The 144,179-nt window shown below is 36.4% G+C and overlaps 10 protein-coding genes and 2 long non-coding RNA genes across 15 annotated transcripts; 6 read left to right on the forward strand and 6 right to left on the reverse strand.

The window, feature by feature from the left end:
- The first annotated feature begins 23,620 nt into the window (after positions 1-23,620).
- On the forward strand, positions 23,621-33,922 carry LOC133801436 (E3 ubiquitin-protein ligase PRT6). 3 transcript variants are annotated; one of them, XM_062239641.1, is made up of 16 exons: positions 23,621-24,041; positions 24,247-25,359; positions 26,210-27,435; positions 27,565-29,550; positions 30,117-30,168; positions 30,260-30,896; positions 31,127-31,335; positions 31,426-31,961; positions 32,048-32,152; positions 32,296-32,362; positions 32,460-32,537; positions 32,669-32,737; positions 32,872-32,957; positions 33,039-33,187; positions 33,321-33,494; positions 33,601-33,922. In XM_062239641.1, the coding sequence occupies exons 1-13, from the start codon at positions 23,970-23,972 to the stop codon at positions 32,944-32,946; spliced, it is 6,225 nt and encodes a 2,074-aa protein (XP_062095625.1). In that variant the 5' UTR covers positions 23,621-23,969; the 3' UTR covers positions 32,947-32,957; positions 33,039-33,187; positions 33,321-33,494; positions 33,601-33,922. The 3 variants fall into 3 exon arrangements, with proteins under 3 accessions (XP_062095625.1, XP_062095624.1, XP_062095626.1); XM_062239640.1 differs by having other exon boundaries at positions 33,377-33,494; XM_062239642.1 differs by having other exon boundaries at positions 33,420-33,494.
- A 1,923-nt stretch (positions 33,923-35,845) lies between these two features.
- Positions 35,846-36,728, forward strand: LOC133800403 (uncharacterized). Its single transcript, XM_062238360.1, has 2 exons — positions 35,846-36,356; positions 36,718-36,728. Exons 1-2 carry the CDS (start codon positions 35,846-35,848, stop codon positions 36,726-36,728), a joined length of 522 nt encoding a protein of 173 aa, XP_062094344.1.
- Positions 36,729-36,864: 136 nt separating this feature from the next.
- On the forward strand, positions 36,865-41,847 carry LOC133800404 (uncharacterized). The gene is made up of 3 exons (XM_062238361.1): positions 36,865-37,045; positions 37,088-37,306; positions 41,093-41,847. Exons 1-3 carry the CDS (start codon positions 36,865-36,867, stop codon positions 41,845-41,847), a joined length of 1,155 nt encoding a protein of 384 aa, XP_062094345.1.
- A 1,350-nt stretch (positions 41,848-43,197) lies between these two features.
- On the reverse strand, positions 43,198-43,656 carry LOC133802602 (uncharacterized). The gene has a single exon (XM_062240952.1). The coding sequence runs from the start codon at positions 43,554-43,556 to the stop codon at positions 43,353-43,355; it is 204 nt and encodes a 67-aa protein (XP_062096936.1). The 5' UTR covers positions 43,557-43,656; the 3' UTR covers positions 43,198-43,352.
- A 5,850-nt stretch (positions 43,657-49,506) lies between these two features.
- Positions 49,507-50,102, forward strand: LOC133802604 (uncharacterized). Its single transcript, XR_009877399.1, has 2 exons — positions 49,507-49,626; positions 49,727-50,102. It is a non-coding gene; the product is annotated as an uncharacterized LOC133802604 (long non-coding RNA).
- Positions 50,103-50,195: 93 nt separating this feature from the next.
- LOC133802603 (uncharacterized) lies at positions 50,196-51,154 on the reverse strand. The gene is made up of 2 exons (XR_009877398.1): positions 50,673-51,154; positions 50,196-50,583 (listed from the first exon to the last, which is right to left on the reverse strand). It is a non-coding gene; the product is annotated as an uncharacterized LOC133802603 (long non-coding RNA).
- Positions 51,155-55,367: 4,213 nt separating this feature from the next.
- Positions 55,368-60,279, reverse strand: LOC133801439 (transcription factor MYB3R-5). The gene is made up of 9 exons (XM_062239645.1): positions 60,079-60,279; positions 59,507-59,688; positions 59,188-59,239; positions 58,971-59,028; positions 58,277-58,371; positions 58,086-58,189; positions 57,737-57,865; positions 56,170-57,303; positions 55,368-55,914 (listed from the first exon to the last, which is right to left on the reverse strand). The coding sequence occupies exons 2-8, from the start codon at positions 59,653-59,655 to the stop codon at positions 56,181-56,183; spliced, it is 1,710 nt and encodes a 569-aa protein (XP_062095629.1). The 5' UTR covers positions 59,656-59,688; positions 60,079-60,279; the 3' UTR covers positions 55,368-55,914; positions 56,170-56,180.
- A 14,511-nt stretch (positions 60,280-74,790) lies between these two features.
- Positions 74,791-77,685, reverse strand: LOC133801440 (tetratricopeptide repeat protein SKI3-like). The gene has a single exon (XM_062239646.1). It carries the CDS (start codon positions 77,608-77,610, stop codon positions 74,872-74,874), a length of 2,739 nt encoding a protein of 912 aa, XP_062095630.1. The 5' UTR covers positions 77,611-77,685; the 3' UTR covers positions 74,791-74,871.
- Positions 77,686-79,744: 2,059 nt separating this feature from the next.
- Positions 79,745-81,168, reverse strand: LOC133801441 (mitochondrial import inner membrane translocase subunit Tim9). Of its 2 annotated transcripts, none has more exons than XM_062239648.1 (3): positions 80,987-81,168; positions 80,223-80,453; positions 79,745-80,114 (listed from the first exon to the last, which is right to left on the reverse strand). In XM_062239648.1, exons 1-2 carry the CDS (start codon positions 81,079-81,081, stop codon positions 80,267-80,269), a joined length of 282 nt encoding a protein of 93 aa, XP_062095632.1. In that variant the 5' UTR covers positions 81,082-81,168; the 3' UTR covers positions 79,745-80,114; positions 80,223-80,266. The 2 variants fall into 2 exon arrangements, with proteins under 2 accessions (XP_062095632.1, XP_062095631.1); XM_062239647.1 differs by having other exon boundaries at positions 79,745-80,094; positions 80,987-81,167.
- Positions 81,169-107,635: 26,467 nt separating this feature from the next.
- On the forward strand, positions 107,636-108,496 carry LOC133800405 (uncharacterized). Its single transcript, XM_062238362.1, has one exon. It carries the CDS (start codon positions 107,636-107,638, stop codon positions 108,494-108,496), a length of 861 nt encoding a protein of 286 aa, XP_062094346.1.
- A 10,695-nt stretch (positions 108,497-119,191) lies between these two features.
- On the forward strand, positions 119,192-123,073 carry LOC133801442 (kinesin-like protein KIN-10B). Its single transcript, XM_062239649.1, has 13 exons — positions 119,192-119,491; positions 119,578-119,746; positions 119,967-120,360; positions 120,477-120,682; positions 120,782-121,044; positions 121,219-121,264; positions 121,346-121,472; positions 121,638-121,921; positions 122,007-122,053; positions 122,133-122,154; positions 122,290-122,352; positions 122,437-122,475; positions 122,700-123,073. The coding sequence occupies exons 1-13, from the start codon at positions 119,322-119,324 to the stop codon at positions 122,763-122,765; spliced, it is 1,896 nt and encodes a 631-aa protein (XP_062095633.1). The 5' UTR covers positions 119,192-119,321; the 3' UTR covers positions 122,766-123,073.
- A 401-nt stretch (positions 123,074-123,474) lies between these two features.
- LOC133801443 (metallothionein-like protein type 2) lies at positions 123,475-124,396 on the reverse strand. The gene is made up of 3 exons (XM_062239651.1): positions 124,215-124,396; positions 123,984-124,064; positions 123,475-123,882 (listed from the first exon to the last, which is right to left on the reverse strand). The coding sequence occupies exons 1-3, from the start codon at positions 124,277-124,279 to the stop codon at positions 123,792-123,794; spliced, it is 237 nt and encodes a 78-aa protein (XP_062095635.1). The 5' UTR covers positions 124,280-124,396; the 3' UTR covers positions 123,475-123,791.
- Positions 124,397-144,179: the final 19,783 nt, after the last annotated feature.

Genomic DNA, 144,179 nt, shown 5'->3' on the forward strand with positions numbered 1-144,179 from the left:
AGTCATATAAATTTATGAGGCTCGTAATCTAAACAATCATATGCCCAAGGAATCTGATATTGGAACTTGTTATCTAAACAAGTTATTTGTTATCTAAACAAATTATATGCTTTTATCTAAACAAAACATACACCCAAGAACTAAAACATATCATACGTATACATATCATAGCATATCATAACATAATATAACATAATCATATAATAACATATAAGCATACAAAAACTATCCTATTTTCCTTACCAACACCGGGATATGAGAACAAGGACGGGATTTGGAACACTCCTAAAACCAACAATACAAATGGTGAGTATTTCTAAAGAAAAGAGATGATAAAGAAATGAACTAAACCACCAAGATGAAGCTTACCGAAAAGAAACCTTAAGTTCAAAGAACTTAAATTCCTAACCAAGAATGGAAAACAACGAGTTAGGATTTGAGTAAAGAATACTAAAGGAAACTAAAGAAACATACAGAAATGAACTTAAGATTAGGAATACCTTAGTTGACCTTAGGGATTGGTCTAACTTCAATACCGAAATACACTAAACCTCACTTCCCAAATATTTTATAAAGCTTAAGAATAACAAAGCTTTTTCCCAACCCAAGTGTTTGTCACTCTTATGGTCTCACTAGCACCTTGGAGTCTCTGATCACAACTTGAAGAATGAGAGGAAGGGCTGGGTACTAGGTCTTATTTATAGAGGTAAGGAGTGAAACTAACCCCATTTTGATTTGAATAAAAATAATGAATATAATTGAAAATATTTGAATATTCGTCAATCAAAGACTTAAGACTCGGTCAAAACGTTCAGAGGTAGGTCTAAGTAGTTAAGCCTTATTTTTAAAATTAAAATCAAAAGTTTCAAAAATCATATCACTACAGGCGATATATCACCCCTATGTGGCGATATATCGGCTCTGCCCTAGTCCCGAGCCTCCGTTCGTACGTTCGTGCAACGCCAACGTGTTTTTCGTATCCTTCGTTAGGCGATATATCGGCTCCCATGTTGTGATATATCGACATACGTGAATATTTTAAACACATAATTGCACTTTTCAGCATAATTTGAATGAGATATCTACTTTGACTGAGTCATACTACGACCTTAACAGTTTCTGGTGAATACTAAAGCTTCTATTTCTCTATTTTATCATTAAAATAATCATGCTTATGACAAGTGTCATGTTCTTATTGGCTCTATCTAAACCTTAGGTTATAATAAATAATACATTTAGGACCAGCAATATTAATCAAACCTTATGTTATAATTAATATTCTTAAACTATAGGTTAAACTTATAAAATCCATAACTGTTACTATGAGTTTCCAACTAAGTCCCGGCTTGAACCAAAATCCACAGTAATAAACATACTATAACTACTACTAGCTATTACTACTAATACTACTATCTAACTAGCTAAGTAAAATTCTGGAACTCTACATGATGGATCTTCCATTAGTGAAAATTTGAGCTCGCCCGGTTTGAATGCAACCGTCACTTTAAGAGTAGGGTCGAGAGGGATTGGTCTAGGCTCAGGGTTTGGATTTGGGTAGATGGCGACCCTAAGTCTCTTCCTTTTTCTCTCTTCGACCTCGTTGATTTGATGACGAAAGTGAGCTCGGGTGTCTTCTTGCTCATGCCTTAGTTCATGCTCCCGAATCAAGCACTGGTTCCGAGTAAAAGGTGGCTCCGGGCTCGGAGTTGCCGGAGAGTAAGGAATCGCGAGTTTTGACCCCCACCGCTTTTCCAAGTTCTGCGACATCTAGCAAGAAAGAAAAAGGGTGAGGGCCAGACGAACAAGAGATTAAGAATGAAAATCAAGACAGTCTAAGCTCGAATGATTGAAGCTATGGAACAAGCTCGACCAAAAGAACGAGATCAAGCTCGGAGCGTGTATTCCACATAAAGAGGGAAAGGTGGATTTATTTTTTAGAATCCCGAATTTTTAGGGAAAAAGTTGGCGGTTACTCAAAAAGTGATATTTTTGGGAAACGTGCAATTTGAAAACCCTAATTCTATACCCAGTTTCTTGGTCTACACGATATGATACTTGAAATTAAGATAACCCAGTAAAAGAGCCGAATTTGCATCGTTCATGCAAATTCTGGGTTTGGAAAATCCATAACAACAGAAGAGCCTAAAAACTACACGGTATTGATTAAAGCATTCTAGTGCGAAACTAGTAAATGTGCCTAAGTGCAACAACGTAAGACATGCATGGAAAAAATAAAGTATAAACACGAATATAAGGGGTCAAGAGCAGACACTTACACAATGTAGATGGTGCAACAACAGAAATCGAAGACCGAAGGAGAGGTTGCAAGAACGATTTCACGGAGTCAAACAGACCAGCAGTATTTTGCTTCCTCGACTTGGAGAACATGCAAGGACCGAAGTTTTTGAGTTCTAGTTTTCTTTTCTCTGAAAACTCGAAACATAAAGTTGAAATGAGGAAGAAGATGGAAAATTTATAGGTCCCCAAAGGATACCAAATGACGAAACGATCTGGACCCTTGGCCAATTTTGATATCTGATCAAATGGTCAGGGACAAATGGAAGAATGGCGCCATAATGTTGGCAGGCGGATGGACGTGCGTGTGATGTAAAACGCACTCAAGTACTCTGACCATCCAATACCTAGCTGACGCGTGTCTACACTCGAGTACAATTGATGGTACAGTTTCCAAGAAGGGCAGTTCAAAGGTTTCCTTCTCACGGGATTCGAACAGATACTTTTGATGGGGCAAAATGTTACACCCAGATTTCGAGATGAGAAATTATGACCCCGAAAACTAGGCTCGTCAGGTGTGAGCTCGAATTAAACAACAATCACAAGGACGTGTAGCCTCGAGAATTCTCTGAGCTCGTAGTGGCTTGACAATTGAGTATATTTTTCACCGATTGCCTTCAAGCGAGATAGATCGAGCTCAGGAAGTGCAAGCTCGGATGTGATAGCCTCATCAACATCTATTTTCCTCGAGCATAGCACAGAATAGGTGGCAAGCTCATGATTGACTCATGGTCTCGACAGACTCAATGCCAATTGCTGATCTCGAAAGACTTGATGAATCATCTGGGATAACCCATTATGTGTGAACATGTTGGTTGTTGTAAAATCCCAATATTTAAGGGATACCATTTAATCTGTTATCCATTCCCAATCTTCATGGGACGTTTCTGTGTATATAGGAGATAATGCATTTAATATCCTTATTTCAATTGATTTACATAATATCTTCCCGAAATATGTGGGAATGAATTCTGAAACCTTCTCTATAAATAGAGAAGGAATCACCATTTGTGAGGGACCGAATTTTGATTTCTGGAGAGAAAATTCTAGGCAACTCTTCTTTGAAAAGTTTCCAGAAAACTCCCAAGTCTTAATAACACAAACTCGTGGACTAGGCAGAGTTAACTGCTGAACCACGTAAAAATCCTCTTGTTTTTCTTCATTATTCATTTGCTTCATTGTTTTATTGTTTAATTGCTCTGCAATTTAAGTTGACGAAAAACGGCATTAACACTTTGAAATTATACTTTTTAAAAAGTGAAGAAAAATCATATCTTTTTAGAAGTAATTTGTGCTTAAAATTATAAATCTATTTGGAAAATGATAGTTTGACTTATTTTAACTATCACTAAAACTTGGGAATCAATACACTAATAAGTATTATTAAACTTACATTTTGTGGATTCTAGTATCTTAATAATCTTTCCTTTTAACACTTATTTTCAAATCATTATTGGTTTATTTGTATTCTCTTAAATAGCTTTATTTTAAATCTTTTATTTTATGTTCATGACATTAAATCTCATCAATCTTTGGAGCTAGGTTAGAATTTATTAATTTTGGTTTAAAATAGTTTTCTTTTTTATTTTAGATAACTCATTTGGGTTCAATCTCGTGCTTACACGAACACTATATTTCATATACAATTCGTACGCTTGCGAGTTATAAATTTTTAAAACATACTCGTTTTGGGTCCATCAAGTTTTTGGCACCGTTGCCGGGGAGTTGCAAGAAAAAAGAAACGAACTTTTTCTCAAGGTTAGTGAATTCTTCTACTAGTTATTTAAATTTTTGCATTTAAAAAAAAAAAAAGAAAAAAGAACTATATATACAAAAATATAAACAAAATATATTTATATAAAAACTAAAAAAAAAAAGATAAAAAGAAAATTTGGGACGGTTCTACCACCCATAAAAAAAAACTTACTTATATATTTATATTTATTATTTTTTAGTTGACGGCACTTGTGCCTCCTATCTATCTTTTTAATTTTTATAGTCGATGACACTTGTGCCTCCTAATTTTTTTTGTAATTTTGTTGTAATTTTTATTCCTTGTATTTCTTTGTTAGTTGACAGTATTTTTTGCCTCCTAACATTTGTTGTAACTTTCTTTATTTATCTTGTTGTAGTTTTTATTTTATTTTTGCAAATTAGTAGTTGATGGCAATTTTGCCTCATAGTCTTTTATCTTATGTTTTAGTTGATGGCACTTGTGCCTCCTAATTTTTACCTTATTTTTGTTATGGTTGATGGCATGCTATGCCTCCCTACTCTTGCCTAAATTTTATTCTTATTTAATTTTTCCTTATTTTTCTTTGTGTTTTATCATATTTTAGTGTAATTGTGAAAAAAAAATATTTGAAAAAAAAAAGAAACCTAAATCTTGTCCTTTCACCATAAGCAATTTTTGCTTAAAGGAAATTTGAACAAAATTCTCAATCCGCCTATACTAATTAACCTCGAGGAGTTGTTAGTAGTGTGCGAGTAAGTGGAATCAAATAGGCCTGGGGACAAGTAAACCATAAAAATTATATTGTTGTGAAATCTCTAAAAATTCTAAGTATGCTCTGTGGTTGCGGTTTTAACTGATCTTCCACATCAGAAAATTACGTGTTTGAGATTATCTTTGTTGCCTTGTTTGTGAAAATTGTATGCATTATTGGGAACGTAACTCTAAAAATTGATTAGTAAAAAGACGTTTATCTTTGTTTGAAATTGAAAGTGTTAGTAAAAATTTGAGCATCATGGAACCAATTGCTAATCCTGTTGATGAAAATGTTGTGCCTGAAAAAACTTTGCTTGAATATTTTGCACCTATTTCATCTAATGCTCCTTCATGTATTGTTCTTCCAACCACTTCTGCTACCCATTTTGAGCTTAAACCATCAATCATTTAATTGTTGCCATCTTTTTATGGGTTAGATAGAGAGGATCCTTACATGCATGTCAAAGATTTCTTAGAAATTTGCTCAACATTTAAATTTCAAAATTTTTTTGATGAGTCGATCAAACTAAGATTGTTCCCTTTTTCATTAAAAGACAAATCAAAAGCTTGGTTAAATTCCCTTCCCACGGGGTCTATAACTACATGAGATCAACTTTATAATAAATTCTTGCTGAAATTTTTTCCTATGTCTAAAACTGATAGTCTAAGGAAGAAATTTCCGAGTTTTTTCAAAAAGATAATGAAGAGTTTTATGAATGTTGAGAAAGATTTAAAGATTTATTATTAAAATGTTCTAATCATGGTTTTGAAAAATGGAGACTTGTAAAATATTTTTATGATGGTTTGACTCCCTAAAATTGTCAAATGATTCAATCTATGCATACCGAATTTTTATAAAATTTCAAGGACAAGAGGCTTGGGACGCCCTTGAAGATTTATCTATCAATTCACAATAATGGAATTATTTTGATCCTAGGTCTAGGTCAACTAATTCACCAAAAAGAGGAGGAAGGTATGAATTAAAAGATGAATTAGACTTAAGAACATCCTTAGATAAATTAGCGAGAAAAGTAGAAGCTTTAGCCATAAGCCAAACTATAAATTCTCCAATACAACCAAGAAAAGATGTATGTTCTATATGTTCTAGTCCTTGCCATATTGCCCAATCATGTCCTTCCTACCAAACATAGTATAAGGCTTTTTCTAAAAAGAAAGAGAATTAGGATTGAACAAGTCTTTAAAATTCTCAAGACAAGCACTTTCTTGATGAATTTCTTGCAGAAAACTTATGATATTTGAGAGCTAGAGAGTGATAGGTTAGAGAGAGAATTGAAAAGTGTGATAAAGATTTTACAACTCTAAATAACCCCTTTTATAGTGTAGTCACCATCATTAGGACAAAACAATGTATTGTGATTTTAGGTTTATTCAGTTTTAAGAGAAACGTGAAAAAGAATGATATACTCTCTTAGCCTTTCTCATTCTTCAACCTCTCTTGATCTCATGTGTTGACTGTTGAGTACATCAAGAGAGTCAATATTGTCCATATTATCTTACATGCCCACACACGTCCTATTGTGTTGAAGATTGGCTTGAAAGATCACGATGTGGATCTTAGTGCAATCTTGTGGATTTGATGTCGTTATAATATGCTAAAAGATAGCGAGGACACTTGATAGACTACAAGATGTATTACATCTGGATCTATCTTTTATTGTATTTAATTTAATGTTTAAATACATATATTGACCATAGTTCGATATTAAAAGAAACTTTTTGCAATACATCTTCATCTGCACACATGTAACGACCGAACTATCTATAAAAGTTAGGTCATTAAACCTACTAGGCATAACTACAACTTTAAAAAGAACATACATAAGAAAATTCATAACTTTATTGAAAACTTTAAAGAAACAATATTTGTAATACATAAATGAGCTCGTTGTTTTAAAATAAAACATAACTTTAAATAAAATTGTTTACAAAGCTAAATGCGGAAAAATACATAAAAACATAATTTTAAAGAGACAAAAAAAAATGTTGTCCTCGAATCAACATGCAACCCATCCACTCCATTCACCTCAATACACACACCAAACTTCCATGAATCCTTCCGCCTCTGCATCTACTTTCCTGCATCATACTAAAAGAAAAGGAGTGAGCCTAATGCCCAACAAGGAAAAACTAACAACATAAACATACACATAAAATCATATCATAACGTAAGCTAAAAACATTTCATATCATATACTATAAACATATTATAACATATACTATAAACATATTATAACATATTCCATATAAGACTATACTAATAATGTCCATTATGACATGTGATAAACCATCTACGTCCCTTGTCTAATATTTGAGGTAGGTTAGACCACATGTAGTGTATGATAACCCATCTTCGTCCCCTGTCTAATATTTGAGGTAGGGTAAATCATAACATAACATATTAAAATATAAACTTAGCATAACATATTATACATAACATAACATAAAAGTATAACATATCATACAAACATACGAGATCTAGCCTATTTTCCTTACCAAAATCGGGATATGAGAACAAATGCGGGATGTGGAGCACTCCTAAAACCAGCAATAGAACAGTGAGTATTTCCAAAGAAAAGAGATGAAAAGAATAGAACTAAACCACCAAGAGAAAACTTACCGAAAAGACACCTTAAGTTCAAAGAACTTAAAAACCTAACCACAAAACCATAACAAAAGTTAGAACCTGAATGAAACTAAAGAAACTAAGGAATTAAATAGAATTGAACTTAAGAATAAGGGTACCTTTGTTGACCTTAGGGATTGGCCTAACTCCAATACCAAAATACTCTAATCCTTACTTCCCAATTGTTTGATAAAGCTTAAGAATGATAAAGCTTTTTCTTTCCCAACCCAAGTGTATCACTCTTATGGTCTCACTAGCACCTTGGAGTCTGATTACAGCTGAAGAGTAAGTGAAAGGGTTGGGTACTAGGTCCTATTTATAGAGGTAAGGAATGAAACTAACCCCATTTTGATTTGAATAAAAATAATGAATTTAATTGAAGATAATTGAACTTTTGTCAATCAGAGGTTGAAGACTCGGTCAAAACTAATAGAGGTAGGTCTAAGGAGTCAAAGGTGGTTTTTAAAATTAAAAACAAAATAAAAAAATGATTAATTAGGGCGATATATCGCCCCTATGTGGCGATATATCGACTGCCCCTATGTTTCGAGTCTCCTTTCGTACGATCGTGCAACGTCAACGTGTTTTTCCGTATTCAGCGTCAGGCGATATATCGGCTCTAATGCTGCGATATATCGGCATACATGATTATTTTAAACACGTAATTGCACTTTTTCAGCATAATTAAGGCTGGATAACTACTTTGACTGGGTCAAATTACGACCCTAACAGATTCTGGTGAAGACTAAGTCTTATATTCCCTTATTTTATCATTAAAATAATAATTCCTTAATAATCATGCACATGACAAGTGTCATAAAGCGATTAGCTCTATCTAAACCTTAGGAATAATCATGCTCATGACAAGTGTCGTATTCTTATTGGCTCTATCTAAACCTTAGGTTATAATAATTATCATATTTATAACCAGCAATATTAATCAAACCTTATGTTATAATTAATATTCTTAAACTATAGGTTAAACTTATAAAATCCATAACTATTGCTAGGAGTTTCCAACTAAGTCCCGGTTTGAACCAAAATCCACGAAATTTAAAATACTACAACTACTACTAACTATCTAGCTAAGTAAACATTATGGGACTCTACAATTCTCCCCTACTACAAAGAATTTTGTCCCCGAAATTTACTTACCAAACAATTTTGGATACCGAGCTTGCAAGTCCTCCTCCAACTCCCACGTTGCCTCTCGTTCAAAACTATTTCTCCATAGGACCTTGACTATCGGAATACTCTTAGACTGCAATTCTTTCATTCCTCTATCTAGGATGCTAACCGACTGTTCCTTGTAACTCAAGTCTTTCTGGAGTGCTATCGTATCATACTTGAGGACGTGAGATGGGTCTGACACATATCTACGCAGCATTGAGATGTGGAACACATTGTGACCATCTGCTAATGTTGGCGGTAGGGCTAATCTATATGCAACTGCTCCCACTTTGTCCAATATCTCAAAAGGACCTATAAACCTAGACTAAGCTTGCCTTTCTTCCCGAACCGCTTCACACCTTTCATAGGAGATATTCTTAAGAAAGCTTGATCTCCGACTTTGAATTCCACATTACGCCGCTTAGCATTCGCATAACTTTTCTGATGACTCTGAGCAGCGAGCATACGCTGTCTAATCAGTGCTACTCCATCCTGAGCTTCTCTAACAGCTTCGGGTCCAAGTAGTTGCCATTCTCCTACCTCATCCCAATGTAGCGGCGATCGACACCTCCTTCCATAAAATAGCTCGTAAGGTGCCATCCCGATCGTTGACTGGTAGCTATTGTTGTAGGAGAACTCTATCAGTGACAAATACTTACTCCATGATCCTCCGAAATCAAGTACATAAGCGCGCAACATGTCTTCTAAAATCTGTATGGTACGCTCGGACTGACCGTCTGTCTGAGGATGAAATGCTGTACTAAGACTTAACTTGGTACCCATAGCTTGCTGCAAGCTTCTCCAAAATCTTGATGTAAACATCGATCCTCTATCAGACATTATTGTCTTGGGGATTCCATGCAGTCTCACTATCTCTTGAACATAAATATCTGCGTATTGCTCAGCTGTATATGAAGTATTAACAGGTAGAAAATGAGTTGACTTGGTTAACCTATCTATGACTACCCAAGCCGAGTCGTGTTGCTTATTCATTCGAGGAAAACCCGTCACGAAATCCATTGCTATGTCGTCCCATTTCCATTATGGAATGCTGAGTGGTTGCAATAAGCCTGCAGGCCGCTGATGTTCTGCTTTCACTTGCTGGCACACCAAACATTTAGACACGTACTCCGCTATATCCTTCTTCATTCCTGGCCACCAATACATTGCTTTGATGTCATGAGTCATCTTGGTCTACCCTGGGTGAACTGAGTATGGTGTAATGTGCACTTCTTCTAAAATCTTCATCTCAATCCCTTGATCGTTTGGCACGCATACTCGATCCTTATATCTTAATAACCCTTGACTTGATATTAAGAAATCTGTGGCCTTTCCTTCTCTAACTGCATCCATATGTGTTACTAACGTGTCATCATGCACTTGCCCATTCAGTATATCTTCTAACAAACTTGACTGAATGGACAAGTTAGCCAGTTTACCAATGACTACTTCTATTCCAACATTGATCAGCTTCTGCTGTAGCGGCTTTTCTTTCCCAGCTAACGCTGCTAGACTTCCATAATTCTTTCTACTAAGCACATCAGCAACTACATTTGCCTTCCCCGGGTGGTATAAAATTTCGCAGTCATAATCTTTCACTAGCTCTAATCACCTGCGCTGCCTCATATTGAGCTCCTTTTGAGTGTAGAAATACTTGAGGCTTTTGTGGTCCGTATAAATCTCACACCTTTCTCCATAAAGATAATGGCGCCAGATTTTTAATGCAAAAACCACCGCTGCCAACTCCATATCGTAAGTTGGATAGCGTTGCTCGTACTCCTTCAATTATCTTGAGGCGTAGGCTATCACCTTGTCATTCTGCATTAGCACACAACCCAACTGTAATGCCCCGGATTCCCTATTATGGTTAATGGCTAGATTAATAGGCCGGGAGGGCCATAACTGTTTAATTATGCCATTAAATGTGTTTATGCATGTTTATGAGAATTATATTATAATATGATGTTAAATGCATGCATGTGAGTCCACATTTGTTTACAGGGGTATTATGGTAATTTGGCCCGTTGAGGGTATAATTGAATATTTGTTTGAGCGTTAATGATATATTGTGAGACCACATTATAATGTGGATTGGTTCGAGTATTTCAACATGAGACGATCTTTAAACGTGATTTATCGGTTTTGTCATAACAGGTTTGAGCTCGGGGCTCGGGGTGAGTCTCGGGGTGGTATTAATGGTTATAGCGTTACCGGGGATTTTAGGGTAACGGGATATGAATTATTGGTGTTTGAGGATATTGAGATTAGCGGGAATTGGGAAGCGTTAATTATGATTAACGGGTTAAGCTAAAAGTACCAATTTTACCCCTAGAGTAGCTTGAAAGGCTTTAGATGACACAAGGGTATTTTTGTCATTTTAGGGGTGGATATATGAGACTTAAGTGGCTGTAGAAGGTGGTGGAATAAACAGAATAAAAACAGGGGTTTGCTTCCTCCATTCCCGTACATCATCTTCCTCACTTTTCCTTTGAGGGTTTTAAGTTCTTGGTGGAGATTCAAGCTAGGGAAACTTAAGGGCTGGATTGGAGACTTGGTTTAGCTTGTAAGGGAGGTTCAAAACCGGTTCCAAGATGAGTTTTAGCCACTGGTTTTATACATGCTCTGTTTTTCGTTTTAGTTTTCAATTCATGGTTTTTGATGTGGGAAGTGAGAATCAAAGGGGGTTTTTGTGTTGTTTTGATTGGGGCTTGATGAGGGTGAGCTATGGGTGTTATTTAGGGGTTTAATTGAGTGTTTGGAGGAGGTTTGGAGTTGGTTCAAAGGGTTAGTTCCAAGGGAAAACGCAGGGGAGAGTTGGCTGGTGCGTGCTGGTTTCTTGGTTGTTTTGCGTAATGAGCCGCGGCCTGTCTATGGCGTGCCGCAGCCTGAGTTGGCTTAAAAGGTGAAAATGGTGCTGTCAGGAGGGTGAGCCGCGGCCCATCAGGGCAGGTTTAGCCAAAATGATGTTTTTAGCTCGGGGATTCAAACCTTAGGCCTCGGGGTTGAACCTAGTACCTAGTTGAGTTATGTTTGATGTCCCGGAGGCTAGATCTTGGTTTGGGAACCCTCGGTTATCATTTTTTATTGATGAATCCTATATTTTGGTTATGACCAGGTGACCGTCAAGGAATTTAAAGGTTGATCATTCTCAAGGGTCGTTCATATTATAATTCTCACTCGAACCAGAGGTAAGAAAACGGTGTATGAATACAATTGCACCCTGTATAGGTATATGACATGCATGGTTTGATATTTGAGGCATGTTGGTTAATATATGTGGACATGGAGTGCATATTAAATGCTATTGAACGCTGATTACCTGTTTGAGACACTGACTAGTCAGGGATTGACTCTAAAGTCGAGAATCAAGCATTGAATGGCTCTATAGCATTAATGCCAGACCGACCCTAGGGTCGAGGAACTTATAAGCGCTTGCCTGGTCTATGACCAGATGTCTATAGCCAAGGTATATGACCCCGGTGACCGTTAGTCACGTGGCTAAGGGACGTTGTCCATAGCTTCGACTCTAGAGTCGTGAGGAAGGTTATGTTGGTGACTATTCACCTTGCACCTGTCCTGATCAAGCTTATGAAAGAATCACTTATCAGTTAAGCCCTGGTGACCCTATCGTCACAAGGCTAGAGGGAGCGATGCTCATTATTGTGACTTTTGGCTATTGTCACCTATATGTTGGACTGACAGTCCTGAATGGTTATTATGAATGTTGTTGATATTATATCATGCTTTATTGTGTTTTCTTGCTGGGCCTTGGCTCATGGGTGCTACGTGGTGCAGGTAAAGGGAAGGAAAAACTTGGCCAACCCTGAGTGGAGAGCTTAGGCGATGTGATGTACATACAAGGCCGCTTGACCGCCACGGTCAAGGAGTTCTCAGAGGGACTAGGGGTTTACCCTATTTTTGCCGCTTAGGCTGGCGGGGACTGTAAATTTGAAACAGTAGTGACTCTTTTGTATTACGAACTACTTGTAAACATTTTAAAAGGCTCATGAGCAGTTTATTTACTTAATGAAATGCACCCTTTCTTTTTATTGGTTTTTCACCTTAACCTGATAATAGTACCTAGATCACGTTTTTAACCAAAGGACTCGGGTAGCGAGTCAAATTTTTGGTTCACTGTTCACCGTAACTGTTCTGGGGTAACCAGGGCGTTACACCAACCCTTGCTTCGACGCATCACAGTAGACTACAAACTTGTCATTGGGTGTCGGTACAAAAAGTACTGGTGCTGAGCATAACTTATCCTTAAGCAACTAGAAGCTTTCTTCACACTTATCATTCCAGTTGAACCTCTGCTGCTTCTGAGTCAGGTTGGTGAGCGGAGTGGCTATCTTAGAAAAACCCTCTACAAACCTTCGATAATAACCTGCTAGTCCCAGAAAACTTCTTACTTCAGATGCATTCTTTGGTCTTGGCCAATCCTTCACAACCTCTACTTTAGATGGATCTACAGCAATCACGTCCTTGGATACTATGTGGCCGAGAAATGCTACTTGTGAAAGCCAAAATTCACACTTCTTGAACTTGGCGTAAAGCTGATGCTCCTTCAGTCGCAGCAAGATTAACCTTAAATGTTTCTCGTGCTCGACCTCGTCCTTTGAGTACACCAAGATATCGTCGATGAACACTACAACAAATTTATCTAAGTAGTCCTTAAAGACCATATTCATTAAATCCATGAATGCGGCTGGAGCGTTGGTAAGACCAAAAGACATGACTAGAAACCCGTAATGCCCATAACGAGTTCTAAAAGTTGTCTTAGGAATGTCTTTTTCCCGTACCTTGAGTTGATGATACCCGAACTGTAAGTCAATCTTTGAGAACACGGTCGCTCCTCGGAGTTAATCAAACAAGTCGTCAATCTGGGGTAGCGGGTACTTATTCTTAATCGTCACCTTATTCAGCTCGCAGTAATCTATGCACATCCCATACTCCCGTCCTTCTTCTTCACAAATAGAACCGGTGCTCCCCATGGCGAATGACTCAGTCTAATGAAACCAAAGTCTAGGAGTTCTTGTAGCTGCGTCTTTAACTCCTTGAGTTTGGTAGGTGCCTTGGAGATAGGCTCAGTGCCCGGTACTAGCTCGATTGTGAAGTCAATTTCCCGCGTCGGCGGCAATCCTGGCAAGTCATCAAGAAATACCTCTGGAAATTCCATTACAATAAGCACATCTCCAACCTTTAGTGGTTTTTCCTTTACCACATCCGTAACACTAGCTAAGAATGCTTGGCATCCTTTTTCTATCATCTTCTGAGCTTTAAGTGACGAAATAAGCGGTGTGCGTAGACCTAAAACCTTTCCCATAAAACATAGTCTCTGACCGTCAGGAGTCTCGAACATCACTTGCTTACGTTTGTAGTCGAGGGTTGCGCCATGCCTTGCTAGCCAGTCCATTCCCAGTATCACGTTGAAGTCTTTAATCTATAGTTCGACCAGGTCTCCTTCTAGCTCTACGTCCTCTATCTTGATCGATACACCTCGTACTATCCGTGATGATAAGACTACTTCACCCGGAGGTAATTCTGTTACAAACCTAGTTCTAAATCTTTCACAAGGTTTGTCTAATTTCTCTATCATTCCTAACGAGATATACGAATGAGTGGCTCTTGAATCAAATAATACATAACATTTATTATGGAGAATAGAAACCTGACCTGTAACTACTTTATTGCTAGTCTCAGCTTCTCCTTGGGTGAGAGCAAAAACCCTGGCAGGAACCATCTTATCATCCTTTTTCCCTTCTGACTTGAGCTGGGGACAGTCCTTCTTCCGGTGCCTTTCCTGACCACAATTGTAGCATCCCTTGGTGTTCGTGCGGCACTCACCAGGATGTTTCTTTTAACATTTAGCACATTGCGGTACTCTACATAACCCGACCTATTTCCTCCATTGTTTGTCTGTGCCCTTTTATCGTTGTCGGACTGCTTGTTGTCAAGATGCCTTCTTTTCTGACCGTTATTGTTGTTGGACTGCTGGTTGTTGTGGTTATTCCGACCATTATGGGGTTGACCCTGCTGCTTAGGCTCAGGCTTACTAGCCTCTTCTTTACTAACGTTTGCCTAAAGCATTTCCACTTCTATTGTCGTTTCTATAACATCGACATAAGTAGTATTCCTTGGGTTTGCTAGCTTAACCCTGATAACTCTACAAAATTGAGTTATTTTACCACTTTTTATGTGCTAATTGTTGCTTAATTCTTGAGTTTTTAATTGATTTATTAATTTTTTAAGTAATTTTGAATTTATTAGGTTTATTTTGATTTTCTATATTTTTGTGTGTTTTTATAGTTATTTTGTTGTAAAATGTTGTAGTTAATTATTTGAATTGTTGTTGTTTAGTTTGAGGTAAAAAATGTTGTATTATTGAAATTAAATGTTAAATATAAATTATGTTATAATTGATATTTTCAAATAATTAAATTGATTTATTTTATAGTTGAAAATATTTTATTATGATTTATTTTATATTTTGCTCTTTAAAAAAAAGAAAAATAAAGGAAAGGTGGCATTTTTAAAAGGAAGGAAGAAAAGAATGGCATTTTTTAGATTGGAAAAAAGCCAACATGCCCCTCACCAGCCCAAGCCCAAATGCTTTATTGCTTCAGCCAAGCTCCTTGCCCACGCACAGTCCACCCAAGGCTCAGCTGTACCTAGCCATGTCCTCCATTCAGGCTCATCAACCAGCTGAAGACCCAAGACAAATGCCACCTGCCAGCTTCAACACCTACCAGCATCTTCGGCCCACCAATGCCTGCACACTCTCTTCCCAGCCCACCACGCCAGACCAAGCTGCCAACACAGCCACCAAAAGCCACAAAGCAATTTTTCTTGAGCCCATAAAAATGTCACAATGTACCATTGTCCCCTATGTTCAAAAATGCCACTTTTACCCCACTTTCTACACATTTTACCCCAAAACATCATTATTACACTCTATAATTTACCCATATTTGCCATATTATAATTAATTAAATTAATTTAATCAATTTAATTAATTTAAATTTATTTTAATACCTCATTTTGGCTATAAATATGGAGTTTTGAAGACCATTTAGGATGGCAATTTTAGAGGAGGTTACCATACCACAAATTCTACACATTTCAAAACCTCTCTATTCTCTTCATCTTCTTCTCCTTTTTGGTTGATTTTCTATGTATATTTAGAGGAACAATTTGGGGGTTTTCCTCCAAATTTTGCTATCTATGTTTGTAATTTTTTGTTTGTATTTTTTATTCTAGTTATGAGTTTCTAATCTTTTTAAGATTATTAACGTGATGATGAAACAACTTGTAACTAGGTAATATTTATGTTGTATGTTGATTTCCCTTGTAATGCAACAAAGTTTATGGATTTTTCTTCTTCATATATGTCTTTCATCTTTAATATCTCATATTTTGGATTGTTAGATAATATGCACTTTGTTCTTCATTTTGCAAAAACATAATATTCTTTGTATAAGATGTGTCATTAAATTGTACACATCCATGCTTAGAACAAAAATATTATGTTTTGCCTTATAAATAATGTTCATTGATTTATTTGTTATTTCATTAGATTGATTTACACTAAATGCTTTGAAATTATAATTTTGAAAAGTGACGAAAAATCCTATCTTTTTAGAAGTAATTTGTGCTTAAAATTATAAATCTATTTAGAAAATGATAGTTTGAATTATTTTAACTATCACTAAAACTTGGGAATCAATATACTAATAAATATTATTAAACTTACATTTTGTGGTATCTAGTATCTTAATAATCTTTTCTTTTAACACTTATTTTCAAATCATTATTGATTTATTTTTATTCTCTTAAATAGCTTTATTTTTCAATCTTTTATTTTATGTTCATAATATTAAAACTCATTAATCTTTGGAGCTAGGTTAGAATTTATTACTTTTGATTTAAAATAGTTTTCTTTTTGATTTTAGACAACTCCTTTGGGTTCGATCTCGTGCTTACACGAACACTATATTCCATATACGATTCGTGCGCTTGCGAGTATAAATTTTTAAAACATACCCGTTTTGGGTCCATCAAACCCCTAGCTCGATCTTTGGTCGAAGTCCTCTAACGAACTTGTTCACTCTCAGAAAATTAGTTGGAACCATCTCAGATGCAAACTTAGCTAATCTGTCGAACTGTCGAGCATACTCTGCTACCGTCAAGTTGCCTTGCTTTAAACTAGCGAATTCCTCGACCCTTGAAGCAATGACAACTGAGTTGTAGTACTTTTTGTGGAACAGCTCCACAAATCTGGTCCAAGTCATAGTGGCAACATCGTGGGTCTGCTGGACTAGGTCCCACCATATTCTTGCATCCTTCTTGAGTAGAGACGAAACGCAGGATATGCGGTCTGCATTGCCGAGGTTCATGTGTACAAGGATTGGCTCCACAATTATGAGCCACTCTTTTGCCTCGAAGGGGTCAGTTGTCCCTTCAAAATTTGGAGCGTGCTGCTTACGAAACCGCTCATAGATAGGTTCCATATGTTGAGCTGGGTATGGCGCATAGTTCGCCATTAGCCATCCCACATAAGGACCAACTTGTTGGGGTGTTGGAGCCATTTGCTGGGGCTGTGGTTGTGGCGGAGGCGGAGGCTGAGGCTAAGCCTGCTGTCGCTGTTGCTGCAATAATTCCTCAACTTGTCGTCGTAGTCTGGAAACTTCCGCAGTGTTATCAACTGGCGGCGGCGGTGCATTCCGGTTGGCATTTGGACACCTTCCCCTTCTGCGAACTGGAGGGGCTTCATTCATCTTAGAGGCGACATTGGGGACATTGCCATTGGTGCGAGCAGATCTTCGGAGCGACATCTTCAGGAGAGTTCTAACAGTTGAGAAAAACATGTTAGAAATTACCTTAATAGGCTCTAAGGCAAAAACTTAATCTAAGCAAACATAACTCGGACCTATTAATTATGACTTCTTATGTAAAAAATTATATAAGCCTTCTTTATAATTAGGGTGTGTTTCTAAACTTAGAAAAATAAGCCATCTTTATTATTTTCTAAGTGTGTTTCTAATTATCCTAAATGACTTAATTCTCAGGCTCGAAACTCATCGTTGTTCCAAAGTTAACCATACTGAGGAAGGGCTGAGATTAGTAAAATCGTTCCCACTACTATGGCCCCCTATCTCTCAAGATAGAGAACCTGGTTCATTGATTTGTATCCACCCTCACCGAACTTAGTCATTATTTATTATGATTGCAAAAATAAAATCAAACTCATACATGTCATCAAAATAACAATGATATTAATTTGGAAAAACAGTTTTCACTAAGTACAATCATAATAAAATAAATAAATAAACTAATCTATTCTAAAAATCGGGATCTTTTACATCAGATCCTTCATCTAACATGTCATCATCTATCTCTTCATAATCATCATTTTCGTGAGCCTAAAAAATTCCTCTTGGAAGATTGGTAAATATTCTATTCTTTTGTTCTTGTGTGAATTGGAATTCCATCTTAGATGTTAATCTAATTATGAGAAAATAATATCTCATAGCCGGTGGTACTTCATCCTCAACATCTATTGTCTCCCATATTTCTTCTAAAACAGCAATTACAAAAGGAAAATCTCTAAAAAGCCTAATTACTAAAATATATTGCTCCGTAGCTCTCATCATTATTTGCTTAGTTTCTTGGAGATGAACTATTTGATTATGGAATAAAAGAAATCTCCAAGTGATTCTCTCCAATATTCCTATGGTATTTCTTGGTTCTCTAATCCTTTTTAAAGCTTTAATGGCTCGGATATCGTTATATGATAAAGCTCCATCCATATCTTAACTGAAAACATAAGACTAAAACGTTAGCTATAACACATAAACATAATAACTAAAACATAAATACTTACATTGGCGGTTAGATTCGGAGCTTGAGCGTGTGTATCAAGGAGAATTTCGTGAAAAATGAACCGTTGCTTTAATACCAACTATAACGACCCAACTATCTATAAAACTTAGGTCATTAAACCTACTAAGCATAAGTACAACTCTGAAAAAAAACATACATAAGAAAATTCATAACTTTATTGAAAACTTTAAAGAAACAATATTTTGAAATACATAAATGAGCTCATTGTTTTAAAATAAAACATAACTTTAAATAAAATTGTTTACAAAGTTAAATGCGGAAAAATACATAAAAACATAATTTCAAAGAGACAAAAAAAATGTTGTCCTCGAATCGACACGCAGCCCTTCCACTCCATTCATCTCCATACACACACCAAGCTTCCATGAATCCTTCCTCCTCTACATCTACTTTCCTGCATCATACTAAAAGAAAAGGAGTGAGCCTAATGCCCAACAAGGAAAAACTAACAACATAAACATACACATAAAATCATATCATAACGTAAGCTAAAAACATTTCATATCATATACTATAAACATATTATAACATATACTATAAACATATTATAACATATTCCATATAAGACTATACTAATAATGTCCATTATGACATGTGATAAACCATCTACGTCCCCTGTCTAATATTTGAGGTAGGTTAGACACATGTAGTGTATGATAACCCATCTACGTCCCCTGTCTAATATTTGAGGTAGGGTAAATCATAACATAGCATATTAAAACATAAACTTATCATAACATATTATACATAACATAACATAAAAGCATAACATATCATATAAGATCTAGCCTATTTTCCTTACCAAAACCGGGATATGAGAACAAATGCGGGACGTGGAACGCTCCTAAAACCAGCAATAGAACAGTGAGTATTTCTAAAGGAAAGAGATGAAAAGAATAGAACTAAACCACCAAGAGAAAACTTACCGAAAAGACACCTTAAGTTCAAAGAACTTAAAAACCTAACCACAAAATCATAACAAAAGTTAGAACATGAATGAAACTAAAGAAACTAAGGAATTAAACAGAATTGAACTTAAGAATAAGGGTACCTTTGTTGACCTTAGGGATTGGCCCAAATCCAATACCGAAATACTCTAATCCTTACTTCCCAAGTGTATCACTCTTATGGTCTCACTAGCACCTTGGAGTCTGATCACAGCTGAAGAGTAAGTGAAAGGGCTGGGTACTAGGCCCTATTTATAGAGGTAAGGAGTGAAACTAACCCTATTTTGATTTGAATAAAAATAATGAATTTAATTGAAGATAATTGAATTTTCGTCAATCAGAGGCTGAAGACTCGGTCAAAACTAACAGAGGTAGGTCTAAGGAGTCAAAGGTGGTTTTTAAAATTAAAAAAAATGATTAATTAGGGCGATATATCGCCCCTATGTGGCGATATATCGACTGCCCCTATGTTCCGAGTCTCCGTTCGTACGATCGTGCAACGTCAACGTGTTTTTCCGTATTCAGCGTCAGGCGATATATCGGCTCTAATGTTGCGATATATCGGCATACATGATTATTTTAAACACGTAATTGCACTTTTTCAGCATAACTAAGGCTGGATAGCTACTTTGACTGAGTCAAATTACGACCCTAACAGATTCTAGTGAAGACTAAGTCTTATATTCCCTTATTTTATCATTAAAACAATAATTCCTTAATAATCATGCATATGACAAGTGTCATAATCCTCTATCTAAACCATAGGAATCACCATGCTCATGACAAGTGTCATATTCTTATTGGCTCTATCTAAACCTTAGGTTATAATAATTATCATATTTATAACCAGCAATATTAATCAAACCTTATGTTATAATTAATATTCTTAAACTATAGGTTAAACTTATCAAATCCATAACTATTGCTAGGAGTTTCCAACTAAGTCCCGATTTGAACCAAAATCCACGGAATTTAAAATACTACAACTACTACTAACTATCTAGCTAAGTAAATATTCTGGGACTCTACAACACACTGATTTACACATTTAATACCAACAATACAAAATTTCATTTTGGAAATAGATTTATGTTGTAATTGACGAAAGTCCTTATCCAGTTTAGAGCAAGCTTCAGAAGAATATGTTTAAGCTATTGGAGAGTGTGTTTTCATTTCCAAAAGGTTGTGATGGATTGATCTTCTCTTGGGGCTAAATTTCATTGTGTAAGCAAAGTTATGATTGATGGGTATACAACTAAATGTTGTATATGATTCAAAGTCTCAGTGTTATTAAACTTTGGTTAGGGTTTTTGGCTGAGGCTTCAACAAGTAATTCTACTCTTTACTGAGCTATGTAGCTTTCGGGTTACTTTTAAATTTTAGTTAACCAAAATATAACTAAATTATTGAGTTACCAAAAAATATGTAAATCAATCAAGTTTATTTTTTTTGGATGTTATTTTCCATTTAAAATTTATTAGAAATTGTCTAAAACAAAACATATTTTAAAAAATAGCTAATATAATACATTATTAAAGAGTAATAAAAAATAATAAATTATTGTTTTAATTTTAAAATTTCCCAAAAAGTAACTTAAATATATCAATAAAGGTAATTGTTTCAAGCCTTTTTTGGATATGCTTCCACGTCAGCGGTTCTTGACACCTGGCCACATATATGGCGCTTCTCTCGATGAGTCCTCAAGAAGGTATTGCCACGTTGACTGCTTTCGAGACGTTGACTACTTTCGAGTAGTCATTTTAATTTGAGCAACTATTTACATGAGAAAGGAGCTCGGAACCCTCCGTGAGTCTTTCTGGTATAACTCCTCGAGAAACCCTCGAGGCCAAGATCGGGAAAGAAGCATTCACGTCAACATCTTGGAAAGCCCGACGAGTCTCACTAACGGTTGAGCGAATTTCCTGGTGACTTAGGGACCACAGAAGATATGCCTCGCGCGAACTTCATTTTGGGAGTGGTCCTTGATACCTTTCCATTAGGATTTCAGGGACCACCTCCTTTTCCAGGTTTGAAGGACGCCCAATCAATCCTATCACCCAATATTGGAGTATGGTGTCCCACATGAAATAAGTGTAAGAATATTGAACCATTAATAAGGACATGAGTAACTCCACTAATCACCAATTGATTTTTAGAGGGAGCCTCTTGACTCTTGTCATGGTATCATGAGCCAATTCCCTAATGGGCATCCGATCCAAGGAAACACTTGAGAACCGCATAGTGCAATAAGACACTTAAGATCCAAATAGTGAACTATGCCACACGAGATCCGCATGGTTCAAAAAAGACCTTGAGATCCAAAAAAATAAGCGAGCTAAAAAATGACCACTTGTGATCAGGTGATTCAAGATTGGTGAGCGAAAAATCACCACCATCTTGACGGGGGATATTAGAGTATGATGTCCCACATGGAATAAGTATAAGAATATTGAACCATTAATAAGAACACGTGTAACTCCACTAATCACCAATTGGTTTTTAGATAGAGTCACCCAATGACAAGTGTGAGGCGTTTATTGTATGAAGGATAATTCGTACTTAATGTGGAAATCAATGTAAACATTTTTATATTAATTATTCATTACCTAATTCCCTCATGTTGCCTATAAATAGGGCATGAATGGGTCATTTGTAAGGATCAAAAACCCTACTGGTTGAACTTTCATTTACCTTGGAGCAAGACAATCATTTGTCCAAGCTGTAAAACTCTAAAAAGCTTGTGATTCTAGCGAGCTTTACCCTATACAAGTGACTCATGGACTAGGCCTCGCTAACGGCTGAACCACATAGAAAATCGTTTGTTTTCTCTTATTATTTTTCTACAAGCTATCTTCTATTTTTCATAGTTGACAGAAATTTGGGTAAACATAAATCAAAACAAATTTTGCAAAAAAAATAAATAAAATAATACATTAACAAAACAAATTAATAAATTGACAAAATTTTAACTAAAATAATAAAATACTACTCTAAAATAGTTTAAAAGTAATAAAAACATAACTTAAAAATTGTAAAATTTATATAAAAGTGAAGTTTGGGATATTGTCACAAAAATTGATTTTTTTTTTCTTCATAATTTTCCTTTTTTTCATAATTAAAATTAAAAAGAAGGTTAAATTTTTAGTTTTAATTTGTGATTATTTTATTATAGTAATAAATTATAGGGTTGTTCTATAATGGGGATGTCATTTTTGCTAACAAGGGTGTCTTTGTTTTCAACACGTGGAGAAAATATAACTCAATTTTTTTCATACAACAGTGTACATTATAGTTATAGTATGCATCTCACTAGTTTTTGGGAAATTTCGTATAATTTACGATGCCGAAAACAAAGTTTCAACAATCTATTTTAGAAGCATATAAAAAAATAGGCACGTGTGCAATTAACTGTTTGAACCTAGTTTTCGGCATCGTAAATTATACATGCTATAACTACAATATACACCATCATATGAAAAAAAAAATTGAGTTATACTTTTTTTCACGTGTTAAGAACAAAAATGTTCTACTACTAGGAGCAAAAATGACGCCCCCACTATAGAATTTTCTTAAATTATAAATGAAAAACATTTATCATATATATGGGGTAATTTGACAGTGAGGACACTATTTTTTCTTTTACCCCTATTATTAGGGGTATCTCAAATATTTCTATATGACTATATACATTATAATTACAGTATGTATGCCATTAATTTTTGAATTTTTCAAAAATAATTTACAATATCAAAACATAATTCAAACAATGATACATGTGTCTTTTTTCGAAATTAACTAATTTAAACTCTATTTACAACTTTATAAATTATTCAAAATTTCTCCACCTTTAAATTACAAACTATACTCTCATATAATTTATTTTTAATTATCACATATACATAGTTAAGGACAAAAGTGGGCCCTCTAAATATTTATTTTAGACAGCAACGGCCTACGTGGGCAGTAGGCACGCACCTTAGATCTACACAAGTCCAATATACTAATAATAATTAGTTTTTCTATCATAGAAAAAAACAAAAATCAGATGCTAAATAATTTAATTTGTAGCCGGAAAAAATGTAATTACACCTATTTTTATTTCCTTCCTACACAATTTAATAATAATAATAAAAAATTATAAGAAACAATAAGATAATTGTTTTTATCTATTTCTTCCTTACTTGGTCGTATGATTATTCCAGGTATTGGTGAACCGTCATGGAATAATTTGTTCTCACAGAGAAAAAAATAAATAATATATATATGTGTATTTATATACTGGGAGTGAGAGAAACGAATGTAATGGAAGCTTGAATTGGTCTCGCGATTTAAGAGAGAGAGAGAGATTAGAGGTTAGAGAAACTGACACGTTAGGGTTTCTCTGGATTTGTATGAAGGAAGACGGTGGTGTTTGGCTCTTAGACCAAAACTGGGGACTGAAGGCGAAGAAGCTTCTCGCTTGAGTCGTTGTTTGTGCTGCGCCGATTGGCTTGTGCGCTTCTGCTGCACTGCCGATTCCGATAGTATGGACATCGATGCCTCTTATCCATCTTCTCTTCCTACTCATCATATCAAGCCCCGTGATCGAGTCGTTCGGGTATGATTCCGCTTCTTCATTTTCATTTTCTGATTCATTGTGTGTTTTTGGTTTAAATGTTGGATTGTGGCTTAATTTGAGTGTGAAGTCGGGTAATTGAATTGGAATTTTGGTTAGATGTGTGTGTATGTGTTTGAGTTTCGTTTATTGATGGAAATGAAATGTCGTTTCCTATCTTGATGGTGTTGCTTTTACAATTTACCAGAGGCTTACACAACTTGGAGTCCCTGTGGAGTTACTTGATCAGTACCAACGAGGGTTAGTTGCTTTTGTTAAAGATGATAAATCTCGGATACCGGAGGTGGTTTCAGCTGTCTTACCTACGGATGAGGAGGTGGCGGAATGTATTCGTGAATCTAAGCCTGGGTTAAGAAAACAATTGGCATGGCCGACAATGAAAGTTTTCTTCCAAGAGAGCATGGGATGGTTGCAGTGGTTGATGTTTGAGGGTGAACCAGCCAGCGCCTTGAGGACGCTTGCCAACTTGAGTGTCGGGCAGCGCGGTGTATGTGGCTCTATTTGGGGACAAAATGATATAGCTTATAGGTGTAAAACTTGTGAGCATGACCCAACATGTGCAATCTGCGTTCCCTGTTTTCAGAATGGGAACCATGAGGACCATGATTACTCGGTAATCTATACGGGCGGAGGTTGCTGTGACTGTGGGGATGTGACGGCATGGAAGAGAGAAGGCTTTTGCTCAAAGCATAAGGGTGCAGAACAGATACAACCTCTTCCTGATGAGTATGCGAACTCTGTTGGTCCTGTTCTTGATGCCCTTCTTGTTTGCTGGAAAAAAAAGCTAATGAATGCTGAGACAACTTTTAAGGAAAACTCTAGAGCGAATGAACGTGTTACAGATCGTAAGAAGGTTGCAACTGAGCTGACGTTTGTTGTTGTTCAGATGCTTTTAGAGTTCTGTAAGCAGAGTGAGAGTTTGCTTAGTTTTATTTCAAAGAGGGTTTACTCATCACCTGGTTTGTTGGAGATTCTAGTGAGAGCAGAAAGGTTTGTACACGATACTGTTGTGAAAGACCTTCATGAGTTGCTCCTGAAATTGCTGGGAGAACCTCATTTCAAATATGAATTTGCTAAAGTATTTCTCGGTTATTACCCTACTGTTGTAAGTAGTGTCATAAAAGAGTCAAGCGACGTTGCTTTGAAAAAGTATCCTCTTCTTCCTACATTCTCCGTGCAAATATTTACTGTTCCCACTTTGACTCCTCGGCTTGTGAAAGAAATGAACCTTTTAACTACGTTATTGGATTGTTTGAGAGATATCTTCAGTTCTTGTGCTGGTGACGATGGTCGTTTACAGGTAATTCATTACTTTCTTTATTTAAATACGTTATGTTTCTTTTTAGATGCATTCTTTGCGATAGCTACATGGAATTTATGACTAGTCCAACTTCTAGTTCATTTGTTTGTTGTATTTTTGCAAGCAGAGATGTTATAATGCTTCTTTCGAGTTTCAAATTTTTGGTTCTATTATATCTTTAGTAATCAAACTGCATTGGCTTTTCGAGCTTTATGTTATCCTGCCAGAATTTATCTGAATTTTTTTTTTTTTTTTAAATGTAGTTTATACAATATTGCCTTCTTCAGGAAGGGGCAGTAGAATATTTTATTTAGAATAATTCCATGCCTTAATCTCTCTGCTCCAATATTCTTATATGGATATTTAGTGCTGCATCAGGAAATCCATATCCATGCATAATTACTGCTATTTAGTTTTGCTTTCCATCATTTTGCTTCTTTGTTTCAACAGTCAGTTTGTATCTGGAATATAATCTTATGGAGGTCTGCTTTTTCAAGAATATGTTCTTTTAGAAGAATAAAGTAACTAACTTATTACGTTAAATATTTGTTTGCATAGAAGCTGAACTGAAAGACTTTTAGAACCGCCACCATGCTATCAATATCTTGACCTCTTTATGAGAAGATTTTAAAACCTTAGTTGGTATGTATGTATCTATATATCATATATATGTATCAATATATAAATATGTCAAACCTAGCGTTAATTCTATTTGTCACTTTAGTTGATCAATTCTAGGTGTATTACACAGGAGCTCTTTGGTTTTTATAGCACAGTTTGTTCTCTCCCCCAACCTTTCTGCAATTTTTTTTAAGGATCTACTACAGAGATTAATGATTTCTTCTTGCAGATTAACAAGTGGGGGAATTTGCATGAGATCACCCTTCGTGTGGTTGAAGACATTCGATTTGTTATGAGTCATTCTGGAGTGCCCAGTTATGTAACCAGAGTTCAACCAGATATCACAAGTACTTGGATGAGACTCTTGAATTATGTGCAAGGGATGAACCCTCAAAAGAGAGAAACAGGACTTCATATCGAAGAAGAAAATGAGCACATGCATTTACCATTTGTCTTGGGTCATTCTATTGCCAATATTCACTGCCTTTTGGTGGATGGAGCATTTTCAATTGCTAGTGGCGAAGAGACGGATGATGAGATTGTTTTAGAAACATATAAGCTAGATACTGATGATGGAGATAGCCTAAGACATTCAAAAGTAGGACGTATGTCCCAGGAAAGTTCTGCATGCTGTGCAAGTGGGAGGTGCACTTCATCTATGTTATCCCCCATGCTCGTTGAGAATAAATTTGATTCGGCTTCTAGTCTCTTAGTTCCCCCATCTGTGACATGTTTAACACACGAGTGTTTGAAAGCAATTGATAATTGGTTGGCAGTTGATAATACTTCTGGGGCTCAATGGTCTCCTAGTTCAAGTAATATCCCCACCAGCAATCTTTCAGCATTGAAGAGAACATTATCCAAGATTGGACAAGGCAGATACATATTTGGTAGACTTGCTAGTTCAAGTGAAGATCATGGCGGACAAGCTTCTTCACATGCACAAAGTGGTTTCCGTTTAAGTAGTAGTGTGCAAAATGGAAAAAGTACTGGGATGGAGAGTAGGTTAACAGTAACTGGTGAGAGTGACTCAGCTAATTCATGCACACGTGCAAGTATTGATGATACTACAGTTGAAGGTGATGGTGCGATGGACTTGGCTGCTCTACGTGTTTCGGATTGGCCTGACATAGTATATGATGTTAGTTCACAAGATGTATCAGTTCACATTCCTTTACATCGATTTCTTTCCTTGCTTCTACAGAAAGCGTTGAGGAGATGTTTTGGTGAATCTGTAGTGCCCTATATTTCTACTGCTTCTGTGTTGTCATTGCCAATCTACACTGACTTCTTTGGAAAAATCCTCAGTGGCTGCCACCCATATGGATTTTCTGCCTTTGCTATGGAGCATCCTTTAAGGATTAGGGTATTTTGTGCTGAGGTACATGCTGGAATGTGGCGGAAGAATGGGGATGCGGCCATGTTATCTTGTGAGTGGTACCGTTCAGTACGTTGGTAAGTAGATTCTTATGGAATACTTGTGACGAAAGCACACACCCTCAAAGCACTCTTAAATAAATATTAGAAATGTCACATTATTTAATGATGCTACTTAGGGTTCTTTTTCATGGTGTATTACTGCAGGTCTGAACAAGGTTTGGAGCTTGATCTTTTTCTGTTACAGTGTGCTGCTGCTATGGCTCCAGCTGATCCATACATTTATAGAATTTTAGAACGCTTTGGACTGTCTAACTACCTTTCTCTGAATGTTGAGCGCTCAAGTGAGTATGAACCAATCTTAGTTCAAGAAATGCTTACTCTTATTATACAAATTGTCAAAGGAAGGCGATTTTGTGGGTTAACCAAAACTGACAGCTTAAAACAAGAGTTGGTTTACAAGTTAGCCATTGGTGATTCGACTCATAGTCAATTAGTGAAATCTCTTCCTCGTGATCTCTCCAAGTTTGAACAGCTCCAGAAAATTTTGGATGAAATCGCTGTGTATTCTAATCCATCTGGCTTCAATCAGGGCACCTATTCACTACACTGGACATTTTGGAGCGACCTGGATTTATATCATCCTCGTTGGAACTCTAGGGATTTACAAGTAGCAGAAGAAAGATATTTGCGCTTTCGTGGTGTTTCTGCGTTGACTGGTCAGCTGCCAAGGTGGAGCAAGATATATCCTCCTCTGAAGGGAGTAGCTAGAGTGGTTACTTGTAAAGCAGTCCTTCAAATTGTTCGTTCTGTTCTGTTTTATGCGGTTTTCACTGACAAATTAATTGAATCACGTGCTCCTGATGGTGTTCTTATAACTTCATTGCACTTGCTCTCATTAGCGTTAGACACATGCTTTCAACACAGGGACTCTGGAGATCTGTCCTGTTATGATGGAGATTCAATTCCCATGCTAGCTTTTGCTGGTGAAGAAATTAGTGAGGGATTAAATTATGGTGCTGGTGAACAAAGTTTGTTGTCACTTCTTGTCTTATTGATGAGAATGCATAAGAAAGAAAATTCAGAAAATTTATCGGATGCAGGCAGTTGCAATCTTTCTTCTTTAATTGAAAAATTGTTGAAGAAGTTTGCTGAAATTGATTTTGGATGCATGACCAAACTGCAACAACTTGCACCTGAAGTGGTCAGTGATCTTACACAACCCTCTCCCACTGATGATACAGATGCCTCGAGATCAGCATCTGATGGTGAGAAGCGCAAGGCAAAAGCTCGAGAGCGGCAGGCTGCAATATTGGCAAAAATGAGAGCTGATCAAGCTAAGTTTATGGCTAACATTGATACCACAGCAGATGATGATTCAAAATCTGAACAGGAATATAGTAACATGGATGTTGAAGATGAACCAGAAGAATCTGCACAAGTTGTATGCTCTCTTTGTCATGATCCAAATTCTAAAAGTCCTGTATCGTACTTGATTCTTCTCCAGAAATCAAAGCTTATGAGTTTTGTTGATAGAGGTCCCCCATCTTGGGAGCATCCTCACCAATTAAGCAAGGAGCGTGTAACTATGGCCACAAATAGGAAGACCGATCAACCTGGATCGGGAAGTCTTTCAGTTGGTTCTGGATTGTTGTCGTCTTCTGAGTTGGCACAGTGGGTTCAGAATGCAGTCACGGAATTTGCGTATCATGGCCAACCTAGGGAAGTTGATGCTTTTCTGGAATTTTTCAAGGGTCAATTACCTGCATTAACAAGTATTCACGTACCATGTGTATCAAATGATGAAAAGGAGCGGGATTTTAGTTTCTTAGAGATATCAGAAGAAGATATGTACCTATTGATTCAAAGAGAAATGCAAGAGAACATGTCGTCTTCAAGTTTTCTGGAAGACCTGAAACTTTCAGCTGCTATGGGTAGTTCAAGTTCTGAGAGAAGGAAATTGACTGAAACTATGTTTCTTGGAAAATATGTAGCAGCTGTTTCATGTGAGATGGCAGAAAATCCTTCAGCTTCTGACAATGTACGTACCGACAAGTTTCCAAAAGAGTCTATGCATCTCCCAGCATGTGATGGATTTGGCCCGGAAGATTGTGATGGAATAGTTCTTTCCTCATGTGGGCATGCTGTGCATCAAGGTTGCCTTGATCGGTATCTACATTCATTAAAAGAAAGGTAACTTCTTATGGAACCATGACAGATCTTTATTTTGTTGTTATTACTGAAACCAAATTATGAGGCTTGGGATTTTCACAACCTATCCAGATTTACTTTAAAATGGTCTGGGTCCCCCCCCCCCCCTCTGGCTGTTATGAATTTGGTAGAGCAGTTACGAAAAAAAAAAAAAAAAAAGAACCTGGTAAACCTATACTGAGTTTTTGAATGTTATGATGTCATAAAATGATGGCCTTATCATTTCATCAGTTTTGGAATAATTTTCTTTCTAGAATGATTTCTTTAAGCTAATGCTCTCCAAAAGCTTAGAATGGTATCCTCTTTATTTTTATTTTTTTTTGGTAATATTGTTTCATAAATGGTGATCAATCCATCACCTTGAGGCAAGGCAAGGGTACTGAAGGGAACTAGAAGGATGCTAATTGCATATATATTTTTTTCTCTTCTAAATGTAAAATGCTACCGCCGTCATTAAAATTTAGATCAATGTCAATTTTTACTGTCCTTCAATCATTAAAACTCTCTTCAAAGGATTTGGGTTTTTTTTTTAATATATATTCATGCAGATATCTCCGAAGAATTGTCTTTGAAGGAGGGCATATTGTAGATCCAGATCAGGTATTTCTGTTTTCTTTATTGTTATTATTAGTATTGTTCTTTTAAACAGAGATGGATGTGACTATGTTCTCTTTATTTATTTTTATTATAGGGGGAGTTTCTCTGCCCAGTATGTCGTAGGCTTGCAAATTCCATTCTACCTGAATTTCCTGGCGAGTCCCAGAAGGTTTTGAAGCAGCCCCATAATTCAAGTGCTGGTTCACCAAATGCTCCTGGCTCCTCGTACAAATCATGTGAAGATATGAGCTTGCTTCGCCTTCAGCAAGGCTTGGCTCTTCTACACTCTGCAGCAAATGTAGCCTTTGGGCTTGAAACCCTTAAAGGTGTCCCGTTGCATAAAAATGAGAGAACGAGCCCAAATCTTGAACCTGTGTCTCGTGTTCTCTCTAAAATATATCTATCAAATAGACAGGATAAGCTTGTTGGATCCTCCAGGGTAAGCCACTCAATGCTTATGTGGGACATTCTTAAGCACTCCCTTCTATCAATGGAAATTGCTGCCAGATGTGGAAGGACATATACGACTCCAACATATGACCTCAATGCCTTGTATAAGGAACTTGAGTCTTCCAGTGGATTTATATTATCCTTATTGCTAAAAGTTGTTCGAAGCACACAGAGTGAGAATTCTCTTAATGTACTTCAGAGGTTTAGGGGGATTCAAAGCTTTGCAGATTCTATTTGCTCTGCAGTTTCCTTGCATCATAATAACATTGCAAATGAACCAGGTATTTTCAATAGATGGTCTTGCATTTTCATATTTTTTTTCAGTTTTTCTTGTGAGCTTTGCTTTCCCAATCTCTCTTTGTTTGCTTTCTTTGTGTTTTTCTTCTCCCTATTTCCTCTTGTGGTGTTCTCTCTCTATTTTGTTCTATATTATATATATATGTATATAAATACACACTATTCCATATTAGTGTCGAGTGTCCTAGCTGATTTGTCACGCTCTTCTTTGCAGACAATATGCTACATATTTTCAATAATATTGATACGGGTGTATCTGTTTCTGATATTCAATTTTGGAATCGAGCTTCTGATCCTACTCTTTCCCGTGATCCTTTTTCATCATTAATGTGGGTTCTCTTTTGTCTTCCATACCCTTTTCTATCATGTGAGGAGTCCCTTTTACATCTCATACATGTCTTCTATGCAGTCACTGTAGTTCAGGTACACACTCTTTATTGCTTTCTTATTTGTAGTTTGATGATGATTTTTCTACTCAGTATCCTCTAATGTTATGTGTTTGATTGAATGCAGGCTATAATTACGTACTGTGGGAAACATAAATGCAAAACAAGTGAATTAGGTGTTAATGATTGCTTGATTACAGACATATTGAAACTCATGGAAGAATCTGAATGTGCACAGGAATATTTTGTTTCAAACTATAATGGTAGTTCTGATAATATAAGGAATGTAATTAGGAGCTTGAGTTTCCCATATTTGCGGAGGTGTGCATTGCTTTGGAAACTACTGACCTCCTCTTTCCGAGCACCATTCTACGATAGGGATAGGGTATTGGATAGATCTCATTCTATCAATGACTTGATGGATAGCACTGTCAGTGGCCACACCGAGTTTAATGAAATTGAAAGGCTGGAGAACATGTTCAAGATTCCCCCATTGGATTTTATTCTTAAGGATGAACTGCTACGCTCCCTTTCTTTGAAATGGTTCCAACATTTTCACATTGAGTTTAAACTCCATAGATTTCAGAAAAAAATGCATTGCAACCCTGCAGTACCATTTCAGTTGATGCATTTGCCACGAGTATACCATGATATCTTGCAGAGGTTATTTCTTTGTTTTCTTTCACATTTTGTTTGCTAGAAATTGTATTAAAATTTAAAACTCATACATATAGCATGTGTTTTATCAGGTGCATAAAACAATCTTGTCCTGCCTGCAATTCTGTTCTTGAAGATCCTGCATTATGCCTGCTTTGTGGTAGACTATGCTCCCCCAATTGGAAGTCCTGTTGCAGGTTTGTGTTCTATCTATTCCTTTGTTCCCTTTTCCTTCTCTTTTTTTTTCTCATAAAATATTAGCCTTAAATTTTTTTGTACTTTCCGAACAAAATTATTATCCTTGTATCTCGAGTTGACATGTTGTTGTTGGTGTCCCAAGGGAAAGTGGATGTCAAACTCATGCAATGGGCTGCGGTGCTGGTACTGGAATATTTCTCTTGATTAAGGTATGCTTTCAAATGGGGAACCCTTGTGTTGAATCCTTCATATTTTATATATTTGATCATACTTCTAAGCCCGGTTAATTTTATTAATTTATAATAGAGAACAACGATACTACTTCAGAGGTCTGCTCGCCAGGCTCCCTGGCCATCATTATATTTGGATGCTTTTGGTGAAGAGGTATGTGTTTTTGGTTTTAATTTTTTATTATGTTTATTGTAATTTTTTTTAAAATATTTGTTTTCTCCCTAGCCACCACCGCACATCTTGAGTGTACCGTGCGTACTTTTGAGTTGATTTTTTCATTGCAGGACATTGACATGGGTAGAGGAAAGCCTTTGTACCTGAACGACGAACGCTATGCTGCTTTAACATATATGGTAATGAAAGAACCTTGTACGTATGTAGTGACTTAAGTGATAAACACATCATAGTCATTGATGCGATTGTGGGAAGATGATTTGCTCTGTTTTACTGACATCTTACTCTGGTAATATCCAACTTTGTGGGGTAGGTGGCTTCTCACGGCCTTGATCGAAGTTCCAGGGTTCTTGGCCAAACTACCATCGGTTCTTTCTTCACGGTTTAGTTAGACTTCGTGTAAGAATCTTTTGAAATTCATTGTTGTCTTAGTCCTGGCATCTGATGATGTTGCTGAATGGAAAATCTTGAATTTCTCAGGCATTGAATTGATCGAGATACAGATGGATTACAATTGTTTTTTCGCAAGTTGAACATTGTCAAAAATCTATTTTCGTCTGTCCAACGCGTAGAGGATCTTGGTTCTATGTTGGATTTGGTATATATGAAAAAATGTACAGCACCTTGAGGTGAGTCCTAGACATGGTGATATAAACTTGTTTCTTTTCCATTTATTATGTTTCTCTTGCACTACATATGTGTAATGTGTGTATATATATTTATATTATGTGATAGAATTGGTAAATCTATGTTGTTGTGAAGTTGAAATTTTCATCGTGTGGCAATTGGGCCTGGTGGGCTTGTACTTGTGTTTGTAGAGTTATCATAGCTGAACTGAGATCGGTTCCCACCCTATTTTAGAGGCTTTTGGTCTTCAATGGATCGGATGTAAATACAAAATCGTAGCAGTGGTGATTTATGAACCTCAGTCTCAAGGTTAGAATCATTTTGACTACTTTTTTTTAATTTTATTTTTTGGCCAAATTCAAAAAGGATTTATTGATTGGAATTTACTTATAATATGTTCTTTTCTTGTCTATAGGTGGAGTTGGAGACTGATTTGCACTACTCTCTCTTTTTCTTTTTTCTTTTTTTCTTTTTTCTTTTTATTTAATGAAAATATGGTGGCTTCATAAATTATATTACTGGAGTTTCATTTGAGTTTTTATTTATTTTTATAAAGTCCCTTCCTTGAAGAAGAATAATACTTTGTTTTTCGTGCTTAGTTATTTGTGTGTCTATGTTGCATGTGTAACATAGACTGCATTGTATGTAAATTATATATCCACATAGAAGGAAGAAAGTTGCATTATTATCATATTTATATATTTATTAATAATGGATAAAATAGAATTTCCCTCTTATCCTCCCATTATTATTTCCATCTTTTTTTTTGCACTAAAATCAATGTTTCTTAACTAAATTAAATTATAAACTTGATTTTATTAAGTATAGCTTGATTTTAAATGATAAAAAGTAACAAGTAATAACCAAATCAAATAGAAGAAACCATCCACCTTTGAAAACTGATAAGTTTGATATAACATATTCTTCATTTTGTTTACGAAAAAAAAAGCTTACCCCACCTAGCTTTGGGTTAGGATGACCGTTATTTACATAAACTTATATAGATTATATCATATATACATACGTACACACGATTTATTATAAAAAAATTTACAACTCACGAAGGAGCGATAAAAAGTTGTAATATATTATTTTTTTAACATAATTATGGTAACTTTGAAGATTTTACAAAACACATTCATATTACAAAGATTTTTTTTTATAATTAATTAAGTAATTTTGATAATTAAGTTTATTTTTGAATCATTTTACAATATTTTTTTAAATGAGACCATAGTTTCCTCCATCTCATTTTACACATTTTAACAATAATTTCGAATAAACTCTTACTAAAGAGTATTGTGTGGGCACTATATTTTTATGAACAATGCTAGACACACTCAAATCAAATCACATACTATAATATGTAACATCAATTTCGATCATTTAAGTTTTTGGGCCTATCATTTTAAATTATGTGTGTATCATTAATTATACATCATTAGTTATACTCTATAATAGCTATATTTCAGGAGAGAAAATTACTATTTGTTCTTAAAAAAAACTAAAATCAATATTTCTAAACTAAATTAAATGTTCTAAATGTGTTTGATCAGTTTGAAATATAAATTTAATTGAGTTTTTAATTTAATTTATTTTAAAAATATTAATTTTATAAACAATTGGCGCCTAAGAGCAACTACAATGCTCGTTGTCAAAGATATAGCTTGTTGACTTTTTCTGACAGGCAACCAAATATAAGGATGACTTACCATTGTAGCTGAAAGTTGCTTATTAATTATGAAGGAGCCGTTGCCTCACAGAGGCAACGGTGCCTTCTTTATTTATTTATTTATTTTTTTAATTATACATATATATTATATATAGGAAATGTATCTGTTGGTAAAAAACGGTAATATATTAAAAAAATTTCTTCTATAAATACTCATCTATTTCATTCAATTTTCACACCATTTCATACATTTTTCTTCCAAATTATCAATATCACAAAATTTATTTTTTTACCAATGGATTCCCAAAATTCTCAAAATTTTCCAAATTCTCCAAATACCAACTCCCAAAATCTAAATTTTCAAAATTCATCATTTTCTCCACATACCAATCCCCAAAATCCAAATTTTCAATATTCTCATTTCAATCAAAATTTTCAAAATACTCCTACTAATCCTCAAAATCCAAATTTTCAATATTATCAATTTAACCAAAGTTTTCCAAATTCTCAAAATTATCCCATGTCCTCTTACCCTTACCAAAATTTTGGCTCTATTGAGACACCCCAACAAGCTCCATTCTTCACACCAACAAATTCCCTACCATATGCATTTCATATGCCTTCCCTACACCAACCCGAAATGGTTTCAAGAAATTATAGGCCAAGTATGGAAAAGTCTAGTATTGATTTGAATCGTGAAACATCATCGACATCTGTCCCTGAAACCCAACCTAAACATAGTGTTGAAGGGTTGGAAAATGTAGTTCTACACAATGAAGATGAATCAAGGCATAAATGTAAAGTCAAATGGAGCAAGGAAGCCACTATACTTCTGATAAGTGGATGGCTTAATACATCTAAGGATGCCATTGTGGGGAATGACCAAACTTCTACACATTTCTGGGCTCGAATCGCAGATTAATTCAACACCAACCAAAAAGGTGAGCAAGCAAGGACTGGAAGGCAATGCAAAGACCATTGGAACAAGATGAATCAAAAGGTGGCGCGATTCAATGGATGTTATAAACGACTTCAATTAGCACATCACAGTGGTTCGTCTGATGAGCAAATTCTTGAGAATGCACATCAATTGTACAAATCTGAAAATAACAACTCAAATTTTCTGCTTGTGGACTGTTGGAGATTGTTAAAGGATGAGCCGAAATGGAATACAATGTACCAACCAAAAGGTGGTAAGAGAACAAAGGTGTCAGATACAGGGGCATTTACTTCTTCTTCCAATGCAGACATCAGTGATGATGAAGTACGTGAAGTGCGCCCTACTGGCCAAAAGGCAGCAAAGAGAAAAGGGAAGGAAAAAAAAGACACACATGCTAGATTTATAGAGATTAGTGAACGGAAAGCATCTGTATTGGAGAAATTGGTGGCGATAAAGGAGAAAGAGGCAGAAGATAATAGGATGACAAAATACATGGATTATCTCATCATGGACACGTCGCATATGGCTCATGAACAAAAGAAAGATCATGAAAACTTGTGTACTTATATTAAAAATAATATCCTGAAGTTGTAATTGCTATGTATTTTTATCAACCGCATTATTATGTATTTTATTTTATTTAAATAAATTATCCTTTATGTTAACGGCTATATTTCAACGGTTACATTTTAACGGCTACATTTCAACGACTATATTTTAACGGCTACATTTTAACGGCTATATTTCAACGGCTACATTTCAACGACTATATTTCAACAGCTACATTTCAACGGCTACATTTCAACGGCTATATTTTAACGGCTACATTTTAACGGCTATATTTCAACGGCTATATTTTAACGGCTACATTTCAACGACTACATTTTAACGGCTATATTTCAACGGCTATATTTTAACAGCTATATTTTAACGGCTATATTTAAACGGCTACCATATCTATAAATACCAAATTTCAATATTCCTTTTACTCAACTCTCCATTCAATCCTTCATTTTACTCTTTCATTCATCTTTCATTCCCAAATATCATATACTCTAAGTTCAACAATGGATTCGCCAAATTCTCCGAATCCATACGAAAATATGAGTTTAGAGGATATCATAATTGCAGAATGTACTGACGATCATGATGATCAATATTTCAAAGCGCTCATGGATGGGGGTAGCTCAACAAGACAAGGAAGAAAGAGAGCCCACATTGATAGAGGTCATGTAGAAGGACACCAACGTTAGTTCGATGACTGCTTTTCTGATGAACCGGTGTATACAGAATATCAATTTCGAAGAAGATTTAGAATGCGTAGACATGTATTCCTACGCATAGTGCAAGCTCTAGAAAATCATTCAGAGTATTTCCATACGAGGTTTGATGCAGTCGGTAGAAGGGGGCTTTCGCCATTACAAAAGTGCACTGCTGCTATGCGAATGTTGGCATATGGAGCGCCTGCCGATTATGTTGATGAGTATGTTCGAATTGGTGAAACTACTTGTAACGTCCCTAAGGTAGGGTACGTTCGCCACATACTCGTAATTCTAGAGTTTACGAGTATGTTAGGCACTTGACCAAAAGAATTAAATAAAATGATACGAAGAAATACAGAAAAATTTTAAAACTTTTATATAAACTTATTAGTAGAAATTATTACACGTATGAATACTTTAAATTTAAGGCAGCCATATGAAAACTCTAAACCATTATTGCATTGCTACTGAGTCCGTGCTCCACAAGTTGCTCAACAGCTAAAGCCACACCTGGAAAAATGTTGGAAAATAACATAATGAGCTAACGCTCAGTAAGCAAATCTCATGCATACACATACACATGAATGTCGTGAGTTTGTAGTGCACATATACTAATATGCTGACTTATATACTTATGCATTTCATTTATTGCTCATGCACTTTCAAACTTTACTTTTATGCTCTTTCTTTTAGTTTCACATTTTTATGGGCCCAATATCACTTGTGCACACTGTTTGATTCGGCCAATGCCTGCAGGGCTTGTTACACATATCATATAGAATCCCATGGGTTCTCCTCCGGCTAGCCATCATCACAGCTAGGCTTATCATAACACTCATTTCATCGTTGCCATAGCTGCCATACTTATTACACATATGGAGGAGAAAGACGGAAACATGACAAACATATCTGAATGGTCAACTCTGACCTAGCCCACACTAGTGGGCAGCCACTATAAGTCTTATAGACTTCTGTCTTCTTTACTGAACTTACTTGATTGCTTCATCAAAACAGTGGCACCCTTTTTAAACATCTTATTATCACTTTGCTTAAGCCTTGTGTCATTAAAATGTTCACTTCACATAAGACATTTCAAGGCATTTCACAATTTTCCTCATATTTATATGCATGGTCTTATTCACATAATAATGTATCACATAACTGTACATGCCATGCATACATGCTGATGCTGAAATGTCAATGTTCATGTTCATGATTCATGTTTGATGGTATTCAATCAAGGCATTGTATCACATCTCATATAACTCAAAACATCTTTAGTCATAATACATGAAGCTTTGGGTTGGTGGCGTTGTTATACCTTAACGTAGAGCTATGGCTCAGGTCTAAGGTTTCCAGCCTAAAAACTTAAACGCTTCATATATCATAACATATAACAAATCATGAACATAAATTAACCCACATATCCATCAACATAAGAACACATACTTGCACATAATTCATATCATTCTTAACCAAGTAAGACATCTTTCACATATCACAGAATTCATCAATTACATATTACACAACACTCTTATGGTGTTCATATAACCATTCTTCACATACTTATCATATGCATCATCATCATACCATACTTAACTCATCAGATGTACACAATCAATGTAGTCATGCATCTTACACTTAAGCACAAAAGGTGAGATTTACTTACCTTAGGTCCTTAGCTTATTTTAAAACTGCTCACCAAGAGTCAATCAATCAAATCCATACAAATCATATTCAAGGCACATCATTTATTAAATTCTATCAAAATCGTAAATATACACTATTGATAGTGTATATTAACAATACCAGAAACTATATAAATGATAATAATAATTATTATCAACGTAATGCAAATAACTCTTCATATAAAACCATGTTTTAAACCTTGCTAATAAGATAATGTACTCTTACGATAATAATAATAATAATCCCAACAACAATAATAATTATCGTCTATAAATAAACTTATTTCAATATTAATAACAAAATACTTCAATAGCAATACGTATATGAATATATATTCAAATAGTCATTTTATAAAAGAAATCATATTTTTAACATAAAATTGTAATAATCAATATAATGATAATAATATAAATATAAATATTTATATTATTATTAATCAGTCATAATATCAATTCCAGTGATATAATAAATATACTTTCTCCAAAATTCACTGGTCTTACAAATATCAATAACTGTAAGAAACTAATATTTGATATTATTTTAATATTTAAATATTAAAAAAAATATTAATATACAATAATAATGGTTAAATAATAGGTTTACTATAAATCACACTTTTCATATATATATATATATATATATATACATACATGAATCTGTATTATTGATTTACTTAACAAAATAATAACAATAATAATTAAAATTACTTAATCATAATAATTTCCATATTAATATAAAATCAATTAAATATGTATTTTTATACTTTATTTAATATCTAATATTTTCTAGAAAATTGGACAGCACAGCGGCTATAAAGTGGACAATCCCAAAATCAAAACCTGTATAAAAAAATACATATAATCCCAGACAACCAGTAAATTACAGAAAATATTCCATATATCAATAATATATAATTATATACTATAAATACACATAATAACAATTACTCTAATCAATCACAATATAGGTCAAAGAAATTATATCACAATGATCGAGTTCCACAACAAGTCAAACGGTGATTTTCTGAAACTCAAAACGTACTTCGGAACCTCGAACACTAAGTTTCGACCGTCGGTCTACGGTGGATCGCGGTGGCTCGTGGTGGGCCCACCACCCAACTATGATAGATGTAGGAACAAGTTATTGGGTTTTGAAGCCCACAACACGAGGAACACGATGGTGGTGACGGATCGGCAAACGGATGCCTGAGGTGACCGAATCGCAACTTTGAAGTCGCAAGGTGGCCGAACTTAAATCGACCAATTGAGGTGTTTAATCGGCGAGTGAGCTCTAGATTCCCGCGTGGTCGATAGTTCGGAGGCCTTTGAATCCAACGGTCCGACACATGGCTATAATTGGTGGCCGGAAAGTACTCCTGCGTCGTCGACAACAGTAGCACGCAGAGGAGAAAGAGAGAGAAAGAAAGAGGAAGAGAAGGAGAGAGAAAGAGAAGAAAAAAAATTTATGAGGAGAGAGAGAGAGAGGCTCGGGTAAAAAGAAAGGCTGAAGCCTTTTCTTTTCTTTTTTTATTTTTTTTATTTTTTATTTTTAAAATTAACCCAAAATATTAAAATTCTTTTCAAATAAGCCCTTTAGCAAAACTTTCTTAATTTTTATAAAAATCCCCAATTAAAATTATATGACATTTGAGTTCAATACTTGACTACTCAAGTTTCTCTCTCTTTAATCTCATTAAAAACATAAAAAACATATTTTAAACACTATTTTTCCATTACTATTTCTTAAATTTGTAAACTTGTACATTTTATGTATTAAAACTCTTATTTATAATAAATAAATGTATTATGAAAATATTGGATATTACACTACTGCTATTGAATGTCTAGTCAATTTTGTTCGAGGAGTGAATGATATTTTTGGGACCGAATATTTAAGACTGCCCAATGCTGGGGACATTCGTCGCTTACTTCAAATTAGGGGTGGCAATTTGGGTCACGACACGATTAAGGTAAACACGAACACGACACGTTTAATAATCGTGTCGTGTTCGTGTTTGAGTTTTTGACACGTTTAATAATCGTGTCATGTTCGTGTTTACCTTAATCGTGTCGTGTCATAATCGTGTCAGACATGATAACACGAATATTTTACATAGGTTTTCTGATTTTTTTCGTATAATTATGATTAATCGTGTCATAATCGTGTCATAATCGTGTTATCGTGTTCGTGTCGTGTTGACCCGTTTAATAATCGTGTCGTGTTCGTATTCTTGACACGTTTAATAATCGTGTCGTGTTCGTGTTTACCTTAATCGTGTCGTGTCATAATCGTGTCGACACGAATCTGACACGTTTACACGAATTGCCACCCCTACTTCAAATAGGGGAGGTGCGTGGTTTTCCAGGCATGTTGGGAAGCATTGATTGTATGCATTGGGAATGGAAAAATTGCCCAGTTGCATGGAAAGGACAATTCACGCGAGGTGATCACGGCAGGCCAACAATCATGCTTGAAGCAGTTGCATCACAAGATCTCTGGATATGGCATGCATTTTTTGGTGTTCCAGGATCCAATAATGATCTGAATGTGTTAAATCAATCCCCATTATTCACTGAAATCTTTCAAGGGCAAGCTCCAAGAGTTGAGTTTACAATAAATGGCACACAATACAACAAGGGGTACTATCTAGCAGATGGTATCTATCCAGAGTGGGGTACATTTGTTAAAACTATCCCACTACCTCAAGGAGAGAAAAGAAAATTATTTGCTCAATGCCAAGAAGCGGTACGTAAAGATGTTGAGCGAGCATTTGGAGTACTTCAATCTCGTTTTATTATTGTACGAGGATCAACACGTTTTTGGCAAAGAGATGTTCTCAAAGATATTATGTATGCATGTATCATATTACACAATATTATTATCGAGGATGAAAGAGATGCATATGAGAGTTTGGTTGGTTTTAATTATGATGACGGCCCTACAAACACCCTAACAGTTGAAGTATTACATGGACCTATTTCCGACTTCCCGACAATGCTGCAAAGAAATGCTGAAATTCGTGATAGAAATATTCATCGCAATCTTCAAGCAGACTTGGTGGAACACATATGGTCAAAATTTGGAAATCATTTTAATTAGTTTTTTTTTAATTATGTTAGATTGATTAATTACGATTATGTCATTTTATAAGTTTTTTTTTAATTTAGTCTAATTTAAATATCATGTACTATTTATTTATATTAATATATGAATTTAAAAAATTTAGTATGATAATATTTATAATTATAAAATGATATATTAAATAATAATATGTGGGGACCATGATTGACAATTTTTAAGGTAGCTTGCATTGGAATATTTTTAAGAAATATGTTGCCAAAAGTGATGTGGATGAGAGAGAAAATAAAAAATTATATTTTTTAGTTGATTTAGACATTTTAGGTAATATTGGGTAGTTTGCATGTTGTAATAGGAAAGCAAGCTAAATAAATAGGCCCTTAAATTCTTAATAAAATTGTGTTGTGGTGTTTGAGTAAACGAACCAGGGAACTGACACGTGGAGCTTGAGCATGATCTTCCTCGTGTAACGAAATATGAAAATTAAATTAGGAGTAATACAATGCACTAATCAATTTTGACACGTGGATGATGAGGCTAAAATCTAGTGGGACAGGAAGCAGTTTTTTTTTCTTTATAACGTAAATAGGTTACAAGCTTCGTGGCATAAATTATTAAAAAGTCAAGTCATGCATGTCAACTACAAGTACACTACCAACCAATCTTGATACGCCACGTCATCATCTCAATTTATAGTAACGCCACGTCATTATCTCAATTTCTAGTAAACACCAACCGTTACGTGGCAACACTCCCACTGGAACGTTCTAGAACCCACAACTCACAACCCCATGCTTTGCCAAACCTAATTGGATAAACATCACTACCAAATAATTTTCAAAATTATTATAAATCCAAACTCCAATTTATTTATTGATTTATTTATCTCAAAAAGATAAGAAAAAACGATCTCCTTAATTATTATTATATATATTTTTTGAGATAACGTTCTCTATGCTTATAAAAGTAGATGCTATTATTGTTTTTTTTTTTAATTTATATATTAAAATGATAATTCTTGTAAAGGAGTTTCATTTTAACTTTATTTTGATTGATATGATTATATAGTGTTCTTGACTGTGAATAATTTTTGATACAATTGTAATTATTTAGGACATTAGATAAATTTTTAAAAATAAAAAATTCAAAATAATTTACAGCACATAAAACTATGTAAAAAATTAGTTAGGGTAGTACTATAAATTATTCAAATTTGCACGTCCCAGAGTATATTCTTATATACTGTCTTAAAATAAAACAATAAGGCCAAAAATTATTCACGAGACTATACTGTACCCTCGTCGTTTTGGCAGCCTTAAAGTAAAACCGAGAATTTTCCAATAATTATATGTTTAGTTGAAGACATAAATGTAATAGAAAACATAATCCAGTTTTAAATTGAATCAATTACACAAATATTCAACACAAGAAGTTATATCACAAATATACTATATATAAAAAAAAAAAGAGTAGAAATTTGAAATGAAAATGAGAGATTTGAGGAGAATGATCTGAGAATAGAGTGGTTAGTAGTACAAGACGAGTCGTCTGGAGCAGAGAGTACAAAAATACTTCCTCTTGATGTTGAAGCAGATGGGGAGAAAGCAGAATCTCCACCGGCTCTCCACATCCATGGCTTCCACCTTTCCGCCGCACTGAGGGCACGATCCCGGAGCCTCTTGCCTCCCCACCTCCTTCTTCTCCTCTTCGCAAACGTAAACCTTCCACATTCTTATTCTGATTATTATTATTATTATTATTATTATTATTATTTTCTATCTGATTTTCTCTTCTCCCAAACACCGTTTTCTTCTCTGTCTTCAAAATCTGCTGAGATCGAGAGTATTTAAATCGACTAGTTGGGCCTGGCCCTCCTCGACCATGATTAGGTTTTTATTTTTTATTTTTATTTTAAAAAAAAAAAAAAAACAAAAGGCCCTTTTACTTCTTCTACTCACTCACTGGTCAACCTTTGAAAAAAGTTGTGTAAAGGAATCTTTGACAATGGTGTAGAATTGTCGAGTGTTTTTCCATATTCTTCTGCTATACTATTTCTATTGGGTAAATAAAAAAACGTGATTTGTAAATAAATTGTAGAGAATTTTTACATGTGAAGTTGTAAAATAAATAGTTAGATGTGAAATATTCTATAATATTTATGATGATATTTAGGAATACATACCAAAATTATGTATTGGATTGGATGGATTCGGCTCGAAATTATTCACAACTAGGGATTAGATTTGGATATGTTAAGTTGAATTTATTATTATTATTATTATCATCGTGTATTTTTTTGTGACTTTTACATGAGCAAATAACAAAAATAATATTGGAATATTGACGATGAAAATACTTAAATTTTTTTAATAATTTTTTTTTTTGTAGCAATAATACCTAAATTTATAATTTTTATGCAACCGTTACTACTTCCCGTTAGGTATATACATGACACTTTTTTATAATCGTAAATTTAGGCATTAAAGAGTAACTTTATAGATGGTTTGAGTATTATCGCCGCCAATATCCCTAAATTATTTAAATACTATAAAATCATTTTAAATTTTAAAAATCTAAAAAATTATTATAAACTAATAATTACTAAAACTAAAATTTGCAAATTTGAAACAACCCAAATTAAAATTGAAATTCAAAATCATCCCAAAATCCATATTATTAATTAGTTTTTAGTAATTTTTTAGATTTTTTTAAAGGGAAAGTACCAGTTTGACCCCTGTGTTTTTCTCAAATACGTGATTGGCACCTGTGTTTTGTTAAATGACAATTCGGACCATGTGTGTTTACAAAATAGATCAAAATAGTACCTTATACTGAATTTTGGTAAAAAAAAAATTCAAATATAATATTTAATTCTCAGCTTCTCGACAACTTTCTCTACTTCTCTGAACCCACTTCATCAATAACGACCCGATAATTGATCTTATAATTGAAAACATTTTGAGCGAAATTGGGTCTAGGGTACTATTTTGATCAATTTTGTAAAATATGGGTCCGAATTGTCATTTAACAAAACAGAAGGGCCGATCGCATGTTCGGGAAAAACACAGGGGCCAAAATAGTATTTTTTCTTTTTAAAATTTAAAATGATTTTTATAATATTTAAAAAAATTTAAAAATTTATTCTAAAATCATCTCAAATCCATATGTGACACGTGAATACTTATCACATAGTTAGCAGTGAGTGCTAGCGGTTGCATAAAAATGGTAGATTTAGGTATTACCAAAAAAAAAATTGGATATTAAAGTGTAACTTTTGAAAAGATTTTGGTATTATCGCTGCCAATTAGACTAATGAAAATGTGCCACGTGGATACTTAACGGGCAATTAACGATGAGTTCTAACATAAGCACAAAAAATATAGATTTATGTATTATTATCGCCAAAAAAAGATTTGTGTATTAAAGTGCAACTTTTAGAATTTTTTTTAGATATTATCCCGCAAATATCCCAATAATATTTGAATACCTAAATAATATGTTTTATTTTATAAAAAAAAAAATCTACTAATGTAGTACCTTGCTATTTGTCTTAGGACAAATTAGTATCCTATTGTTTGACTAATAATACTTTAGTACTTTGTATATGATAAATTAATACTTTGTTGGATCTCTTAATACTATTTTATGGTCAGTTTGGTAAAGGTTTTAGGAAAGTTACAAGTTACTTTTGATTTTTTTTTTTTTGCAATAATGTTGTTTGGTAAATAAAAAAAACAAATTATTAACAAATTTATGTAGAAATTAGAGTTATTACAACCCAATTTCAAACTTTAGCTTATAGATGAATCTATAATTATTTTACATATTTACTTATTTATTATATAAATTATTTAAAATAAAAATATTTTAAATAAATAACTGTATTAAAAATTAAATATAAACATTAATTAAATCTTAAATATTATTTTTATATTTATTAGATATTTTAAAATATATTTTGTTTTCAGTAATTTTATATCAACTAACCATAGAGTTTATCAAATATTATGATATTTTTTTGCATCTCTCAATATTTTTAAATATTATAATAAACAAAAATACAACAACTTCAAGCTTCATTGATTTTCCCACAATACTCTTAAAGTTGTGATTATTGTTGAACAAGCCTTAACTTTACGAACTGGCCTCTAATATATCATATATAATAAATGAGTTCAAAATTATGTATATTCGTTCGTTTTGGTTGACCAAAATAACCTTAAAAAATTGATTACATTATTTTTTGGGTTATTACCGGCGAAAATACCCAATGTTTACATGTTGTTCCACTTATACACCCAATCTTTATTTTTCGCGGTGAATATACTCAAACCCACATGAACTGTGTCTCCGTCACTACTTTACCCCTAACAGCGTTAAAAACGCTTACGTGGCCAATTGCGTGTACAAAACCAGACACATGTGCTTTAAAATATTAACTGCAAATCAAAAAAAAAATTTCCAACGGCTTGAACAGGGAATGATTTCTTTATACCCACATTTCATGTAGAAAAGGCAAACCCACATTCAAAGTTTTTTCTGAAACTAATTTCTTGAGACTACAAAGATCACAGAGGACGACGACGAAGACTGAGGACGAAGAACCCCCTGCTTTTTACCATTTTGAATTGAGGAGGACGACGAAGACTGAGGACGAAGAACCCCCTGCTTTTTACCGTTTCGAATTGAGGACGACGACGAAGCAGGAGGAGGAACTGGAACAAAATGCCCATGCTTCGGACTGAGGACGAAGAACCCCCTGGATATGGTAAGCCCCTGACTGTGTTGTGCATGTACTTTTGTGGGATATTCTTTGTTTTGTTTGGGTAATGTGCTTTGTCGTATATCACATGAGTTTGTCCATTTTCCCACTAACTTTCTTTGTATTTTTTTATTATCTGATATGCTAGATCTGTGTGGGGGCCATTTTACTGTGGCAATGCACCATGGAGGAAATTTCTTCACTCCATTTGGCAACAAAAGGTATCATGGAGGTAAAGTTTCTTTTTTTGACTGGAATCACACTGATTACTTCAGTAGATATGAGTTGGATTGGATGGTGCAATGCTTAGGGTATAAATTGCCTGTGGGTTTTTTGTGGAAGCCTAAGGAGAAGCATTTGACTTTGGCTGAAATGGTAATTGGTGATAAACAAGTTATTGAAATGGTTGAAGATATGATGAGGAGAAAGTATAGACAAGTGGATATTTTTGTGGTCCAACCAGAAAGAACTTTGGAGTTGGAATGGAGTAAGGAGAAAGATGCAATTCCTTATATCCCAGAACTTTCTAAGAAGACGGTGTGCACTATAGAAGAGTTGCCTGATGATACAACTATCCCAGCAGATGTAGTGGTCAACCCATTATCAGATGATGAAGATCCTTGGTTTGATCACAATGAAATTAGATATGAGGATGGTCCTGAAGTTGTAGACATTGACTCTGTGAACTCTGAAGATGAGGACCCTTTTTTTGTTGTCAATATGCCAGAGGAATGGACACAATCTAGTTGTGTCATTGAAGACTTGCCTGATGATGCAGATGTAGTTGCCGATGTGGTTGTCAATCCAAAACTCAATTGTGCTGCAGAAGAGGTCGAATATGAGTATGAGTATAATGATTTTGGCCCAAGTCAAAATGATGAAGCTGATGTTGGTGAGAATATTCAGAGTGAAAGTGATGTTGGTGAAAGGGGTCTAGAGAGTCAGCATGATGAAGCTGCTGTTAATGAGAATGGGCAAAATGAAGGTGAAGCTGCTGTTAATGAGAATGGGCAAAATGAAGGTGAAGGTAATGAAGAGTCTGAATTTGTTATGGAGGAGGAGGAGTACATGCAGAATGAGGGTGAGGCTGAAGAGATGTTTGCTAATGCTAATCCTGCAACATGGTGGCATTCAGTTACAGACGGTTGTAGCCAAGCTGATCCAAATGATGATGAAGGTGCTTATGTTAGTGAGGAAGACCTACAAAGTTTGTCTAGTTCAGATGAGGATGGTAATGCCAGGAGGAGAAAAAGATCCAACAACCAATTCAATCATGCAACAAACATGGATAACTTCAGATTTAAATTAGGCATGCTTTTTGCTACCGTGGACCAATTTAGAACGGCATTGAAGGAGCATTTTATTAAGATTAACAGGGAGTATGTTTGGCTGGCCAATGACCAAAGTCGGGTAAGGGCAAAATGCAAGAGTGCAGGCTGCAATTGGGTCATTTATGCAAGAGTCCAACTGTCAGACAGACGCTCATTCAGGGTAAATACATTGGTGGATAGGCACACGTGTGGATTGGTTTTCAACAACAAACATGCAACCTCCAATTGGCTTGCAAAGCATTATCTTGAACAGTTCAAAATAAACCCAAACTTAACTTACTCTGGTTTCATGCAGCTAACAACACGTACTCAGTTTTCAAGAACAACAAGGTCAATTTTCTACAGAGCAAAGAATTGTGCAAGAGTGATGTTAGAAGGAACTATAAGGGAACAATATGCCATACTGGAAGATTATTGCAAGCAACTGTTAGAGACAAATCCTGGGAGCACATCAATATTGAAAACCATAATGCAGGATGGAAAGAGGTTATTTGAAAGGGTGTATATATGTCTTAAAGCTTGTAAAGATGGATTCGTCAATGGTTGTAGGCCCCTTATCTGCTTCGATGGTTGTTTTTTAAAAGGATATTGCAAAGGAATGTTATTAGCTGCAATTGGCATTGATGCAGCAAATGCCATGTTTCCAGTGGCTTATGCTGTAGTGGAGAAGGAGTACACAGGTAGCTGGACATGGTTTTTAAATTTATTGAAGGAGGATTTGAAGATTGATGAACCAGAGAGATTAACAATGATTTCAGATAGGCAAAAGGGCTTAGAAATAGCATTAAGTACTGTATTTCAAGGTTCGGAAGTGAGATTCTGTGTGAGACATATGCATGCCAATTTCAAGAAGCAATTCCCTGGACTCTTACTTAAGCAAATGATGTGGGCCGCTGCAAGGACAACAACTAAAGTGGAATGGAAAAATAGGATGAATGAAATTAAGCAAGAGAATTTCAAGGCGTATGAATGGCTGATGAAAAAAAACCCAGAAGAATGGCCAAGTCTCATTTCAGGGAGCATGTGAAATGTGACCTTCTTATTAATAACCTCTGTGAAAGTTTCAACAATGCCATTCTTGATGCCAGAGATAAATCTATTATCACTTTGCTAGAAAATATTAGGCATTGGATGATGAGTTTGTTCTGCAATAGAAGAATGAGTGTCTCTAAGTGGGTGCATCCTGTTTCCAAAAGAATTATGGACATCATTGAGAAAAACAAGAATGTTGCTAAGCATTGTTTCCCTATGCTTGCTGGAGGTGGTAAGTTCCAGGTAAATTTATTGCAAAGCATCAATGCTCAGTCATTTGTTGTGAACTTGGAAACGAAAACATGCACATGTAGGCTATTCCAATTGTCTGGCATACCATGTGGGCATGCTTTAGCTGCTATCTGGTTTTCAAACCTAGATGCAGTGGGATTCATAGATGACTACTACAAGAGGCAAGCATATGAAGAAACTTATGCGACACCAATCGAACCAATGCCTAGCCCAGATAAGTGGCTTGACACTGGTCTGAATCCGATACATCCTCCAACAGAGACAATTTTACCTGGAAGGCCTAAAAAGTCTAGAAACAAAGAGGCAGATGAACCACCACCTACTACTGCAACAAAGGCTAGGAGAGTTGGCCAAGTTAATCACTGCAGCAATTGTAAGCAAACAGGCCATTCACGAGTAACATGCAAGAATGCAACTATGGAGGTAATCTTGGTACACGGTATGCCAGACTTGTATTCATTTGCAGTTAAAATGAATGTGATTTGCTTAAGTATGATGAGTTATGTTTTTGGTTTAATTACAGCCTGCAAGGCAAAAAAAGAGAGGAAGACCACCATCTCAGAATCCTACTACTGAAACTATTAAAAGGAAGGAGCGAGCTAAGAGACAGAAGCAAAGGAATGGTGGTTCCACATCTCAGACCAACTAAGAAGCTGCTCTTTAATCTTAAACCCTTTTGATGTAGAAAACTTGTTTTCTTTTTGGTGTAGTCGCCATACAATATAGGCATTACCATACTTTTGACATGTACATATTCAGTCTGACTTTATCAATATTTTGGGACATCTTGGCCATTAGGAATACTTTTGACATGTAGACATTATGCTACTTAATATGTCATATGTTTGCTCTGTAAAGTTGAAAATATTAATCAATGACAAAATATCTGGTTTGGTGCATCATTCTATTATGCTTGAAAGCAACACTAAATAAATATATTTCTTTTACATTCAATGAAGCCATGATTTTTTTTTCAGAGAAGGGTCGAACACTAAATAAAATACATAATTTTTATTATGCTTGAAAGCAACACTAAATACAATAAATAGGGAAGTCGAACATTACATAATTTTTTTCAGCCAATACACAATTACAAAAAAAAAAAAAAAACAACATCATCTTCCTCACATTTCCCTTTACTAACCAGGAACTTGCATGAACTCTTCCATCCAAACTCCCATTCATATAGCCACAATTTTGACATTGAAAAGACTCCACACTAGGTTCAAAGCAAGACTCATATCTATCTTCATATTCATAATATCTGCCCAGATCACCATCAAACTCACGTACTCTTCTTAGCAAACCAGGTATCACCATCTTTGACCTTTCACACATAGGGGGGTCAATCCATTGGAAATAGTTACAACCCCCATTCCACTGTTCACAAATAGTTTTCTTGAATTAATTTATTTCCAAGCTAATAATATATAAAGGAAAAAGAAGACAAAAAATATAAACAGGCTCACTTTCATCCTATAGCAAGATTTGAACCGTCTCCCTAGATTATCATCGGTCCATGATGTCCTCTCCACTGTTTCTGCCCCACAATCACAATGCTTACGACAAGCTTGATATACACCTTGTGCCCTAGATCTCGACGACCTCATTTTGGCTCCACCTCGGTTTATTGATTCGCCCCAAGACACACTTGGGTCTTCCCCTTTCATCTCTTCTCTCTTCTTCTTCTTCTACAATGGAGATCTCTCGTGCATATGGTATTTAAGGATTTAAAGCTTTTTTTTTTCAATCAATAATTAAAAACTTACCTAGGCTAAATGATGTGTCTGGTTTTGTACACGCAATTGGTCACGTAAGCGTTTTTAACGCTGTTAGGGGTAAAGTAGTGACGGAGACACAGTTCATGTGGGTTTGAGTATATTCACCGCGAAAAATAAAGATTGGGTGTATAAGTGGAACAACATGTAAACATTGGGTATTTTCGCCGGTAATAACCCTTATTTTTTTAAAGAAAGATTTAAAACATATTTACAAATTTAATAAATAGTAATAATCAAACAAAAGGATACTATATATAAATATATATTTTTTATATGACTATTTTCAGAGCTTTTAAACTGAAAATTCAAGATATCGTTTTCTTCTAGATTTGATTCCACACTAGTTTATGATATTAAATTGACCCTCTTCAAATGCAAATAGAGCCTTAAAAAATATTTATATCAAACAAAAATAAATGATATATTGCTTTTAATCTAGAAGAAAACGACATCTTATTTATATATATATATATTTAATTTTATACCTTATTGTTTAATTTATAGTATTTTACTTTTGAAAATCATTACTTTTTTTAATCTTAAAAAAATTGATTAATTCGACTTGTTTAATCATATAAAAAAAATGTTTATAACTTTTTAGATGCTGTGTTTTGTCTCATTACCTGTTTAGACTCTGTGTTTTGATAAATTATTTTTTCGATCCTGTGTTTTGTAAAATAGTTCAAATAGACCCCTAAACCTGATTTTGATGAACAAAAAATTGAGTATATCAACCCAGTTCTTAGGCAGAATGATTGTATTTTTGTTCAGAGTTGTTAGTTTGATGAATTATTTGTGATTTTAGTTCAAAAAACTTTGATAAAAATCGGGCTTAGGGGTCTATTTGAACAATTTTAGAAACACAATGTCCAAAAAGTAATTTGTCAAAACACAGAGTCCAAATAGGTAATGAGACAAAACACAAGGTCTAAAAATGTATAAAAAAAATGACCAAAACTATTAAAAATGTATAATTTTGAATTAATTTATTATATGTAAGGCATCAAAATGGTATTAATAGAAATAACACTACAATTTTGAACTGAATTATTATATATAGGGTACTAAAATAGTATTAATTAAGTGACAAGATATTAAATTGGTTGTAAGACAAATAACATACTACTAAAATTGTACATTCTTTAATTTTACACATAATAATGATAATGTGCATTAAAATTATGCACCAAAATATTACACCAACTGATATAATACTGTTTTTTAAAATAATGTGTCCCGCCTAAAATAAATTTAATTGGTTAAATAAACTATGACGTCGGTTGGTGTAATATTTTTGTGCATAATCCTAATGCACATATTATTAAAGTGACGCCTTTGATATAATTGCTTTAATTTAACATGTGTTTTTTTTTTCCTTCCTAATTAGACCTTTTAAAATTTACAATAAAAAGTATAAAGTTGAGGTATCATACCCATCGTAGGGTGTATTGGTCGATTACTTCAAAATCGTGGGCACATGGGTTGAGATTTTGAGTTCCAAATATGTTACATTAAACAATCAAATATTCTAACTTTAAATTTGGCTTCATTAGTAAAGTAACTGCTTTCTATATATACACTTCTCTTTTTTCTTTTCTCAACCTTTTTAAAATAAACTTTCTATAAAAAAAAAATTAAAATAAATTTCACACCTTCTAAAAAAAGTTTAGTACAACATTATCCTAAACAAAAATATAAATATTTATTATTTCAAAAAATTAAAACACTTTACACTATCAATTAAAATAAATATTAATTTGTTTAAGAATATAAAAATAATTAGAAATTTAATTTATTTTTTAACTGAAAATAAGAACAAATATATAAACATAAATAATTAAAAATTAAAAAAATATTTTATTAGAATAAAAATCATCAGTAAAACCCCAAAATTGACTTCTTATGTTTGCAAAAAATTATAATATTGTAAAATTATTTCTTAATTAATACATAAGTGACATATTATATATTTTGGACAGGTTAAATAATTAATTTTTAATGAGCATGTTTACCTTAATTCGCCAAAATAATATATTCGATAATAATTAACTAATTAAGAGAGATGAGAAGAGAGGATTAAAAAAAAGGGAATAGTCACACCCAAATAGTATTCATAGTCTTCCCAAAATAGGTTATTGTCATTTATTTATTTAACTTTTATTTTTTATAATAAACATAGAATTTATTTAAACTTTACAAGCGGCGGTCGGTCTTGAGTTGTGGGGACCTTTGTGAATATAAAAAAAATTATATTTTTCTAAATTTTGGGACCTTATTATGTGGGGCCCTAAATACAGACCTGACCCGCCTGTGCTTAGGGTCGGGCCTATGCTGCAAGAGCATGAGCAACACTATTTCTAGCATGGGGGATCCAGACCAAAGTAAGATTAAGAGCATAAAACGCATAAAATAACCCAACAAGTCTTGAGAGGCCAACTAGGCCACCAACGAGTCTTGAGAGCCTCATAGAGAAGTTGGAAATATGTTGATATCTAGCAGACAAGGTTGAACTTACTTCGAGACCTTATTATGTGGGGCCCTAAACATAGACCTGAACCGCCTGTGCCTAGGGTCGGGCCTATGCTGCAAGAGCATGAGCAACACTATTTCTAGCATGGGGATCCAAAACAAAGTAAGATTAAGAGCATCAAAAGCATAAAATAACCCAACAAGAGGCCAACTAGGCCACCAACGAGTCTTGAGAGCCTCATAGAGAAGTTGGAAACTGTTGATAGCTAACAGACAAAGCTGAACTTACTTCAACTTCTAAAGGGTTACCAGCAAAGCAACTATATGATAGGAATGTAGGGTCAAAAACCAATTCACTAGATCAAAGAAGAAGGAGCATTCAAAATCTGAGATCACAAATTTGAATTCTTCACAAACTGTTCCTTAATAAAAGACCAATCAATGCACATGCTTGATATATAGAACAGGCCATCATGGCCATTCTTCAAGCTTAGGATAGATACACTTCACTATTACTCCAATTAGACATTAGTAGAGTAACCACTCAAGTATACAATGGAGCTTGGCATATATAGGATTGAAGGCAGCTTTATACTCTGCCCCCAACACCCAAGGACCATGCCAAACATCTACTTGGGCACCGCTCCCAGTTAAGAAGCATGGATTTTGTCTGATGAAATCTTTAGCAAAGGAACATCTTCATGGTACCCCAACCGACCAATAACTACCATGAGATAAATAACAACTTTTGAAGTCATGGCATCTCCTAAACCCTAGCCCCCACAAGATTTAGAGAATTGCTAAGATGTACTACTGGTGTCCAACACCACAAAGAAGTGGCGTACCGTTATTGGTGTAATCTAATATTGGGTTCCACACATTTGAATTTAATAAATATTATGAGATATAACTAACCAACCATAGGGTGGCACCTCATATGTTGTTGGACACCTTAAGATGTCAAATAACAACACTGCAAGATTTAGGCTTGCAAAGCAAGTCCCAACAAACTTGGGACAAAAACCTTTTTTTTTTCATTGGAACCCACCCACCAAAATTTAACGACAATAGCATTGGAAGTAGTGGTAAGTTTTTTTAACCATCACATTTCCACTAAGTTAAATTGATTTGCTACATAAATGTGTGTAATGCTTTGGTATAAATTATGTAATTGAGTAGCTAAAGTTTATTAATTGATGATAACCGATGACTTCAAAACTTCCTCTAATGAATTCTTCAACCTCTATTAATAATTAAACCTTTCTCTTACTCTTTACATTACTTTTAATTAATAATAATACCAAATGATTTCTAGTGCTTCTACATTGATTCCTGCATAATTGCCTACACCTCTTTAATGGTTTCTTTGTTGAATGAAGTTTTTTTTTTTTAAAAAATAATAATAAATACCAAATGATACTTTTGATGTATAGAAAAAAAAACCCTACCTTTTTATATGATACAATTAAATTAATCTTTCATTATTATTAATTACAACATTAAATTCATTAAATGCTTTTTATAAACTATTAAATTGTTCACATTTATTAAACAAAAACTCTATGATTATTTATAGATAAATATTAAGAAATATAAACTAATCTTTATATACATAATTAAGAAACAATGCCCACTAATACTCCTTACACTTTTTCAACCTAATGATTAGTTGTGAAAAGCATTTGAAGGCTCTAGGCATTGGAAGTGTCAAGATTCATAAATTGGTTGGTTTTGAGATAAATGAAACTTAATGAATGGCAAGAGAACCAAAATCAAAAAGAAATTAGCTCCAAAAAAGTAAAGTACCACATTTATTCACTAAAATTCAGGACCTAAGTAAAAACAAGCATGATTACAAGTATTAACTCAAAGGTATTAACTCAATGGAGCAAATTTTTATTGGAGACATGAAAGTAGAGATAAATTTTTATTGGAAAAAACATGCACAGAAAAGAGCAAGAATTTTAAGTTATTTAAAAAAGCAATGGTATCGTTACACTGCTTACTGTAACTAGCTCTACTTCTAACTGTAAAATATTGGTCAGAAATAGAATTATTAAAGTTGAAAAAGTATGAGAAGCTACGCTTTCATTTTGGGAGATCCTACTTCCAAGCATCACTGCTCCTCTTCCTGTACAAATCTGAGTTGCTGCTGCTGCTGACTTATAATCTTCTTCACAGTTAATTTGTACCTACCCTCCCTCACTCGCTACACATTACAGAAGGCCTAATAGCCACTAAATTTGTCATGTTGGTAAAAGGGGAATAAAGAAAGGCCCCCGTGTAACTAAAACAGGCGATATCTGCAAGACGTTTGATTTGCGGAGTTGAAGACCATGAAACAATGCAATGTATCTGATCAACTCTCTTTCAATCTGCTTTCAAGAATTGATGCATTAGTTACCAATCCCGAAAGAATATGTTGGTGGGTAAAGAGGATTCTGGTCTCTTCTTCACATCACTGCAAGGTTACAAGCAGAAAAGGAGTCAGAAATGAAAACACCAAGAAGGCAGCATTGCCAAACCAAGAGACAGTACTAAAATATCTGCTTAGTAGTCTTTTTAATCGCATTCGACTCCAGTTCCATCTGTTTTCGAGCATCTATCTAGTTTCATTAAAGTAATTTGAGAGATATACTTTGACTGCTAGTAATTGCACATGAAAAAAGGCCGAAAAAAAATCAAAGAAAAAGATGGTTTGAAAAGTAAAACTTACAGTTCAAATTCCTAGGTCACTCCCATCTTTGTTTTTGCAGAGAATTCTACAGACTTGACATTTCCCTCATGTTCTTCTTTGTCAAATGTGAATTCAAGTTGTTTTTCCACGGACTTCAATACAGCAGTACGTTTGGATCTTAAGCGGTATGGAGGAGAGGCATTAAAAGCCTTACCATTTGGGCCAGCTGAATTAATACCATGATAAGTTGGACTCTTGCATAAACTCCCATCTTGAGAATCAGGCATTTCCAAATTAGTTTTACTCGCATCATGTTCCTGAGTAGCATGATCTGCTTTCTCAATCTCATTTGGAAGCAAAGGTGTTTGTGCTTTATACTTTCTCTTTCGTAATATGGAAGGAGTATTGGGAAAGGTCAAGGCAGCCATTTTCAAGACTGATTCAGGACTTGGCAAAGTGAAACCCTGGCCCTTCACACAAGGAGGAGTGAAGCAACTACCAGGTGATGAATACGTACTAGAATTGAATTCATTCTGCAAGCAGTGAATACTGGAAAAATCTGAATCCAGTGGAATACAAGCATCTAACTGTGGTGGCTCATAACACAACGAACCAAAAAACAAAGTTTTAGATGACAAAGGCGTTCCAACAACTTTGTCTTCTTTTACTTCCCCATTGAATCCACAATTGTCAAACTTTTCCTCATTGTTGATGCCACAATGTTGAGACTGTTTGCTTATCAAGCAGTTCTCAATATTAGCCTCCCTATTGATTCTACCATTTTCAAATTTCACTACTGAATCAGAATTGCTGTAGCTAGGATCCATACTTGAAGATACTGGCTTGGATTCTATACCTTCAGAATCGGCGGACTCATTTGGAGGAGCACTTGATGAGCCAAGCATACTACAAAGAACACCAGAAGAGTCTAACTGATTATTGCCATCTTCATTTATCGTATACATGGCTGCATTGCCCAATGTATGGGCAGTAGAATCAAATTCTCTATTTGAACAGACAAGTGATTTTTTAGTTGCAGAACATTTATTCGTATCTTTTGGACCATTCTGGGAGTTACTCTTGGTGGCTGGTGGAAGGCTGCCAGTATTCACAAAGAAATCTAACTTTTTCTTCAAGGAACTATTCCAGTGATTTTTTATTGCATTGTCGGTCCTGCATGCACAATATATGTAAGAAAAGGGATTGGCATAAAACCATTCTACTGCGGGATAGCAAATATATGCTAATAATAAGTTATTAATTTCCTTTTTATCATATAAGAGCGTGCTGAACAACACTACCCAACTTATGTTACTGAAAAAAAACTAATCAAATCATTAAAATAATCACAATTTTATCATTGCTTACATTAGAAAGAGAGCTACAACATGAAGAAACATATTTTACTCGTGACATTTCTGATACTTAAAAAAACAGCCAACGAAAAATCTTGCACAATCACCAAAAGTTATTGGCTTAATATATGATATCCTCTAAGAGATGGATTACACAAGATCGAGATAGTCACAATACATTACTTGGTAGTTCTCAGTCCTCACAATTGAGATATTGCCTTAATGAAACACCTAGACCAAACAATAATTACCTTCCAGGTAAAACCTTAGCTATTTCAGCCCACTTGTTCCCATGTATCTGATGGGCATGCATGAGAGATAATTCCTCATCTGATGTCCATGCATCCTTTCTAATGTCTGGATTCAAATGATTGTGCCATCTAATGCATTAGAAAAAAAGCTTTTTAGAATAAATAAGCTGCTCAACAATACATTAAAAATTGAAACCAGTAGAAGTTTAGAAGAACAGTGAATAAATCTATGATAACAAGAAATCATTACATCTTACATGAGTACATAAATCCCAAGTTGATACTAACATTAAAAAAAATATCATCAGACTAAGAAACTAAAATTTAAAAACTTCTAAGGAGTATCTACCTCTCCCGGCATTGTTTCCCAATACGACCAGGCAAAGACTTGGCTATCAATGACCATTTTGTTGCCCCATATTTACTTACAAGTTCAGTAATTTTTTTATCCTCCTACAACCAGAAAAAAAAAATCATCACGTAATTCATATTCTTGCATGAACGTAAAACAAGAAAGGGAGGGCATTATTGGGTAGCAACCTCTGGAGTCCAAGGACCTTTGACAAGTTCAGGGTTAAGAACTTTCTGCCATCTGTGCAAACATTGCACTTCTGACCTATCATTAAAAAACTCGGCTGCATAAACATGTCAAAATATCAACAAGCCGCATTAGTGCAATCACAGTGTAACCAAAGAAGCTTCAGGATATCAAAAAAGCCTAGAAATTTGCATCTGTAATTCAAGCATAATAAATCTGCTACTCTCTCTTCTTTGTGATCTGTAGCCAACTTTGACATGAACTACATAGTTGAATGAAAAATCTTGACATTCAAATATCTCAGTTCGTTAACCATATGGTATTCAAATAATTACAGCACTGAAGTAATTTAACACAATAGCATAAGTATTTTTCTTCCTTTAAGTTATATATTGGCAACTGCTTGTCAAAGCTTGATCCTGCAGTGTCTGCACAGCAGTTCCACTTTACACTAAACTTCTACTGCAACTATTTCGATATAACATAAGTCGGATTATTATTGTATACATTTTTTAGTCTTTTCAATTTGATATACCTCATTTACTTATCAAATTGAAAGCTTTGTTTTGGCTTGCAAATATCTTATCAGACTCATTGCCATACATGGTTGTACATTAAGAGTCGTATTTCAAACCATGTCCAGGAAACTAAAACACTAACATTTAAGCTTAAAAAGAAAAGAAAAGAAAAAAAAACCTATTTTCTTCCAACTCTTCCCATTAAATGCTGCAACGGCACTCCTTAATGTTTCATCCTGTTGCAAATTGAACATATACAAATGGTAAGTATGGAACATTCCGCTCAATAAGCTAGTCTTTCAATTAGTCAGCTATAGACATATACTATATAAATTTACGTGGAAGTCCTTCAAGCAAATTCAAATGAACAAAACAGTACAAAGATTAATACATACCTCCTGTGGAGTCCAACCACCCTTAGCTCGTCTAACAGGGCCACTGGTTCTCCTGCAAACTCAATTATATAAAATCAGCTCATGAACATAATAACAAAGATGAATCGATCTGAAAATTCAATAATCGCATTGGTATTCAGTATAGGGGATCACAAAAAAACAAATCATACTTCCATGAACAGTGAACTAACGCAGATGTTTATTGAGGGGGAAGGATACAATTCAACATCTGAATAAAGTGAATAATTTCATATACGCTTAAAGCAAACCAGATCAGAACTAACTGAATTGCAATAGAAAGGGACTTAACGGATAGTACCATTGTGACGGAGACGTTGATGCTGCTGGGCTACATACTCTGGGGGACTTGCGAAAGACGCTACCACTGCCTTCGGATACAGAGGAACTCGATGCGGCTGTTGATTGTTTATTCTCAAGACAACACTCCTCTAATTTCACCTCAGACATCTCCTTCTACAGTTATCTCCAAAACCCAAAATCCTAATGAAAGCAAAACCCATACGTAATAATACTAACAAAACCACAACCACAAAACTTTACAGCAAACGAAGTATAAGAATAAAACCTCAAAAAAAGAACACAGCTTAATCTAAATTCCCAAACCCAGATAACAGCAAGAGAAAAGAGCAAGACCCAGATCTCCGAATCGGTTATTAGATCGAAAAAGGTAGAGCAAAATTAAAATCACATCAAATAAACACAGAATTATAGGGTTTATGATCACGAAGCACGTGAACCTAATCTATAGTTCATACAAATTAAAGGTACTTGCGCTCCAAGAAAACGAAGGAACGTAATAAAAAACAGTGAAACTGATTCATTACAAACAAAAAATCTGAATTTTCCTTGGTGAAGAAAAAAAAAAAATACCTGTTCTTCCGGTGAAAGTGTGGCGGGAATCGAACTGAAGCTCATCCCTTCAAACCAACAATTTCAAACCCAATACGAAACCCTTCTCAGAAACATTAAGACGAAGAAGAAGAAAAGAAGAAAAAATCTGCTCTGTTTCGAAAAATTCTCGCCCGTTGAAACTAAGAGAGAGAAAGACGAAGAGAGAAGTAAAAGAAAGAATTATTATATAAAATAATATTAATATTTATATAACGAATATATAAGGACCGACGTCTCCGTTAATTACCGTTACCACTTTCTTTTCTGGTTTTGTGTCATTTTGGAAACCCTATAAGTTAACGGCGTTAAATATGAAGCGTTATGAGGTAGACAAAAGTTTAAACCTCAAACGGCACTCTTATTAGGTCCACCGAGTTAACTGTCGAACATGTTTGGAGCCTTGGATCCCTGGCCATTGCTTCCCGGGCTTTTCTACACCGTTGGATTCGTCATAGATGATCGTGGTTTAACTATCCGAAACAGAAAGCTCGGCCTTAACAAATGCCACTCGCCGTCGGTTTGGGACATAAATATTAAAGTTTCACACGTGGCACAACGGCTATGAACTCGATCTTGATTTGTTTATGTTTTATGATCAATCGTGACCGTTGGTTTTTTTTTAAAACTACCTAACTACTTAACTTTATTTTATATTGACATGAATTATTTATTGTATTCTAAAAACAGTTGACAATAATTATAATTTTTCTTTCAAAAAAACCAATAATAATAATTTATTTATTGTTATAATCACGTGAGTAATAATTTATTAATTTATGCTATTTTCACTGAATTATTAATTAAACCACACTTAAACGAGAGTGTGAGTTAGTTTACACATAAATATATAATTTATAATAATACTTTTTATTGGCTTTGAGTTTATAATAATTTGAATTTAAAAGATAGTAATGAATGATAATTCTCTTATTAATTCAAATTAATTAATTAATCAGTTATAATAAAAAAATTAACTAAACATAATTTTAAAGGCTCATTTGTCAAAATAGTTTATTTTTTAAAGTTATTTTGCACTATAATCTAATTTTCATAATTCTTTGTAAAAAGATCTTTCATAATTTAGATTTCTAGTTGAAAATTTAGACAACAGGTCAAATTTTAGACAGAGACAATTCAGCAAAAAATTATCAAAAATAAATCAGAGTACAAAATCACTTAAAAAAATATCATTTTCACCAATATTTCTATTTTTAAAACATACTTTTATTTTTTCATATAAAAAGTTACAACAAAAGAAAAAAAAAACATTTATTACACATATGTTTAAAACATGCTTTTATTTTTTTTCATATAAAAAGTGATTTAAAGTAATCCAATATTTTAATTCCAATGTGGTACTTGTATAAGACTTAACTCTTGGTTTTATTCCTATTAAAAGTTCATAATCTAACTTAATTATTTCACATGCATTATCAAGTGTTGGGTCATGATGAGTTCATAATCACACTTCAAATGGATGAAATCTGTAGTTACAAGTTTGTTGTTAATGTGTTTGATTATGATTAAGAAGTTTATTATTGTGCTGATGGGAACTCATAATTTAATATTAGGTACTTCTATACACATTTTTTTTCTTTTTTTTTTTTCTCTTCTCATCTCTCTTAATAAATCCCTCACAAATCTTTAAAATTTCCTTTCACCCACTTTTTAAAAAAGTTAGTATAAAATTGCTCTTCATAAATTGAAGACTTATTTGTACAAATGATCTCTAAACTTTATATGTTTTGACAAGTTCATCTCCAAATTATTTTTTAACAAGACAGTTTTTGAAGTTTCAATTTTGTTGTAATCATAACCCTACACGGTTAATTAGCCAAAATTACATTTTGTTGTAGGAATTTTGAAAAAATAAAGTAAGGACATAATTAGAATTATGGCGAATGAAGCAATAACCATGTAGAACAAGCAACCATGGTCATTACTCAAAAACTCACTAATCATGATGAAGAAGAAATGACAAACAAGAAAGGATTTTGCAATCTTCCTACCAAGTTTCAGCATCCAGGTAGCATGAGACGTCGATAGTGTTCGACATTGGCCAACCCTATGTGCAGAAGGCAACCCTGCATTTTGCAACAATGTATGGAATAGTGGCAATTGGTGGTGGTGTAGAATGATGTTGCTTCATATTAGGGTTGACAAATATATTATTTATAAAATTTTGTTTTTTTTTTCCTATATATGAATATATTGTGTGAGGCATTTAATAAACCTATACTTCTTGCTTAAAAAAAGAGCATATACTTCCAACTAGAGATAACCCTATAATGTTTATGCTTGGGAGGATAAAAAACATGTAGCAAATGGTAGATTATAGGATGTCAATTAGGAAGTGGATGTATTAATTCAATTTCAACCAAAGCCATAAATCATAGAAAAGAATCAAGAATGGTTATGACTACAACAAAATCAAAAGTTCAGGTTTCAAATTACTAAAAAAATGAAAAATAAAAGTTTGGATCAACTTCCCAAAACACATAAAGTTTGGAGCTTATTCATAGAATAAGCCTAAATAAAAAGAAAAAAATATACCTTATAAATCTTTATTGTTTAAAAAATAAAATAAAATCATTTTTTACTCTTAATTAAAAAAAATAAGAGTACAAATTAATCATAGATTTTTTTTTATTTAAAAAAATAATTAAAAAATGAATCAAAATTATTGTATTCAATTTGTATACTTGTAAAAATCAAAGTATTAAAAAATTATTTCTTAAAAATGATAAATTAGTTAAACTATATGATTTGGAGATAGGCTAAAATATTATTTTTATTTTTTAATTTATGAGGACATTTATGTTAATATATCAAAATAATATTCGGTACTTAAAATAGGGAGGCTTCTTTGGTACAACACTCCAAATTGGTATAACACATTTTCTATATGGATACATGAGAGCGTTTTGTTCTTAGTTTTTATTTTCATGACGATGTTCATTATACTTATAATGAATTTTTTGTAAGTTTTCGAAATTTTTTGAATAATTTATAATGTAGAAAATAGAGTTCAAAATAATTATTTTTACATACATATATAAAATAAAAATACGCATATAACAAATTGTTTGAACTCTACTTTTTTTTTAATACACGAGTGAATTATTTTTAATTGTCTTCCCTACATTTTAATATAATTAATGCATTTTTAAACATTCATAGTGTGACTTACTAATTATGAATGTGTAATATTCAATTCAATGTTACAAGAAGAATCAATGAATGTAAATCAACATATTCGTAAATATTTTTTACCTAATATTGTCACAAAAATAACACATTTAAATATATATATATAAATATAAATATATATCTCACGCATATTTAAAACAAAAATAATAAAGAGATCGAGTTCTAATGCTAATCAATTTTCAATGTAAGAGTTTTTTTTTTTATCTATATATAACTATAGTGAATAAATTATTATAATAATAATAATATAAAATATTATAGTTATATTATACTATACAAAACATAACTCGTTATAAGGAATAATGTTTTGTAATCAATGCCACCAAATTTGCTTCTTTTCATTTAAATATTTTTTTTATACCATATTTATAAAATTGATTGATTTTGAAATTAAAATAATATTAATTAGCAAATATTCAATAAATAAATTAAAGATTAAACAAATTCAAATAACCGCCCATTTTAATTTTTTAAAATACTCCAAAAAATTATTTGAATAATATTTATTTATTTAATCAATTATATGAAAAAAAATAGAATTCTAGTTCACATAATAGAAAAAAAAAATATTTGTTATGAATGTTGACCGACTGTAATTAAGTAAACAAAATTATTTATATTGTTAGTATGTTCATAATGCACACAAAAATAAACATTGTTGTGTGGAATTTTTCCTGTAAATAAAGTTGTTTGCAAGTTATCAGATATAATAGATACATATACTAATTTGTTTATTAAATAGGAAATTTACCACAGTTACTACATTTTACATTTTTTTTTTCATTTTTACTACACCTAAAAAAACTTATCCCTTTTATAAAGAATTTTTATCATTAATACTACTTACTTAATTTTATATTTTCAGTTTTACGTTTTGTTCATTAGTTTTTTCAGAGGATCAGTTTTTTTTTTCTCTTTTTTCACACTAACCCACCACGCCAACTCTCTCAATCTCTGTCTTTCGTTCTCAAATATTATGACTCAATTGTCGTTTTGACTACCCTTAATTTATTCAGCAAATTTATCTTACAATTTTATTTATTTCTTCATTTTAATTTATGATAAAGAAGCTTTGACTATGAATTGTTCATGGATGAAGTGCATAACAGTTCATTTTGATCCTTGAAAAATGAAGATTTAGATTAAATAAAACTGTTGGATTAGTTTTCTATTACTTAATTAAGCTCTAACTTCTTGATTGCATAAAATAAGTCATTTGATCCTTTTTTTCTCTTTTAGTTATTCCACAGGAAGACAAATGTGGAAGACATATAAATATATATATATATATATATATTTCTTTATAAGTAATTGCAAATGAGGACATATATGGGCAAAATGAATACTAATCCCATACGAGAATATGCCCATTTAATGGGTCAAAATAATTGAGAGATTCTACACTAAAAATCCTGCACTACTATTTGTAGAGTTTTTATTTAATTTAATTTTATTGGAATATTGTCCGACCATGTGAGATTATGGTATATAAAACACTTTTTTAACAAAGGTTTGATAAAAACTTAATCTGATAAAAATATTTTCTTTATCAATAACATAAGCCTTTTATGCCACCACATAATTCTCTATTTAAAGAAAGTTTTATTAAAAATTATTTGCTACTATCAAGAAGATTACTTGATCATACCTTTGGCATATATGGATAAGTAGTTGTTCACACTTCTTTTTTAATAATAATCAAGTTGTTATTAGGTGTTGTCAAATAAAGTTGTAGGATGTTGAAGTTTATGAGGATTTTGAGGTTTCATATCATGTTGCAAATGTTGCAACAGTGGTTGCACCTCAAGTTGTTATAATAGAGGTTGCAGATGTTATCAATAGTTGCAACGGTTGCAATAGTGGTTGCAAATATTGCAATGGAGGTTGCAAATGTTACAGTGAAAGTTGCAGATGTTGCTAGTGAGATTGCACCTTAGGTTACAAATGAGGATTTACCTTAGGTTGCAAATGTTGTAATAAATGTTGTAGATGTTGCAAGGTTACTAAAGAAGTTTGCTCATGTTACCAAAGAGGTTCCATACAACCCCGTACAACTCATGCCAACTTAAAAACTCATATGTGATTTCATTCTTATAGAACTCACTACAACTTCAAACGCAATCTCATGCAACCCAATGTAACCTAATGCAACTAATAGCAACTTAAAAATTCATATGCTAATTTCATTCTTATGATGCAACCACTGTAATCTCAAATGCAAATTACATTATGGTAAGCAACTTCCTATGCAATCTATAGCTTGTTGTTTTTCATCATTTTTTAATTATTGTTGTCCATTTCATCATATAGCTTTATTGCATGTATAATATTTGTTTATGCTATAGAGTTTTCCTATGAAAAGTATGTCACTTAGTCAAAAGTTACATATTTTACATTCTACTCTCTATAAATGCTGCCAAAACTAAAATATTGGAGAAATCGTAGTCTTCCATATAGCTCATATATACCACCCCACAATATATATGTATATTACCATCATATTAGTCATAGTGTCAGTTATTTTCTCACATCTCAATCATATGAGATCCTGCAAGAGAAGATAGACCAAGAATGGAGTCCAGTAGTGCAAACTTTATATATTTATGAAATAAATCTTTAACTACCGAAAAATGAAATAAATTTTTTTTTATAAATTTATTAATGAAATTGTCCCTAAAATATATCACTAAATAAATAACATAATATTATATTGATTATATTATAAATAATATTTACAAATGCGTTTACTATGGTGTTGTTTGGTAACATTTAAAAAAATAATTTTTTATTTAATTAATTAAAAATTTGAGAATTAAACATAAAGTGTGTTTGGTAATTCTATTTTTATTTATTATTTTTTTAAATTTAAATTAAAAACTTGAAAATAGAATTTTTTTACTTTCAAATTTTTTTTAAACAATTTTCAAAATTTCCTTTCTTTTTTTTCTTATCTTCTTTAAATCAACACATCATATTGTTAAACAAAAAATAAAAATAAAAGTTATCAAATGCGTTTATTATTTTTTGTTTTTAAAAACAAAAAACAAAGGGCTTGTTCGGTAACTATTATTTAAACAGTTTTTTTTATTTATTTAATTAAAAATCTGACAATAAAATTGGAAAGTTTGTTTGGTAAGTCTATTTTCATTTTTTACTTTTTTAAATTTTCATTAAATTTTATCAAATTTTGAAAACACATTTTTCTCACTTTTAATTATTTTTTAAACAGTTTCTCATTTATTTTCCCATTCACTCGGGTAACCTTGGACTTCTTTCCTCCTCCGGCATCGATGACTTCCAAAACTATTTACCAAATATATAAGTTACCAAATACATTTTTTATATTTTTGTTTTTAAAAATAAAAAACAAAAATAGTTACCAAACACATTTTTATTTTTAAAAAATCAAAAAACAAAAATGAAAACAATATTTCTGTTTTCATGTTTAAGAAAATAAAAAATAAAAATTTTACCAAACACAACCAAAAATAATTATCAAACATATTTTTATTTTTTAAAAATAAAAAAATAAAAAAAATATTTCTATTTGTATGTTTAAAATATTCAAAAACAAAAATTTTACCAGGCTCTATATTATTGCACATAAAGAATATTTGTGTTTATTAAGCAAACAAAACTATTTATATTATTAGTCTGTACATTATATCGATGAAAAAAAAACATGGCCTAGATATAATATAAGCATTTTTTTTTATAGAATTTTCTCTGTAAATAATATTGTTTATTAGATATAGATATAGTACACACATAAATTGATTTGTTTATTAAAATATGCCACTAAATAAATAAACATAATATTATTTTAATTTTATTATAAATAACATTTACAGATTTATTTACTGTATTATTGCACATAAAAAAATATTTATGTTTATTATTAAATAGCAGGACAATTTCACGAAAATGAGAATTTTGTTTTACCAAATTTTACTAGTGATATTTATGGGAGATGAATGAGTAATGAAATGAAAATTGTAACTTCCATTATTAATAGCCAAAATATCAAAAAGAAAACTATAATAAATTAAATAAGTAAAGTAAAAACATCTCTAAAAGGTAATAAATCAATATTTATTTAGAAATGGATAATAAAATATATCATAAAACGTAATAATGATCTTATTTCATGTTTACTTAAAGTTAATAGGAATGTGGTAATGATTTTGATAAACTTAGTAGCGAGAGAAGTTAGGGACCCATATAAATTACAGAGAAAAGAAAGAGAATCTTTTGTCTTTTATTTTCCTAAGGAATGACATTATTTTTCGAGTGTTTGTTTTGAGTAGTTGAATTGTCTTGAAAAGTGTAGATGAGTTTAAGATGAATGTAATATTAAACTCTTGTGTACAAAAGTGTTTACTTCACCATTAAAATACATGTAAGACCCACACAAATTATTAACTTTACTCCTTTAAAATTTGAACCAAACATATGAAGAAATTTAGATTCTTGTTTCAACCTTTATTTTATAAGTTTTGCACGTCATGAGAATATGCCAAGGGTTCACATGTGGGGTAATATAAAACTTACATGTGGGGTAATGATTTTGATAAACTTAGTAGCGAGAGAAGTTAGTGACCCATATAAATTACAGAGAAAAGAAAGAGAATCTTTTGTCTTTTATTTTCCCAAGGAATGACATTATTTTTCGAGTGTTTGTTTTAAGTAGTTGAATTGTCTTGAAAAGTTTAGATGAGTTTAAGATGAATGTAATATTAAACTCTTGTGTACAAAAGTATTTACTTCACCATTAAAATACATGTAAGACCCACACAAATTATTAACTTTACTCTTTTAAAATTTGAATCAAACATAGGAAGAAATTTAGATTCTTGTTTCAACCTTTATTTTATAAGTTTTGCACGTCATGAGAATATGCCAAGGGTTCACATGTGGGGTAATATAAAACTTACAATTTAAAAAATATTCATATTACTCACTAAAATTCTGCAGGACCCACTACATTCCCAACTAAAAAATGACACCAATTATGGGGCCACTTCAAATGTCCACTTATCCCAACACTTCCTCATATAACAAACGACCCTTAAAGCTTTTATTTCTTTTTTATTTTTATTTGTTATATTTAAAAATTTAAAGACATGTTTACCCCTTAAATAAATAAATAAAATTATTTTTTAAAAATGATAATTTAGTCAATTTAAGCATTTCGATTACATTTCCTGATAATGTAAACGAAATAAAATAATTCTAAATGTTGATTCGATTTTTCGTCAAATGTTATCAGAATAACCGATGAGTTTTATGTTCGTAAATCAAAGGGAGATATTGTTGGAACTATTGCAAAATGACTGGAAAATAAGTAAATGGAAGACAAGAAAGATTCAGCCGTTAATGAGACCTACGTCCATTGTAGTCAATATTATTAATTGAACGTGTTACAGAAAGATCACTCTCGAACTCTAAGTATGATTGCTCTTAATTCTCTCAATGACTCTCTGAAGTGTTCTCTAGCTTAGAATTGTCTAACCCCTCTTCAATCTGTTTGATTATCATTTATAGGGTTCGTTTAGGTGGAGTTGTATTGGCAGGCGTCCTCAATTCCAGGAAGTGGAGCTCCCACTCTGTGCAGGGCCAAAATCTCGATGATTCTCCACTATTCAGGTGCAGTGCTTGGTGGAGTGGTGGGGCCCACCACAGAGCAAGGCACTCCAAGAATTCTGAGATCATCGTTTTAGAGCGCGTGAGGGTAACGCGTGCGACGACGGGGGTCGAAAAGGTTGGAAACGGGTAAGGAGGCCTTTATTGGCGATGTGGGGAACTTTCCATGTGGCAAGTGACCAACTTGCCGCCAATGGGGTGTTCAAACGCCCCAGTGGTGGGTTCGACCCCGCTCGTGGTGGACGCCTCCCTCGACTCCAAGTACATGTTCCCGGGTTCATTTGGCAGCTTGACTTGACTCATAGGCCTTGGTGTGGGCCAACGGGATGGTCCCTGGTCCATGGCGAGGTGAGGTTCGTCGGCGCCAAAGGGCACTCAAGGATGAGGAAAAGTCACCAACGGGGGTCGGAAAGGCCGGAAAATAGCTAAGGAGGCCTTCGTTGGGGAAGGGGGGAACTTGCCAATGGCGAGTTGGTACTCGCTAGTGGCGGGTTCGACCTCGCTCGTGGTGGATGCTTCCCACGACTCCCATGACATGTTCCTAGGCGTGTTTGGTGGCTTGATTCGAATCATAAGCCTGGGCGGGCCCAACAGGATGGTCCCTGGTCCATGGCGAGGTGAGATTCTCCGGCGCTAGAGTCCACTCAAGGGTGAGGAAAAGTCATCAACGGGGGTCAGAAAGGCCGGGAAGGACGAAGGGATGCCTTCGTTGGCGATGGGGGGAACCCGCCATATGGCGCATGACCAACTCACCAATGGCGAGTTCGAACTCGCCAGTTGTGAGTTCGACCCCGCTTGTGGTGGACAAACCCCTGGATTCTCGTTGGCATTTTTCGAGATATCTTGGTTGTTCTTGACTTTTTGCTATCCAAGACCCGCATTTTACCATTGTACTGCACATTTTTGCTATTTAGCTAAAAATGGGTATAACAGTAAACGAAATAAAATAATTATGATTTCCATTCTAATTAGGTTTAGTAAACAACATAGTAAAATTACAGAATTAGATTGTTTCATATTTTATTCCTCTTTATTTCTCCATTGATTTATTCAAATTCCGATCACAGTTTAGTAAACGTGCCATTAGTTCTTTCTTCTTCTTTTTTTCTCGAGCAAAAGAAGTGATCTTGTTTTATAATATTTCAGACCACATACATATGTATAATTAAACTAATATTCATGAATCATATAATTCTAAGGCAACTATGTCAGAAAAGAAGGTACCAAACTGTCTTTCGATCATAAAACAATGGTATCATAAGTTAGACAAAGTTTGATATAATTTACAAGAACATGTAACAATTTACATAAACATGAAGAATAATATTGTGTTAAAGTTGATGAGCTACAAAGGCAGATATATTATTATTCAAGTAGCTTTTGCAACACCTTCCAATATTGCATGTGAAAAGGATTAGTGTGAACAACCCTTCCAATTTTTAATTCCATTGTGGTATAAGATTTTACTCTTCGTTTTACTCCTATTAAAAGTTCATAATCCGACCTAATTATTTCACATTATCAAGTGTTGGGTCATGAGTTTAAATTCTCTCTAAACTCACTTCATGTGAATGAGGTCTGTAGTTTCAAGTTTGTTGTTAATGTATTGGATTATGATTAAGTAGCTTATTATTGTGCTAATGGGAACTCATAATTAACATGAAGTGCTTCTATATATATCTTCTTTTTTCTCATCTCATTCTCTCACAAATTTTTAAAATAACCATTCACCCACTTTTTAAAAAAATTAGTATAAAATTGCACTTAATAAATAGAAGATTTATTTGTACAAATCATTCCTAAATTTTATGCGTTTTGGCAAGTTGATCTCCAAATTTATTTTAGCAAGATAGTTCTTGAAGTTTCAATTTTGTTGTAATTGTTATATTATTTATGATAATATAATGTTAGATTAAATAAATGTGATCAAATAAGTTTGTCACATTTTGTAATATAATTTGAGAGTCATAAATAAGTGAGACAAATGTGTGTATCCAAATTTGTAACATATTTTTGGGAGTTACACATCTCATAAAATCAGTAATCATTTGTAAGCTCCAAAAGATCATATATTAATGTGTAAAATAAGAGTTACACATTTGCAAATTAAATTTCATGAACTATTATGTTGAATAATTGTTGGAGATGTGATTTTGACTCTCATTAGGTGTATGGAAGTTACAAAATCAAAAGTGAAATAGTTTTGATGCTTTTGTGGCAAAGTGCAAAATTTAGAAGGTTACAAGTGCTTGCCGCGGCCTAGAGTAACCCAGACCACGACCTAAAATGGCTCAAGCCCTCGGCCTAGGACGTTGATAGCCAAATCACATTTTTGCATTTTCAACAATTTGAACGTTGTAACACTTCAAGTAACTCACAAATATTTTCTTTAATTCCATAAACATCCGATTTAACATTGGTGTAAAATCCTTTTTTGGCTAAACTTTAATTTAGACAAAATATTTTAATTGTTTAAAGAAAAATTAGTAGCATATCTCCATATTGATTTTCAGTTTTATTGGAAATATTTTCAGCTGGTTTTGTAATGTGAAAAGATCTTTAAGTGTGAATATATTTGTTGCCTTATTTATCTCAAATAATCAATTTTTGGTAAAAATATATTGTGCAAATATCTTGAGATTATTTTTAGGGATTATGTCTATTCTGGAATTAAGTTGATGTCGAAAATGAATATGGTCAAAAGAAATGACCATGTTCGTTTTGCCAGATAAGATTGATTTCGTTGTTGACTCATCAGTTTCCTTTTCTGTCGATACAGAATCCATCTGGCTGGCTGTTTTCCTAAATCAAAGGAATTTGCAAATTGATTTCAAAGATACCAGAATATGATGGCCTTGGACGATTTCCCTGCCTATAAATACCTTGCCAAGGCCTTTGGAATTTTCACCTCTTCCATTTTGAATTGTTAACCGAGATTTTCGGCAACTCTATTAATGAATAATATTTGCTGGTAATAATAATGAAAGTAGAAGATCGACACGGGGTTTTTACGTGGTTGGGGCATTAACTAGCCTTAGTCCACGAGTCTATATATTAGAGCTAGAAGAAGCTTTTACAATGGAGTTTTCTATCAATATCTGAACAGAGTTTCTGCCTTTTTTCTCTCCGAAGACCCCTTTTCATTGTTCTACAGCTTATATTTATAAGCTGAGGGGAATACCGGGTCTGGGCCGGATCCGATCCGGGCCCATCAGAGAAATGGGTACAAGGGGCCTTTCTAGTGGAGGCCCAATACAAAAAGGTACAAAGTTCGTAAATCCAGAACTAGTTAAGGCCCAACAGACTGACCTCGGAGCTGTATCTCGCCCGACAAAACGGCGCTTTTGGCCTGATCGCTTCGAGTCACGAGGCAGATTCAGGAGACAAGACCAGTCAGAGTACTTGGCTGCGCAGTCCTGACACATTGGCGTGCAATCCCGAGATGACCTTTTCTGCAGGTGAAAAGTGGGGGACAACTCCCACGTGGAGTGAGGCAGCGTCAGCGTCCTGGACGCATGAACCCTGCAACCAGGGGTGAGACGATCCGGGTCCATTTACCTTCATCCTGCTTCGTTTACCATCGGCCCGGACCGCGTCGGGGTCCGGGATGGGGATCTGCAGGACGCAGCGGTTGGAATGATCTGCTCGCCTCCCGGACGATCCTTGCCGAGTATGGACCCGGAGGGACACCCTGGACACCACCCATGGGCCCAGTCAAGAGTTCCTGGCTCGTACCCTTCCCCTTGGGCCTTCTCCATATCAAGGTACCTTGGGCCGGGCCCGCGTGCAGAACCGGCCCCCGAAAATGGGCCAAGACGAAGGTCCTGAGCCCATGCAAGAAATGGGGATAACATGAATATTTGTAAACATTACGTTATTTTGAAGAGTGTGTCTTATTTGTAGAGATTAAGTTTGTCCACCTTAATCTTTGTGAGAGTGCTGAGTGTACTTGTGGATATCTATCTAGTCCATTGTAATCAGATAGTGTCTATTGTGAACGTGTTCATAAGGATCTTCGGGAGAGGATTCTATCTAAGTCTCACTTCGGGAGGAAGTGTGCACTCGCTATTCTTTGAAGGGAGTTCAAGAGAATCAGCGTTTCATTAAACCAGATTCGTAGAGAAGAGTACAACAAGATTGCGACAATAGTTTAAGAGGGAGTCTTACATTGTTTAAGTCAATGCTTTTGTACACTTTGTTTCTTTACTAATTGGTTTATTCTCTGGGCGTGGCCCCAAGGAGTAGGTTATCCGAAAGGGTTTCTGAACCTTGTAAAAATTCGCTGTGTTCTTTAATTTTTGCACTGTCCATTTTTTGTGTTCAGTTCTGTCGTGACAAGTTCGGATTCTGTCCCGACAGAACCGTTTTCTGTGTAAACAACTAATTAACATTCCGCATTTTAATTAACTCATTGTTTAATTAATTTGGTAATTACTAAAAACGGAATTTCAATTGGTAACTGCAAAAAAAGTTGGTGGAATTCAAAATTCAAAGGGTATCTCAAAACCCATAAATAGAGATCATATGGTCGCTTGCGAATAAGAGTTTTTCATCCATTTTAGCACTTAGTTGAAAAACAATAAGGCTGTAATTTCCGAGAGTTATTTATTAAACTTGAGGGTCCTTTAGCTAAGAGAATAGAGGGAAATAAGTTTTTTGACAAAATGTTTCAAACCTTACTCAAATTTAGTGATCTCCACTACTTTTCACTTAATAAGGTTTTGTAAGTGTGAGTTTAATTTTTTTTTTTTATTGTTTGATTTGTAACTTTTGCTTTGAGCTTGTATTCATCTTCTTCTACTTCTTTATATATCTATTTTACTTGTATATTTTGCATTAGAATTGTAACTTTATTTTATCAATCATATTGTCTAATTGTGTTCTTGTCTTGAGTTGTAAGTTTTTGTTTGTAATATTTCATTAAATTTATATATTCTCTAGCAGAAATTATAATTTTACACCGTTAAATAGTCAAAATTACATTTTGTCGTAGGATTGGAATTTTGAAAATCGAGCATAATTGGAATTATGGCAAATGAAGTAATAACCGTGTAGAACAAGCAATGATGCTCATTACTCAAAAACTCATTAATCACGAATAAGAAAAAATAACAAAGAAGAAATGATTTTGCAATCCTCCAAACAAGCTTCAGTATATAATGACCTCTCCTTTGGTAAATGGCACGTATGAGAATTCAAAATGGTTGTATCAAGTATGCCAAAGTTGTTTCAACGATTACAATTCTGAGTATTAATCTCTTTTTTCCACATTTGCTTTTATGTCGCGCCTATACATCATGTGGTAATATTATGAAACTTAATAAAGAGTAGTTAAGATGTTTGGAGTTGGGGGGGACATATTGTTATATTGGTTGGATTTGTCTAAAGATGATTGAATCACAATGTGGGAGAGAAGAAATCATTGAATTCTTGGATGGCTCTATATAAATCACTTTTTATTTTTTAGAAGAAACTTATTTGATTTATTATAGTTTTCTTTTTGATATTTTGGCTACCATTTTCATTTCATTTCTCCCATAAATATCACTAGTAAGTTTTTGGTAAAATAAAAATATCATTTTAGTGAAAATGGCTATAACACTTTAGAAGCAAAAATCCTATAGTATTATGTTATTTATTCAGTGGTATATCTTAATAAACAAATCAGTTTATGTATCTATTACATCAAATAACCAACAACCAACTTGATTATGCTTGCATGTGTGGAGAGGTTGACCAAAGAAGAAATGGAGAAATTGATTATGCTGATGTTGATTTACATTGGTTGATTATTCTTGTAACATTGAATTCAATATTAATTAGTAAGTCACATATGAATGTCTAAAAATGCATTAATTATATTAAAATATAAAGAAAATTAACAATTTCCAAGACCCAAGAAAACCAAGAATATATGATTCAAGTTCCACTTTGCAAACTGATTTCAGAAGCACAAAGTAGAAGCTGGAATTTTTCATATTGATAAGCTTCAGTCTCAGAATAACATTCATTTGAAAGAGCCACAGAAATTAGCCGCTCAAGCATAGTACATAGATTACAAGGAAATCTTTCTCTTCTTGCTTTCTGGAATAAATTGAGAATAAGTAAATATCTCACACCCCTATTCCATGGCTCTCGGCGTAAGCATTTCTGCAGTTGCTGGATGGCTCCGAGTTCATTCAGACATTCATTATCACTGCCAAATGCATAGCAAGCAACTGCTCCAGCACCAACAATTTCATATGCTGATTTCAAACCATCATCAATTTGAGAGCAATAAGCATTCACATTACAGCACCTAGTAGCAAGGTGAGTATTATCATTCCCCTCCTCTTCACCAGACAGCAAAAAGTAACTTAGTAGATTCCTTAACAAACAACTGTTAGGATACATGTGGATAACTTTTCTAAGATGAGCCACTCCACTCTGTAATCCAATAGATTGTCCTGATCCATTTTTCAATAGTTTACCAAGTGCTATTAGAAAGTGCATTCTGCTTATATCTTCATGTGATTTAACACTCTTACGACTACTCGAAACAACTGACTCGAGTCGATTGCTTCCATCAAGAGCATGAATGGCAGACACTATAAAGCTGGTTTTTGAACTCTGAAACAGTTTCTTTGGCATTTTAAGAATAATATTGATTGCTGAATCTAATCCAGAAATGTAATAGAGCAACCTGCAGATTAAACTAATAGGGGCAGCAATAGAATTATGCTCCATAGTAGATACATTAGCAGCAAGATTTTTTGCCACAGAAAGGGCCAAATTAGTTTGACCAAGTTTCCATAAGGATAAAGCATATATTTGCAGACCTTCCTCATCAAGCAATCCTTCTTTCTTTAAGTTTTCACATTCCTCTACAGCATCAAGAGCATTCCCTGCCTTGAAAAGTGATCTGGCCAAATTAATTGATACATCTCTGATTTGAGATTTTGAAAAACCGGCTGAAAGATTGGTGAGTGCACAGAGTGCTAGCCTATAGGAAGTAGCAGCAGTTTGATACTCAAATCGTGCCTCACAAACCAGCCCTTTTAAATTATGAGACTCGGGATAGTAAGGCGCGCGCTGCACGGCCTGCTTGATAGCTCCAAAAACCTGTGGAGATGAAAGATGCCCCGAAACTACAGCAAGCTTTGCGAGACCGGTTTGGAATTCTGCATCAGGAAGTGTCTGAACAGCTCGTAAACAACTCTCAAAAGCTTCATCTAGTGCAGGCTCCCTAGCATGAAAATCAGCTGACATGCCAGCCCATGGTAATGCAAGTGAAGGATCTATGCTTCTGGAACAATCAAAAGCAAGTCTTGCCTGTTGCTTCTCATCCAAACCCCTATAGATCTTGCCTAAGTATGACCAAGCAACAGCTAGAGATACATCCAATTGCAAACCCCGAATCAAAGAATGTTGTTTCAATGGATTATAATTAGATAAACACCCCAAAGCCACCCAGAACTCATAATTTTCAGGTTCAAGTAACAAGGCCCCCAAGGCCATCTTCTCTGGTGGCTGCCAAGCATTTATGTCAAAATCAGAACACTTGGTGAAAGTGTTGATAATATCTGAACTTATTGCTACATCTGTATAGATATTAGCTTCCCATGGGGCCAAGAGCAAAGCTCGCTGATATGAGAGTCTAGCAGAAGTTGCAGCCAAACAGCGAGCATTTTTCCAGGCATTGATGGAGACATTAAAAGCTTCAACGCTAACATTATGTTCTAAATTCTGACTCTCTTCCATCCATGGATAACATTTAGCATACGTGAGTTGAATATCACCGTGCAGCTTCCAAATACATGATAAATTTCCAGCAAAGCGTGTACTTTCTTTGGCAACTTTAGATGCTTCTTCTAACAATGTAGCTCCCCATTGAAACGCTCCCAAACAAATACATTCCTTGGCCCAACCAAGCAACCCGGAAGCAAGTCCGTAGTTTGCAGATATGCATTCAGGTGAAATCTCCAGAGCACGACGGAACTGCTCAATTCCCTTTTTGAATGAACCAAGCATCAAAGAAATGTTTCCACTTTCAACCAAAGCAAAGACTTTGATCGGTTCCAATTCAATGGCTTTCCCATAGGACTTGATAGCAGCGGTAAACCTGCCTAGTCTGTTATAGGCAAGCCCAAGAGCCTCCCATAGATCAGCAGAAGCAGGATATCCTCTAATGGCATGTTGAAGACTCTGCACAGCTTCGGACCATTTACGCTGATGGAGTTGCAAGTAACCCAATCTCCGAAAGGCCCAAAAGGCCCTGGGAGACTTGTGAGAAGCTTCACGGCAGACGGCGGCCTCTAAGGTCTCCCTTCCTAAGCGGTCGAATAAATCACACAAGGGTTCCCCAGAAAGAGAATCGTCAGGATCAAGGGAGAGAGCTCTCTGGTAACACTTGATAGCCCTATGAGGATCGAGGGAGTGTTCGCCGTAGTAATGCCCTAAGTATCTGAATGCGGCGCCGTTTTGGGGGTTGAGTCTGGCGGAGGCTAAGAAGTGCTCCGCCGCTTGTTGTTTGAATGATCTGACCGACTTACTCTCCTCATTCTCATCCCAATTCTTCCACAGAAAAAGACCCAGATCAAATTGAACAGAGTAATCATCGGGATTGACCTGAACGGACTCCTCCAGGCGTCGCAACTCGGCCATCTTTTCTCCTTCCATGGCGAGAAGGAGAGAGAACGAAACACAGAAACTTTGGTTGCTTGAGAACGAAGAGAGAATAGAGTTGGTCTCTGCTCTAACGTTGTATATATGGTTTAGTGTTTATTTTATATAATAACATTATGGATTGGATTTTATAATAAGAATATTTAGTTTAAAATAATTTGAATTTGAAATATGATATTTATTTTATCTCTTATTAATTCAAATTAAGTAATTTAATAATTAATAATAAAAAAACATTCCCATCTTAAATTATTTGGTTTGGTATGTACATATTTACGTAACCTTTTAAATTTAATTTATCAAGATGAAATAAGAAAAGAAACACTTTTCAAAGGCCAAAACTATTATGTGAATATTTGGCACATTTTTTTATAGAATATTTTAATATATATTACTATGAGAAAATAATTTTGTTTTACATACATACATCATAAGCCTATGTTATTTATTATTTATCGGGTAGGTAATTATTTGTTAACTGTGTTTTTGTAAAGTATCGTTTTGGTACCTTGTGTTTATAATAATGCTCATTTGGTACATTGTATTTTAAAATCGTACATATTTGGTACTCTAAACTCAAATTTAATTAATAAAATTTTACCAATTTAATCAAATTGCTCTCAATTATATGAGTTCTAATTTCAAATTTAATTACTTAATTATATATAACTGATGACAACTTTGGTCATATTGACAAAATTTTATTTATCAATTATGAGTCTAGGGTACCAAATATGTATGATTTTAAAATACAAAATACCATATGAGCATTATTGAAAAAATAGGGTACTAAAATGATATTTTACAAAAATACATGGCACTAACTGAGTAAATTCCCTTATTTATTTAAAAAAATAAATAAAAAAATATTTAAAATATAATAAAAAAATTAAAATACTTATTTAAATTAAATTAATATTAAAAATCATTTAAAATCAAGATTCAAACTGTGAAGAAATTTTTTTAAAAAAATCAGTTTAAAAAATATTGAATAACGATATATATGAGTATATAGATCTTGGTATATGAGTATGAAGTTTTAGGAAAGACTTTCATCTAAAAAAATAGTGTTAGGTATTAAAGTGCAATTTTGAGTAAAACTAAATTATTTTTGCCGCAAATTACTTTATTATTATTATTAATATTAATCATCAATTTTTTAGTCATGAATCTGCTAATATTTTATTTTTCACGTATGTGAGATTTTGTAATGTATGTATGGTGTAATCTTTTCATGATATAGTAATGTTTGATATGAGGTTTCTCATTTTCTAAGCCATAAATTTATTCCTATAAAATAAGATTGTGAAATAAGATTACTCCATGATAGAATAATCTTAGCTCTATCCAAAATGGTGGAACATTCTCATCAATCATATAATTAATTTTAAAGATTCTTGTGTTAAACCAAAATGTAACGAAATATTTGACAATCATGTTATATTCTAGTTAATGGTAATGAGATTATTTTGCACTTCTAGTACCAAATGCCTTAATGGTAATGAGATTATTTTCCACTCCTCGTATCAAATGACTCAAACGACAAGATCATAACAATGATATAGCATTATAAAGAAAGACACTAGGTTAGATTTTGGATTGACAATACCTTGACAAACAAGAACTACCCATTCAAAGGACAACACCCGAGTCTTCAATAGAGTGACAACAAGGAATGAACGAATGTAATGTTTATTAAGCTAATTTTCGATCTTAAGTGATGTTTGGTTGGAGAGAATGATAATGTAGGAATATGAATGATAATGAAAAAATGAATAAAAAAGGAATAGAATAAAATAAAAATTAATATGAATAAAAAAATTAATAATTTTTTTTTGTATTTCCTCCCATTGTCAAATAGAATGGTCATTCCACTAAAATGGTAAAAAATCCATTCCATTGAAATGACATTTCAATACTTTAAAATGCAACCAAACAAAATAATGAAATGAAAATTGATTCATTTCCATTCTATTCCCCCAACCAAACAACATCTTAATTCTTAACTCTAGAGTATCATGCGTAAATCAATCAATGCATGAATCAACAATGATGATGAAAATTTAATCTCAGCTCACATTTCCTCACATAAAAATAAATAATTATAAAAAAAAATAAAAAATTGACATGTGATAAGTAGTCATCAACACACTTGTTATTCTCCATTGTAACAATATGACTGGATTGGCAAAAGAATCATTATCATCCCAACCGAAATTAACTCAGAGACAAAACCAAATTAAATCAAGATAACGACAATGGAGGAGTCATCATCATCTAGACTAGAAAATCTGGAAAGATTTGTCATTCAATGATGAACAATGCTATATAAATTACCACAAGAGCAGTCATTGTAGAGAAGTTAACCCAATAAGCAAGTTCAACAAAGCAAGCCACCTATATGATCTTAGTTCTTTCTTCTTCTCTTTATTTTCTCCAGCAAAAGGAGTGATCTTGCTTCATAATATTTCAGATCACCTAACATATGTGTAATCAAACTGATATTTCATGAATCATCTAATTGTACGGCAACTATTTCAGAAAAGGAAGTATCAATAGATCATAAAAGAATAAGATCATAAGTTAAACAAAAGTTTTGATCTAACCTACTGGTAGAGTCCTCCAAACAAAAAATGACCCAAGAATATCTTTACTCTGATGTAGCTGCTCCTTGGTTGAGCTCGGCGAATCTCATGCCAACGCGCATAGAGTGCTTGAGGAACTTCTCAGCGCACCTGCGAACGCATGTATCTTCTTGCTTGGTCAGCGATTTGCGCTGGAAGGTATCTACACAGTCTGTAAAACACCTCTCCACTAAGGCATTGTACATCCTCAAACTGCAAAATTGAGTTTTGATTGATTTGATTTTATAAACATAAACTCAATTCATAGACTTTCTTCAATTCCAACCCCAGGAACCCATGTAAGTGAACGAATAACATCTCCAAATTCAGAATTATACCTACCAAATTTCAACAAAAAAGTTCTACACTTTCATTTAAAAGATGTGCCCTAATCTTATTGATTTTTGATTGATTTAATGTGATTGGAAAAAGGCCCAATTCAGAGAATTTCATCAATTCTAAATGCTTCAAAAACATGTAATGAAATTATACCAAACCAGATTTCAACAACAGCCAAAAAAAAGTTCTAAGCTTATATGAAGATATGTACTGTAATTAGCATTCCACATTAAAAATTAACCATCTTGTTCCCATTATGCTTTCGATTTTCATTACTGTAGCATATAAAAAAAGATTCTCTATAAAGCAAAAGCAAGCAACTAACAGAGTTGAGAAACAAATTACAGAGAACATGAACTAATAATGGCAACTACAATCGAAGTTGAACAGCATATAGAAGAGGGTACCTATCTCGAATCTGAAGCTGATCAATCGTGGCAGACATTCTCAACTTGTCTTCTTCAGGGAGAGAATCCATGTCTGCCATCATGTTCTTGTCCATCTTCGATTCAAATTGAATGAACTAGTTTCGTTCCGCTTAGCTTTGCTGCCAAGTGATAACTTCAAAACAGAGTACAATGAAGAAACCCAGGCAGTTCCCTTCCCTGTGTTTTAAACCCTAAACCCTCTTTCTCGTATTTTGCTATTGAGTCCTCCAACTTTAAGTTAGTTAAATTTTTGACCTCGAACATAAGGAAATAAAAAGGAATATTGTAAATAAATACTAATATTTTTAAAATATTGTAATTTTATACTTAATCTTTATTTTTGCGGTAAATATATCTAATATTTTTCAAGTGTTGTACTTTTATACTTAATATTTTCAAAGTGTTGTACTTTTATATCTATTTTTTTGCAGTATATATATAATATTTTCAAAATATTATACATTTATACTTAATCTTTCAGAAAAATTCTTTTATAGGCATAGAAAACGCCCCTAGTCTAATGGCGTTTTCATTGTTTTCACAAACGTGTTTTTTGTTTTATTTGGAGAAAGAATCACGTGTTAAATGACCAATGTTGATTAGGGAACCCTTTCATTGCACAACCGAGAGGTCATTGAGGGTGAATAAGTTATACAGAGCAGATAAGGAGGATGATAAATTTTTGACCCATACTAGGTGAACTGTAACGATGAGTTAGTGGTTGGCAAAGCACAGGCCTATGGAGATGGAAATTGGTGTTGTCAGTGAATGAATTCATTTTTTCATTTTCTGAAATTGTTCTTAGTGAAGGTAGTAGAAGTATTCGGGGTTGGGGGGGGGGGGGGGGGGGGGGTTGCTGCTATGAACTAGTGAGAGTGGAATTACTGTGTGTCCCAATGACACAAGGTAATCGATCACGAAACCCAACTGCTAAGCTTTTCAACAATTGACGTTAGTGAATTTCGAAGAAGTTTGTTTAGGGTGCCCCTATTCTTCATCTCGCCCTATAGAGCTTGGTCTTTGTTCTTCGGTAATACTTCATGTTATCCATAAAATTAGCATTGGTGACGTGGCAAGTAATCCCTGGACACGTGGCTGACACCTGGAAACGTTCTGCTAGAGTATCGACCAGAGGACACATTAGAAGCAGTGTAAGCCTGTCTTACCCGCGACCAATCTGGTCGATAGTTCTGTGTACAAGGCGACATTTATGGGAAGATCTTTATGAATCCCGAATTTATCTCACACAATCTCCTGAGTATCCGATTATTCAGGAAAGAATATCTGTAACAATCTTTTGTAATCCCCCTTGAGCCTATAAATAGCAAGAGATAGCTCAAGGGAGGGAGGGCTTTTGGCTTTTGATACGTGAGAGATTATAGTAATTATCCTAGGAATACCGTATTGTTCTTGAGAAAGTGGTGAAACTCATTGAACCATAGTTCTTTGATCACTCTTCTGGTTTTTATATCAATATCATTCTAAGTGGACGTAGGTCATTACCAGATCCTGGGGCCGAACCACTATAAAATATTGTGTCTTATTTACTTTTGTCATTACGTTCTTCTCATCTCTTTCATTCATATCAAGCATATTTTGACTCCGTGTCAGTTGGCCAAATCTTGGGTCAACATTCTGGTGCTTTCATTGAGAGCTTGATCTATCGTTGTTGAGATAACTAATGGCGAAAGCTGGAAAGAAAACTGGGCAAGCAGCCGCCGCTGCACCGTCGAACCCGCCACCTCCTCCTCCTCCTGCAAGCATGGCAGAGGATGAGCCACAACTGGATTTTGAGGAGGAGGAAATGGATGATGCAACATTGAAGAGTACTCTGGGCGCGTTGCAGGAAGAGCTGGCTAGTCTGAGGGCCAATCAGGAGACTGCCGCTGAAGTTATGGCATGGCAGCAGCAGGAGATTGATCGGCAGCGCGCGGAATTGAGCGAAAGACAGGCGGAGGTGGACCGCCGCCAGAACGAAGCCATGGCAGCCCTTGAGGCAGCCTTGCTATTGGCCAGAAATCAGACTGCACCTGCCTCGCAGCCTGACCAACCGGCGAATGGACCACCCCAGAGGGGTCCAAATCCAAGCCCACTGATCCAGCCTTCGAGTCCACAAAGGCCCGAGCAGCCTCAGATGCCCCATGACGATGTCCCACTGGATCCTGAGGCACACCAACCATCCCAAGCTGCTCGAGGTAATCCCCCGCAACAGAGGCAGAATAGGGCCGAGCATCAGCCTCGCAGCCCTAGGCGCCGTAGGGATGATGGGCCGAACCCACCGAACAGAGGCCAGTACCCTCCTGACAACAGGAGAGAATCAGATTTAGGCTCTGCGGTCCGGGGCCCCCCATGGCACGATGATGCACGGGGACACCACGACCAGCGCAGGCCACCCTCTAACGCTCGGGATGGTTCAGCCAAGAACGGACATCGAGGGAACAGTCGATCTCACCATAGCCAGTCGAGGTTCAGAGATGGCCACGGATACAATGAGGCCGACTCAAGCAAAGGAAATGCCGGTGGGAAGAATGGAGAAAGAGGTAAAGGCAGGAGCCATGTACCTCAAGATGACCAACCAAATAGACAGGATGCTGGGGGGCAGCCCAGACAAAATAATGTCTTCGACCGGCTCAGGGGTAGCGAGCAGCGGAGAAGAGAAGAGGACCTGAGAGATGTACTCAATGATCGCCGCGAGAGGCACGGCGAGAACGTCCCCTCGGCAACAGAGGTCGCCGCGATTCCTACCGCAATGCAGGCCCAGATAGACGCCCTCAACCAGGCGGTGCAGCAGCTGGTTGGAGGACAGACTTCTTACATCGACCACGATAGGAGGAAAGGCACTCCTTTCATTCAAAGGATAGCTAATGCCGAAACCCCCAACAAATTCAAGATGCCCACGCTTCGAAACTTTGACGGGTATGGAGACCCAGTCTCGCATGTCAATAAGTTTGAAATTCAAATGGACATCCAGAAAGTGTCTGAAGACGCTCGGTGCAGGATCTTCCCTGCAACACTTTCTGAAGTTGCGCAGGAGTGGTTCTTCAAGTTCCCTATCGCGAGCATTGTTTCTTGGGAAATGTTCATACGGGAGTTCTACGGACAATTCTACGCTGGTCGCGTGCACCCAACCGAAGCAAACCAGCTAGTCGAAATTCGCCAGCAGGACGGGGAGTCAGTGAAGGATTACGTCCAACGCTTTATGCGAGCGGCGGCTGGAGCCAAAACAGTAGGAGATGAAGGCAAGATGATGGCCATTACCGCAGGGGTTAAACGTTGCTCTCCCCTCTAGAAAAGTCTCTGAAAAGAAGGAGTAAGAACCACCCAAGAATTCTTAGACCGCGCTGACCGCTACATCAAACTAGAAGAAGCCATTGCTGATGATGGAAAACCCTCGAGCAAGGGCAAGAAAGCTGCCGAACCCGCCAAAGCCGCCAATGGTTCCAAACCTAATGGCAACGACAAAGGCAACGGGAACGGCAACGGTAATGGCAAGAATGGTGGAAAACGGCCGTATAACGAGCCTTCCACCTCCGACAACAAACGAGCAAAGGGTAATCGTTATGAACCTCGGTTCACTAACTACACTGCCCTCGTTAAGTCTCGGGGAGAGGTTTACCAGGCCACAAGCTCCAGTGTGCCTTACAAGAAACCTGGACCCATTCGGAAGGACATTTCGAAAAGAGACACTACCAAGTTCTGTCGTTACCATAACGACTACGGACATGACACTAATGAATGCAACCAGTTAAAAGACGAAATCAAGTTCCTTATTAGACAAGGACACTTGAGAAGATACGTGTAATGCCCTGGTTACCCCAGAACAGTTACGGAGAACGGTGAACCGGAAATTTGACTCGCTACCCGAGTCCTTTGGCTAAAACGTGTTCTAAGTGTTATTATCAGGTTAAGGTGGAAAACCAGTAAAAGGAAAGGGTACATTTCATTAAGTAAATAAACTGCTCATGAGCCTTTTAAAATGTTTACAAGTAGTTCAAGTTACAAAAGAGTTGCTACAGTTCCAAATATACAAACTCCGCCGGCCTAAGCGGCAAAAATAGGGTAAACCCCTAGTCCCTCTGAGAACTCCTTGACCGTGGCGGTCAAGTGGCCATGTATGTACATCACATCGCCCAAGCTCTCCACTCAAGGCTAGCCAAGCTTTTCATTTCCTTTACCTGCACCACGTAGCACCCATGAGCCAAGGCCCAGCAAGAAAACATAATAAAACGTGATGTAATATCAACAACGATCATAATAATCATTCAGGACTATCAGTCCAACAAGTAGGTGACAATAGCCAAAAGTCACAGTAATGAGCATCGCTCCCTCTAGCCATGTGACGATAGAGCCACCGGGGCTTAACTGATAGGTGATTTCTTTCATAGGCATGTTCAGGACAGGTGCATGGTGATTGGTCACCAACATAACCTTCCTCACGACTCTAAGGTCGAAACTATGGACAACGTCCCTTAGCCACGTGACAAACAGTCACCGGGGTCATATACCTTGGCTATAGTCATCTGGTCGTAGACCAGGCAAGCGCTTATAAGTTCATCGACCTTAGGGCCGGTCCCGCATTAATGCCATAGAGTCATTCAATGCGTGATCATCGACTTTAGAGTCGGTCCCTGACTAGTCAGTGTCTTAAACAGGTGATCATCATTCATTAGCATTTAATATGCAATCCACGTTCACATATAACAAACAACATGCCTCAATATCAGACCATGCATGTCATATACCTGTACAGGGTGCAACTGTGTCCATACACTGTTTTCTTACCTCAAGTTCGAGCGAGAAGTATGATAAAGACGACCCCTGAGAACGATCGGTCTTCTAGTTCCTTAGCGGTTACCTAATCACAACCAATTATAACCTCCATTAATGAGAATTCACAATAATAGGGTCTTAACCTAAGCACCATCCTCGGGACCTCGAAACATGCCCACACGGTGAGTAGAATCGATCCCGGGCCTTAAGGATTGAAACCCCAAGTCAAAAACTCTTAAAAACACTCAAAACGGGGTTTGGAAGGAACAGGGTAGCGCTACAGCACTCAACCCTTAGCGCTACAGCGCTATACTCAGAACCGCCCAAGTGCCAAAAACCCTCCTGAGGAGCGCTATAGCGCCCTAGGGTGGGCGCTGTAGCGCTACCTCCAGCCCAGAACACCCCTGAACCGACTTTCTACATCTCCTTCGATTCCAACTCGATTCCCAAGCTTCCAAAGCCTATTCTTGATGCCAAATGAACCCAAAAACCATCCCAACACATCCCAAACATCACAAGCATGGGAACCCTAGCCAAAACTCCCAACAAAACCCATGAATTCACCCTAAACATTTCAGCTGCAAAACAAAACTAAAACAGAGCAAACCAGAGAAACTATGGTTAGAAACTTACCCAAAGCTTGGCTTATGAAGCTCTTCAATGATGGAACACACTCCCAAACTCCCAAGGCTTGCTTCCCAAGCTAGAATCCTCAAAGTTGGTTCAGAAATCACAAAGAACAGAGAGAAAAAGAAGGTACGGGAGAACTCTCAAAAACACTCTGTTTTTCCATCACCTTTTTCAGCTGAATAAGGGTTATATCTATCCTAGGGGTGAAATGACCATTTTACCCCTAGGTCAATTAATGGTTTCTAAAGACTCCCAAGGGCATTTTTGGTACTTTCCTCCTAACTCGTTAATCATAATTAACGCTCTCCAATTCCCGTTATTCTCGAAAATCATAAACACCAATAATTCACATCCCGTTACCCTTTATCTCCCGGTAATGCTCTAATCATCAAAATCACCCCGAGACTCAAACCAAGTCCCAACACTTAAACCCGCTGTGATTAAACCGCTAATCAATCATCTACAACCGTCTCATGTCGAACAGCTCGAACAAACCCACATCATAATGTGGTCTCAACATATATCACCAACATGCATACAATTAACATTATATTATAATATAATTCTCATAAACATTCATAAACACGTTTAACAGCATAATTAAGCAATTATGGCCCTCCCGACCTACTAATCCAGCCGTTAAACCACATTAGGGAATCCGGGGCATTACAATACGTACGGGCCTCGAGAAATTCCCAACGAGAAGCTCCAGGTGGCAACGAGCAGGCGTCCACACGCCACTGCTCGCCACCATTACAGCTTGCCCCCGTGGATGGAACACTCTTAACCATCTGTGGACGCCCGCACCTCGCGGGAAATAGCAGAAAGGCCAGAGAATGATATGCTCGGACTCTGCGCCACGACCAAGACATTGAGATGATGACTGTGGAGGACCGTGCACCGAAAAAGGCTCGGTCAGAGGAAGGTGAGATAACCTTCTCTGATGGCGATGCTCAACACGTCCAGTTCCCACATTCCGATCCGCTGGTCGTGGATATCCAGATGGCCAATATGATGGTGAAGAGAGTACTGGTCGATACAGGAAGTTCAGTGAACATCCTGTATAAGTCAACACTGGAACGCATGAAATTGTCCGTACAAGACTTGGAGCCCTGCAATCAAACGATATACGGCTTCTCTGGAGAAGGACTCGCCCCAGCCGGAATGATCAAACTCCCAGTAACGACAGGTACAGCGCCTGCAACAAGGACATTACTCGCCACTTTTGTAGTGGTCGATTGTCCTTCGGCGTACAACGTCGTTATTGGAAGGCCCATACTGGTTGATCTACGGGCCGTCATCTCTATGTGGCACCTAGCCATGAAGTTCCCAACAAACGCGGGGGTAGGACGTGTTTTGGGAAACCAAAGAGAAGCTAGGGAGTGCTACAACGCCTCGATCACAAAGGTGAAAAACGGAACGTCAAGGAGCACTGCCCCAGATAGATTGCAGATGGCAGTTGATACGCAAGCCCAATCAGGTGATGAATTCACCAAATAGGGTGTTGCCCAAAGTGAGGATGGAGATTTGGATCCTCGCTTTGGGGATTTTGAAGAAAATGTTGGACCCGTCGAGGACCTGGAGGAGGTCCAACTCGACAAAGAAGACCCAACCAGAGTCATAAAGGTTGGGAAAAACTTAGAGCCTACCACGAAGCACGCACTGGTGGAATTCTTGCGAGAGAACCAGGAAGTTTTCGCCTGGTCGCATAAAGACATGGTTGGGATAAATCCTACAGTAATCAGCCATGTCCTGAATATAGACAAGACCTTTCCACCCGTGCAACAAAAAAGAAGGCTGCTCAATAAAGACAGATCACGAGCCTTAAAAGAAGAAGTCGAAAGGCTAAAGGAGAATGGATTCATAAGGGTGGCTTTTTATCCGTCATGGGTCTCCAATCCGGTGCTGGTCCCCAAGCCTAACGGCAAGTGGCGGACCTGTGTGGATTTTACAGACCTCAATAAAGCCTGCCCAAAAGACTGCTTCCCACTCCCAAGGATCGACCAGCTGGTCGATGCTACTGCAGGGCACGAGATTCTCTCATTCATGGATGCATATTCGGGCTATAACCAGATTAGCATGCATCCCCCTGATGAGGATCACACCAGCTTTCGGACCGATACGGGTTTGTATTGCTACAGAGTAATGCCCTTCGGACTGAAAAACGCAGGTGCGACTTACCAACAGCTAGTCAACCACATGTTCAAGGAGCAAATCGGTGTAAACATGGAGGTATATATGGATGACATGCTGGTAATATCTAAGAAAGCAGAAGGGCATGTGAGGGATTTACAAGAGTGATTTAATGTGTTAAACAAGTACCAAATGAAATTAAATCCCCTTAAGTGTTCCTTTGGAGTCGGATCAGGGAAGTTTTTGGGGTTTATCGTAAATTCAAGAGGAATCGAGGCCAACCCCGACAAGATAAAGGCCCTGATCGACATGAAGTCGCCAGAAATGATCAAAGATGTACAAAGTTTAACCGGAAGAATCGCAGCCCTAAGTAGATTCATTTCAAAATCAACAGACAAGTGCGTCCCATTCTTTAATCTACTTAGGGGGAATAAAAAGTTTGAGTGGACAGAACACTGCGAGCAAGCATTCCAGGCGCTGAAAGCTCATATGGCACAGCCTCCCATCTTATCAAAGCCGATCGAAGGAGAAACTTTGTTTATTTATGTAATGCCCCGAATTTTCCTAATAAGGTCTGGGACCTTGATTAGGAGGCCGGGAGGGCCATAATTGATTTATTATAATATTTAATGATTATATGCATGTTTACGTGAATTATATTATTATATGATGGTGAATGCATGCATATGGGCTCATATGTTAATTATGAGGGTAATTTGGTAATTTGGCCACTGTGGGCGTAATTGTATATTTTAGGTGCGTGATGGTGATTAATTAATATAGCCACATTATAAGGTGGATTGGTTCGAGCTTGTCGACATGAGACGATCGTGAGATGCAAGTGTTCGGTCTAGTCATAGCGGGTTTAGTTCGGGGCTCTGGGTGTGTAACGCCCCAACTCCTGGAACCGTTACGGTGTGCCTTGTAAATAGTGCTAAACTCGCTAATCGAGACATTTGGCCAAAATCGTGATCTAAGTATGATTAGCGGCTTAGGGATTAAACATTTTGGTTAAGATATAACGTTTCACTAGAACGTTTAGTATATACATTGGGATCCCGAAAATAAAGTTTCAGAGTCTATTACAGAAAACATTTACAACAGGCCGTTCTAAGCGGCAAAACAGGGTTCAACCCTAGTTCCACTTTAAACCTCGGCCGTGGCGAACGAGCAGCTGCATATGTACACGTCATCACCTAAGCCCTCCAACTCAAGGATGGTCTAGCTTCCTCTTGCCTTTACCTGCACCACATAGCACCCGTGAGCCGAAGCCCAGCAAGAAAACATAATGCTTTTCATAAATATTGTCAAATGATTATCATTATAACCACACTGAACATAGAGCTTTCAAACCAATGGGTGCACATCACATGATTCTAGCAGAAGAGTGGCTGTTACATAAGCCACTAGCCTCCAAGCTCTCTTTTCTAGCAGGAGAGTGGCTGATAGGTAAGCCACTAGCCTCCAAGCTCTCTTTTCTAGCAAGAGAGTGGCTGATAGGTAAGCCACTAGCCTTCAAGCTCTGTTTTCTAGCAAGAGAGTGGCTGATAGGTAAGCCACTAGCCTTCAAGCTCTGTTTTCTAGCAAGAGAGTGGCTGATAGGTAAGCCACTAGCCTTCAAGCTCTATTTGTTCATCGACCCTCAGGGTCGGTCAGGCATTAATGCTCCTTGAGTCATTCAATGCTAGTAATCGATTAGATCTAATCTCTGTTGGCTTGCGTGATTCACGCTAAGGCCGCTCTGACAAATAAATCAGCGCTTCCTGACCTGTGTCCAGTAACACTGCCGAGCCTGACAAATAAGTCACAGCCTCACAGCTGATACTAACACTTTTGTCGATTCTGACTAATTAGTCAGTACCATACACAAGTAAACAATGCTTTCAACATATATCATATGCCAGTTATCCAAGAATAGGGCATTCAGCACGCTCACTAAACAGTTTCCAGCATAATCATAATCATGCACAAATTTAGAGACTCAAGCTCTGGCCAATCTCATATTCATCATTCATGGCATGCCCTAATCACATGTTTCTCATGCATCACATGCATCGCACTTAATCATCAAGCATGCCTCAACAACAGTCATATGCAAATGGGCAAGATTGCCAAGCATTCATTATGCTATCAACATTTAATCACCCAACATGCATCAATCATAGCCATGCATGTCATATTCAGTAGCCAATCAACATGCATCATAATAGCCATGCACGTCATGCTCAATAATCAACCAACATGCATCCATAATAACCATGCATGTCACATATACACAGGGTGCAGTTTTCTTACCTCAATGTCGAGCTAGAACGATTAAAAGAACGACCCTTGAGAACGATCAACCTTTAAGCCCTTAGCGGTCATCTAATCATAACCAAATATGGGACACCATCAATAACATGATAATCAAAGGTTCCACACCAATATCTAGCCCCCAAGAGATCAATCCAAACTAATCCAAGTAGTATGGACACTCCCGAGGCCCATAGCTAAGTTCCCGGGGTCAAAACGAGCAAACGGGGTGAAAACAGGGCAAGGGCTGCAGCCCTAGCACCTTGGGCCGCGGCCCCCAGAATTTCCAGAGGCAAGCACCGCGGCGCCCCACACAAGGGCCGCGGCGCCCAGCGAAACAGAAGGGCTACCTGCTAACTCGAGCTAGGGCCGCGGCGCCCAACCCAGAACCATTCTCCAACGTGTTTTCAACACTTCAAAGTCCTAAAAAACACACCTAAACATTCCCCAATCATCAAAACAAAGTTTCCAAGCTTCCCAATACCTCAAAACCCTCAAAACCCAAGGTTCAAACAAACCGAAAACTCAACGATTCACAAAATCAATTCAAAGCTTAGAAACTCGAAATAACTCAAAACTTAAACTTCAATTACCTTTGATTGGGTTGTTTTCCGTCAAATCCTTCGGCTAAGAAGCTTCTATTCTTTCCTAGGATCGCTATGCATCGACCCTCGCTTGATTCCGACTCCTAGAACTCAAGATATCTTCGAAAATGCTCAAACGGTAAAACGGACCGTCCTTGAGAGAGAACGAGAGGTTTCTAACGTACGTTCTTATCTGACAAGCTACTTCAAGCTTAAGTAACCTCAAATAAAACCTAGTGCTCGGGGTCCCGAAAACACCCCCGGGGACACTATAGTCAAAACTTCCAGAATTTCACCCTGATCTCAAATATTCCCAATCTATCACCAAATAAACATTTCTATTACCCCAAAATTGACCCCGTTATGACAAAACCGCTAATCCATTATATATGACCGTCTCATGTCGAATAGCTCGAATATATCTCCACAATGATGAAATCTCATTCACATATTACAATATGCACCCAATAGGCCAAATTACCAAAATGCCCTTATCATTTTAAATACTCCCATATGCATGCATTTATCATCATATAATAATATAATTCACATTAACATGCATGTGTTCATTTTATAACATATTAAATCAATTATGGCCCTCCCGGCCTCCTAATCAAGGTCCTAAACCTTATTAGGAAATTTGGGGCATTACAGGGTGAGTCTCGGAGTGTTGTTGGTGATTATAGCGTTACCGGGGATTTTAGGGTAACGGGATGTGAATTATTGGTGTTTGAGGATTTTGAGATTAGCGGGAATTGGGAAGCGTTAATTATAATTAACGGGTTAAGTTAGAAGTACCAATTTTGCCCTTGGATTGGTTTAAGAGGCTTTGGATGGTATAAGGGCATTTTGGTCATTTTAGGGGTGGATATACTTGTTTTAAATGGCTGAAGGCTGTAGAATAAAACAGAACAAAACAGGGGTTTGCTCTCTTCTCTTCCCGTACACCACTTCCTCAATTGCCTCCTTTGATGGTTTTGTGTTCTTGGTGGTAATTCAAGCTAGAGGAACTTAAAGGCTAGGATTGGGGACTTGGTTCAGCTTGTAAGGGAGGTTCAAACAAGTTTTAAGGTAAGTTTTGATCATTGAACTTAAGCTATGCTGTGTTTTCGTTTTAGTTTTTAGTTCATGGATTTTGATGTGGAAAGTGTGAATCAAAGGGGGTTTTAGTGTTAGTTTGATTGGGGTTTGGTGTGAGTGAGATAAGGATGTTGTTTGGGGGTTCAATTATATGTTTGGAAGAGGTTTAGAGAGGGTTTGAAGGTCTGGTTTGAGAGGGGAAGTGCAGGGTTGAAAATCTGGTTCGTGTGTGGGGCTTAGGCTGATCTGGGCTGGGTGCCGTGGCACGGCTTTTGCGTGCCGCGGCCCATGCGCGTCTGGCAGATAGGGGCCTCTCTGCTTGGGGGCGTGCCGCGGCACAGCTTTTGGGGGCCGCGGCCCTTAAGGCCAAATTTTCTAAAAAGTGGTTTTTAGCTTAGGGATTCAAACCATAGGCCTCGGGGTTGGACCTAGTACCCAGTTGGGTAGTATTTGAGGTCTCGGGGGCTGGGATTTGGTTTGGGAACCCTCAGTTATCATTTTTATTAATGATACCTTATATTTGATTATGACTAGGTGACCGCTAAAGGACTAAAAGTTGATCGTTCTCAAGGGTCGTTCTTTTAATCGTTCTAGCTCGGCTTTGAGGTAAGAAAATTGCACCATGTGTATATGGGACATGCATGGTTATTATTGGTGCATGCCGGTTGATTAATATGTGTGACATGCATGGTTACTATGATGCATGTTGGATGATTATTATGTATGACATGCATGACTATTCTTGATGCGTGTTGGTTGACTGTTAAATGTGACATGCATGGCTGTTATTGGTGCATGTTGGATTGTTGGATATATTGCATATGATGCATGAGAAACATGTGATTAAGACATGCTTTGTATACTGGGTGTGATATCATTCAGAGCTTGAGCCTCTGTGTTAATGCATAGTCCTAATTGTACTGATATCTTTTAAGTAAGCATGCTGGATACCTTGTTTATGAATATTGGACATGTGATATATGTTTGGTGGCATGGCTTACCTGTGTATGGCGCTGACTTATTAGTCAGAATCGACAATGGTGCCAGATCCGTCTGTGAAGCTGTGACTTATTAGTTACATTCACCACGGGCTGAGCACTGGTCGTGTTTTATCGACCCAGGAGTCAGAAGTGGCAGTGCGTTGTGAACGTCGGGCCAATTAAAGATTAGATCTAATCGAGGTCGGCACTGAATGACTCATATGGGGTATTAGTGCTGGACCGACCGGAAGGTCAATGAGAACTTATAAGCGCTTGCCTGGTCTATGACCAGATGTTTATGGCCAAGGTATATGACCCCGGTGACTGTTTGTCACATGGCCAGGGGACGCTGTCCATTGCACGACTCTAGGGTCGGGAGGAAGGTTATGTTGGTGACCATTCACCATGCACTTGTCCTAATCAAACTTATGAAAGGATCACTTATCAGCTAAGCCCTGGTGACCCTATCGTCACATGGCTAGAAGGAACGATGCTCATTATTGTGACTTTTGGCTATTGTCACCTATTTGTTTGGACTGATAGTCCTGAATGGTTATTATGATCGTTGTTGATATTATATCATGTTATATTGTGTTTTCTTGCTGGGCTTCGGCTTACGGGTGCTACGTGGTGCAGGTAAAGGCAAGAGGAAGTTGGACCATCCTTGAGTTGGAGAGCTTAGGTGATGACGTGTACATATGCAGCTGCTCGTCCGCCACGAACGAGGTTTAAAGTGGAACTAGGGTTGAACCCTGTTTTGCCGCTTAGAACGGCCTGTTGTATATATTTTCTGTAATAAACTCTGAAACTTCATTTTCGGGATCCCAATGTATATATTAAACGTTCTAGTGAAACGTTACAACTTATCCAAAATGTTTAATCCCTAAACTGCTAATCGTACTTAGTTCACGATTTTGGCCAAATGACTCGATTAGCGAGTTTAGCACTGTTTACAAGGAACACCGTAATGGTCCCTGGAGTTGGGGTGTTACAATTTATCTGGCAATTACTGAAGTTGCTGCCAGCGCGGTGCTAGTGCGAGAGGAAGAAGGTGCACAAAAAGCAGTCTACTATGTCAGCAAGAGACTGATCGGGGCAGAATTGAGATATCCGCCAATCGAGAGGTTAGCATATTGCTTGATCCTTGCCTCTAGAAAGCTGCACCCCTACTTTCAAGCCCATCCTATCACATTTCTAACTGATCAGCCCCTTCGGCAAGTCCTCCAAAAACCCGAGGCGGCTGGGCGATTGTTAAAATGGGTAGTCGAGTTAGGGCAGTTCGACATAACCTATTCACCGCGAGCAGCAGTAAAAGGACAAGTCTTAGCCGATCTTATTGCAGAGTTCACCGAACTCCCAAACATCGAGCAGTGCGAACAGCCTGAAGCGCCCGAGCCTCAAGACAAAACTCCTTCGTGGAAGCTATTCACGGATGGTTCATCCAACGAATCCCACGCTGGAGCGGGAGTGATATTGATAACGCCGGAAGGGCATCGATTTCACTACGCCATCAGGTTCGACTTCACTGCATCAAACAATGAAGCAGAATACGAAGCACTCCTCGCTGGATTGAGAATGGCAAAGGATATGAGCATAAAGACGCTTGATATCTACAGTGATTCACAGCTGGTGGTGAATCAGGTCCTGGGAGAATATCAAGCGCGAGGATTAAAGATGGTAGCCTACTTAAATAAAACAAAGGACCTGCTAGCCCAGTTCACGAAGTACACCCTCCAGCAGATCCCGCGAGATCAGAATTCAAACGCAGACGCCTTAGCCAAACTCGCGAGCGCAAAGGATGCTGACACTTTGAACATTGTGCCAGTAGAAAGACTGAGTAAGCCGAGCATACAAGCAGCTGAGTCCAGTATGGAGATTCGAATGGAGGATACATGGATGGCGCCTTACTTGGAGTATCTGACAAATGGTGCGCTACCAACAGATAGGAACAAAGCCAGAGCTCTACAAAGACGAGCTGCTAGGTACATATTGATGAATGGTGTTATGTACCGAAGAGGATTCTCAATGCCACTGCTCAGATACGTTACACCAGAAAAGGCTAAGGAACTCATGAAGGAGGTGAATGAAGGCTTCTGCGAGGATCACGCTGGGGGGCAGAGTTTGGCAAAAAAGATTCTAAGGCAAGGCTACTTCTGGCCAACGATGAACGAGGATTCAATGGAGTATGTACGAAGATGTGATAAGTGTCAAAGGTTCTCCAAGATCCCACGAGCAGCTCCAAACGAACTGAAGCAGATGCAGAGCCCGTGGCCTTTTGCAGTGTGGGGGATAGATTTAATTGGATCCCTGCCTACAGGGAAAGGCGGAGTAAAGTATGCAGTTATGGCAGTTGATACTTCACCAAATGGGCCGAAGCTGAACCACTCGCAACCATCACGACCAAGAAAGTTCTTGACTTCGTCATCAAGAACATTGTATGCAGATATGGTTTGCCCAGGAAGATAGTTTCAGACAACGGGACCCAATTTGACAGCGACTTATTCACCGATTTCTGCGAGAGGCGTAGAGTTATTAAAAGCTTTTCTTCAGTTGCACACCCCCAAGAAAATGGGCAGGTCGAAGCCATAAACAAGACTCTTAAAGACACCCTGAAGAAAAGACTTGAAGAAGCTAAAGGAGCGTGGCTAGAGCAGTTGCCTGAAGTCCTGTGGTCGTATAGAACGTCTCACCGAACAACAACAGGACATACTCCATTTTCCCTAGCCTATGGGTATGAGGCCATGTTGCCTATTGAGTTAGATCCCCCCTCACATCGGCGTTTGACTTACGACCAAGATCAGAACAGCCAACTAATGATGGAGTCCCTAGACTCAATCGATGAGATACGAGAGAAATCTCAACTCCGAGTTGCTGCATACCAGCAAAAAGTCGCCCGGTACTTTAACTCCAAAGTTAAAGAAAGAAAATTCAACGTCGGTGACTTGGTGTTGCGACGAGTTTTCTTAAATACCCGCAACCCTACTGCTGGAGTGCTCGGACCCAATTGGGAAGGACCTTACCAAATTGAAGAAGTCCTTCATCCAGGCACATACAAACTTGCACGCTTAAATGGAGATCTCGTTCCCCGCTATTGGAATGGAGAACACCTGCGCAAGTATTATCAGTAAACAACCCTTTTTAAAGGACTGGCTTGTATTAAATTTTTTTAATTTTTACAAGTTTTGCAAAGAGGGTTAGCCACGTTGTATGGCTAACTGCTCGTATATGTAAGGTTCTATTATAGAATCACTCGTAAAGACATGTTTAGTCCATTTTTAATACGAGATTATAAGGGACTGTGCGCAGCCAGTCATTCTTGCCAACCTTTGTGAATTTACATTTACAAGTATTTGTTCATTACGTGTGTTGTTTTGCTGTATTACAAGTATCATTTTTCCGCACGAACAGGAATGTTCGAACAGGCCATGGTCAGGGCAAGTGACCAAGGACCTAAAGCTCCTCGATCACTTGGGGGGCATATAAGGCACATCGATAGCAAAGCATACTCTCGAGGTATGTAAACACATGAACAAAATGAGTTAAAGCATGCTACAGTACTTAGAGTATTTTTCAAATTTTATGTTTTGTTAAATCATGCCAAAGTACTATGCTAAGTTCGGTCATACGGACAAATGTTATAATAAATAAAAATATTATAGCATCAAGATTTAAGCTTTTACACCGCAAGCATCGCTGCTTGGGTGTAACTGTTCGAGTAAAGGAAAAAAGGGTTTACTGCCCATGCAGCAAAGTTTAAAAAGAAATTATTGTCTTTACATCACGACCCGTGGGTCGTATAGCCAAAAAGAAAGAAAAAATAAATGAGAAAGTTTAAGAGGCATTTGGGGCCGGAGGGTCCTGGGCAGCATCCTGGTTGGTCGCGTCCTGACAACTTCTTCTTCTTCCACACCAACGATGCTTGGAGAGGCAGGGATCCTCAATCTTGCCTCCTCCTCGGCCAGTTGGGCGGTGCAGCGAGCCAACTCAGCAGCCCTGACTTCCTCCGAAAGATAGCTAAAGTCGGCACCCTGATTATGTTTCCAGAAGTTGTAGAAACATCGGAGCGTCGCCCTCTTGTACTTTTCAAGATTTTTGGAGTTGTCAAGCTCTAGCTGCTTCACCTTGCCTTCAAGAGTGACAATAGCCTCGTCCTTGGACTTGAGTGTCTCTCCCAGATGCTTGATCTCGCGAAGATGGGTTTGGTTGGAATCTCGATACTGCTGCCTCAACTTTACTGCGGCATCTTTTGCAGCTTCAGCCTCTGACAATTTAATCACCGCAGCATCCCTTTCTCGAGCCATTGCCTCCAACTCCTTGGCGTGCCTAGCCTCTGCAGCCGAAGCTCCTCAGCCGCCTTCACTTGATGCCTCTCAGTGGCCTTTGCCTTGGCCTGCTCGATGGAAGCCTGGATACGGGTACGAGCAGTGATAGCAGATAGCAAGGCCTGTGAACAAAGGAAAGAGTTAGAGCCTGCTATGAAGAATAAAAGACTAAGGCTTAAAAAAGTGAAGAAGTACTCACACTGGAGATTTCATTCAGGGCCCTGTTCAGAACCTGGTCGGCCCCCATGTTTTCAGCCTCGACCATTTCATCTCTGACACGGTCACCTTTGCCAATGCGGTCAAGGCGATCCCTGGCTGATTGAAGGGTACGGCTCATGAGTTTGGTCCCGAGAGCTTCTTCACGGGTAATTTCCTCTCTAGTGGGCGCAGCCGGAGGATTTGGTGGGGCAGGAGGAGTCTGCTTCTCAGTAGGAGCTGGTGGATGAGTTTGCCCCGTTGGCCCAGGAGTTTGCCCAGTTGGCATGTCCTTGGGAAGGTCTTCTGTTCAACCCTTCTTGGCTGGAGGGCCTCGGCTGGATTCGCCAGTTCTCCTCTTGGATCTCCGCTGGAGTTGGGGAACCTCCTCTTCCTCCTCGGCCTGGTACATGTCAAAGATATTGGGAGTGGCCATATCTGCATGCAAGTAAACACAGTAAACTGATAAGAATAAGAGGCAAATAAAAATATATTATATGCAACAGAAGAAAGGCAACAAAGTGAATACCCGAGCTACAACTACTAGTCGCTACACTATTGACTCTATTAGTCATATACTCATTATCTGGCATGAAGAAGTCTGGCCCTAATTTTGGAGTATACGTAAAATTGCCTTCCCCATCGAACAAATGACAGGGAATTGGCAAACCATTTAAAAGTAAAATAGTGTTACCATTATCATCAGAGGACTCTCCCAAGTCCACAGCTGGCTCTTTGGCCTTTTGTTTCCCCTTGCCTTGGGGAGCAGAAGGCCTTTCTGCGGAAGGATTGCCCGTGGGCTCCCTAATAGTAATCCCCGTTGGCCTCCTCCTCCGAGGAGACACGGGAGGTTGCTGCTCGGGAACCCCCTCGACAGTGGCTTCGTCCACCACGGACCCTCTAGTTTCATGGCGAGGAGCCAGGAGGCTAGACCGCCTCAAGTTTTCTTCAGTCACCAGGATCTTGACGCTTTTTGCTGCGTCGGACATCCTGGCCAGAGTATTAGACCTCAGCACCATGGCTGGTGTTGGGGTCGGACGTAACCAAGGGCCTGAAAAGCAGATTACAGTTTGAGAAAAACGAAAGGAGACACCTTGAGTAAAAGTATCGACCAGTCAGAAACGGTGCTTACCTCCTCGTGCGAAGGCCAGGTTGTTGCTGGATATGTCCGGGGTAAGGAAGTAATCCTTATTATACTGCCCCACATTCGAGATATGCGTTGTGTCACTCAGGAATGTTCGATTGGTTTCCTGGTGACAAAAATGGAAGAAACCCGTTCCGTGTTGTTGCGGGTTGGACTTGAGGTCAAAGAGATAGTTAAACTCGTGGGGTGAAGGTTCTGGCCATTTCTTAAGTTTATACAGGATATAGAGTGCGGCCAGCATTCTATAACCGTTTGGAGTTATTTGGAAGGGGACGACCCCAAAATAATTGGCCACCCCCACAAAAAAGGGATGAAGAGGGAGATAAGCTCCCGCCTCAATATGATACCGAGACCAGGCGCTGTTGACACCTCCGGGGAGGTTAGCCCTCTAGTCTGCGGCAGGTTGTATAATGGAAACCCCTGTGAGGGGGAATCTCCTGAAGCAGTTAGCAATCATTCGAAGAGTTACTGAACTAGCTGGGAAAGTATACCACTCGACATCAGGCAAGTTCTGATGGTGAGGGTTGGCCCTAATTTGGATATTAGGGTCAGGAACAAGATTTTCTCGACCAATGGTCGAGGGAGCCCTTGCCTGCGAATCAGGCCGGGCAGGAGAATTTGGGTTGTTTTCAGACTCGGGTCTTTTCTTGCCTGAAGATTTGGAACGGGCCATTGAAGGAGGAGGATGGGGTCTGGAAGAAGATCGCGAAAAAGGGATCTCGTGGACACAGTCAGCTGGTTGATCTTCTCCCTCGAGCAGTTGGGCGAGAAGGTCGTCGTCAATAGGCCTTTCACCTCCCCACAAATCTGGCATTAAAGTCTGCATACAGAAGAATGGGGAGGTGAGGATAGAAAACTTTTAAAAGCTTTTTAGAATAACGCTGGTTAAGTATAAAAATTAAGTTTTTATACAACAGCATTCTAACAAAAAGCTAAATCTTTCTACAACGAACAGTTTGAAAAACGGATCAAAGGGTGAAAGTAAAAAGTTTTTCTGAGAAAGCTTTTTCAACTCCCCTTAGGGCGGGAAAAATTTATTTTTCAACTAGCCTAAAGATCGAATTTTTACTTCGATTTTACGTCCTAAAAAGCATGATCTCTGATTTTAAACTAACTCGTAACCCTACTTCGCCTACAAAATATTCTGTCTACAAGCGTCTCGAACCAGAAGCAGATAAACTCAAACAGTACACAGTCAGAAGCATGCATCGCAAAATATTAGAAGCGTGGGAACTCGAAAACTTACCAAGAAAAGTGATCGTGGAGATGGAAGAAAGAATCTTCAGAGATCAAGAAGCTCTCGAATGGGGTCCTGAAAGTGCAGACGGAGCGGTCTTCAGGAACGTTAAGGGATCTAGATTTTAGGTTTTCTTGTGAAGATGATGGCGTGCGTAAAAAGAAAATAAAGGCTTCGAAGGTCTTATATAAGTTTGTTTCTGATAGTAAAAAGTATAATCATTAGTTTCCCTTTTTCAAAGTATGGAGAAGCGGAATGGCCGTTGAAATCTTTTCTGGGGAACCGAAAGGACGTGATTGGATAGAAGTAGGTTGCTTTTTTCAAGAACACACGAAGGGTTCTGACACGTCAGGTGGGGTTACCGAAGAGTCGTTCGTCCAAAAGTTTATTTACTTCTCGTGATAAATAAACTTGGGGGGCAAATGTTATCCATAAAATTAGCATTGGTGACGTGGCAAGTAATCCCTGGACACGTGGCTGACACCTGGAAACGTTCTGCTAGAGTATCGACCAGAGGACACATTAGAAGCAGTGTAAGCCTGTCTTACCCGCGACCAATCTGGTTGATAGTTCCGTGTACAAGGCAACATTTATGGGAAGATCTTTATGAATCCCGAATTTATCTCACACAATCTCCTGAGTATCCGATTATTCAGGAAAGAATGTCTGTAACAATCTTTTGTAATCCCCCTTGAGATTATAAATAGCAAGAGATAGCTCAAGGGAGGGAGGGCTTTTGGCTTTTGATACGTGAGAGATTATAGTAATTATCCTAGGAATACCGTATTGTTCTTGAGAAAGTGGTGAAACTCATTGAACCCTAGTTCTTTGATCACTCTTCTGGTTTTTATATCAATATCATTCTAAGTGGACGTAGGTCATTACCAGATCTTGGGGCCGAACCACTATAAAATATTGTGCCTTATTTACTTTTGTCATTACGTTCTTCTCATCTCTTTCATTCATATCAAGCATATTTTGACTCCGTGTCAGTTGGCCAAATCTTGGGTCAACACTTCATAATCATTTTTTTAAGGGTATCAATTTGTATTTATATAGGATGAGGTAACTGGTTACAATTATGTGATTATTTTAAATTAACTTTGATACTAATATATTTAGTTCGGAATTAAAACCCAGTACTTATTAGTTCATAATTAAAACCCAGCACTTATACTTAGTTGTTGTAAAAGATGTTTTGAAGATAATTAAATGAGGAATATTTTGGTGTTTAGAGTAAGTAATTACTGAAATTTTCTTATGAGTGTGAATTGTCTTTTGTTTTGTTTTAATTTTTGAAATGATTTTCTATACATGGTGATGTAACTGGTTACAAGTTTTTGAATTGAAGAATATTTTGGCGTAAACTGTAATTAATTATTACTTAAATATTATTATGAGTGTGAATTGCGTTTTGTTTTATTTTGATTTTTGAAATGTGTTTTTATATAGGGTGATGTAATTGGTTACAAGTTTTTGAATTTTAAAAATTAATATACCAGTAATTAACTTTGGGATAATTTATTTAAATATTTATGATATTATATGTATTTGCATGTAGTTATGAGGATGGATTCGAACGAATTAAATTGCTTAACAGAGGAGATGTGAAGATTAAAACAGGACTGCAAGGAAATGCATGAGAGAGTAAGGTCGCAAGATATGAAACTGAACATAGTTGTGGAAGTAATTAATCAGGGTGACGAGGAGCGGAGAACATCCACTAAGGAACTAATGAGAATAATGTTGAGAGCCCTTGATTATGTGAGGGGTGTTGTATCTGAATCTCCTGCCACTTGTTTGGAGAAGGAGGTGGGGATTGAAAAGACGAGTGTAATCTAAGGCGTATGTGAGGTGATGTGATTCTAAATGATTTGAACCTCAATAAGAATAATGGGACCCAAAAAATAATTTAGAACAAGGAGGCCTTGGATCGTTCTAAAATCAAATTCTATAAAAACAAAGAACCTTAACCTATTATCTATAAAGAGATAAGAACCAAAGGTATAAGAAAGATATGAGACGCCACACTCAAGAAATGAGAAGGATTGTGAGTGATAAGTCAAGGATTTGAACGCCACAAGAAAGATCTTGATAAGTTTCAAGAAGTCCTTTGAAGAACCAAAGAGAAAACACTTTCAAAAATATATTAATTCCAAATCTGATTTGCAAACTCATATGTCCCCCTATTTATACTTGGAACAACCCTCCAAGAATAGGAAAAGTTATATTTTAAGCATTAAATTGATACATGCATTAATATAGACCAAAACTCTTCAATTCTAGACTATTAGACTTCTAGAAAGTAGCTAAATGGCTGAATACAAAAAGTCTTAATTTAACCAATAGAAATATAACTAAATGGCATAAATAAAACATAAATATATGCTCATAACTTGTCCAAACTGAAAGGCCATGTTTTGAGAGGTTATCCAGCCATTTAAATTGCTTCAATAATATTAACTAGGCATTAATCTCCATTTTGAGTAATTTTTTACTTTATCTTTCCATAATCAGCCCATATATCTTGGATTAGCCCATAAAGTGCTTCTTTGAACCTTCTAGCTCTTGTTCTGTAATTGGCCCAATTGGAACTTGCAATGACTCTTTTAGTGTTGCTCATTTGTTATCATCATTCCCTCCCTCTTGAAAATGATTTTTTCTCAAATCTTCACCTACATCAGAAGGAGACAAATAAGAAACGTTAAAACTTACACTCACATTATACTCACTTGGAAGGTCTAACTTATAGGCATTGTCATTGATCTTTTCCAACACTTGAAATGGCCCATCACCCCTTGGAAGAAGTTTAGATCGTCTTTGAATAGGAAATCGTTCCTTCCTCATATGCACCCAAACCCAATCACCAGGTTCAAATACAACTTTCTTTTGCCCTTTGTTGGCTTGGGCTGCATATTGTTTAGTCATCTTCTCAATATTCTGTCAAACCTTCTCATGAATTTGTTTAACAAAACCAGCTTTCTTTTTTCCATCTAAGTTAACACGCTCAGTCAAAGGCAGTGGAGTTAAATCTAAAGGTGTCAATTTATTAAAACCATACACAATTTCAAAAGGTGAAAACTTAGTTGAAGAATGTACACTCCTATTATATGCAAACTCTACATGTGGCAAGCAATTTTGCATCAGCCACAATGTTTTCCTTACCTTTCTTGTACTTGATGACATAAGGAAACGTTTCAATGAACTCAACCCATTTGACCAAAGGTAGTGCTGCCAAGTTTTCAATGCCCGAACCGACGCATACATCTCCTTGTCATAAGTTGGATAGTTTAAGGCTGCTCCACTTAAATTTTCATTAAAGTATGCAATAGGATGACTCTCCTGCATTAGAAATGCTCCAATACCTATTCCTGAAGCATCACATTCAATCTCAAAAGTTTTAGTGAAGTTAGCTAAAGCAAGTAAAGGCGCATTAGTCAATTTTCTTTAATTAAATTAAATGCCTTCTCTTGGTCATCACCCCACTTAAAACCAACATTCTTTTTAATAACTTCAGTCAAAGGTGCGGCTAAGCTACTTAATTCTTTCACAAATCACGAGTCGGGGTCCCCGAAGGAGCAAGCCCGACCCCTCCCCCGGAGCCGTTTCCTGAGCCAGCTCCAGGAAACCCGGACAGGGAGAAAAAGAAGGCCGGTGGAAAGACCCGAGAAAAGACCACCCCCGTTGCAAAGGCTGGGACTCGTTCCCGGCCGCTCCCTAGGAAAGAGAAGGTGCGCCCCGTCCCAGGACAAGGCCACCCGATCGATCCGCAGGGGACGCGGCCGCGGAACGCACAGCCCCGACACGCCCCAGGGCGAGACGGGCGGGAAATATCTTTGCACCCAAGTGCCTCGGTTAACAAGAACCGTCGGGAGCGGCCTCGCAACGAGGAGCATCACACCCTCAGTTCAGGGGACGATAAGTCCCGGATAGACTTACGCGACGAACTGAACGCTCGGAAAGAGCGGGCCCGTAAGGAAAAGATCCTCCCCCGAGGTGGCGACCTCAAAAACAACATCAACGACAGGAGGAATGAAAGAATCCCCCTGGAGGACGGCATGGCCAGGCAGCTCATGGAGCAGCTGGCCGCTTTGAAAAAGGTCACAGACCGCTTGGTTCGCAAGCAGGAAGGTGCGGACACTGACTCCGATGAGGAGGATAAAGAGCCCTGCGCGAGGCACATCCTGGACGCTGTACTCCCTAAGGGGTTCAAGATTCCAAGCCTCACCGCCTATACTGGAAACACCGAACCCAGGGACCATCTGTCCCGATACAACCGACTCATGACAGTAGCCCACATCAGTGACGACGGCAAGTGCCTCTGTTTCTCGATCACTTTGGGTGGTCCTGCCGAAGAGTGGTGGAAAAGACTTAAGCCAAGATCCATCCAATCCTGGTCCGGGCTGCAATCCGCGTTTCGTAAGCATTTCGGGGCCGCCATGAGGATGGACATGCAGATCAGCGCCCTCGCAAATATCAAACAGCTCCCCACGGAGACCTTGAGGGCCTACATCCAGTGCTTCACCGAAGAAGCCTCCAAGACGAAAGTGGATGACGGACAGCGCCTGGTGGCACTACAGTCCGGGATCCGGGCCGGGTCCCCCCTCTAGGATGACATGCAGCGTAGCAAGGCCGCTACCCTGGAAGAATTCATCAAAAGGGCCCAAGGATTCATCAATTGGGAAGAAGCTCAGATTCAGGCTTTTGGGTGGCCTCCGACTCCACAGCCCAGCGCCCAGGCGTTCCCGGGATATGGGGCACAGTTCTCGGCGCAGTCCTATACTGCGCCCCCCGTCGCCCCAGGACCGGTCGTCGCGCCTGGAATCAGCTACACCCCTACGGTGTATGGCCCTGCCACTTCGGGGTATGCCCTGACCCAATCCGCCCACTACTCTGGATATGGAGTCGCGCCGGCAAGGCACAGCATCGCCCGTGTCGGGGCCTAGCACTCACAGGCAGGAGTGACTGAAGCGAGCGTGAACCCTTCCCAGGGGAAGCGATCTGGCAAAGGCCAGAACTGGCCCGAGCAGGTCAAGAAGGGAAATAGGGGCTACGAGCCCTAATATTCAGAATACACCAAACTGGTGGACACCAAGGAGAGCATCTACCTGGCCACAGAAAGGGTAGTTCACTACCGGAAGCCCAGCCCCATGTTCAAAGGGGGAAGGAATCTGAGGGATACTAGCAAAATGTGCGCCTATCATAAGGATGTGGGCCACACCACCGAAGAATGTCGGCAGCTCAAGGATGAGATCAAAAATCTCATCAAGCTGGGGCACCTCCACCAGTGGGTTAGGATGCCCGTGGGAGTCCCGGGCCTGTCAGCGGGCCCCGGACAGCCCACGGTCCCAGGAACGCCCCGGGCGTACCCGCCTCAGGGAGGGTATGCACAAGGACCCATGGCGCCGGCCCCTCAGGGGGCCCCCGTCGCACAGGTTCCCGGCCCTGGCATGCCTTACCCCTCAAGGGCCGCACCCCCTCGAGTTGATGGACATGTGGCCACCATCTCGGGCGGACCCCACCTGGGAGGACCGTCCAGGAACGACCAAAAGCGCTACCTAAGCGAGCTAGGCCACGATCAAGAGGTATGCGCCCTTGTCCAGGCCCCAGCTCAGCGCCCTAACTTGATGAACCTCCCCATCACCTTCACGGAGGACGACGCCCGCAATGTCCATTTTCCGCACCACGACCCGCTGGTCATATATGCTCAAATCGCCAACAAGTTGGTGTCCCGCGTGTTGGTGGATGACGGGAGCTCCGTCAACCTCTTGTTCAAACCCGCTTTCATCGCCATTGGCTTGACTGAAGCGGATCTGGCATCATGCCCTACCCAGATTTACGGCTTCAACGAGGACGCACTTCTCCCCATGGGAGAGATCCAGCTGTCCGTTACGCTGGGCAGTGAATTGCAGCACTCGTTCAAATTCTGAACCTTTGTTGTGGTGGACTGCCCCATCGCTTACAACGTCATTTTTGGCCGGCCCGCATTAGTCGAGTTCGTGGCCATCACCTCCATCCGTCATCTTTGCATGAAGTTCCCATGCGACAATGGAGGGGTGGGACTGTCCGGGGAGACCAGAAGAGCGCCCGAAAGTGCTACCACGTGTCGGCCCGGCCAATATATATGGTCCGGGAAGAACCCGTTGAGGACTTCGTCGACCCGATTCCTTCCCCGCCAGCTGGGAGGGTCGTCTGGGAGGAAGATGACCTGGACCCAAAGATAGGGGACGACCGCATCCTGGAACCAATGGACGATATAGAGGAGGTATGTATCGATGACACCGATCCAACCCGGATCATCCAAGTCGAAAAAAGTCTGCCGGCGGATGTTCGGGCCGTCGTCATCGCCCAAGTTAAGGAAAACCAGGATATCCTGGAATGGTCTCACTCAGACATGATTGGGATCGACCGCAACATCATCTGCCACGCGTTAAGTATTGACCCAAACGCGATCCCGGTCCGCCAGAAACGCAGGCCTTTGGGGACGGAGAAGGTCGAGGCCCTTAAGCTGGAAGTTGAGAAGCTGTCTTCTATCAACTTCATACGCGAGGCTGTGTACCCCGTGTGGCTGGCCAATCCCGTCTTAGTGCCGAAACCAAACGGGAGATGGAGAACGTGCATCGACTTCATGGATCTCAACAAAGCCTATCCGAAGGACTGTTTCCCGCTGCCCCGGATCGACCAAATGGTGGATGCTACGTCCGGGTACGAGACCTTGAGCTTCATGGATGCTTATTCTAGCTACAATTAGATCTCTATGCATGTGGCAGATCAGGAGCACACCAGTTTCCAGACCGATAAGGGGATATACTGCTACATAGTCATGCCTTTCGGATTGAAAAACGCCGGGGTACCAAAGGCTTGTCAATCGGATGTTCCGGGCCCAGCTAGGGCAAAACGTGGAAGTCTACATCGATGACATGCTGGTCAAGTCCAAGACTTCCGGGAAGCATGCGGACGATCTGGTCGAAGCTTTCGCAGTCATTCGGAAGTACGGGACGAAGCTGAATCCCAAAAAGTGCACTTTCGACGTGGCCTCCGAGAAGTTCCTGGGCTTCATAGTGAGTTTCCGGGGAATAGAGGCCAATCCAGATAAGATCAAGGCGCTGGTTGATATGGCCTCCCCCCGGAAGCATAAGGACGTATAAAGCCTGACAGGGCGGATAGCCGCCTTGAGCCGTTTCGTTTCCAAAGCCACGAACAAGTGCATCCCGTTCTTCAATGCTCGAGTGACCATCGGCCTTATGGTGTGCTAACAATGCTTCAAGATCGAAAATGGACAGGTTCTTTGGTTAAATTTACTGGTTTTGTGGATAGAATAGTCAAGGAATTCTATGCCAATCTTACTAATGAAATTATTGAACCTAAATTTCCTTTGTATTGTAAAGTGTTTGTTAGGGGCCATTGGTTCTCTTTTTCTCCACAAGATATTGCACATGCTTTGCATCTTCCTCTTAATGTTGAGGATGATGATGACCCTGCCTCTCTCGACAAGGATGCGATTATCACTGAATTAGTAGGGCAAAAAATGGTATGGCCATCTAATACAGTCATCTCGGTCACTAATCTCACCTACACTTATGTTGTTCTCCATAAGTTTGCCACAACGAATTGGAAACCAACTTCTCACACAGAAACTTTCTCCTTTGACATGGCCTCTTTTTTGTACAAAGTGGGGACCAGAATTGGTATAAAATTGGCTATGTTCATCCATGATCAAATCATTGGATTTCGAAAAGGTAATAGGAGAAACTTGAATCTTCCTTTTCCTCAAGTTATTTATAAAGTTTTGAGTATGCAGAAAAAAGATCTCCAGCGTGATCAAGAAGACTTGGTGGCTCCCACTACTGTTGTTTCCTACAAGGCCTCTGCTCCACCTACTGAAGCCACTGATGCTCCATCAACCAAGAAAGTCAAGCCCCAATCTCTGAAGTTTGCCTCGGATGACATTCCTCGTGCATCCTCCTCTGTTCCCACAGATTCAGGACTTGTTGCTACAGAACTAGCTGCTATTCGAGCCTCTATTGATTCTTTGGCTGCTCGAGTGATGTCGATTGAAGGACTGCAACGTTCTGTGTTGGATGCTGTTCAAACTCTGTCCAAGGATCCAGTCATTTAGTTTTACTTATTTTTATGTCTTTTGTCCTAAGAACATTGATACTTTATTTTGTTTTTGTTTTATGGTTCTTTGGCTTCTTTGAAAGACACAAAGGGGGAGAATAGATACTTCCAAAAACCTGCTTTATTTGTTATTTTTGTTTAAACTCTGGACCTTCTTATTTTGAGGGGGAGTTAAGTCTAGTTTCTTTATATGTTTGTTATAAGTTAATGCATGTTTACAAGGGGAGTTTTTTCTCTTTAATTGTAATTAACATTTGTGTTGCAGGTTTTTGAATTAATTTTGTCTATCAAATTGCCAAAGGGGGAGATTGTAAAATCCTTTATTGGCATATTTGACAAAATTGACAAAATTAATTAAAGAATATTTTTCGAAATGGGTAGTTTCCTGTTTTGTTGAGAAATGTTTTCTAAATCAGATTATTCTATATACGTTAATAAAATAAATATATAATTTCCTATAAAAGAATATCTTTTCTTGAATTTTGTTTATGGAAATTATTGGTATTTATTTTTTGGTTTGATTTGTTTGTCCAGAAACTATGTACATCTTGCAGAGATAATGTATATATTTTTTCCTTATTTATTTAAGGAAACTGAGTTTAAAAACTGTCCAGATTCAATGAATCTGTTTGAACGAATTGTCAGTCTGTTTGAACAGATTCTGACTTTCCTGTTTGAGAAGATTTTTCATTTATTGGCTGATTGGTTTCTGATTTGTTTTCCACGGCCTAAAGGGATTCTAAAGAGTATATAATCATCCTTAGGTCGTTGGTTTTTTATCATCTCTCTTGGTGTATTATTTTCCAAATATTTTCAAGTTTTAGAGAGACTTTTTATTATATGAAGAACTTGCGTCCAGCAAGTTCTTGGTGATTTATTACACTGTACTTCTGTATTATTTTCTTTGTGCTAATTGTGCAGGTAGAACACACTTGGACATTGTTCATCAAACTTCGGGAGAAGTCTTGTTCGTGAGTCACTTTTCGGGAGGAAAAGTGCAAGTGTTATGATTTGAAGGGAGTTCAAGATCTTAGCACTTCAGAAATTTGATTAGGAGTTTAGATTACAATAGTTGCGACAAATTTAAGAGGGAGTCTTTATTTGTATAAGTCAATTTGGTTTTGTAATCGTTTAGATATTCTTCTAATAAATTTTATTCTCTGGGCGTGGCCCCGTGGACTAGTAGCAATCTGCAAGATTGCTGATAACACGTATAATTTCGTGCGTTCTTTACCTTATGTTCGTTTTTATCTTCTGGTGATAAACTGTTTAAACATATATGGTTTCTGTTCAAATAGTCTCTGTGTCTGTTTAAACATTTCTGTAATAGTTCAGCAATTAATTATTTAAATTGAATAATTAAGTTGGTAATCATAAAAAACAGAATTTCAAATTTTATTGTTTATCTTAGTGTTTCCTAAGGATCCTCGATCACAATATATTAGTGTGTTTATAATACACAGTAATATTAGTATCCTGATTGGTGGTGTCCACCAGGTTCTAGTAGTCATTTGTCTAGTAGAAGAACAAATCGTATCCTGATTGGTGGTGTCCACCAAGTTCTAGTAGTCATTTGTCTAGGAGAAGAACAAATCATTGGAGTAGTATAGGGCTAGAAGGAAAGAGAAAGAGATTGATTGGTGTCCAACCCAATTTTTTTTCTTTCTTCTCTAAACTAGATCAGTCTCTGGAAGCCCATTTAATCAATTAATCATACTTAAAATTTTGTAAAACATAGGAATAAAGTAGAGCACATGTACGAATAATTTTTTATTTTATTTGATTTTATGATAACTATTTTTGATAACTAGCTACTATATCATGAATGTTTTGTGGTTAGTTTGTGTTCTAAAACTATTTGGGACTCTTTCACTAAGGAGACAAATATGACACTTTTCCATTTTATTTTAATAATTCACTTTACAAAGTTCCAACACTTATGATGCAATATTTGTTTATTATTAAAGAATAGAGTTCTCAATTATGCTTTGGTGGAAGAATAAATTAGTAGTAGAATTTATAATAATACTAATAATAATATATTGTAAGGTTTGCATAGATTGCGAAATGGTGTATATATGTTACTTAGAATCTGAATCAGATTAAATTGAGAAAGTCTAAAGGATAGTTGGATGTTTCGTGAGAACATGACAAGATCATAAACCAAATTTTAACATACTAATTTAACAAAAGTATTCAGAAGAAACTGATTTAGCTATATTGTTTTTGGTCAACAATGTTTCAAAATATTGCAAAAGTATTCAAAATATTGCAAACTTTTTCACTTGTGTCCCTATAAAATTAACACCATGTTAATAAATATGTATTTTTCTTTAAGTACCAACAAAAAAGTTATCTTAAAATTCGAAAAGTCTATTTGTTGTTCGTGTTTTCAACCAGATGACATGTGGCGTTTATTTGAAGAGTAATTAGGCTCCTCAAGTGTTAGTAAGGCTTCATACTATAATCTGCCGGATGCGAATGTCTCCAAGTGAGGCTACGCCCCGAGGTCTGTCCTCGAAGGTGCGGATGTCTCCAGGCGAGGCCACGTCCCGTGACCCATCTCCAAGGTGTAAATGTCTCCCAACGAGTTCATGCCCTGAGGACCTCAGGCAGTCCTCGCTCTCTTCATTGGCCAATCTCCCAGAACTAGGATTCTCGTCCTCGGACCTGGAGTAGCTGCCAGGTGTCAGTCGCCGCAGCTATGGCCCACCAAATCATCTGACAACTTTTAGTGATCATTGATTAGTGGTGTCGAGTTTGTATCATCGACAATCGACATTTCCCACAATGCCGCCTGACATAGACGAACGTGCGTCGTATCCTGACAAGGTCAGATACATATATTCTCCATGAAGTTGGTGGGCAACTTTCTGCATATGGGCCATGTACAATCCGCCTGAGCTCATGGTCTTTGTTAGTATTTCTATATGTAGTTAATTAGCAGTTCACCCCAATTAATGGAGGAATGCTGTATTAAATGTTCATTAAGAACATTAATAACTCATGCCTCTATAAATAGGGCTGGGGTATCTCCTTTGTAAATGGTTCAGAATTTTGGCTAGAAAAAACATTGTAAACTCATAGCAATATATACGCTGCCTAAAACTCCATTGAACCTTGCTAAAACAAACTTCTAACTTACCAATATCAAATAGTCGTGGACTAAGGCTCTTTTATAGCCCGAACTACGTAAAATCTCCATGTCATTTTCTTCTAATTTCTGTCAAGTTCTTAGATTAGGTTGATAGCGAAAAAGTCAGTCAACACTATTAATATAGTGAAACGCTAGCCAAGATTTCCAAAACAAAGGGAACCCTTACTCATGCCTTAAACTTTCAAGACATATACGTGTTTTTCAAAGGACCACCAAGTACCATTAAAGTCTTAAATTGTCTACAAGGGAGACCTTTAATAGTAGAGATATATTGTGAAAGAATCAAGTGTACCTTGCGAATGAAGAGTAAGTCATCTTATTTGTTGAATAATTTTTTCACTATTTGTTCGTTTGATATTCAATATGTAAGAGTGTCTATTTTTCATACTTTTGCGTATGATGTATAATTAATTTCTTTTTTTAATGAATTTGTTTCATTATTTCAAAATAATAATGAAAATATACATATTGATCGTATATGGGTCTTTTTGTTAGGGCTGAGAAAGTTCATTGAAAGGAAATTTCGAAACGAAGAAGCAGCATTAAGAAGAAAAGGAAGAGCACAAGCATTAATGATATCTTTTTGATCGACAATGGCATAATCGTCTGGTATTTGTGCTGCAAATATATTAAATAATTTTTTTTATTTTAACTGTTTGTTAGGTTAATTTTAACTGAATATTTTAAATATTTAACCGGATATAATTTTAAAATTAACTAAATATAGATATTTATTAAATATATTAATATAAATTTAAATATTATAAAATATCATTATTATATTAATATTTAATATAAAACTATATATATCTCTAATTATATTAATATAGATTCAAATTCAAATGTTATAAAATATCATTATTACAATAATATAATACAAAATTAGATATTTAATAATTATATTAATATAAATTTAGATGTTAGAAAATATTATATAATCCTATTTTTTTACTAGTTATATTAATATGAATTCAAATATTATAAATTATTATTGTTATTATAATATTCAATATCAGACTAGATATTTAATATTTATAGTAATATAAATTTAAATATTATAAAATATAATTATAATAATATATAATACATAATCTTAATTTTTATTAAAAAAAATTATTATATTATATATATTTAAAAAATTATAAACAATATTTTGGTTTAATTTTAATTTAATATGTTTATGTCATTCTTTTATACATAATATTATTTATTTATTTGAAATTTATATGACAATAATATAAATTTAATAAAAATAATTAATAAATTCTATAAATAAGAGTAAGCAAAAATGAATTGGATGTTACTTGCATTTAGTATATATATATATATATATATAGGGGCTCTCAGTGTTCTCGACCCGTGAACAGTTTTCAGTGCGATTTTTTTATGATTGTGTATATTGTACCTTTTTAGAGCATCCTGCAAATTTTCATAAAATTCTGAATAGTTTACAGTACCGAAAACTAGGTTCAAACATGTTGTTGCACGCATGACTAATTTTTTTATGCGCGTGGAAAACAACATGTTTGAACCTAGTTTTCAGTACTGTAAACTATCCAGAATTTTCTGAAAATTTGCAGGGTGCTCTAAACAAATACAATATACACGGTCATAAAAAAAATCACGCTGAAAAATGCTCACGGGTCGAGAACACTGAGAGTCCTACCGGTAGGGCTTAAAATGAATGCCCTATAAATAGAATTCTCCTATATATATTTTGCAGTAATTTTTTAATAATTAATTGATTTTAATGAGTTAGGATATTTTATTATTATCTTAGATAGATTATTTACAAAAAGTAGTTTTTTTTTAATGTTATAATATTTGAAACTTAAAAAAAAAAGTCAAAAGAAAAGTATTCAGTTATTTACAGTCTAACGGTCACATTAAAAGCGAACCCTCAACGGTCAATTTAGTTTGAAAATGTGATTGTGTTCTTCACAAAACCTAAAATCAGTCTGCTCTGTCTTCTTTGTTTTCCTAACATTCTCCTGAAATCAATCAATCAGTATAACATTCTTTACTTCGCCTTGATTTGGGAACGTCAATGGCGGCCATGGAACTTGCAGAATCATCAAAAGTGAGGGTCATAGTGAGAGTGTGTCCCTTTCTTCCTCACGAGGGCCGCCAAAAAACCCCTTGTGTTTCTGTTCTCCTCGACCAAGACAGCGACTCTGCTCAAGATGTTACTGTTTATCTCAAAGATAAAGAAACAAGACTGCTGGCTCGCATGATGGTGTTAAACGTGCTCAGATGGATGTACGGGTCTGAGCTCCCTTCAAAAGGAGCTACATGGGGTATCTTGAACCCGTGAGGGAATGGTGTGTTGGAAATATGTGGAGCGAAAGGCTCGAGATCCTCATCGGAGTCGTCGGCCTTGTCCTTGTTCCATTCGCCCTGAAGGAGCCTGAACGCTCTTTCGAGCTGATTAATTCTCTCCTAGACCAAGTCCACTAGAGGGTGAGCTTGTGCTTAGGATAGCTGGTTATTGTTTATAAAACTCCAGCTCCCTATCCCAGTATAGGGTTATACTAGTTCCCATATATTGGCTGCACAGGTTCCTTTCGACTATTCAGATGTTCACGTAAATCAGGGTTCAAGGGATTGGCTTGCCCTCGGTTCTGGTTCAGATGATCTCAAAGATCAGGATTATTTCCATAATTCCCAGTATTCATGGGTTCGGTATTATATACGCTTACAGACCTAGTGAGGTCTAAGCTCCCACTCATAAAACTAACGTTTCGTTTTGGTTGAGGGTCTCGATGGTTGCGAGGTGGATCTTCCACCGACCCTCTTGCTCTAGTTGTTTGTGATCTCGACATGTTGCTTCCTGCTGGTTGGGCGATCCTATGTCCTTGGGTTTCCTCTCGATCGCCCCCATGTCCGGGTTGAGTTCGACGGTTCCAGTTTCGGCTGCCACTTCGAGATGACCTTTGTGATTTGTGCTCCTCTGCCCGATTCCATTTAGGAGCTGGCTGGGGTGCCTCTCGGAGTGGTAAGGGGTGACTTATAGGAGACGGTGGATGCCTTATGAGCGATGGTGGAGGCCTTCCATTATTGGGCCTGGAAGGTCCAGAATTGGCCCGGACTGGTTCCGAGTTATTCGTGACAGATTCAAGGTTAGTGCTCTGAGCTGCTGGGGGAGCTCAATTATTCCATGTTCCCGTAGTTACCTCCACCATCGGATTGCCAACAATGTTAGCTTGAGTATTCCTTCTAGGGCGATCGTTGCCAGTGTTTGCGCTGGGCCTTGTCTGGGTCTGCTGGGCCCCTTGTTCGGCCATCCTAGCGGCTGTGCTACCGCGAGGACGCCCTCTAGGCCTTCGGGGTTGCGCCTAGACCTCGGCGGCCTGCCTAGCCAATTCTTCATTGCGCCTTGTGGCTTCTGCCAATTGCTAACGCAGTTGGCGATTCTCCAGTTCCACGATGGGAATGCGCCTCCTCGTCGGGCTTGGGAGCAGGCGACCCCTTGGAGTCGGATGATGCACTCCCCTCATCTGAGTCGTGGTCTGTCATTGGTTGCTTCCCAGACCTCCGAGGATAATTCTCAATGTGAGGAGTTTGCTCCTCAGGAATTTGGGGCAATGGTCACCCACCAGCTCCTGGGTTGTTCGGGATGACCATTGGCAATACCAGAGGTTTCTGATTAAACAATACAAAGATTTGCTTAATGCTCTCAATGAAAGCACCAAATTATTGATGTTGTTTTTTTTTCAACTTAAATTTGAAGAGCACTAAACAAAGATTCAGAAAAGAAGAAAAGAACATAAGGATTTTTACGTAGTTCAGTAGTTAAAATCTGTCTAGTCTACGAGTTAATATTATTGATTCGTGACACTCTCTCAAAGCTTTCTCAGAGCAATTCAAGAGAGTATTCTCAGTACCAGATTGTGCGTCCATACAAATGAAAAATATCATGCTATTTATAGGCCTGATTAGGAGAATATCTTCCACTGATTCAGGGAAGTTACAATCAATTATTCAAATTTGAAATAAATATAAATATATACATTAATTACATAATATCTCATGATAATTGTGATTTAATATCTGATAACAACGAATCCCTAAGGAATAGAGGTTTCCTAACAATTGTCACGTGCAAAACGCGTTGCTGATCTCGAATGCAAGGTTAATGCGCTTTCGAGATCGACATACATTCGAGCTTGTTATTTTGGTCAACCTCTTCCTCAGCTGGTGGTTTCATCGACCTCAATCTTCGAAGACCAATACATTCGAGTTTGCCCTCGAATAATACCCATATGCGTCGGTGAAGATTCTTTCTCTCGAGCTTGAAGCTTAAGCTCGAACCTTTAAACTTGTGCTCAATCGTGAATTTTATTGTTTATCTCAGTGCTTGCTAAGCATCCTCGATTACAATATATTAGTGTGTTTATAATACACAGTAATATAAGTATCCTGATTGGTGTCCACCAGGATCTAGTAGAAGAAGTCATAATTGTTGGAGTACTCATTTGTCTAGTAGAAGAACAAATCGTTGGAGTAGTAAGTTTTTTTCTTTCTTCCCTGAACTAGATCAGTCTCTGGAAGCCCATTTAATCAATTAATCATACTTAAAATTTATTATAGATGAATTATACTCCGACTCTGACTCCAATTTCGGTGGCTAATTCAGGTGAAATGCATAATAGAATAAAGTAGAGCACATGTACGAATAATTTTTTATTTTATTTGATTTTATGATGACTATTTTTGATAACTAGCTACTATATCATGAATGTTTTGTGGTTAGTTTGTGTTCTAAAACTATTTGGGACTCTTTCACTAAGGAGACAAATATGATACTTTTCCATTTTATTTTAATAATTCACTTTACAAAGTTCCAACACTTATGATGCAATATTTGTTTATTATTAAAGAATAGAGTTCTCAATTATGCTTTGGTAGAAGAATAAATTAGTAGTAGAATCTATAATAATAATAATATATTGTAAGGTTTGCATAGATTGCGAAATGGTGTATATATGTTACCTAGAATCTGAATCAGATTAAATTGAGAAAGTAAAGGATAGTTGGATGTTTCGTGAGAACATGACAAGATCATAAACTAAATTTAACAAAAGTATTTAGAAGAAACTGATTTAGCTATATTGTTTTTGGTCAACTATGTTTCAAAATATTGCAAACTTGTTTCACTTGTGTACCTATAAAAATAACACCAAGTTAAAAAATATGTATTTCTCTTTAAGTACCAACAAAAAAGTTATCTTAAAATTCGAAAAGTCTATTTGTTGTCCGTGTTTTCAACCAGATAACATGTGGCATTTATTTGAAGAGTAATTAGGCTCCTCAAGTGCTAGTAAGGTTTCGTATTGTGATCTAGCCGGATGCGGATGTCTCCAAGTGAGGCTATGCCCCGAGGTTTGTCCTCGGAGGTGCGGATGTCTCCAGGCGAGGCCACGTCCCGTGACCCATCTCCAAGGTGTGGATATCTCCCAACAAGTTCATGCCCTGAGGACCTCAGGCGGTCCTCGCTTTCTTCATTCTCCAATCTCCCAGAACTAGGATTCTCATCCTCGGACCTGGAGTAGCTGCCAAGTGTCAGTCGCCGCAGCTATGGCCCACCAAATCATCTAACAACTTTTGGTGATCATTGATTAGTGGTGTCGAGCTCGTATCATCGACAATCGGCATTTCCGAACAACGCCGCCTAACATGGGCGAACGTGCGTCGTATCCTGACATGGTCAGATACATATATTCTCCATGAAGTGTGGGCAGCTTTCTGCATATGGGCCCTGTGAAATCCGTCTGAGCTCATAGTCTTTGTTAGTATTTCCATATGTAACTAATTAGCAGTTCACCCTAATTAATGGGGGAATGTTGTTTTAAATGTTCATTAAGAACATCAATAACTAATGCCTCTATAAATAGGGTTGGGTATCTCCTTTGTAAATGGTTCAGAATTTTGGTTAGAAAAAATATTGTAAACTCAAAGCAATATATACGCTGCCTAAGACTTCATTGAACCTTGCTAAAACAAGCTTCTAACTTACCAATATCAAAGACTTGTGGACTAGGACTCTTTTATAGCCCGAACTACGTAAAATCTCCATGTCATTTTTTTCCGATTTCTGTCAAGTTCTTAATAGCGAAAAAGGCAGTCAACACTATTAATATAGTGAAACACTAGCCAAGATTTCCAAAACAAAGGGAACCCTTACTCATGCCTTAAACTTTCAAGACATATACGTGTTTTTCAAAGGACCACCAAGTACCATTAAAGTCTTAAATTGTCTACAAGGGAGACCTTTAATAGTAGAGATATATTGTGAAAGAATCAAGTGTACCTTGCGAATGAAGAGTAAGTCATCTTATTTGTTGAATAATTTTTTCACTATTTGTTCGTTTGATATTCAATATGTAAGAGTGTCTATTTTTCATACTTTTGCGTATGATGTATAATTAGTTTCTTTTTTTAATGAATTTGTTTCATTATTTCAAAATAATAATGAAAATATACATATTGATCGTATATGGGTCTTTTTGTTAGGGCTGAGAAAGTTCATTGAAAGGAAATTTCAAAACGAAGAAGCAGCATTAAGAAGAAAAGGAAGAGCACAAGCATTAATGATATCTTTTTGATCGACAATGGCATAATCGTCTAGTATTTGTGCTGCAAATATATTAAATAATTTTTTTTATTTTAACTGTTTGTTAGGTTAATTTTAACTTAATATTTTAAATATTTAACCGAATATAATTTTAAAATTAACTAAACATAGATATTTATTAAATATATTAATATAAATTTAAATATTATAAAATATCATTATTATATTAATATTTAATATAAAACTATATATATCTCTAATTATATTAATATAAATTCAAATTCAAATGTTATAAAATATCATTACTATAATAATATAATACAAGATATTTAATAATTATATTAATATAAATTTAAATGGTATAAAATATTATTAAGATAATACTATATAATCTTAATTTTTTTACTTATATTAATATGAATTTAAATATTATAAATTATTATTATTATAATAGATATTTAATATTTATATTAATATAAATTTAAATATTCTGAAATATAATTATAATAATATATAATACATAATCTTAATTTTTATTAAAAAAATTATCATACTATATATATATATTTAAAAAAATCATAAACAACATTTTTGTTTAATTTTAATTTAATATGTTTATATCATTCTTTTATATATAATATTATGTATTTATTTAAAATTTATAAGATAATAATATAAATTTAATAAAAATAATTAATAAATTCTATAAATAAAATTAAGTAAAAGCGAATTGGATGATGCTTCTATTTAGTATATTTATATTGCAGTAATTTTTTTTAATAATTAATTGATTTCAATGAGTTAGGATATTCTATTATTATCTTAGATAGATTATTTACAAAATGTAGTTTTTTTTTAATGTTATAATATTTGAAACTTAAAAAAAAATTCAAAAGAAAAGTATTCAGTTATTTACAGTCTAACGGTCACATTAAAAGCGAACCCTCAACGGTCAGTTTAGTTTGAAAATGTGATTGTGTTCTTCACAAAACCTAAAATCAGTCTACTCTGTCTTCTTTGTTTTCCTAACATTCTCCTGAAATCAGTCAATCTGAATAACATTCTTTACTTCGCCTTGATTTGGGAACGGCAATGGCGGCCATGGAACTTGCAGAATCATCAAAAGTGAGGGTCATAGTGAGAGTGCGTCCCTTTCTTCCTCACGAGGGCCCCCAACAAACCCCTTGTGTTTCTGTTCTCCTCGACCAAGACTGCGACTCTGCTCAAGATGTTACTGTTTATCTCAAAGATAAAGAAACAAGGTCTGTCCTTTTTTCGTGGGATCCTTTTCTTTTTCTTTCCTGGGTCTTGATTCATTGTGGGTTTTCGTTTCTGTTTCTGTTTATAGCCGGAAGGAGTGCTACAGATTGGACTCGTTTTTTGGCGAAGAGGACAACAATGTCAGTCAGATCTTTCACACAGAAGTGAGCCCTTTGATTGAGGGAATATTTCAGGGCTGCAATGCAACTGTATTCGCTTATGGAGCTACTGGTAGTGGAAAGACCTACACCATGCAGGTTTTCAATTTCTTCAGCTCATGACTAAATCTCTCTTTAGATTCTTCATATTTGGGTAATTGGGTAGTCATAACTTCATTTTATTTTGGAAATTTTGGCTTTTTGGGCAACTGGGTAGTATTTTGCTTTCTTTGTATAAAAAACACTGTGAAGAGTAAACATTTTGACTTAGTGTTCTTTTTAACTTTGTAATGTTGCTCAACATATAATTCATGTTCAGGGGTCAGATGAGCAACCGGGCCTAATGCCACTGGCTATGTCAACGATCTTGTCATTGTGCCAGAAAACTGGAAGTAAAGCAGAGATTTCATACTATGAGGTCTATTTAGATAGGTGTTATGACCTCTTAGAACTTAAAGCAAAGGAAATTGCTGTGTGGGATGACAAAAATGGACAAATTCATCTCAGTGGACTGTCTCGGGTTTCCATTAACTCCATGCCAGAATTTCGTGACGCATTCTCTTGCGGAGTTCAGCGCCGGAAAGTAGCTCACACAGCATTAAATGATGTCTCTAGTAGGAGTCATGGTGTGCTTGTGATCTCAGTCTCTTCTCCTTCTGTGAGTGGCTCTCGAGATGTTCTTACAGGAAAGCTGAACCTTATAGATTTAGCAGGTATTTATTTAGTTCAAGAAGTAATTAAAACAAAGTTTTTTTTAAAAAAAAAAAAGTATTAAAACAAAGTTTGAGCCTCCCTTTTTGTCATATTTTTTTTCTTTTACTTATCTTAGGAAATGAAGACAACAGGAGAACTTGCAACGAAGGGATTCGCCTCCAAGAGAGTGCCAAGATTAACCAGTCTTTATTTGCATTGTCAAATGTGATTTTTGCACTGAACAACAACAAAACCAGGGTGCCTTACCGTGATAGCAAACTTACTCGAATATTGCAGGATTCTCTTGGAGGAAAGAGTCGAGCCTTAATGGTGGCTTGCTTGGTAAGGGATTGAAAAAGAACTGTTACTTTCAAGCTTACCTATCTGTGAAGAATTGGTTTCAGAAATTGAATACTGAGATCTCTTTTTGTTTGGAAATAGAATCCAGGTGAGTACCAGCAATCTGTTCATACTGTGAGCTTGGCTGCTCGGTCACGAAATATTTCCAACATTGTTCCTTCAATTAAGCAAGAGACTCCAAATGTTAAGGTCAACATGGAAGAGAAATTGCGTGCTTGGCTTGAATCAAAAGGGAAGACAAAGAGTGCTAAAAATTCAGCTTCTGTTAAGAAACCTAGTTTCTGTAATAGCTCTATGAAGGCCAAAGTTGCCACCAAACGTGGTGCCTGTAATGAAAAAGAAAGGTATTAGATACTAATAGAGCTCTTTTATATGTTTAGTTGATCTTATCAATCACTGATGCTAATTTGGTAATGTGCCTGTGATGAAAAAGAAAGGTATTAGATACTAATGGAGCTCTTTTATATTTTTAGTTGATCTTATCAATCATTGATGCTAATTTGGTAATGTTCAAGCAGGAATGCCGCTGTGCCTTTTGCTAACCTGTTTGATGAAGATCTACAGGTAAGTATCTGAAGTTAAGTGTTCTTACTTATCAAGTATATTCTGAGGGAGAATTGTCTAAATATTTCTGTCATTCTAAAGGAATATTGGTCGAAAACTTTGAAAGAAGAAAGTTTGAAAGATGACTTAATTCTCATTCCGGGAGATGATAAAGAAGAGACTAAAGAAGAAGCTCATGGGATTGTCAGGGAATCAAGTAATACACCAGGTATTTAGACGGTTTTAACATATGTAAACAAATGTTTGCATATGCACTATATGTTAGACAAAGTAGGAGCAATTAAATAGATGTTGCCTTGCAGAGTTTGAGCTAAATCAGTTTAGCTTTTTTTTGTTGTCTAATTAGTGACTGTATGATGAGCCATTTGTGCAGGTGAGCCATTAAATCAGGAGAAGAGCCCTGTCACGGTAGTTGCACCTTCCCCTATAAGTGAGAAGAAAAACACATTTAGGAGCCCTTTAAGAAAAGTTCTTTCTCCCATCAACACCAATATAAATCAAAACCTTGCCCAGGAATTCTCATTCACAGAAAAACCATGTGACCCTTTTGAGCCAAGTACTCCAAAAACACCTTCAATTTTCACCTGTAGAAATATCAGATCACAAAAGATCGCAACCCCACTTGATAAGCTGAATTCTCGAGGTTCTAATCTAAAGGTTAGTGCTTAAAGCATCTTAAATCCACAGGCTATTCTAAGTCAATTCCCAGAAGCATTTCCTCACACCTAATTCTAATGTGCAGGACTTCTTGGCTCAAGAGTATGTCCATTTCTTGAATACAGCCAGCAGGTATCACTTTACATTATTCTTTTCTATAATCTGCACATGCTATGAGATTCAGTATTAACTGGTTTCTAACTATTTGCAGGGAGGAGTTGCTGGAGTTAAAGGTACATTGCCTAGCAATTAAGAGTTGGTGTAACAAGCCAGACTTTCTCATCAAAACTAACCATCTTTTGAAATGACTTCATTATCTTTTGTTTCTCGTTATCTTTAGTATTTGACTGTTGATGGTTTGTTTATAGGGGATTGGGGCAAAAATTGCAGAGTACATATTAGAGCTGAGAGAGACAAGTCCAGTAAAATCGGTAAGCAAAGTTTTTCAAAATATATTGTCAAACATTTTTGTGAATGAATGCTGAAAATAGAATATTGGATTTGTTCTGTTTCAGCTTAACGATTTGGAGAAGATAGGCATGTCATCTAAGCAGGTAATTTTCACGTTATGTTCTGAGAGAGATATTAGATAAAACTGGTTACATCATGTTTTAGACCATGATATTATTATTATTATTATTATTATGTCACTCGGCAGCATAGTCTTGATAATTTTTTGCATCAAAAGTAGACAAAATTACTTTAAAAAAGAAACCAAGTTGTCTTATTATTAATTACCATATAGCTTAGTGCTGTTTTTATATTTGAACTTTTGTAGGTACGTAACTTGTTCAGGAGAGCTACAAGAGGGATATTTGAGACAAAGAATGACAACAACTACTAGTTGTTTATTCTGTAAACTGGCTATGCTCTATTATTGGTCTATAGTTGTACTAACAACTAATAGTGAAATATCATTTGTTTAATATTGTAACTCGTGAATTGATCATCCTTATCCGATCAGATGATTATTCTTGATGCTTTTCTTTCACTACTGTTATGACTCATCCAAATTATATTTATCTGTAATTATTTGTAATTCTTGGTGTGAAGACTCTCATTGCCATAGTAACACCCTTGTAGTGAAATTTGTTCTCCTTCGACTAAAACATCCACTTTTTTATATTTTTTATAAATATAATCTCAAATTTTTGTATATAATAGTTATTTAAAATATTCATTTATTTGTTGAAATTTTGTAAAATATTCGAGATAGATAGAATACAATACACCGTCGTATAGAATAATAATTTGAGATGTGTAGTCATTTTCAAGTTCCCTAAAATTATTGTGGGAGCATGTGATATTCACAGATAGAGACAATGTGGCTAAAAGCCTATGCACATGTGAAGCCAAAAGAAAATTGCTATCATCTATTTTCAGTCATTATCACTCCCAAGTTTCCAACCACAACCAGTACTAAATTATTGCAGCATTCATTATCTTCACTTTCACACTTTTACCAAATCTTTATTATTACTTGTGCACTATTTTTCTTTCTTCTTTTATTTTTGTTGTCTTTTGAAAACTTACTTTTTAGAGCAAAGAGATCATAGATAAACCATGAGCTTCTTTCTTCCATTTCATTAAAAACTCATCAAAGACAGACACACAAATATATAGCTAGTTGTTAAACATTTATGTATTAAATATCCGAAACAAGAACAAGATCATGATCAGATGAGATTGACAAACCAACCTAGCATAATCACTTTTAGTACTGAGAAAAGCCATGGCTACTTTATTCTAACTCATAAAGAGAGTCCAAAAACAACAGTACGAAACCAAAAAAAAACAGACCCTTTTAAATCTTAACATAATATAATACTAAACTCAACGATCTTCTTCAAGAACTGATGAGCAGTTGATCTCATTTACAAGTGCATGGATCGCACTTGCAGTTGTCTCCGCACTTGCATCCGTTCTCTGCTCCCTCGCTCATCTCAGACCCCTCCAATTCTCTGCACACACACACACAAAAAAAAAACCATTTTTCTGTAAATTTTCCCGGGAAACAAACATGTCATAAATGGATCAATATACTTATATAATATATACTCACGGCTTCGCCGGTGCAACACCGATGATGAGAGTCTCGGACGTGGTTTTCTCCATGTAACTGAAATCGGGGTACATCTTGCACCTGAGAAAAAAACAACCACCAACACTCGTCATTGAACCCTAACATAAATCACGACGATGAGATTTTCCCGGAAAATCACAGGACCAAAACAACACCATGCAATGCGATGATGAAGAACCAAAAAACAAAAAAGAAAAAGAAAAAACTCACCCTCCACAGCCGCTTCCGCACTTGCAAGCAGATCCACAGCCACAGTTTCCTCCACAGCAAGACATGTTTGAGTTGAGATTGGATTGAAAGAAGAAATTTTCTTCAGAGATCAGAAGGTTTGGTTCGGTTCGATGATTAAAGATAGAGCGAGTTTTGTGTGTGAAGTAAGTTAAGAATAAAACTACGCCTCTATTTATAGAACAAGGGTGAGTGATCTATACCGTCCACGTGTCTATTCATGCACGGTGATCTAACTCCCACGTGGCTGCTGTTTTTATCTGAGATGATGGTGTCTAGTGTTTTCTAGATACTTTTTTCTTTAAGGTACCAACCGTTAGATTGATATTGTTTTGATCATAGGGATAATCAACGGTTGTGATTAAGATAAGTTCTTGTAAAATAATATCTATCTCACTAGGTCAAATTCATTAAATAATGATTTTTTTTGGGTGGAAAGGACAGTCTTATTTTAGTATGATAATAATTATTAGTATTTTTTAAGCTTATCTATGTTTATTTATTGTAAATTGACCAATAATAATTGCTTTACGGTCAGTATGCTCAAACCAAAGCTATTATTTGTGGTATGTTAAGTGTTACGTAGAAATTGAAGTCATCCTATATATTAATGTGATAAGAAGTTGTAGTCATCCTATAAATAATACATATATATAGAAAAATTAATAAATTGTAGGGTAATTACTATCTATCTATAAGTATTTATTTTTAGTATTTTTTTTTGTTTATTAATAAATTGTAACTTCATTTTTTTTCTTCTATAAATTTTAAAAATATTTCAAATAATTTAAAATGTTAAAATCATGATTTAAACCGTTGTTGCAAGTGTGTTTGTTTTGATATTTATGGACACGTTAACAAATTGTTTGATTCATTATTTTCACATCCTAAATTATTCAGAATTTTCTGAAATTTTGTATGACGTCTCTTGCAACTACATTATACAACATCATATAAAAAAAAAAAAAAAGTTGCAACTTGTTGACGCGGTTCTTCGGCAACAGGTAATTAAGAGAATAGGAGAAAGAGATTAGCACTCAAGGTAGAACCGTCACAGATATGAAATCTTATATAATGAACTAGGTGACTCAATACACGTTTTTAAGTGGTTCAAAGGTTAAAATCCTTCTACTCCACTAGTCAATATTATTCATCCTCTCTAGGTATTTGGTTTACAAAGTATATAGTCCTTCAAAGACTATTTTTTCCAACTTCTATCAACTCCCAGGGTCTCCAGATTTATAGGAGAAGGCACCTGGAAGTTGGTAGGGAGGTCATCCCGTGACCTTACCATTTGTCATATCCACTCTGTGGCATTAATGATTAATTCCTAAACCTGACACATAAGTGTGGTCTAATCATCATGGAAGGATATGATGGGCCGCACGGCCCAACCCATCTGTGGGTGTCTGACACGCACGTTCCTACTGCGTGTCCGAGAAGTCAAAGGGGATATCAGACATGTGATGTCAGATATATGCACGTTTATCTTGCGTGCATTAACTTCATAAAGGCTCAGAGCTTCCTGGGCTCCTCGTGACACGAACAGCTCGTATTACGAGCTGTTCTCCTGGCGTGGCCTTCAGATACCCCTCTCGAGCTGAGAAGATCCGCACTGGAAATAGGATCTTCGTCCTGTGGGCACCTCGGACTAAACCTGATTAGTCCGAGGCTCGTCCTGCTAATCAGCCCGTGAGAAAATCAGGGCGTACACAACTTATGCATGTACCAAAAATATCAAAAATATATATAGGTAGTGATTAAAAACAATCACTACTATAGTAGTACCCATATATGTAATGTCCTTCTAATTATGGTCTGTTACCACGTTTGTTTAAATTAGTGTGGGACTCGCTAAACGAGTCATTTGGACTAAAACATATGACTAAGCAACTATGGGTTCATGTATTAAAAATCTTGATCAAGGAATAAACATTTCCATTAAAAGAAAATTTTAGTCTTTACATGGTATCCCAAAATACAAGTTTAAAATTTTATTTACAACTCATGGATTACAAAATAAGCCGACCTAAGCGGCAAAACAGGGTCCAACCCTAGTTCCCCTGCGATACCTCGACCGTGGCAGTCGAGCAGACTGCATATGTACACATCACCCCTGACGCTCTCCAACTCATGTCTGGCCAAGTTTCCCCTTACCCTTACCTGCACCATAAAGCACATGTGAGCCAAAAGACTCAGCAAGAAAATATATTAATAGAATCAGATAGCCAACATAATATGACAGCATGCTTAACAGTAATAAAAGAAACCACGCATACACACTGAGTGACCATAGGGTCACGCAAGTGCGTGTCGCACTCCCATTTATTCAAGTGACATCTGAGCCAGTCAAGTGCATGATGCACTCCCAGGATGGCCTAGCCATAACAGCCTGTGCTCAACGCGCATAATGTCGACCATGACTTATAAGTCGAGTCTTTGAAACCCTCAACTCATAAGTTGAGCCTTGTAAACCCTCGACTCATAAGTCGAGCCTTGTAAACCATCGACTTATAAGTCGGGCCTTATAATTTCTTGAATTATAAGTCGGACCTTGTAATCTCTCAACTTATAAGTCAGGCCTTGTAATTTCTTGACTTATAAGCTAGACCTTGTAATCCCTCGACTTATAAGCCGTGCCTCCCAGTCGGGAACAAACATACATATAATACATTCATCATACTCCCGACTTATAAGTCGAGCCTCCCAATCGGGAACATGCATACATATAATACATTAATCATACTCCCAACTTATAAGTCGAGCCTCCTAGTCGAGAACATACATATATATATAATACATTCATCATCCACAGATACAACGCATTACAATGTACTTACACAGGTATACACATGCATAATTATAATCATGCTCGTTAGCTGGGCTTTACATTTAACAGTTGGGCTAAGCCCCAATCATATTACATTTAACATTTGGGCCAAGCCTCAATCATATTACATTTAACAGCTGGGCAAAGCCCCAATCATATTACAATTAACAACGGGGCCAAGCCCTAATCACGTATCTCATGCATCGGGTGTAGTTTTCTTACCTCAATCCTTGTGCGAGTAATGTAACGACCCTGAGCGCTAATCCTTACCCGAGCCTGGCAGAAACCCTGGTCATAACACAAGTATATGTTCATCACGACTTAACCCTAGAACCTGAGTTCCAAACCGAACTATAACTCTTAAAACCATGGTTCCCAGTTAATGGGGTGCTAAAAATGTCCCCTGAGCCCCCAAGCGAGCTCCTAAGTCAGATTCCCGAGCCCCTGGGCGTAGCCCTTAATATTCAGAAAGTCAGCATTTCGGGGCCCCTGGAGCGGTCGTTCCCACAAAAAAATTGGGTCTTCTGGGCCATTGGCGCGGTCGCGCCAACCCCTAGCGCAGTCGCGCCCCTCAACTCGAGCCCCCAAATCAAACCCAATTTCACTATTTCTGGGACACTAGCGCGGTCGCGCTAGGTCAACAGAAACTCAAAAACAACCCAGAACAAGGTGTTCTTCCCCAAATGCAACCTCTGCGATTTTCCTACAAATTCAGACCCTGAATTTGACCCAACCAAGTGATTTTAACAGGATTCCAGCCACAAAAACATTACACTAGACCTAACCAACAATACCCACTGCTCAAACCATCATAAAACATCCATAGAAACTCAAATTAGGAACCAAAGTCAAAAGAAATTTAAGAACACCAAAAACAGGGGTCTCACCTCTGAATTCCAAATTCTCCGAGGTTGATGATGACCTTAGTCTATTCCTAGTCCAAAACTGCTACTCTACAAGACTTCCCTTCAATCTTCAGCCAAGATTGAACTTAGCTTGATTCCTAGAGAAATCTCCTCAAAGCTTCTAAGTGAACACCAAGAGAGGAAAGGATGAGCTGAAAAACATGAATGAGCCTAGACTCATCAGCCTTAGCCCACTTCACACTAGTTAGGTGGCCAAAAGACCAATCTACCCCTAGCCCCTAACTTAGCCCCAACGCGCACCCAAGGGCTTTTTAGTCTTTTTCCCTGGGATTCCCGTTAATCCCAAATTACCTCACATAATCCCAAATTACCTATCAATCCAACATTCATCATTTAATTCCCTTTACTCTATAATTTTCGGTAATTTACTAAATTACCACAATACCCCTAAGCTCGCCCCGAGCCGGGTATTTTATCCCATTGTGACTTTTCCACTAACTATCTCCCTAGGATTGCCTCGAGCTGTGTAACTTAAATATATCCACAAAATAATGTGGTCGCAATCATATATCACACATATTTATAATTATATCCTCAATAGGTCAAAATTACGAAAATACCCTTCTAATAAGAAACAAGTCCACATGCATATTTAATACACTTAAACATGCAAGCATAATTATATCATAATACAATTCACATAATAACATGCTTATTGTAACGCCCTGGATAGCCAAGACCGCTACACTGTGTGTTTATAAAGTGTCAGACTTGCTAATCAAGTCGTAAAAGTAAAAACGTGTTATGAAATAGTAGAGGTACTAGGGTTAAAAGCGTTTTGGCCTCAAAAGTTATGTTCTCACTACTAAACATTGTTTATGTACATGGGATCCCAAATATGACAGTTTAAAAGCCATTTACAAAAGTTACAAAGTTTAAGTACATTAACAGCCATACTAAGGCAAAATGAGCAGTTAGGTAATCTCTGTCCTGACACACTCCTCGACCATGGTGATCGAACGGCTGGCTATGTACATTTCACCTCGGAGCTCTCCACCTCAGGCCTGGTCCAGCTTGCCCTTGCCCTTACCTGCACCACGAAGCACCCGTGAGCCAAGGCCCAGCAAGAAAGCACAGTAATAACAGAGCATGAACAACTAGCAAGCAAGTCAATTACTCATATAACATCTCATAAATTCAAGTATATCATCATTCAAGTATACCACATACTAAGCATCTCAGCTCAAAATACATAAAACACAGATGTTAACCAGGGCTAGCGCTCACAGGCTGCTCCCTCTGTCAACCTATTATTTCTGGTTTCCAATGGCCAATTCGCCCCCCGTGCGCTAAAATCATGAACGGTACTCTTAGACCGCTTATACGTGTCCCTTGGCATAATACCAACGATGACACAATATAACTCTCGGGAGCACTTAGTCCCATTGCAATCATACATTCGGGTGCAATTTTCTTACCTTTCAATTCACTGGTTTCCGATGCCACGTAGCCACAAGCACGGTCCTCTACTCCAAGCCTCTCCAAAGTCCTAATCACAACACAAATATAATATTCTTTGTCATTAACCATTCCAAGACTACCTTCCCGGAACCTAACCCACACTCTCGGAACCCCCAAAACCTTAGAACAATACCCCGGAGACATCCCCCCGAACCCCCGGAGCAAAGGCCAAAAATTGCCAAAAGTGACACTCTGAAATTAGCCTTGTGCCGCGGCACCACTTTCTTGTGCCGCGGCACCCATCAGTCAGGGACTCCAGGCCGCGGCACACAAAACCCGTGCCGCGGCACGCCTTCGCAGCCCAGAATTCTGGGTTTTTCCTTCATGTTTTCCCGAGCTTCAACCTCTCCAAATCACCCCAAACTCCATCCTAAGTCCCAAAACCAACTCTAAACCCTTAATAAACCTCACAACAACCCAAAAACATTATGCCCAAGCTCACTCACACCTTCAATCCTAAAATTCACTCTTGAATTTCACACTTAACAACTCAAACCAGAAAATTAAGAACAGCTTGAACGCAAACACAAACCACACTCCAAACTCCCTATACCTTAACAGAAACAAGCCTAATAAATACATAGAGACCTTACCTTGAATGATGAGTCCAACCTCCAGCTCTAAACCTCCTTCCCCCTTGATTTTCCCAATTCTGAAATTACATAAAACTAGCCACCAACTTGCCTCAATTCACATTCATTACCTAAAATTCAAGACATAAAACTTGGATATATCATAATCAAAATCTTACCTCTGAGTATCCTTGATCTAAGCTTGCTTGACCACTTCAATCACCCTTAAATTCTTCTTCCAAAAGCTAAATTCAGTTTCCCCCTTCTTCTTCTTAGGTTTGCTCCTCCTCTAGGTCCCCAATTTCAGCATAAACCCATTTCTCCAAGTGTTATACGTATATCATATTTTCCCTTCAGCTAATGATCATTTATCCTACCAAATGACTATTCTACCCTTCCACTAATACCCCTTCCTAACTAATCCTCAAGGCCATACCTGTCTTTTCACCAGCTTTGCAATTCTACCACTTTCCCCATAAAACCTGTTACTCTCTATGGTTACTAACAGTTACGCAGGTTACCAAATTACCAGTTACCATTATCTAGTTTTCTAGGACCGTCTCGGCACGTGCATCACACTGGTATCACAGCACCTACGCGGTACGATTCACACATCATAATTATCACATAATATAATTCACATAGTCATATAACATGCTTAAAATCATAATCATGCATCTCAATCATAATAATCACACATAATTCCCATCATGCCCTCCCGGCACACTAATCAATGCCCTTAAGCCTTATTAGTGAATTTGGGTCGTTACACTTATAACACATAAGCATCTAATTAACTCAATTATTGCCTCCCGGCCTCCTAATCCAGGCACTAAACCATATTAGGGAAATTAGGGCGTTACAATCCTCCTTATAGAAATTTCGTCATCGAAATTTTACCTGAACATCTTGGGATATTGATCCTGCCTGTTGGACTCTCACTCCCAGGTCGTCTCCTCGACCTTATTGTTCCTCCATAATATCTTAACTAAAGATATGGTTTTGTTTCTCAGGACCTTGTCCTTCCTGTCTAGTGTCTGGACTGAATGTTTCTCATAGGAGAGATCTTCCTGAAGCTCCAGACGCTCGTAACCCAATACATGAGTCACGTCTAACACATACTTCTACTAAGGTGTCGAAATATAGAATACATTGTGTACGACTGATAGCGCCAGAGGTAAGGCCAATCTATAGGCCTCCTGATCGATCCCCTCTAGGTCTCATAGGGTCTCACAATTATAGGGCTTTGGTCACCCTTCTTCCCAAATCTCCTCACCCTTACCCTGGTGAGACTCTAAGGAAGACATAGTCTCCCACTTGGAACTCCACGTTCCTGCGCTTCGGATCTGAGTTGCTTAATAGTCTACTCTGTGATGCGAGCATCCAAGCTTTAATCTTCTCAGTAGCCTCACTAGTCCTCTAAACTACTTTAGGACTCAAGTATCTCCGTTCATCCATCTCATCCCAGTGAATGGGTGATCTGCATTTCTTACCATACAACATCTCATAAGGAGGCACTCCAATGGTCGTCTGGTAGCTGTTGTTGTAGGAAAACTCTATTGGAGGAAAATACTTACTCCATGACCCTTCAAAGTCTAGTACACATGCTCTTAGCATGTCATTTAGTATCTGGATATTCCTCTCAGACTGACCATCGGTCTGAGGATGATAAGTTGTACTAAACTTCAGTTGCGTGCTCATCGCCTTCTGCAAATTTCCCCAAAACTTGGAAGTCAATGTAGGGTCCTGATCTGACACAATCGATCTCGGAGCTCCATGAAGACGTACTACTTTCAACATACTGGTCAACTATGTAAGTTGTCCTCACTGGTAGAAAGTTAGTTGATTTGGTGTATCTGTCTACAATAACCCACATCGAATCGTGTTGACCCCACGTCCTAGGAAATCCCACCACAAAATCCATGGTGATGTCCTCCCATTTCCACTCTGGGATATCCAAGAGTTGTAATAGCCCCGCTGGTCTCTGAGGTTCAGCCTTGTCTTGCTGACACATCAGAGACTTGGCCACATACTCGGTTACATTCCTCTTCATCCTCGACTGCCACTATAAAATCCTCAGGTCCCGATACATCTTTGTGGTGCTGGGATGCAAAGAGTACAGGGTAGTGTGAGATTCATGCAGAATCTCTCATCTGATAACAGTATCCATCGGAACACAGATCCGACCTTCCTTTATTCTCTCCAACAGTGTAGACTATAGTGTAATGTTGGCCAACTGGCCCACCAGCAACTCCACTCCTTGTAATTGATCAAATAGATCATCTTTCATTAGCAAATGATACCTGTTCTTAATGGTCAACTTACTCAGTTGTCTGTAGTCTATGCACATCCTCAGAGAACCATCATCTTTCTTCACAAATAGAATTGGCGCACCCAATGGCGAGAAATTGGGTCTGATAAAACCCAAGTCTAACAACTCATGTAATTGTATCTTCAGTTCTTTCAACTCTACTGGGGCCATTCTGTAAGATGTCGTAAATGCTGGCTCTATCCCAGGTGCCAGTTTAATAACAAATTATGTCTCTCTGTGTGGCGGCTGATACCCAAAACGGGTATGTTTTAAATGTTTATACTCGCAAGCGCACGAATCGTATTTATAGAATAGTGTTCGTGTAAGCACAAGGTCGAACCCAAAGGAGTTGTCTAAAATAAAAAATAAAACTATTTTAAATCAAAATTAATAAATTCTAACCTAGTTCCAAAGATTGATGGGATTTTTGTATAATAAAAATAAAATAAAAGATAATAATAAAGATATTAAAGACAAATACATAAACATAAATTAATAATTTTAAACAAGATGGTAAAATAAGATTATTAAGGATTAGAATCCACAAAATATAAGTTTAATAATATTTATAAGTACATTGATTCCCAAGTTTTAGTGATAGTTAAAATAAATTAAACTATCATTTTCTAAATAGATTTATAATTTTAATCACAAATTACTTCTAAAAAGATAAGATTTTTCTTCACTTTTCAAAATTATAATTTCAAAGCATTTAGTGTAAATCAAACTAATGAAATAACAAATAAATCAATGAACATTATTTATAAGGCAAAACATAATATTTTTGTTCTAAGCATGGATGTGTACAATTTAATGACACATCTTACACAAAGAATATTATGTATTAGCACTAATGAAGAACAAAGTGTAAATATGTGCTAACAATCCAAAATACATGATACTTAAGATGAAAGAAGATATTTGAACAAGAAAAATCCATAAACTTTGTTGCACAAAATGGGAAATCAACATACAAATAAATATTATCTAGTTACAAATTGTTTCATCATCACTTTAATAATTTTAAAAAGATTAGAAACACATAACTAGAATAGCAAATACAAACTAAAAAATTACAAACATAAATAGGAAAATTTGGAGGATGAACCCCCAAATTTGTCCTCTAAAAATACATAGAAAATAAACAAAAAGAAGAAAAAGATGAAAAGAATTGAGAGGTTTTGAATGTGTAGAAATTATGGTATGGTAACCTCCCCTCCAAAATGGACACCCTAAATGGTCTTAAAAACTCCCTATTTATAGCAAAAAATGAGGTATTAAAATAATCAATTTAAATTAATTAAATTGATTAAATTAATTTAATTAATTATAATATAGTAAATAGGGGTAAAATATGTTGGGGTTTTATGCCCTAATTAAAACCCAAATTCTTTGTAATCTCATTTTATTATCAATAAAAGAATAGAAATCATTTTTTGACTTGGTCAATCACTTTACTCACATGTTTTATTTTCATGATTATTTGTTTAATATAAACTTCTGTTAAATCCTGAGCATATAGCTAATCTTATTTATAGTGACGTAATCACAGTGGAATATAAATATGATTATATGTTCAAAAATAAGTTAGTCCTAAGATTAGTCAGTGCACCGGATTTACACTGACTTGCCAATCTACGATATAATCTACTTACACATTACAGTGTTATGTTCTTTCCAGAACATTAGCAAAGTAGATAAGATCGGATGTATTTGTTACATCGGACAGGACCGATATTGACAGTTGATAAGATAAGTAAACATACCGTTATTATCTATTCTAGTCATATCATATAGTTGACCATAGGTCAATTCATTCTCAATTCTGAGTGGTTAGTATTCTAACTGATTGTATTATTTGAGTTCTTTGACTTGTTCGTTACCAACTTACCCTACGGACTAGCCCATACTTACATCTTGGGAACTCGGTAGTATAATTGAGTGGGAGTGTTAATCATATATATGAACATCTATAGCTTCTGATGAAGAAGTGAAACGATGGTTTCCTTTTAGTTTGGTTCAAGGTGTTAAATGATAGAGATCTCATTTCAGTAATTAAATTAGTTTACTGAAATATCATTTACAAGGAACTAAGTGTTTTAAGGATAAAATACAATGAGGGGGTAAAACGGTATTTTAGTCCTATCTCATTGTAGACCGTCTATAGAGGATTGAGTGACAATTATGGTTGTAACAATGGATAATTAATAGCGTATCTATATTTGTTATAGAGCGTTCTATGAATTCAAGAGTGCAATTCCAAGTCTATAGTGGAGTCACGAGGAATTAATAAGTTAGTAAATTTATTTGTTAGATTTATGATAACTTATTGGAGCTTGATTTCATAGGCCCATGGTCCCCATTGTACCTTGGATAAAATCATCTAGATAGTCTCAATTAATTGATTTAATCATCAATTAGAATTATCAAAGTTGACCAGGTCAATTTTGGATAGTTTCACAGAGTTGTGTAATTTTGAGAAGAAAAGAGAAATTATGGCAGATTTATTAATTAAGATAAATTGGTATCTAAATTAATAAATAAATTTAAATCAAGGTTCAAATTATAAATAATTAATTTGATAAATGATTTAAATAATTATTTAATTAATTAAATCAATAAAAAATAATACAGGCCTTGATTTTAAGTCCAATGGGCTTATAATCAAATGGGAAATTTCATGGGCCTATAGCCCATGATAATTTTGACCTAGGGCTTCAAAATGACTGTTATTTTATTGATTTTTTAATTAAATTAAATGGCCTAATTGAGTCTATAAAAGGAGTGCTTAGAGAGAAGATTTAGATACGACAGATAAGTCACAAGTCAGATTTTCTGATAGTTTTATATTCTCTCTAAACACAAGTCCTTTTCTAAACCTCTTTGTTATTTTCTTTTCTTCTCTCTATATCTATCTCATGTGTTGAGAATTGCCCATACTAGTCTAGGTGGTTCTAAGGATACATTGGAAGATCGTGAAGAAAATAGAAGATCGGTTCAGTTTCTTGATAATACTCTGTGACAGAGAGGATACAAGAGTTAGAGAAACTGAAGGAAGGACTCTTAATTCCGCTGCGTATACTGTAAGTATTCTATTTTTGTTTCTCTTTGAATTCAATTTTAGAAACATGTTTTAGGCTATCTTGTATTAATTTGTTTAATATTAGATATACATGAAAATAAATAAAGATCCTGTATAAGCTTTTCAAACAAAATATAGGGTGTAATAATGATGTTTTGGGGTAAAATATGTAGAAAGTTTGGTAAAAATGTGGTATTTTTGGCAAAGGGAACAATGGTACAAAAGTAAGCCTTTGTTGGGCTCAAGGAAAAAATGGCATGCATGGGGTGGCTGCTTTGTGGGTCTGTGTGGGAGGCTGAAGTGAGGCGTTTGGGTGCTTGGGGTATGCTGCTTCGGTGAGCCTTGGGTGCAGCTGTGACTTCGGCTGGCAGGTGACATTTCACTTAATGCTTCAGCTGGGCTTGGTGGGAGGAGAAGAAGAGGAGACCGTGGGCCTGGGGACGGGCTGGCGAATTGGGCCTTGTTGATGGTAGTTGGAGGCAGCTGCTGAAGAGATGCTAGCTGGAGTTTCGGTGGAGCTTCAGGAGGACAGCTGGCGGCATGATGCTTGGAGGAAGCTTGCTGGGCTGGCTGGCGCAGGCCCAAAGGAGTTGAGGCAGCATTTGGCTGGGCCAAGGAGGCTTGGTCACTTGTAAAAATGCCACTTCCCTTGTTTTTTTTAGCTTTCTATTCTTTTTTCTAAGCACAAAAATATACCAAATTCCCTAACAAAATAAACATAAAATAAATCATAATAAAATATTTTCACCATAAGATAAATCAACTTAATTCTTTGAAAATATTAATTATAACTTAACTTATATTTCACATTTAAATTCAATAATACAACATTTTTTTACCACTAAACACAACAATAATTCAAATAATTAAACTACAATATATTACAACAAAATAACTATAAAAACACACAAAAATATATAAAATCAAAATAAGACTAATAAATTCAAAATTACTTAAAAACTTAATAAATCAATTAAAAACTCAAAAATTAAGCAACAATTAGCACATAAAAAGTGGTAAAATAACTCTATTTTGTAGAGTTATCAGCGGCAACCCTGGTAATTCCTCTAGAAACACATCTAGGAATTCACAGACTAACCAAGTCTCTTCTGGTCCCACTGGCACGACCTGAGTGGTATCCACCACACTGGCCAGGAATCCTATGCAACCTCCTTGCAATAGGTCTCTAGCCCTCAATGCTGAAATCATAGGAACTTGGGGTCCATGCGTAGTGCCAACAAATACAAAGGGGTCCTCACCTTCAGGCTCAAAGGTTACCATCATTTTCTTACAATCTATGATTTCCCCATACTTCTCTTAACCATTCCATACCTTTGCGCGCCTCCGTGCAAGCCCAGCTTTTTCGACCGTGAAGCTTCTCGCACACCAACCTTTGTCCCTCACCGACTATGAAGCTCCCTCCCTGCAACGCAGCTACCTTTGACCAACCTTCGTCGCCCAGCAGCCCAAATCTATCGCAGATGGAGCAAGAGGAAATGAAGTAAAAGAAGAAGAAGAACTGAAGAAACAAAGATGATGAAAAAGATGAAGAATGGGAGGGGGGAAAGTGATTTAATTTTAGGGTTTTTGTTTGTTTTTAATTTAATTTAGTTTTAGTTTTAATTAAGTTTGTTTATGATTTTTAGTTCATTTAATTAAGTGTAGTATAGAGATTAAAAATATAATTTTGATTTAATTTTTAATTTTTTTTAAAATTAAATATTACATTTTTTAAATTTGGTTTTAATTTTAAAAATTAAATTTGATATAATTTAAAATTCAATATTTAATAAGATTGAAGGGTATTTTGGTTATATTTGAAAATAGTTTGACCAAAATCAGGCTCAGGGTATTAAATTGATCCGTTTTGCAAAACACAGGGTTTGATTTGTCATTTAACAAAACACAGGGGTCGATCGAGTATTCGGGCAAAACACATGGGTGAAACTAGTATTTTCCCTATTAAATATCTAGTTTTGTATTAAATATTATTATAATAATGATATTTTATAATATGTGAATTTATATTAGACAACTGGTCGAATTTTAGACAGATGTCATTTTGCAAAAAATTATCAAAAATAGGTCAAAGTGCAAAATCACTTAAAAAATAGGTCATTTTCATAAATTTCTCTTTATATTAATATAATTAATAAATATCTATTTTTAATCATTTTTAAAGGTACATTCCATTACATATTTGTAATATTATGTTAAAGTTAACAAAAAAAAAAAAAACTGTTAAAACTAATAATTTCTATTATGTACACACTTTTTATATAGAAGATATATATATATATATACTAGTGAGAGTGGCTCGTGCCAAAGGCAAGAGCAACCCGGTACCAGTGTTACTTTTTTTCTTACGTTTTACTCTTTATAAAAATAATATATTTTTGTTTTGAATTCGTGAAAAAATTCAATAATAATATAAATAAATAGTTCACAGTTAATAATTTATTTATTTTTTATAAAAAGAAGGATGACCGTATATGTGTGATCAACACACCAACATAGTATGACTCGAGCAACAAGCCTATTAATACGTGTAACTTTCACATGCATTAAACCACGTTGCATTCGTATGTATTAATATTCAATAAATGATGATAGCCTTTTATTATATTACTATATAAATACAATGGACTAAATACAATATAATCATACATATTAAATTTATATATGTAGATACTATATTGTATATTGTGCATATACAACTACGAATGAATATCATATAATTAGTGTATATTATATATATTGGTTAATAGAAAAAATAAATTAAGAAAAAAACAAAAAAGAAAAATAACCTCGTATACTTAATACAATATAATGTATATTATGCATATACAATTACGAATAACATAATATAAATCAGTTTATATTATATATATATACTATTTAACATAAAAAATAAATTTAAAAAAAAACAAAAAAAAAGAATGACTTACGCATCTCTCTAGACAGAGTAACAACGTATTTGGAAAACAAAATAGTAAATAAAAAAAAAACTTTTACAAATAATATATATAAGTGGCAAAACAATAAGGTGAAATGTGTAATAGTGAACTAATAAGAAAAAAAGAATGTAATAAATTAAAGAATCACAATTTTAGATACAATTACATTTGTGTGTATATCTAACGGACTGGGAAAAGGATGATCAGCAACTAAAAATGAGTATCTCACTACCAAACAAAAAAAAAGGATGACTCAAAAAATTATTCGTGCATATATATATATATATATAGTATAGATATATATATTAGTCAATGGGTGACAATATTATTCTTTTTCTAGTATTTTATTCCTTACGAGAAGATTAAGAGTAATGTAGAAAGGAATAAGTAAAAAAAAAATTTTTGTTTTGAATTTTTATGCGTGAAGAAAGTAAATAGTAATATAAACAAACAGTTTATAATTAATAATTTGGTTATGGGCTTGGAAATAAACTAACGCACTTATTACATCAATTTAATATGTAAAGAATATATTTCAAATTAATTTAGATATATTAAGCATAATTAGTGAAAATAGATTTTTTTAAAATATATATTTTATTTGATAATTTTACAATGTTAATAATACACATACAATAACATACATATCCAACAAAAATAGATACACATACATAGTTTTAATAATGTAAAAACAATTAAATTAAAAGAAAAAGAAAACTCTTTTTTTTTACTGAAATGTATTTTTGAATCTTAGATAAATAGATGTTCGTATATAATAGAAGTATAATATTATGTTTTTAATAAAATAGAAAAAAAAACATTAGTGATGTTTGGACTAACATATATAAATATATAAAAGTTCAATTCATAAATCTTCAATAACACGTCTAATATTTTATTATTAGAAGCCTAAAAATATTTTTTTTAATGAAGAAACTATTCATTTAGGGATGAAATCCAACTATTTTAAAAAAAAATGGTGATACTATATATTTTTACAATAATTAAGATACTAATATATCAAACTAACTGAAAAAAACATAAAAAACTATGATCATGACAAAGAAATGATACTTCTTAAATAAAAATGTCAAAGACTTTAATCCCAACAAATTATTATTATTATTATTATTATTGTATTTTTATTAGGGAAATTTGATAAATCATGCTTACATTAGCTTAATAATTAAAATTTGAACCAAAGTTAACCACCCTATGATACAAATGCTTATCTTTCATTTAATACCAAAAATACCCCTCTCATAACACCTTTCCTCTCTATTCTCCCTCTTCCTCTCTACCTCTCTTCACCATACCTCTCTTCACCATACATTCTCTCTCACTCTCTCTTCACCATACGTTTTACACACAAAATTTTTATACTAAAATCTTGCAAGAAAGATACACATTCGGACATTGTGGATTGTTTGAGGAGAAACACCAAGCTTTGTGTTATTTTTGCTCATAGTGAAGATATTAAATGGGTAAGTGATTTTCTTTGATTCTTGTTGTTGTTGGTTGCTTTTATGATTCATAATGCTGTTTATATGTTGGATCTATAGTTTGTTGGTATTTTTTGCTGTTTTTTTGGGTGAAAATCGTGTCATGTGAAAATCTGCGTTTTCTTGGGTTCCCTGAGTTTTTTTCTAAATGCCCGATAGTGTCCGATAGAGACCCGATACAGGCACGATATTTGTTGAGTTTCAAGGTTAGGGATGAAGGTCCGATGGCAACCCGATGGTTGCCCGATAGTTTGGTTACCCGATGGTTATAAGGGTACGATGGCTACCCGATGGTTGCCCCGATTATTATTTTAAATCTACACATCCTTTTAAGTACGATAATAGATCGATAGTAGTCCGATATATGCCCGATAGTTATTATTAAGTTACTGCTGACCTAATAGTACGATGGTACTCGATGTTACCCGATACTTGCCCGATATTAGTGTTTTAAGTGATCAAAAAACATAAATAAAACTTTGCCCGATACCGCCCGATATGGCCCGATACTGGTACGATTCCCAAACATTTGAACTAAATTTCGACATTTTGTTGCCATTTACTGATTTTTTTTCTTTGTACATGATAGGGTCAACTTTGTTCGCGTACTTAATGTATAATGGTGTTTGGGAGCGTGAAGGTAGAGATTGGGTTTTTAATGGAGCCGAAAATTTAACGTTCGAGTTGGAGAAGGACATAACTTACTCACAACTTGTTGAACTTCTGTACTCAGAGCTGGAGGTTGACAAAGTGCAGTATGACCTGAAATTAGAAGTGAATTATAAGTACATGAAAGGGTTAATGTATCGGCCTGAACTTATAAGGAATGACAAGGGTGTAAGCTTATATTTGTCAATGCTTTTGAAGAAGCCAGATGAATTTGTTCCCCTTTTTGTGACTTTGGTGGAGAAGAATATCATTGTTTATCGTAATCCTCCACCAAGTACTGTTAAGGATACTCGTAGTGAGGTTGGGACTTATGTTCCAGAAACAAATCCGGAGGTGCTGGTAGCCACTGCTGTACCTGAATCAAACCCTTTCATACCAACAGTTGACCATGTAGCACAGATGCCATTTCATGATGATTTTCCTGATTGTCCTGACCCTGAAAATGATTTTGAGGGCAATGACGACCAAGAAACAGAGGTCCGTTCTCAAGCTTTGAGCCTGAGTCCACTGTCGTACCAAATACCGAGGCAAACAACATGTAGAAGTAGACCCCGTAGAGAAGATCGCCAAACACCTGGTACTAGTAGTAGTCGTCCAGACGGAACAAATGATGCTAGAGAATTTAGTGATCCACTCTCTTCTTCGACATATTATAGTAAATTCAAAGCTCAGATGTTTACAAGAGAAGACATTGAGGATAATAGTCACTATATATCTATGGGTGGCACATCGGGCGGGGAGATTCATTTAGGAAAGTTTTTCAGAGACAAGGAACATTTAAAAAAGGTTGCTGGCTTGTTTGCAATGAAGAAGGGATTCGACTTTATAGTTAAGAAGTCTGGTACTGATGTTTGGTATATTACATGCAAGGATCCTGATTGTGGGTGGAGGTTAAGAGGGAAGAAGAAGCAACTTTCTAACATGTTCGAGGTGACAGCATTTGAAAATGTACACACATGTTCCCTCGATGTTCGAAAAAAAGATAACCGTCAAGCATCACCTTTGGTAGTTGCCGAACTGATCAAGGATAAATTCTCAGTTAACGGTTCAGATTATTTAGCCTCCAAAATAAGAGAAGATATGAAGAATTCTTTCGGGATCGAAATGAGTTATGAGAAGGCTTGGAGATGCAGAGAGAAAGCACTCCACATAGTTAGGGGTACGCCTGAAGCTTCATATTCGAAGTTACCTGGGTACTTGCACATGCTGCGGTTGAACAATCCCGATTCCATTACTGATTTCAAGGTAGACGAGGGTCGCTTCAAGTATTGCTTTTTTTCTCTGGGTGCTTGTAGGCGGGGATTCAAGTTTTGTCGACCTGTTATATGTATTGATGGGTCCTTCTTGAAAACTAGGTATGGTGGCCAAATGTTGTGTGCCGTGGCATTGGATTCAGACAGCCACATATTTCCGATTGCTTTCGCAATGGTTGACAGTGAGAACCACGACTCTTGGACCTATTTCATGAGGAAGTTGAAACAAGCGATTGGTGATGTTGAGAACTTAGCATTCGTATCGGATAGGCATCAAAGCATTGTTCATGCTTTGGAACTTGTCTTCCCTGATGCACCCCATGGCGCATGCTACCACCACATTATTATGAACGTGGCTAGCAAGTTCAAGACTGATTGCTTCACGGATCATATTTACAGTTGTGCATACTCGTATAAGAAGACAGATTTTGAAAGAGAATTTGAAAAGATAAAAGCAATGGATGTTCGAGTTGCACTATATCTTGAGGGCATTGGATTTGAAAGATGGGTTCGTGCGTACTTTCCAGGGGACCGTTACAATGTAATGACAAGTAATTGGGCTGAAAGTTTCAACAGCAAAACTAAGGACGCAAGAGCCTTCCCGATCACTGCTTTTGTTGAATTCATCAGGTTTACTATTCAAACATGGTTTGCTACTCGAAAGGAAAACGCTGAAAAGTGTAGCACGACTCTATCACCAGTTATGGAGGGGGACTTGTCATGTCAATTTGAGAAATCTCGGTTCTTAAGCGTCGACAGAGCTGGACCTTATACATTTAATGTCCACCCCGGAGGAACAGTTCAGAGCGGTGGTATAGTTGATTTGGAGGCACGACAATGCAGTTGCGGCCTATTCCAAATCATGAAGATTCCTTGTCCACATGCATGTGCTGCTGCTCAAGAACGAAATATTAGCATGTACGCATTGTGCTCTCAATATTACACAAGAGAGAGTTGGAAGAGCACATATGAGGGGACAATTATGCCAGTTGGTGATGAGGATGATTGGGAATTGCCTGAAGACATTAAGAACATCCAAGTTTCCTATCGTGCAGTACCCATAAAATTGCATATCTAGAAAAAAATATAGAACATTCAAAAGTAAAGTAAAAGCTCACCTTTTTGGCAAACAACTTAATAAGTTGCTCTTTGTGTATCTCTACTTTCTCCTTGCTCTGCCAGTTGATCATTCTTGGTATGCCTTGGCCCAATCTCACAGCATGATCCTGACCCAACTCAATGATGGACTCAAAAGCCCAATACTGCAATGCTGCAGCATACCCATAAATAGAGTACTTGGCCTCCTTTTGAGTCTTTCCTTTCTCAATCTTCTTCTGTAAATGCTTCTTCATTTCAACAAAGTCTTTTTGACAAGTTTGTAACAACTTCTGGTATGATATCTTCCCCCACGGGTACTGGAAAAAGAAGTCAACGTCGTCTACCATCTTCAGCATGTCAGTCCAAACCATCAACTTCTCCTCACGACCTTTCAAAACACCCTCAACTAATAAGCACAAACCCATCTTGTACACATCATCAACTATTTGACAACTCTCAAAAGTTCTGCGCAGTTGCCCTATGCTCACTGGGGAATGACCATTGAAGTACTCAAGAATCAACCGATCCGAAGTGGTCTTCGCTTTAATCTCAGCTTCAGACGGTCCGGCCTCAAAATTTAAACCAGTAACTAAAGCGAACTCCAATTGGCTAAATCTACATCTTTTTTTCCCAATATAAAACTGGACTTCGTCAGTCTTCTCCCCTCTGAATTTGTGCAACAACAATTGATGGACTAAGGCACCAGAAAAATTTAATGGTTCCGCCATGAAGAACTGTTTGAAAGGGGATTCCTTCACCCTATCCAATAAACCACACTGTATAAATTTTGCTTTAATCTTTGGAAAGTACCAACTGCCGCGCCAAGTGATACGTCCCGTAAAATGTTCCTCTACTGGAACTATCAGTTGTGGAGGTCTTAAGTTCTGCATAAAACAAATAAATACCCAATTAAATAGAATAACAAAAAAAAACATCAAATTTTATATTCTGCAATATACTATCGAGCAACTATCGGAATCTATCGCACCATATCGGACACCAATGGAAAACTGGAACTATAACATTATCGTGCACAATCGTACCTAACATCGTACACCATCGTATTATAACATACACAACAATTTGTTCCCACTATCGGGCACACATCGTACCCAACATCGTACCCTATCGTACCTCCATCTTCAACCTCAAGTTATCAGAAAACACAACCTATCGTACCACCATCGAACCACTATCGTACCCCTATCGTACACTCATCTTCAACCTGAAGTTATGAGAAACACAAATACTATCGTACCCATATCGACCCACTATCGTACCTTATC

Source organism: Humulus lupulus, chromosome 9 (genome assembly GCF_963169125.1).
Source record: "Humulus lupulus chromosome 9, drHumLupu1.1, whole genome shotgun sequence".
In the NCBI taxonomy this organism is placed as follows: domain Eukaryota; kingdom Viridiplantae; phylum Streptophyta; class Magnoliopsida; order Rosales; family Cannabaceae; genus Humulus; species Humulus lupulus.

Bases quoted from the DNA above. Each gene is read 5' to 3' on its own strand.
- LOC133801440 (XM_062239646.1), bottom strand. From the start codon at position 77,610: ATGGAAGGAGAAAAGATGGCCGAGTTGCGACGCCTGGAGGAGTCCGTT.
- LOC133800405 (XM_062238362.1), top strand. From the start codon at position 107,636: ATGCTTCAAGATCGAAAATGGACAGGTTCTTTGGTTAAATTTACTGGT.
- LOC133801443 (XM_062239651.1), bottom strand. From the start codon at position 124,279: ATGTCTTGCTGTGGAGGAAACTGTGGCTGTGGATCTGCTTGCAAGTGC. The intron at 124,065-124,214 runs GTGAGTTTTTTC...TTTTTTTCTCAG, and splicing joins TGCGGAAGCGGCTGTGGAGG to GTGCAAGATGTACCCCGATT. The intron at 123,883-123,983 runs GTGAGTATATAT...GTGTGTGTGCAG, and splicing joins GGTGTTGCACCGGCGAAGCC to AGAATTGGAGGGGTCTGAGA.
- LOC133801439 (XM_062239645.1), bottom strand. From the start codon at position 59,655: ATGTCTGAGGTGAAATTAGAGGAGTGTTGTCTTGAGAATAAACAATCA. The intron at 58,190-58,276 runs GTTGCTACCCAA...TTCTGGTTGTAG, and splicing joins AAGGTCCTTGGACTCCAGAG to GAGGATAAAAAAATTACTGA. The intron at 57,304-57,736 runs GTAATTATTGTT...TTGTGCATGCAG, and splicing joins GCTAAGGTTTTACCTGGAAG to GACCGACAATGCAATAAAAA.
- LOC133800404 (XM_062238361.1), top strand. From the start codon at position 36,865: ATGGATTCGCCAAATTCTCCGAATCCATACGAAAATATGAGTTTAGAG. The intron at 37,046-37,087 runs GTTAGTTCGATG...CGGTGTATACAG, and splicing joins TCATGTAGAAGGACACCAAC to AATATCAATTTCGAAGAAGA. The intron at 37,307-41,092 runs GTAACGTCCCTA...TACTTCAAATAG, and splicing joins TCGAATTGGTGAAACTACTT to GGGAGGTGCGTGGTTTTCCA.
- LOC133801436 (XM_062239641.1), top strand. From the start codon at position 23,970: ATGGACATCGATGCCTCTTATCCATCTTCTCTTCCTACTCATCATATC. The intron at 24,042-24,246 runs GTATGATTCCGC...ACAATTTACCAG, and splicing joins CCCGTGATCGAGTCGTTCGG to AGGCTTACACAACTTGGAGT. The intron at 32,538-32,668 runs GTATGTGTTTTT...TTTTCATTGCAG, and splicing joins TGGATGCTTTTGGTGAAGAG to GACATTGACATGGGTAGAGG.
- LOC133800403 (XM_062238360.1), top strand. From the start codon at position 35,846: ATGAATCAAAAGGTGGCGCGATTCAATGGATGTTATAAACGACTTCAA.
- LOC133801442 (XM_062239649.1), top strand. From the start codon at position 119,322: ATGGCGGCCATGGAACTTGCAGAATCATCAAAAGTGAGGGTCATAGTG. The intron at 120,361-120,476 runs GTATTTATTTAG...TACTTATCTTAG, and splicing joins GAACCTTATAGATTTAGCAG to GAAATGAAGACAACAGGAGA. The intron at 121,922-122,006 runs GTTAGTGCTTAA...TCTAATGTGCAG, and splicing joins CTCGAGGTTCTAATCTAAAG to GACTTCTTGGCTCAAGAGTA.
- LOC133802602 (XM_062240952.1), bottom strand. From the start codon at position 43,556: ATGTGGAAGGTTTACGTTTGCGAAGAGGAGAAGAAGGAGGTGGGGAGG.
- LOC133801441 (XM_062239648.1), bottom strand. From the start codon at position 81,081: ATGGACAAGAACATGATGGCAGACATGGATTCTCTCCCTGAAGAAGAC. The intron at 80,454-80,986 runs GTACCCTCTTCT...TCAATTTTGCAG, and splicing joins CAGCTTCAGATTCGAGATAG to TTTGAGGATGTACAATGCCT.